The sequence below is a fragment of the Sarcophilus harrisii genome, chromosome 1 (genome assembly GCF_902635505.1).
Source record: "Sarcophilus harrisii chromosome 1, mSarHar1.11, whole genome shotgun sequence".
Taxonomy (NCBI): Eukaryota; Metazoa; Chordata; class Mammalia; order Dasyuromorphia; family Dasyuridae; genus Sarcophilus; species Sarcophilus harrisii.
This window is the reverse complement of record NC_045426.1, coordinates 127,553,946-127,698,124: the sequence shown is the minus strand read 5'-3', so window position 1 is coordinate 127,698,124 and position 144,179 is coordinate 127,553,946. Positions and strand designations below refer to the sequence as shown.

Here is a 144,179-nt window from a genome sequence, read left to right as displayed (position 1 = left end):
GTCTTTGTGTTTGTTGAACACTCAATTGCTATAGTTATTGACTATTTTGTTCTGTTAATCTAACCTATTTCACTGATCAACTCCTCTATTTCTTAGCCAGTACCAAATGGTTTTGATGACTGCTGCTTTATAATATAATTTTAGGTCTGGTACAGCTAGGTCATCATCATTTGCATTTTTTTCATTAAATTCCCTTGAAATTCTTGACCTTTTGTTCTTCCAGATGAATTTTGTTATTATTTTTTCTAGTTCCATAAAGTAATTTCTTGGGAGTTGACTGATATAGCACTGAATATGTAGCAAATGTTTTTAAAATAAAAAATTGTTTGTTATAAATTTAATAATCATTAACAAAACTTAAGTTTTTCAATATCCTGAGGACAAAAAGAAGATTGTATATGAAACCATGAACTTCTGTTATATACTGATTTTAAAAATATATATTGAATTGGTTACAAAACTGCCCTAGGTGGTGCAGTGGATAGAGCACCAGCCCTGAAGTCAGGAGGATCTGAGTTCAAATTTGACCTCAGACACTTAACATTTCCTAGCTGTGTAACCCTGGGCAAGTCACTTAACCCCAATTGCCTCAGCAAAAAAACAACAAAAAAAGACCCAGTCCTATTGTATTATTTTCTAAATTTATCTTTTAAATAAGATAAGATTGAAATAACAGTCTTAATTCAGTTAACACTTCCTAGCTGTGTGACCCTGGGTAAGACACAACTCAAATTGACTCAGCAAAAAAATAAAAATAAAAATAGTCCTTTTGTAACATTTTCTAAAATTTATCTTTTAAATCCTTTCTTGCTCTATTCCCTCCTACTCTATCACTACTCACTCCTAGCTTTACCTTACAACACTTCAGTAGAGTCAAACAAAATGAATCAACACTTTGGCCATATCTGAAAACATATCTTATTCTGCACTACTCGTCCATCATCTCTCCATACTATTTCTACTGCATCTTACTGCCTCTCTATCAACAAATGCATAAATATTTATTAAGTACCTACTATGTGCTAAATGATAGAGACACAAAGAAAGGCAAAATAATTCCCAACCCCTCTCCACCCCAACCCGAAATAGTCCCTGTCCATAAGGAGCTTGCATTCTAATGAGGGAGACAATACAAACCCAGCCATAGTTGATATGGCAAAATAAATGTGGATCAAAGGGGATAGTTTCAGAAAGTGCTGACAGGTATTTCTTGCAGAAGACTGGATTTTATTTTTAAGGTAATTAGAGTTGGATGACACAATTACTAAGTGTCTGAGGCCATATTTGAATTTAATTTAGGGCTTTTTGATTCCAAAGGCAGTGCTCTATCCACTGCTCCGCCTGAAGCCTGGATGTTAGCTGAGACCTAAAGGAAGGCAAAAGGCAGGGATGAGGAGGGACAGATACGAGGATACAGCAATTGAAATTTAATAGTCAGGAAATAAGCCCTTATTTGAAGGCATCAGGAAGCCATTGTCACAGTTCATTTGTCCAAACCAGTCAATTATAGTTAAAGAAACTGAGACAGAGAGATGAAGTGAATCGTCCAAAATTTGGGGCTCTTGTTATGTGTAAGATGCTGTGCTAAGTGTTTGGGGTAGAATAATACTGAGGGGCATAATGCAAAAATATCAGTAAAAAGCAACTAACTGGCTTCTGTGACAAATCCTAAAGCCTCATCAAATACCAGTTCCCGTTGGGTGATTGTTTAATTTTATCCTTGGTGTGATTTACAAAACAAATCAAAAGATATTTTCTGCTTTCATACAGTTTATAAGCAATTAGGGAAATAGTGCATTCACAAAAATTCATTGAAGGATTTAAAATATCGGGAGGGAAGAGAGAGGGAATTCCAGAGAATCCATGTGTGCAAAGACACGAGGTAGGAATATGAATTCAATGTTCAAGACATCGTGTAAATCAATTTCTTTGGAATTGAGTTTTTGCTTAGAGAACTGGTCTGTAAATTTTCCCAATTTGATGTTTTTATGTAGAGTTAATTTGGTGTTGGCCTATTTACAACCACCAGATGTCAGTGCAAACAAAGGAGTCTCAGCTCTGGTCATATTTTTTAGCTGGAGTGACATGACTATTTACTAATTAGAAATATAGCACTAATGAATAGTGATATTATTTTACCACTTTGCTACTTGGCGTCTTCGATAAGTAGCATGCAATGACTGCAGTGGACGACGCTTAAGTAAAATGTTTTAAGCAAGTCTTAAGCAAGGAATTAATCCCAGGAATTTGTGGAGGGAACATTATCTTCACATTCTTTGCTTTATTGCTGCATCCCATTTCAGGGTCCAAATCTTCCTCCTTAGGAAAGAGCATAATGTATACTTTGAAAATGAGGGAGCCTGGTTATAAAGCTGGTCTCAGAGTCATAAAGACATGTTTTCAAGTCTATCCCTGATACTTATCACCTGAGTGACTTTATGACTTTAATAACTGTCAAGTTATTGTTTTTAGTTTCCTTAAGTGTTAAATGAAAAATTTGGAGTCAAGGGCTAGTGAGGTCTCTTGGTCCATGAAGAGCTAAATAGGCTTGTTGACGAATACATGTGTATGGAAATCATTCTGATTGCCTTATTTGTTCTATATGAGAGGGAAAGAGCCAGGTTATTGATCAGCAAAGCCTTAAGTTGTTTTATATACTTCTCAAACTAGTTGGCAGGAGGATTTCTATCCTTTAATTACAGTAAGTTTCTGCAATTTGAGTTCTGTAGTGTCAGTTTGGGTAGTTTCCTTTAACTGGAAATATTTCATTTTAGAAATTTATTTGGCTGCTGAAAGAAAGAGTTAAAATAACCATGAAACCTATTGCCAATTGAGACCTGGATCTCCTGACATGTTGCATCCCGGAGTCTCTCACACAATTTTTCTTACTTTTGTTCCCATCCAGGGAAAATCTTGGATTTATCAGAAAGGGAGGGAGGGAGAGTTTGAAGTTTCCAGGTTGACTTCCTATTCTACCAGTCTTAAATTCACTAGACTAGGCCTAATCTAGATATCTATGTGAGAGAATCATTGGTTAAACTAAACCTTATGACCCTAATTTGATTTTCAGTTCTCATTTGTCTAATATGTGTATAGGTATGTGTGTATATAGTTCTAGGTGTATAAATATGTATGTATTTATGCACATACATATGTATATATATAAAATATGTATGTACATGTCTGTCTGTCTATTTATCTATCTATCTAATGGGCTTGTACCTAAGTACTCACCTGTCAGGAAAACATTCTTTCTCTTTTTGGAACTCATTAAGCATCTCTCTCCATTCTTCCAATGATTCAAAGAACCAGTAAAAAATATGGATTACTCTTTGATATATATTTTTTCCTTTTGTACTGATGCTTTTTTTCCCTTTTGGGGATAGTTCAGGACTGAGTGAGACTGGGTATCCCTCTCTCTTCTCCTGCCATATATCATTGATGACCTAAATATTTTTCTTCTTGCTGAGGCTCTGAAACACTTTGCTTCTTATCTTATGTGAAAACTTTATTTTTATTGTTTTGAACCATAGGGTCCCTCTTTAAGTTTCTATTTCTCTATAACTCTATCCAATATTGGTCACTCAGTGTATGTGGTTTACTGTATAGGCTGAATAATGAAACCACACTCTTGGATGGTTTAGGAATAGTTCTTGGAGAGAAGGGAATGGACTAAAAGACTTCTGAGATAATTTCCGGTTCCAAGATCCTATGGTAGACAAATGAGAACTGAAAATCATATTATTGTTAAAAGGTTTTTTTAAACTAGATATCTTACATAGATATTTAGGTTGGACCTAGCCTAACAAAGTCAAGATTGGTAGAACAGAAAGTCAACCTGGAAAATTTAAGCTAAAGTGAGTTTGGCTAGGACCAGAAATATCTGAGAGATGCAAGAGCACCTGCTTTGTTTTAGCTAGGGGTAATGGTGGGGATGGATATCCATGAAAAGACCACTTTAGTCACTCAATTAACATTTATTAAGCATTCACTATTTGCCAGACACTGTGATAAATGATGAAGAGGCAAAAAACAGTTCTTATTCTTAAGGAACTCACAATCTCATAGGGATACAATACCTTTCACTAATTTAGATTCTTGATGGTTTTTTTTAAGAGAAAAAAATAAATTGAATTACCAGAGACTTGCTGAAACATGGCAGTAGCAATGCTTATTAATACAAATGTTCAGGAAAACACATTTTTCAAGGGTTGGTGGCAACATCACAGTTTGTGGTGCATGAGGAGATTTATTTTCCTCCAAACAGTATCTTGTTTGTTCCTTATTATATGCTCTCATATTATTTTGTTGTGATGGGTGATATCTTGACTCTCCAACTAATTTGTAAATTCTTTAAGGTCAAAGGCTGTGAATCAGATTTCTTTATATTCCCTCCCAGGGAGATATATTACAGTACTTTACATATAGTAGGAACACAAGAAACATTTGTTAACCATTTGTTGATAAAGGCAGGGTTATTTGATATAGTCCCAAAGGGTAATCAAATGATCCAAGTGGATCAAAGAAGGAAATTGAGAGTCACAGATGGAGTGATTTCCCCAAGATAGTAAGATCTGACACCTGCAGTAGGCTATATTTAAAAATAAATTAAACACTGCCAGTCACCTCAAGCCAACAATTTTTGTAAAATCACAGAACCAGAGAATGTTGATGTGTCAGAGGGGACCTTAAAGGTCATTTCATCCAATGTCACTTGATAGAAAGAGAAACTGAGGCTGAGAGATGTAAAATGATTACAGTGTGACAGTCATATTATAGTGAACACTAGTGTTTACTAAATTTTAATGGTCTTGTGAGAAAAATAGATAAATATCCTATTCTCAATAGAAGGACTTGGAATTATGATTTTATTTTAGTTTTTGGAGATCATGAGCTGTCAATTTTCATTTTTCAGTCATATCTGACTTTTTATGTCCCTATTCAAGGTTTTCCTGGCAAAGACATTGAAGTAGTTTGCCATTTTCTCTTCCAGTTCATTTTACAAATGAGGAAACTGAGGCAAACAGGATAAAGTGACTTGCCCAAAGTCACACAATCAGTAAGTATCAAAGGTCACATTTGAACTCAGGTCTTCCTGACTCCTGGCCTGGCCCTTTATCCACCTCCCTACCTAGCTACTGTAGGAAAAGGAGCCAATGTTTAGAAATGTAGATGAGTGATGTAAACATAAAGGATATCAATGAAAAAATGTAAAATACAAAACTTATAGAGGCAGCTCTTGACACAGTAGATAGAACATTGGATCTGCAATCAAAATTGGAGTGCAAATCCAGCCTTAGAGACTTACTAGCTGTGTGACTCTGAGGATGTCATTCAATCCCTGATTGGCTCAGTTTCCTCTAGGAGATGACAATATCACTCATCCTCGGAAGTTGTCGTGAGAATCAAAAATGAGCTAATACTTGTAAAAACTGCTTAGCATAGTATCCGGTACATAACAAACACCATAGAAAGTCTTATTCCCTTCCCCTTCCCTATGGAAGAAGCTAAATGATCCATAGAGAAAACCTATGTGAACTGATGCACAATGAAGTCAGCAGGACCAGGAAAATAATTTATCCAATTACAATGACATTTTAAAGACAAAGGACTTTGAAAGATTGAAGAAGTCTTCTTTTTATAAGGACCAACTTCAGTGATGAAGTCTGTGATGGAATGACTCAAGATATAGAATGAGACATATTCTTTTAGACATGACCAATTCAGGAATTTGTTTTGCAAGACTATATATATTACAAAATTTTTCCTTATGACAAAGATGGAAATGCATTTAACCTATATTGAATTGTTCCCTGTCTAGATGAAAGGGAAGGGGGAAATGGAGGCAGAAAAAATTGAAGCACAAGGTTTTTGTAAAGGTGAATGATGAAAACTATCTTTGCATGGATTTTGAAAAATAAAAAGCTATTAAAATAATAAATAAAAAAGAAATCTCCCAACAACATTTTTCCTTTTTCTCTTACTAATTTGGAGAGGAAGAAATGAGATAGAAAATAAATGCTTATTAATTGAAAAAAATGACCAATATAAAGAGTGCTCTCATAGATGATTGCTCTACACATAATTTGGCTTCTAAACAAGGGACTCCATTTTTCTTTCAACAGAAATCTTCTTAAAGTGAAAGGGAAGTTTGAGGTTAGATTTTTTTTTTCTCAAACCCCAAGGCTTGTTTCCCTGAGGAGGTTTTGGGCTTTTTGAAAAGAAAGATCAAGGAAAACCTTGAAAAAGGAAAGAGATCATTATTTATGACTAAGGTCCTGAACCATTGTGAGCTATAACAGCAGAGCAAGGTTGACTGAGGGGCTACACAATGCTTCTTTTTGGAAGATCCCAGGAAGTAGATGGAGAAGCAAAAGCATGAACATGCTGCCCTGTGCACAGGTTTCAGATAGATTTCAAAGGCACCATTTTGTTGTTTCCAACTTTGTTTCCAGGGTGAATTTATGGCATGGTACATCCACTTCTAACAAATGTCTATAGAGCTCTTTGTAAGGAATTAGCAGATTTGACCCCAGGAAAGTGTTAGTAAGCTTGTACCCCAAAGATATCAAAGAAAGAGGGAAGGAATGTGTGTGTGTGTATCATATATATATATGTAATATATTATGTTTGTATATATGTATGTATGTATATATACTAATAGAAATATGTAATAATATTATTAATAACTAGTTTTTATACAGTATATACTCTGTGCTAAGAACTTTACAGATACGATCTCATTTGTTATTCCCAACAACCCTGGTTGGAAGATGCTATTATTATTCCCATTTTACAGATGAAGAAAAAAAATTTAAGTGATTTGTCCACAAGTATACTACTAGTGTCTGAGGTCACATTTGAACTCATGCCTTCTGACTTTAGGCCTTGAATTCTATTTGCTGTATTATCTAATTGCTTATCTCTTTAACTAGTGTCAAAGAAATGGAAACTAAGGGGGTACTCATCAATTGGAGAATGCCTAAGAAGTGATAGAATACTATTGTTATTCAGTCATTTCAGTCACATCTGATTCTTTGTGAATCCATTTGGAGTTTTCTCTTCAAAAATACTGGGGTTGTTTACTATTTCTTTCTTCAGCTTATTTTATAGATGAGGAAACTGAGACAAATAGGGTTAAGTGATTTGCCCAGGGTCTCACAGCTAGTAAGTATCTGAGACCAGATTTGAAATCAGGTTTTCCTAACTCCAGGCTAGGCATTTTATACACCAAGTTATGTAGCTGTCCTTTAAAAAAATAGGGATCCACAAAGCTTGTTTATTATATGTGTTTTATATATTTTTTCCTATTAGCAGATGAAAGAGAGAGGGAAAGAGAGTGACAGAGACAGAGACAGAAAGACAGAGAGACAGAGACAGACAGACAAAGAGACAAGAGAGATATAGAAAAATAGGGGAAAGAGACAGAGACAGAAGGATAGATAGAGAGAGAAAGAGACAGAAAAAGAGAGACAGGGAGAGGGATGAAAGAGACAGAGAGAGAAAAAGAGATAGAGAAGCAAGAGACAGAGAGATAGAGGGAAAGGCGGGTGGGGGGAGAGGGGGTAGAGAGAAGGGCAAAGTGCTTTAGTAGAAAGAACTACTTTATGAAGTATGAAGAGGACCTGGGTTTGAATCTGTGTCTTTAAGCAAGTTGATTTTCTTTCTCAGCTTCTTCCTTTAGAAGGTGAGCACCTAACTTACAGAGTGCCTGTAGGAATCAAATGAGAAAACATACACAAAAATAAAGGGGAAAGTGACTAAGAAAATTTATATAGATTTTTTTCTTCATGACACATAAGTTAAAAGAAGAAAGTCACCAGGAAGCATGGGAGGGGAGGGGAGTGAGAAAAATGATAGCGGTGGCAAGCTAACCCTAGAAGGGATTCAACAAAGAGAGAAAGTTATTGAAGTTATTAGGAGTTATTTAGCTAATTAATTCTTCTGGGGTCCTAAATTATTCAGTGGATTTAATCTGCCATTCAATGGCAGACTCCTATCTCATGGCTCATTCCTTTTCCCCTGATTAATTTGTGAGTTCTACTAGGGAACTTATTTTTTCCCTTGTTAATTGCTAAAACTCCTTTCCTTGCTAACTATATGCTATCCTGAATCCATTTCACATTTACCACTCCTGTTATCTATTTTACTTCTTTATTTTGTCCATAACCTCTTCTTATAAAAAAGGTGCCTTTTTGTCAAAGAGAATGCCATTGTGAATTCTTCACATGTGTCTTACGCCTGGTATCTTGATATAGGAATTGCTATCCCAACCTCATCACTTGGTGCTGAACTTCATTATCTGCACTACAATATCCTGGACAAGTGGTCCTCCAAATTCTACTGAAAACTTTGAACTAACAGAAGCCCATCACTTCTCTCTAGACAGTCCATTCCACTTTCGGATAATTCTAACTGGTAAAAAAATTTTCCTTATGTCAAATTATCCTTTTTTCCACTTCTTCCCATTGTTCCTTGAAGCTAGGAGGTGCTCATGTAGAGCGCTGGGCCTTGAGTTAGGAAGATTTATCTATCTGGATTTCAAATCTGGCTTCAGACACTTAGCTGTGTGACCCTGGGCAAGACTCTTAACTCTGTCTGCCTCGGTTTTCTCCTTTGTAAGATGAGCTGGAGAAGGTAATGGCAAATCATTCCTGTATCTTTGCCAACAAGACCCCAAATGAGATCAAGGTGGGTCAGATAAAGCTAAAAATGATTTCAAAACAATACCTGTTGTTCCTGGTTCTACAATCTGGGGCCAAGCAGAACAAGTATAATCCCCTATCTACTTATAGTAGACAGTTCCTTCTTACCTCACACAGCACTTAAGCAGCCAAATATCCTCAGTTTCTTTAACAGATCCTCATGGGACATGGACTCATCATCTTGATTAATCATCTATGAATTAGCTTATTAATATATGATCCTGTGAATGAAAAATTCCAGGGAAAGAGTTTCTGGATAATTAACAATTAATTTATTAATTAGGCTAGTTTTTATAGTCAATAAATTGACAATCCATGGCTTGAGTAAACATAGTCAATAACAACAACTAAAGGTTCCAGGCTAAGCCCACTTGGTCTTTGTTTTGTCTATGATTGCCTCAGAATGAATATAAATAGCAATTGTTATTGTTTTGGCCAGAAATCCTGAGGGTCTTCCCCTCCCAGAATGATTTTTCTTTTATCCGTCTATCTATCTATCTATCTATCTGTCTTTCTACCTATCATCCTCTCTTTCTTTTTTCTTTCTTTCTTTCTTTCTTTCTTTCTTTCTTTCTTTCTTTCTTTCCATTTTTATCTCTTTGCAGCTTTCTTTCTTCACATCTTCCTTCCTTTCTTCTTTTCTTTCTGTCTGTCCATTTATCTATCTATCTGTTTTGGGTCTATAGGTGGCCAATCAATGAAAAACAGAGTGGTTTTGGTTTAAGGCATGGTCCTTAAGAAAGAAATCTATTTGAATTTTTTTTTACTAGGTGAAAGAGAAGATTCCTTGTCTCAGTTGCTACCCTAGCCTTAATCAGTGAATGGGTGCTGCCTCAATCTCACTGAGACCTGTTGAAGATCTTAGCTTAAAAAGGCCAAGACCTTCCACTGCATCCAGGCAGGGTCAGTGCCAGTCCTCCTGATCTATATCTTTGCCACTGGACCCAGATGGTTCTGGAGAAGAAACTGGACCTTGCAAGCCTTCCCTCACTGAAATCTATCTCACTTGCAAATGATGGTATCACCTCTTTGATATCATTGTCTTCTTCCAGAACAAAGAACAATAGCAGCAGCAACAACAACAATGGCAACCACCAAAGACAAGACCTGAAGAAATTGGAAGCCTTAATATACTTTTTATATACATATAATATCTATACTTAATATACTTTTAGGAAAGATGCTCCTGACAGGTGAAGATTAATGCTGACTGGAGAACCATTAATGAGGGAGTGGGTTTATTAAGGAGGAAGGGGGCTAGAAGTCTTTATCTTCTCCTGCTGAGCATGTGACTTGGTCATCAGGCTCAGCTGCCTGCAACAGTCTGGACAGAGGAATCTATCTCTAGCCAGACCCACTTTGGTTGGTGAGCTGGTTCACCATAAATGCTAATGGAGGGGTACCAAGAAGTGGGCTTATTCCCTCACAGCAAGAATTCACTTCAAACAAAAGTAAGGTCTCCTATTTGGGGGGAGGAGTCCTGCCCAAGATCAAAGAGTAAAAATACTCTGAGAATCAGGGCAAAGTCCTTTATCAGCCATGTCCTTCAGAGACTGGCTTAATGACCTTCAGAGGTTGGTCCCTGAATGAGGAATAAAATAAAATGATAAAAAATAAAAATTTCTCTCACCTCAAATTGAACACAACACAGTCCTGATCAATTATATTCAAGGTCTAAGGGAGAGGCATTGAGATATATTGAAAAGAACACCTGACAGGGAGCCTGGCAGATATGTGCTAGAACCAAACCAAACTGGCACCAGAAAGCTGATTGTTTACCTGGAGAGATGATTGTTAAATTCAATATAAGTATTTACGTCTTGGGAAAGTCAAATCAAGGCTTGATTTATTGGTTTGTTATTTGTCTAGACTTATAAAAGTGATGGAGAAAATATTAATAATGCAAATTAAACTTAAAAGCATGTATAAAAGCCTATTTCAGATTTTCTGGCTCATCCCTGAAACCTAGGACACTTGTTCTGGCTTTATTATTTATTAGCTGTATGCTCTTGTTCAAGCTGCTAAACTTTTCTGGGTCCCATTTTCCTCATCTGTAAAATGAATAGATTATATTAGAGGATTCTAAGAATAACTTAATTCAGTTCCAAAAACACTTATTTCGTGTAAGGCCCTGAACTATGGGCTGGTGTTGATGGTGGGTCTAGTGACCCTTAAGAAGTTTACAATATATTAGAGGGAGGAAGAGTTATAGTTCCTTCAAGAAATAAATCTGTGAGGAAATCTATTATTTAAAGTTAATAATGAAGGATGTTTTCAATTTTGGCACTCATCTGTGTTTTCATCTGTATAAGGGAAATGGATCCCTAATGTGGAATCTCCTCCAAGTGATGCTGATTCACAATTGATTTGTAACTAAGAAGGTTCTGTGGGACACTGAAATGTTAAGTGAGTTCCCCAAAGTTGCACATCTTGATTTCTGAATCCAAGTTTTCCTGGCTCAAAGGCTAGCCCTTTATATACTATGTCATGTTCCCTCTCAACCAGGAATGTGTTAGCAAAGCATAAAAATTAAGGAAATGATTTTTTGCTGTTTTGTCATTTTTCAGTCATGTATGATTCTTGATAGCCCCATTTAAATTTTTGTTAGCAAAGATTTTGGATCTGTTTGCCATTTCCTTTTCCAGGTCACTTTACAGCTGAGGAAACTGAGGTAAATAGCATGAAGTTGCTTGCCCAGGATCAATCAGCTAGTCAGTGTCTGAGCCCAGATTTGAATTCAGGAAAATGAGTCTTTTTGATTGCAGGCCCAGAACTCCATTCACTCTACCAGCTGGCTGTTCAGTAAGGAAAGCATAGGCAGGACACAAAACTTAAATTCAAGTATATAAAGCTACATAAGAAAATGCAATTTCTTATGAGCAGTGGCACATTTTTGCAGCAAGATTTTGTTTGGGACCCAGATAACTAGAAATCAAAATCAGGCTCTGACATTAAAGTTTTAAAAACTGTATGACTGTCACTAAAGGCAAATCAATAAATCTTTCTGATTTCCCCATCTGTAAAATCATAGGATTATAGATTTAGAGAATAAAAGAACTATAGTTCAGGGTGAGAAATGGAGATATTTTAGAGCATTTGTACTACCCATTTCACAAGGTTCTTGTAAGAAAAGCTCTTTTGTGATCTTAAAGGAGGGAAAGGAATTCACATGTGCAAAAATGTTTGTGGCAGCCTTTTTGTAGTGGCTAGAAACTGGAAATTGAGTGGATGCCCATCAGTTGGAGAATGGCTGAATAAATTATGGTATATGAATGTTATGAAATATTATTTTTCTATAAGAAACAATCAGCAGGATGATTTGAGAGGCCTGGAGAGACTTACATGAACTGATGCTAAGTGAAGTGAGCAGAACCAAGAGATCATTGTACATGGCAACAACAAGATTATATGATGATCAATTTTGATGGATGAGGCTCTTCTCACCAATGATCCTATTCAGACCTTTTCCAATGATCTTGTGATGAACAGAGACATCTATATCCAGAGAGAGGACTGTGAAAATTAAGTGTGGATCACCACATAGCATTTTCACTCTTTTTGTTGTTGTTTGCTTGCATTTTATTTTCTTCCTCATTTTTTCCTTTTTGATTTGACTTTTCTTGTACAGTAAGATATATTGGATATAACATATATTTTAGCATGTTTAACATATATTGGATAACTTGCTATCTAGGGGAGGGAGTGGGAAGAGGGAGGAAATTAAAACACAGGGTTTTGTAAGTGTTAATGTTCAAAACTTATCAATGCATATCTTTTACAAATTAAAAAGCTTTAATAAAAATAAACAAAAAAGAAAATTAAAAAAAGAAAAGCTCTTTGTAAATTATAAAGCATTATATAAGGATGAATTCTTGTTATTATTTGGAAGAATAACTTCCTATTAGAGGAATGGACATTTCATTCTTGTTACTCAGTTGTTTTCAGTTGTATCCAACTCTTTAGGACCCCATTTGAGATTTTTTTTGGCAGAGATATTGGAGTGGTTTGCATTTCCCTCTCTAGCCCATTTTACAGCTGAGGAAACCGAGGCAAACAGAGCTATATGAGTTGTCCATGTTCACACAGATAGTAAATGTCTGAGGCCAGATTTGAATTCATGAAGATGTTTCTTGATCCTAAGCTTGGTGCTTTATCCTTTGCACCACCTAACTCTCCCTTGGGATCTTCAATACTGGGAATTTGAAACTGGAATAAAAAAAATTCCTTATGGAAAAGTAATTCTGCTTAGATAGGAAATACCATGGGAGTTTTCTTCATTCTTTTTCTCTTTCTTTCTCTATATCTGTCCCTCTTCCCTTTTTCTATACATTTCCTCTCTCTCTCCTCCCCCCATCATCTCTCTCTCTGTGTTCATCTCTATCTCTGTCTCTCTCCCCTTTCTCTTTCTCTGTCTGTCTTTGTATCTCTTCTTTCTTTCACTCTCTCTGATAATCTATCATTGTGTTTCTGCCTTTCCCCTTTATCTCTCTCTCTCTCTCTCTTTTTCTCTCTCCTCCTCCTCCTCCTTGTCTCTGTTTCTCCCTATCTCCCTCTCTGTTTCTCTCTATCTCTCTCTCTGTCTCTCTCTCTCCCTCTGTTTCTCTCTCCCTCTGTCTCTGTCTGTCTCTCTCCCTCTGTCTCTCTGTATCTCTCTCTCTTTTTCTCAATTATATGTAAAAACAACATTTTGCTTTGGTTATATCTGCACATTCATTTTTTCCCATATTTCCTTATGAATCATGTTGGGAGAGAAAAATCAGAACAAGGGAAAAATCATGAGAGGAAAAAAAGAACAGCAAGAAAAGGGGGGAAAGTGAATATAGCATGTGTTGATTTACACTCAATCTCATAGTTCTCTCTCTGGATGTAGGTGGCATTTTCAATCCAAAATTTATTGGGATTGCCTTGGGTCAATGAACTGCTAAGAAGAACCAAGTCCATCATAGCTGCTCATTGTACAATCTTGCTGTTGCTGTGTATAAAGTTTTCTTGGTTCTGCTTGTTTCACTCAGCAGCAGTTCATGTAAACCTTTCCAGGCTTTTCTAAAATCAGCCCGTTCAGCATTTTTTACGGAACTATAACATTCCATTACTTTCATATACCATAGCTTATTCAGTCATCCCCTAATTGATAGGTACTTACTCATTTTTCAATTATTTGCCACCACAAAATAGCTGATATATAAACATTTTTCACTTGTGGATCCTTTTCTTTCTTTTATGATTTCTTTGGGATAGTGACGCAGTAGTGGATCAAAGAAGATGCAGTTTTATTGCTCTTTGGACATAGTTCCAAATTCCTCTCCAGATCATTTCACAAGTCCACCAACAATGAATTAGTGTCTCAGTTTTCTCACATCCCCTCCAACATTATCTTGTCTTGTCATTTTAGCCAATATGAGAGGTGTGAGGTGGTACCTCAGAGTTGGTTTAATCTGCCTTTCTCTAATCAATAAAAGAACATTTTTCACATGACTATAGATGGCTTTAATTTATCTGAAAGTTGACTATTCATATCCTTTGACCATTTATCAATTGAGGGAATGACTTCATTTTCTATATATCGCTTTTTGGTGTCTTTAAAAAAATCATGGTCATTTCCCAATATATTTCTTCTCCAAATGAACCTTCTGTTGTATAAAACAAAAACCAAAAACAAAACCAGTACTTGGAATAGTGTATGCAACATTCTGCTTCCATGGTCCTTCACCTCTTATCAGAGAGGGAAATTAGACTACACTTTATGAACTAATTTTTTTTTTTATCAGACTGGCTCCTGCGATTAAATTTTGAGTCTGGCTGTCTTTCATTTTCACAATAATATTAATCGATGCACATATTTTAGAGCTATTTTCTCTGTCTCCCATTTTTCCTTAGTTTGTTCAGAAAAATTTGGGATTCAGCTACATTTTCATTGGGTGGCTTTCACTAGAAAAAGACCTTTGCCACAGGATGGCAGCAGAATCCCATGTGACAACATTTAACTGATGATTCCTGAAGAACTTATTTGCATTTTATCCCCCTTTTTCCCACACAGAGAGCCTAGGGCAGAGTCAAGGCCAGACTGACTGAATCATTGCTTTGGCTTGGCAGGGAACAGGATGAAAGTTGGGGAGAGGGGTAAGTTTGGAAGGGGATAGTGGTGAGAGAGGGAGCAAAGGAGGACGTCCCTTGGCACATAGACTGGGGGCTTTGTTCTGTGTTGTTCCCCTGGAGGTTCAGACTCAATTTGTGAATGGAAGTGAGTTGGGTGGTCTCCTCAGAGCAGCTGATTGTGCCCATCACAAAACCACCAAGGGAGAGCTTTAGCCTTTCAAAGAGAGTTGGACAGAGGCTGGCTGGCAAGCCAGTGCTGAGGCAAAAAGGGGAAATCCAAGGGTTAGATGGCTCCTGTAAAATAGCTGAGGTTTTCCCATGATGTTTGTCTAGAGTGACAAGCCCCAGGAACTCTTCCCATCAAACAATGATGAGAAGATTTATTGTTATGTACAAACATGCCTTTTTGTGTGAGGGTTGAGTGACCCAGAAGTGGAAATGGTTATTTTTCTGGAGACCTACCCTTTTTTTTTCTTTTTATGATCTTTTATGATCTTATGATCTTTTTTCTAAACTTTAGCCATTATCCTATTCTTATAGGAATTTGCTTGAATTTCTGTGTAGCATTGATCTGTAATTATGATTAACGAAAAATGAACCCTTAAAATATGCAATAATATATATAATAACATATATGGTGCTTTAAAGTTTGCACAGGACATTTCCTTCCAGTCATCCTAGGATATAGTTATTTCGAATAATATGATTGCCATTTTATAAATGAAGAAACTGAGATTGAGTTAAAGTGATTTACCTAGGAGCAGTTAAGTTTCAGAGCTGATATGGACACCCAGCTGCTCCATAATCACCTCTCTCCTTGTGCTATTTCCTGCGACCTGCTGAGGAGAGCTGGAATCCATCCTTTACTCTCTACTCAAACAGTGGTGCTCAAATTCAAACATTTATTGCCTTACATCTGGACTGTCAAAATTGCCTCTTAATTGGTTTTCTTGCTTCAAGTTTCTCCCCTCTCTGTAGAGCTGCCAAAACAAGATGCTGTGCACCTAGGTCTGACCATATCATATTCCTTTTCAATACATCCACTTGGATATTGATGCTTTTGCATCGGCCATTTTTCCTTCCTGGCAAGCACTGTTTCCTTACCTTTGCCTCTGAGACTGCTTAGCTCCCTGCAAAGATCAGCTCAGATATCTTTTATATAAAGTCTTCTCTGACCCTTTTTGTTGTTACTGTGGTGGTTGTTTTTATTATTCTCAAATTATTTTTGGATAATTTATGTTTACATGTTGTACCCTCCAGTAGAATGTAAGCTCTATAAGACCCAAACCTATTTTCTTTAAATACCCCTTCTTACACCCATAACATGTAATATACATATAGAAAGGCCATAAAATATACATATTAAAATATATTATTTTATCAATCATAAAATATATATTATAATAAAATAGATTAAATACATATGTACATAGATGGATATATAAATATAAATACATATACTTCTGTATTTACACATATACATACATATATTGATGCTTTTTGCTGTTGTTTAGTGGATTAGTTTTGTCCAACTTTGTGACCCCACTTGGAGTTTTCTTGCCGAAGGCACTGGAGTAGTTTGTCATACCCTTGTCCAGCTGATTTTACAGGTGAATTGGCCAAATTGTGGCCAGTAGGGTTAAGCCATGACTAGTAAGTATCTGAGGCCATATTTGAACTCAGGTCCTCGTGACTCCTGGGCCAGCACTCTACCCACTGAGCTCCCATGGACACATATATGTGTATATGTACATATGCCTATATACACATCCATATATCTCCTAGCACAGTAACAGGTGCTATCGAATGAATTGCTTTAATTAAAGCTATACCTACATGACTACCTGACCTGGTTGTTAATGGCCCTTCGATGATACTGATATAACTGCTCAAGAAGCCAGATGTAACTGTTGACACGTCATCTCACCACATTATAACCGTTTGGACTCGACCATCACCCTGAAAACTTTCATCGTTCCAGGGAAATTAAAACCATATTTAATCGGCTGGCCTCGAGTCAATTTTCTACTCCGCTTATCTGTACTTTGTCGGCCTAAATTAAAGCATCTCAAGTATACGTTGGACTGACCAAGGAGAAGATTTTGGAAGCTTCCTGTGGCTGATAAAAACCCTTGGCTGCCTGTTTATTTCCCTGAGGGCAGGCTTATTGTGGAGGCCATAGCCATGTATTGCCTTCAGAGCGGCTTATGTCTTGCCCTGGAACACAGCCATCAATGTCTAGGAGTTCTTGGCTGGTTGCCTCTAAGACTGATTATGCTCATAACCTGTTAAATGAGTGTCTCAGGGAAGCAGTCCTGGGGTGAGGACTAATGTAATACAACTTCCAGTTTCTTTGCTTTCAAGCATAAAATAGAGCAAGAGGGACAAGTACTTGGGATTTAAGATAAATGAGCATCTTTTCCCCTTCCTCCAATAAGGAGTCAGTGAGGGATAGTAGAAGGGGTAGTGATCTTAAAGTCAGAAACAAATTTTTTTTTTGTGTTAGACGATAAAATTGGCAGCATAAATGTAATGTCCAGAAGGTAAAGGGTACTAACGGCCCACTCGGCCTTGTTCAGATCTCTTCTGGACAATTCTGGGCCATTTTGGGTATTATATCATGGTGAAAGAAAAACTAATCCTGAATTTGATCAGGATGGTAAAAAGGTTCAAAATCATCCTACATGGCTGCCTACATTGAGTGAATTAGGATGTGCTTAACCAAGGATCCACTACTGGGAAGAGACATGATAACATGGCTGCAACTGGGAAAAGGTGTAGAAGGGCAGACCAGGATAATTTAAGGGGCTACCCCAAAGCAAAATTGTGCCTTTTTATGCTACTATCTTTTAAAATGTATTATTTTTTAAATAAAAAAAAGTTGCCTTCTTCCATTGAACCCTCCTTTATAATAAAGAAAAATAGTTGGAAAAAATAAAGAAAAATAGTTGAAGGTGGATTAGCAGGCAAGGCACTGGACTTGGAATCAAACAGCTCCAGGTTCAAATCCTGTGCAAATCACTTAATCTGTCTATGTCTCAGTTTCCTTATTTGTAAAGTGAGGAAAATTAATTGTATGATCTATGATCTTATGAAAATTTACTGAATAGTAATTTCTAAACTTATTTTTTTCTAGTGTCAGCCTGTTATTGTAACAAAGTGAGTTCATCAATAATGATAGTGTTTAAATGAGAGATGTGATTTGCAAGTATTGGAGAAGGCATTTCCATTCAACTGTAGTTTGGAATGGGTGTGCAAATTTGAGCAAAGTCCACTTCTGTGAATCTCAATTTTCCTTATCTGTTAAATGGGGTTGACGATAATTGCTCTGTCTTCATCACACTATGGTCATAAATAAAGCAATATAGAAACGTGAGCTGTTACTTAATGGGTTTTTTTTTGTTGGGTTTTTTTTTTTTTTTTTTGGCTCTTTTATTGTGTGTTTTAAGTAGGAGGTTGCTCATGATTGTTTTGCACTAGAGTCTTTATTATTTCCCAATTTGACACTGGAAGAAGGTACATTCTCAATCATATTGGCAATTGAAAAACTATTTTGTTTGAATAGTGTCTTTTAAAATATTGGAACATTCAAAAAAAAAGTGTACCCTTAATGAAAAAAATGTGTGTATGTTATTTGGAATGAAAATACGTGTCAGATTTTTTTTAAGCTCTGAAATGGATTAGAGAAAAAGGCCAGAAAAGATTATATGAGTGTGTTTGTATGTCAGCATCAAGGGGAAAAAATGAGAGGAGGAAAGAAAAACAGATGTGTGTCTGAAAATACCTCAACCATCAATAATTGAAATAGTTTTTTAATTAGTTAAGACCATGATGTGAGATTTCAAAAAGAAATGGTTAAACTCCAAGATCTAATCCCTAGAGAAGACATGAGGAAAAGGGCCAGTCTCCTTTTGTTGGAGAAGTAGAGGACCAAAACTGTGGAAAAGATTGGTTGCATCTGGTGCCATAAGTAGTTGTACAGTTTTAGTTGGTTTTGTTTAATTATTTTTCTTTCTTACCATTTTGGGGTGGGATAGAGGCAGGGAGAATAGAGAGGGAAAGAATAGTGGTGTATAATTTGGAAATGACTTCTAAAAACAAAAGCTATTAATGAAACCTTTTTTAAAATAAATAATTAGTCTGTTTATAAAATTATGGGCACAAGGTATAAGATGGTATGGCATAACAACTAGAAAGTCAGTCTTAAAGTCAGGGAGACCTGACTTCAAATTCTGCCTCTGACACAAACTGGCAGAGAAGATGTCTATCTGCATTAGAAAAGGGAGTTTCCTTATTTGGAAGTTTCCTTTCTAGTGATATCAGTTTTAGTTTGAATTTGTGTTCCTGAGAAAGGCTATCCAGAAATGGTCCTAATTAGGATATCTATTTACATTTGTTCTTATTGGAAAGGTGACTTAAAAATATTTCTACTATGAAATTTAGTTGTTTGTTGTTCAATTCTTCTGACCCCATTTGGGGTTTTCTTGACAAAGATATGAGAGTGGTTTGCCATTTCCTTCTCCAGTTCCTTTTACAAATGAGGAAACTGAGGCAAACAGGATTCAGTGACTTATCCAGGGCCACACAACATATAAGGATTGGAACTCAGAAAGATGAATCTTTGTGACTCTATACCCAGTACTCTATTCATTGTGTCAACTAACTGCCCTTTCACACTGACTTTATTGTTCAGTAATTTTTTCAGCTGTGTCCTATTTTTCACGATCCCATTTGTTGACTGACTTTCTTTCAGCACTTGATTATCATGTGTAGATGCAGTCATGAAGTGTCCACCTGGAAATTAAAAAAAAACATTTATTTTTAATTTATGAAATAAAACAAGCATTTTCATAACATAACATAATAAAAAGTGATTGCACATGAAACTACAAATCAATTATGTGTAACTTGCTATGTATAATTTTATATATATACAAATATATAATTTTAAATATGTAATAAAATTATCAATAATTTTTTTCCTTTCTTTTTCTTCTCTCTTTTCCCTTTGGCACCCTAAAGAGGGACTACTACTAGACATAAATATGTATATATACAAAAAGCATTCTATACGGACTTTTATTTATGAATTCTTTCTCTGGGATCCAGATAGCATCTTCCTTCACAGATCCTTTGTAATTTGAGTATTTGTAATAGTCAAAATGACTTACTTGCCCAAAATCATTCTTAAAACACTATTGGTGTTACTATATATGACATTATTTTGTTTCTGCTTATTTCTCTTCATTATTTTATATGTCTATCCATGTTTTTTTTAATTCATCATGTTTTTCATTTTTAATAGCACCATCACAACCATATTAAATTAAATAAATTACTGAAAAGGGAATTCTGTATGCTAACTTTCTGATTTTGATGGAAAAAGAAAGGGAAGAACATGAAGAGGGCAAAGGTGAGGGGGGTAGAGAAGAAAAGAAAATTTAAGATAGACGGGACAATTTCCTCCCTTTCTTGCTTTACTTCCCAATGGCTCCACTGATTTTATACCAGAACATTTCCTTCCCCCAGGATGCTCTCCAATGAAGCCACAGATGAGCTTAGGGCTCCAACCTGTGGCCATCCAGTAGACTGCTATTTCTGTGTATTTTTTCCATCAGAATCAGAACTCTTAAATTTTAGTGGTTTTTCATCATGAACCCCCAACCCCTTTTAAATTTAGTCTTCCAGGGTCCCATCCTGTGGATTTCCTTCTATCTATGACATGCCTCCATCCGTTCATTCATATCCTTGCCCTGGTTATGACGCCACCAAAATTGCTCAGTTCCTCAGGATTTGGCTACACAGAGCCTAGCATTGTATATTCTGTCCTGGAGAACACCCTCAGATTGATCCTGCAGGAAGGGGTGACTGGCTAGCCGTGGGCCCTGGGGTCAAGCACTCAGTGTGGCCCTCCTAGAATGAAATGGTGGTTTTTGGCCCCCTCGAATGAAATGGGGCTTTTCCTTAGTCCCAGTTGATAACAGAATATAGTCTTCACTTTTGGAATATGTAGACGGCAAGCCCTTCAGGCAGAGAAATGAGCCTTCCACTCAATTTCCCGCAAAAACTAATTATCATTGATCCTTTTGGAACAGTTATCACAATACTGATTTCTGCTGTGAATGAATTTTTTGTTGCTTTTTTGGGGCCAGGCCCTTTGATTTTTTTGGGGGGTGTAAGTTACTCCTTCTGGGAAATTCTCTCTTCCAATGCAGACCAGCAATTGTTCTAATTCTAAATTCTAGTCATACAGAGCTGTCTGGAACACTGAGAGGTTAAGTGATTTGCTCAGGATCACATAAGCAGTCTGAATGCTTTTGAACCCAGGTCAAAACTCCTTCAGACAGAAAGGCAATTCTTTATTTACTTTGCCAAGCAGCCTGATTTGAATGGGGAAATATTTGAGGCAAGTATTGGGGGGAAAAAGGAGAGAGAGGAGTTTGGGACTGGGAAATGGAAATGCTGGAGAGACTTCCTGGGGATTTTCCAATATATCTGACAGAGCCTGGGAACCAGTGGGATCTTGAATGCCTTTGAGCCTTTATGGAAATAGAAATAAGCTAAAATGAACACAAGTCCTGTTAGTACTATAAAGAACACCAAGTTTTGTATCAGAAGTCCTGAATTCTAATTCTAATTGTGCAGCTCTCTACGTATTAAGCTTCTCTAAATACAAAAGGGGGCAGCAGTTAAATGGCCTCTAAATGTTATAATCTTAGCTCCTTGATAAATAAATTGCTTATAGGAGAGTGATATTTGTTACATATTCTTTTGTGATCAATAAAGGAATGAACTATTCTTGTTCTACAGAGAATGGAAATTGGAAGAAAAACACCTCATGTGTTCCAAAATAGGGACTTGAACTTTTTGTAATTTTCATTTAAATTTTGTTAGGCTTGGATCTATTAGCTAATCTATCTTTCAATACACTGTTTAATATAGCACTGAATAAATGATGCAAGTTGTCAATGGATGAGTGATCAAATAATGGCTCTGCTAGTAACTGATTTATTTTTCTTCAATAAAGTTGCATAAACCAAAAAATTTATGTTTATTCATATGGGATGGTTTATCTTCCCTGATGGTAGGTATTTGGACCAAATGATTACTAGTGTTCACATCCAACTTTATGAATTAATGATTTTTGTCTTCTGATTCTTCATTGGGGTGTCACACAAATAATAATGCTAATGCTACAGGCTTTCTGACTTTCTTTAAAAATTTTAAAAAGCTGCTTCCTGACCTATTTTGTGAAAGATCTTTTTAGATGTTATTTAGCCCCTTATGAAGCTTTGAGGCAGCCAGGAGGTACAGGGGTTTGATATAATGTCAGTAAGCTCTGAGTGAATCCTGCCTCAGACACTTACCAACTGTGTGAATCTGGACAAATCTCGGCACTGATATGTCTTAGTTTTCTTATCTGTCAAATGAAGATAATGTTTTCTAGGGTTCTTGTGCTAATTAGTTGAGAGAAAATCTGTAAAGCATTTTTCTAAATCTTTTTTTTTTCTGCTGAGGCGATTGGGGTTAAGTGACTTGCCCAGGGTCACACAGCCAGGAAGTGTTAAGTGTCTGAGATCAAATTTGAACTCAGGTTCTCCTGACTGCAGGGCTGGTGCTCTGTCCACTGCACCACCTAGCTGCCCCAATTTTCGCAAATCTTAAAGTATTATGTGTTAATTATTATAATTATGATCATGTGCCATTGGTGAATGAAAGGTGGGGGGGAAGGAAATAAATATTTACATAGCATTTATATTCCATGCACATATGCTTTTTTTATGAATATTATTTCGTTTGAACCTTACATTTTGCCCCCATTTTATAACTGTGAAAACTGAGGCAAAGAGTAGTTTAAAAGTAGTTTGTCCAGGAATCTCATAGCTAGGAAGTATCTGAGTCTGGACTTGAAATCAGGTCTTTGTGATTCCAGATCAGGTGCTCCAGCCACTGAGTCATCACTGCCTGGGAATGATGATTGCAAAGACCGATTTATTTGGATGGTCTGAATGGAAACAACTTTGGGGAAAGAAGAAAATGAGGACCCATGGGTAGTTTTTCACATTTGTCATCTGATCTTGGGATTCATTGAGTGTATCAGAGATATTTGACTCACAGTAATGATACATGGACAAGCTCCAGTAAAATAGAGATATCAAACACCCCGAAACTGGATTAAAACAGAATTGGAAAATTTTTTAGCAAAATAAATAAAATAAAATAATAGCACATAGATAATGTTAATATGTGATTTTCTAAATCAATCATAACCCCTGGTACCCTTATGTATGGTTTAGTTTGTTATCTTTTCTATTTGAGTTTGATACCACAGAGGAAAGAATAGGACTTCCTTATTCTACCTCTTCCAAGAGTCCCTTCCTTCTCCTCTGTCAATCTTACCCAGTCGGTACCATTCCAAAATCGAGATTTTTACTCTACCTAAGATTTATGCTAAAGATTTATTTCCAATTATTACCAATACTATTTATTAAAGAAAAATACCACACTGCACAGGTGAGCTAATGTAAAATTATTTTTTTTTATTGAAAATACATCTACAAAGTAATGTTTCTCAGTCCACACTGGATGTATCTACCTGCAAAGCCAATAAAGGGTAGAAGGGGATTATCCTAGATGACCTGATTTCCAGAAGAAATAGAGTTAGTATTAAAAAAAATCCCAAATCCCAAGATATGTGTTGTGTCACAATCCATTTTTCTCCAAATATGTCATAGAAAGACATCCACTTGCATGAAGTTTTTGCAGTGTATTTTCCAAATAGAGCCACAATAAACATTAAATGTTACTCCATATAGACTAACATTAACTTTTTATATGCACATAATGCACTGCATTTCTATAAAAATAGTTCTAATTACATATCAGAGGATGTGTGTGTCTAGATATTCAACCTGTTAGCAAAAGCAAATACATCCTTTGCTCTTTCAGTTATAGACTCAAGCACAGCTTGCAATGTCTGACAGCTCCCAGATGATCACTTTTACTGAATTATTTCTAAGCAAAGGGGGAAATTATACCTGTCTCTTGACTCAAAACCAAGGAGTTGCTTTGTTTTAACTAATGCTCTCTAAGTCCAATGAACAACATCTCAACAATCATCTGACATTTCTTCTGGGAACAAGCATGACATAACCAAATATTGTGAATAATTGGATGAGTAGAATTTTAACCCAAAGAAATGTCTAATTTCCTTATTCGCTGAATATTTGGTTATAAAAATAGTTTTTACATGACAGGCCCTCACTCAACTTTCAATCTCCTCTCTGTCTCTAACTACATTGTAAACCTCTTCCATTTTGACTCCTTCAAAATACATAAAAAATGAAAACACATAACATCGATATTTTGATCTTCAGGTTTCCTTGGGGAACAATTTTGGACTGAGCAGAAAACATATCAGAGTAAAGAGTATTTTAAATCTCTTCCCTTTTTATTCTTTCCATTTATATTCCCCACTGGAGACCCATATCACTCTTTAAAATTCTTTTTACATTTCTGAAACATTCCATCCATTCACTATCTTGCTATTCATGTTTTTTCTAGTGCCAGTAAAAGCTTAAGCACTCCATTAGTTTTCAGTTTTATTTTCTAAATTACTATTCTTAGTAGATATAATGGATAACAATTCTCCCTCCTCCCCCCAAAAAAACCCCCTAAATTTCCCCTATTGGGAAAAGAAGGAAGGGCAGTTTGACCTCTTACTTCTCTTCTTTCCCTTTCTAAAGCATGGGCAGGATGTTTGGTGAAGTTTCACTCCTAAATAGATCTATCTCTTGGTATTTTGCATAGCTGCCCACTTGGAAAAGATGGCTTCTGATCTAGGACTAGGGAACCACCCTGCCATGTTTACCTTAGACATAATCCTCCCTGGAGGATAATCTCCTCCTCTAAGAAATGTCTTTTATTGCAAGATGTCAGGAAGAGACACAAAGGTGGTGATTTTTAATGGTCAGCAGCCCCTAAGCTGGCCTTTTCCTATGCTCTGGAGCATAGTGAGATTAGTGAGATGAGACAGGAAGTCACAAACTAGATAAAGACAGATTCTGATTGACCATCTTTTATCTGGTTGCGGTTACATCAAGTTAATTATATTTTGAGACCTAACCTGGACTGTGTTCTATGGATCCAGAAATTTTGAAATAGGAATTAAGAAAAAATATATTTCCAGCCTCTTCTACCTAATTTTGACTTTCCAGCTTATAAAAAACAAGATCACATTTATAGGGTTGTGTCATATACACTTGCATTTTTCTGTTGACTTGGTCAACTTTCTTTCTGATCTCTTTTTGCACATACCCAGGCAAGACCAGTAGATAAACTGTTCATTTTTTTTCCTTTTGAGAAACAGAATGACAATCATACATTTTGGCCCCATCAAAATTTTGTTGACATTTTAAAATGCTATCCAAATAGGAAGAGAGAGCAAAATAAGGGGTTTCTGGAAAATGAGATACAACTGGATGGAAAAGTTATATTTCATTGTGCCAGTTTACATCTTGGTTTCACTATCAATGCGTTTTTCGGTCTCATTTTCCTGGGAGATGAGCTGATAGGGTTTCTTCATTTCATTCTCTTCGATCACAGAATTACCCATTTCTGCATCTTGGTTCTTCAGCTCATGTCGTGATAAGTGCTCAACAATTCCTGCCCCAAGAGAGTCTCCTAGAACATTGGTGGTTGTACGAAGGCGATCCCTGGGGATAAAGAAAGGAAGGAAATCAAATGCACTGCCAATATGCCCACTTTCACTTTTTTTTAACCAGGCACTTTTCTAGGATCTCATCCCCATGGCTTTAACTTTCACCCGCTCTATCCAATCTTGCAAAATCGAGCCCACTAAAGGAGTCTGTTTTTTGTTTTGTTTTTGTTTCAATGGCCTCAGTGTACAAAGCAAATGTACATAACTGGTACTTAATTCAAATGTCTGTCAATTGAACAGGTCTCACTCTACCCTGATTTGATGACCTACAACAGAAGCTAGATGGTTCAGTGGACAGAGTGCCAGACCTGGAGTCAGGAAGATCCATTTCCCTGAGTGAGTTCAAATCTGGCCTCAGATACTTATTAGCTGTGTGACCCCGAACAAGTCACTTAATCCTGTGGGCCCTAGTTTTTTCTCATCTATAAAATGAGTTGGAGAAGAAATGACAGGCTATTCCAGCATCTCTGCTGAGAAAACCCCAAATGAGGTCACAAAGAATCGGATACGACTAAACAACAAAAATCTCTGGTGGATTCTCATTTGGGCTAGCAATCCTTCTAGTCTATTTTTCTTATCCCCCCTTACTCACTTACAACGCCTAGCCTAACCTTTTTATTCTCCTCTGGCCCTCACTCCTATCCTAATGTCCCACCGTTAGCAAAGAACATTCATTAAGTTTTCTATTTAGTATCACAGGATCAAAGAATGTAGAATTGGGAAGATTTTAAAAATCATGGTCTCCATCCCACTTATTTAACAGATGAAGAAGCTGAGGTTCCAAAAAGCATAATATTATAGGATCATAGATGGAGACCTGGAAGTGACTTCAGAGTCATTCAATACTCTCATATTATAGATAAAGAAATGAAGGCTCAGAGAGATTAAAATATTTGCTGAAGGTCGGGTTAACCTTATTTGCCTCAGTTTCCCCATCTGTAAAATGAGCTGGAGAAGGAAATTGTAAAACCACATAGTATCTTTGTCAAGAAAACTCCAAATGGGGTCATAGAGTGTCACCTAAAACTGAAAATGACTGAATAACAACAACAACAAAAATGATGAGTTGGGAAGACCAACTCCATCGAACAATCAACTTCTTCAGTTCTTCTGATACCACTATGATACTCTTAATATACTTATACCACATATCTGTGTATATATGTATATAATCTATGAGTGGCTCAGGCCTCTAATCTGCCATAAACAAATTGCAGGACAGCTTTATTTCCCCTCTGGATCTGATTAACACATAGGCAGTGAGTAAATTTTTGTTTAGTAAATGAATGAATGAATGATAATGAATGAATTTCACTGTGATTCCCAACTTATTTAGAAAGCTGGTTAATTTATTTATGATAGCCCTCTAAATTTAATTCTGGAAAGAAAAATTGTGTGACTATTTGGTAATGTACTTCTAATTGCAGCTATTAGCCTCAGATTCCTCATAATTGATCAGAAGCTATTTAATGGCTGAAGTAGTGATGGGGATTCTTTCTTTCCTTTTTTTTTTTTTTAATCTTGGAGACTTTCTCCTGCCTTAGTATTTATTCCTCCTTGTTTTTCCTTTCTTATGATTCTCACTTTCTTTTGTACTGTGAAATAATTTATGAAATATTTATTTAAAATCTCTCCCTGCTTCCCATAGTAATTCATTCCTTATTCAGTGCTGAGAGTTTCTCTCTCTCTCTCTGTCTCTCAACTTCTCCTGATAGCACTTGACTTAATCTATCAGCTATGCTCATTCCTCCAGGTCATTCATGCATGGAGCTGAATTAAATAATCTGGCTCTATGATGGACTAAATTCATCAACAAGCTTTTATTAAGCTTCTATTCATGAACCAGGCCCTTACTGTGATAAACACTCTTAGCACAGTATACAAGATGGTACAGAACATTCTCATCCCTTCTATTGGTGGCTAAGCTCATCCTGAAAAGAAAGTTTTAGAAGAAGAGAATGCTGTTAGAAGGAATGAATAAGAAAAATTCAACTTGGGAGGGGAAAAGAAGGAAACATGGACCTCAGGAGTGGTATCTGAGGGCACCAGGATGTGCGATTCTGTCTCTGAATGTGCCCTGGGGACCAACATAGCTAACGAACACCTCTCCTCCTATAACTGTTATCCATCTTCCCACTAACTGTATTTCTGACTTTTTCCATGTTGAGTTAAGATATAAACCAGTGGTTCTCAAAGTATAGTCTAGAGAATCCTGGGGATCTCTGAAACTCTTTTAGAGGGTCTACAAATTCAAAAATAGTTTTTATTTCCAATATGGTAAATGTCTCTAAATATAATCCAGGTAAACAAAAACGCTTTGGAGAGAGCCTCAATAATTTTTAATAGGATAAAGATACTGAAAACAAAAGTTTGAGAACCATTGAACCATCTGTGTACCATATTATGCTACTGAAATGGGGAACAAAAACCAGAAGGATGCCCTAGCTTGGTGTGAAAATTAATGTTTTTGTGGCTTAGTTGCTGATAGTCAGATAATGTGTGTGCTAATCTACACTTTAGTCCACCGAACAGAACACTTTCTTGGTCACTAAACTGCTTTTCTAAATGAAAGGTATAAGAGCCAGCCATGCTGTACAGATGGATAAAGAAACGAGGACTTATGGCAGCTTTAATTTGTGAATTCAACCTTTGATTCTAGATAGGGGCTGGGGAGCAGAGAACAAGGGTCGTGTAGTTCTTGGTGGGATGCCCCTCTCATTGGGCTGTGGAACCCTGCAGAACTCCCTGGCCACGGGTGGGGTGTTGGATGCTGCTGGATCATACTCACAGGAACCAGTCCACAGCAATGATGAGGGTGATGTCATCCGTGGGCAGCCCCACAGAGGTTAGCACGATGACCATCGTCACCAGGCCTGCCTGAGGGATCCCAGCAGCTCCAATGCTGGCAGCTGTGGCTGTGATGCTGTTAAATGAGGCACCAAGTAGAGAGAAAAATGTGTCAATGTTTGGAAAGAATTCTTTACTGTGCAGAGTAAACACTGAAAAACATTGCCTACGCCAGTATGACTAATGTAGGGCTTTCATTGCATGGAGAAGGAGTGATGAGGCTGTTCTAGGAACTGTAAACCAAGCACTGTGATTAGGTGATAACTGCCCTGTCTCATAAGCAGGTTCTAATAAGCACCCAGGGCTTTTTGATTTCATGTGGGCACTAGAGTATACAAGATGCTAATTTTCATAGACTGAGATGGGTGCATTTCTAATCTGGAAGACTCGGATTCAAGTCCCATCTCTGACACACGACCCCATGGATAAACAACTAACTTCTCTGGGGCCCAGCCCACCCTGAATTTATGTAGGAAGTTTATATTCTGGAGATTCCACACTCAAATGAAAATCATAGGTCTGGATTAGAAAAAAAAAAGTGACATAGTCTGGTCTATCACTTGGTGGTACCTTGGGAATAACTTTGAGGAATGAATCAATCCATTTTTGATAATGTCTGATTATGAAAATCAATAATCCTCCCCAATAGGTAAATGGTCAAAGGGCAAAGAGGCAATTATCAAGGGAAGGAAGGAAGCGTTTATTAAGTACCTATTATGTGCCAGGCACTGAGCTACAATCTTTACAAATATTCTCTCTTTTGATCTGTACAACAACCCTGAGAGATAAGTGCTTTTGTTATCCCCATTTTAGGGAATGAGGAAACTCAAGTAAATAGAAATTAAATAAGGGACTGAATGAGTTCACTTAATAAGCTTCTGCTAATCAACTGCTGGTTTAATAACCACAGATGGTCAATGACAAAATGTTATGATTTATGCAAGATCATATCAACACATTTCTGGTGTTCAACAGATTCATTTTTTCATGATTTAAAGAAAAGTTGGAACTGGGAATAAAAAAAGGACAGGAAAAAAGAAAATAGTTTTAAAGCAGAGACATTATAACATGATGAATGGGGAAGAGAAATAACTCGTAAATAGGTAAATTGTAGCTTCCCTGATTCTTGACTGTTAAAGTCTGAATTCCAACTGGAGAATCTTTTTTTTTTTCATGAATGGCTTCAATGAAAAAAAAATTTAGATTTAAAAGGTATTAAATTTTTTTGTTTTGCACAAGAATGTGTTGCTCTGTATGACTTGTGTGCTTTGTATGTTGTGATTTATTACAGTTGGAGATTTGTAGAGTTTTTTATTTTCATATTGAATCATGTTGCTTTTGTATAATTTAAGTAAACAGCTGGGTTAATTCATCATGTTTGCTCTTTTAATAAAATAAAAGGATTGAGTTCATTTTGAATGCAAGTTGTCTTTATTATAAAACTGAGTTGGCCTTAGTTATGTAATGTAATGTCTTACATGATAATCTTTAGCTAGCCTTTTTAGCTGTTGACATATTTATTGAAACTTATTTTTTAAAGGATTTTCCCCTTCTTTTTGTTTTTGGTAAACTATTCACAACTTAAGTGGCTACAAATGTGTTGGAGGAGAGAGTTGGAGATCTGTGTAATTTTGAAAACTAAATGTTAATCCCTAATCAAGAACTGTGCAGCCTATTAAATTTAAAGATCCCCTGGACCCATTAACAGTGTTTACAGCAATTAGTAACACTGTTTATTGTTCATGTTAATACAGTATGTTATTTTGAGTTTGTTATTAAAGGTCTTCATTTGGCAAGATTTATCTTTGAGTTTCCTTAATTTATGAATACAATTTGATCTCATTAATATGTTGAATTTAATTTTGTCACAGTGCTATTGAAATGACATTCTTTTCATTTTGTATATTTTTTTCTCAGAGCAAAATATTGAAATCTGATGTCTTCTCCTAGAAGAACATAAAAGAAAAACTACTCCAGATTACTTATAATGAGGGGAATGAAAATTAAATTAAAACATGTCTGAAATTCCACCCTACACCCACAGAAGATTGGCAAAGTTGATAAAAATTAAAAGTGACTATTGTTGGAGTCATCTGAGAGGAAAGGCCTTCTAATGCCCTATTAGTGAAGATATAAATTTGGCCAAGACACTCTAGAAAATAATTTGGAACTATATGACACAAAATAACAACATGGTGCTTACCCTTTAACCTAGCAATAGCACTACAAAACCTATATCCCAAACAGATTAAGGAAAGAAGAACCCAAATTTAATAAAATCATAGATTTACTTTTTGTTGGAGCAAAAAACTGCAAACAAAATGGGGGGATCCATTAATTGAGGAATGGCTGAAAATATAACGAAAGGAATGGATTCAGAGAAATGTAAAAAGATTTGTATGCACTATTGCATAGTGATGTGAGTAGAACCAAGAGAATATATAATGACTACAATATTATAAGAAAAAATTTCTCTGAAAGACTTAACTCTGAGCAATGCAATCAACAATCATGATTCTGAAGGATCTTTGATACAGGATGATACCCAACCCCTGAGGGAGAGGCGATCTACTCAAGATGCAGATGAGACATATATTTTTCAACACAGTAAGTGAGAAAATTTGTTTTGTTTAACTATGATTTAAACATTTATTTATTTTGATGAAAGATGATGAGAGACTGGTGAGAGGAAGGAGTCCTGGTGATAATGAAGTTAAGAAAAAGAAGAGTCCCCCTGAAATAGTGTTTTTAAAAGGTTCAGAAGAGATCACAAGGAAGTTAAGAGGGAGAGACAGAGAAAGGGAACAGACATTTATTAAACACTATATTTCAAACAATGGGCTAATTGATTTCAAATTATTATCTCATTTGAGCCTTGGAAATTTGAACACTTGGATGTAGATATTATTATCCTTATTTACAGTTGAGAAAGTTGAGGCAAGTGATTTGCCCAGGGTCACACAGTTAATAAGTGTCTGAGGCTGGGTTTAAATTCAAGTCTTCCTCACTCTAGGTCCAGTGGTCTCTGCCCACTGTATCACCTAGTTCCTAAGCAGGACAACTTTGGAAATTAACCATTAAATGTATTATATATTTTTAAAATGTAATTTCATATACAATCCTATTTTCTGTTATTTGTATACTTGCAGTGTTCATATTTGTTGGAACAAGAAAAGTACAGAATAATAATAAAAAAGTAAATGGCACACTGGATATAGAGTCTGTCTTGAAGTTGGGAGGACCTGAGCTCAAATGTGATATCAGAAACTTACTAAACTGTGTGATGCTGGGTAAGTTAATCCTATTTGCCTCCATTTCTCATCTGAAAAAAAAAGAGCTGGAGTAGAAAATTGCAAACCATTCCTGTATCTTTACCAAGAAAACTCCAAATGAGTTCCCCAAAAGTCAGACACAATATAGCAATAACAACAAAAACTTAAACAATCACCAATTCAGATTTTTTATTATCATTCTATCTGCAATCTCTCCCCCTCTCCTTTAATTCCCCAAACTTTAGGCTTTGCTCCCATTTTTTAAAGCTATTTTTAAGAAAAATATTGTGTGTATATACACATACTCACCCCCACCCCCACACATACATGTACACAGTTGTGTATACACATTTACCTGATGGTGATAATCTGTCCAAAGTTCAGTTCAAAGTTATTAACTTGAGCAATGAAGATGGCAGCAAGGGCCTCATACAGAGCAGTCCCATCCATGTTGATCGTGGCACCCACTGGTAGGACAAATCTAGTCACCCGTTTGTCCACTCCATTGTTCTCTTCCAGGCACTTAAAAGTGATGGGCAGGGTGGCGGAACTGATGGACAGTTAAACAGGGGTAAGACCAGAAGCAAGCATTATTTGGGATATGACATTTATGGTACTATGATTCTCTGTCAGGTGCTAATTTGTTATTAACAAAGCAATTAATTTTTTTGTCTCCCTTTAAACACAAGAGTAGATGTTCCCTGTCATCAGCAAAATGACAATTTGGAGATCCTTAAATGCATGTCCCTTCCATCAGTTAAGTTGCAGATGACTCTCTCTGCAAGGGCTCACTTTGTGGGAAACATAATTATTCTCCTTTTACATGTAAACTTGGAAGATATGAAGGAAATGGCAGCTCATCCTTCTTCTGAGCCAGAGAAGACAGACTTCTGCCACCCAATTAAATCCAAATGGAAATTGTGTTATCAAAAAAGCAATTTAATCAATTCATATTTATGAAAGTTAAATTTAAAAAAAACTTCATATATTAAGCTAATAACAATTTTAAAAATAAAATGGAAGATGATTTTTAATAATGAGCATTATTATAATAATGAGTAAAATGGAACTCTGTTAATGATAATGATTAATTGGGGTTAAGTGACTTGCCCAGGGTCATATAGCCAGGAAGTATTAAATGTCTGAGGTCAAATTTGAACTCAGGTCCTCCTGACTTCAGGGCTGGTGCTCTATCCGCTTAGCTGCCCCAACTCTAAAGAAAAGTTAAGAAAAAATGCACCTTCTATGAAGTGTGAGGGGTGAAGAGCTATGGTTGTGGAATACTGTATATGCTGTCAGGCAGGATTGTTATGTTCCTTTTGTTAGACTAAAATAATTTTTTTCTCTTTCTTTTTAATAAGTAATAGCTTACTGAGAAGGGGGATGTTTGAAAATTAAAGTGTTATAAAAAACAAAAAGGTGTTAATAAAATAACATAAAATGATATAATTAACAATCCCTTACATCTATATAATGTTTTTAAACATTTGCTGATAATAAATCATAATTTCATGACTCTCCCCCAGTTTAAGAAGTTTTTGTTTGTCTTTGGTTAGTCACCTTTATGTGACCATAATATAAAGGGTAGCTTTGAAACTAATGTTTAACAAGGTTTTGCAAGGGTGAATGTTGAAAAATTACGCAAGCATATGTTTTGAAAATAAAAAGCTTTAATTAAAAAAAAGAAACTAATCTTTAGTATTTATTACATTAAAAAAAAGTAAACTGTGAAATGGAATTTCATATTTTATACTGAATTCTCATTTTATGTTATGCCTCTCAGATCCTCATTTAGAATAGGAATGAGCCCAGTGATGGTCCATTTACCTGGAGGATGTCCCCAAAGCCGTGATAAGCGCCTGCAATAATCCTCCAATAAAAACCCAAGGATTTTTGCGAGTTACCAAGAAGTAGATTAGTGGGAGCACAATAACTGCATGAATGAGCAATCCGATGATGACAGTTATGGTGTACATAGCCAGCTGCCCACCAATCACTCCCATATCCTCCATCTCAACTATTTTTCCAGCAATCAAAAAGAGGATCCCAAGTGGAGCATACCTATATAGAAGGTGATAAATAATCAAACTCAGTTTACTTTTCCATGCAACAAGTCATTTAGAAAAACTTTGAACAATTAGATCATTTTAAGTATTATAAATATTTAAATCACTATAGAGTCCTATGAAGGAAGATGCTATCAGCATCTAGAGAAAGAACTTCTGAATAGAAGTATGTGTAGTATGGTTTTATTTACAGCTATATAATTAGTGTAAATGTAGCCTTCTTGAAGGTAGAGTGGGAGTTGAGTGTAGAGTGGGAGGGGAAAAAAGCTTAGAAGAAATCACAAAAAAATAGAGTAGCTCTGAAATTCAGGTTTAACAAGGTTTTGCAAGGGTTAATGTTAAAAAATTATTCATGCATATGTTTTGAAAATAAAAAAGCTTTAATTAAAAAAACTAATATTTAGTATTTATTACATTTAAAAAAAGTAAACTGTGAAATGAAAATTCATGTTTTATATTGATTACTCATTTTATATTGTGCTTTGTACATGAAAATATTTTTATTTTTATTTGTTATTTATATCAATAATATTTATTAAAGAAAATTTCATTTATTTTTTATTTAAATCAAAGGGAATATTTTAAAAATTTAAAAACCCTAATTCATTGAGTTTGTTTTCAAATAATATGATAATATGAATTTCTCAAGCTTTCTTATTGCCAGGTTTCTTTTCTGTATCTGATAAAACTCCTAAGTACCCTTTCTTTAAAATTTTTTTTTCTTTCCTCTTCATAGGAAACCCTTCATAGGAAGGGTTTCCTCACTTTCAGAATTTCTACAAGTCATCTTTCTTTCTCATAACCATTAATAAGAGGCAGCTCTCTCTTTTTTACTTTACCTGGGTAATGTCAAGTCCTTAATATATAAAGTCCACGACTTATAGAACTATTGAGCATAATTTGGAAAGCATTACTACACAGAAAGAATATGGGATATATTTATGGTTAAATCGAGAAAGTCTAATGTCAGCTTTACATTTTAGTTAATCTTGTGTGTGTGTTTATGATAGAGACAGACAGAGAGACAAGCAGAGACACAGAAAAAAAGAGAGAGGCAGAAAGAGGGACATTAACTCCACGGCTGGTGACTCGCCATGGTGGGGGTACACTGGGCTGGCCGGCTGCTGGATGGCAAGGCACTTACCGGGTTTGGATCTGCACTGGGGGAGAGTTTGCCATCTGCTTTGAGTCATTATTCTGGCTAACTAGAGGGAATGCAAGTGCTGTTGGTACTCTCACAAGTTTAACACCCCTGGGACAATGTCCCACTTTCCCCCAAACTAGTTATAACCTTGTCCTTCTGTAATGAAACACATATTTCAGGAGTCATGGCACTCCGGCTTTAAAAGTTTCTGAGAATTTTCCATTTTTTAAAGTGGTTGGATCTGGAGGATTTGACTATCACCAACTTAGAACACCTGCCAATCTACAACAAACACATCGTCTAATTCAATAAATAATAACCTTAAAGCCCTTATTGACCCCAATGTAGGCTTGTTCTTGCTGGCTCTGAGGGAAACAATGATTAATTGAAAAAAAGGATGGGCTGTTCTCCCTGTTGTTACTTGTGACCTTTGGGATCCCCACAGCACCAATGCCGGCCACAGTGTACAAAAACTGCTATCTCTGAAAGGACAGAATAAAATTGCCCACAAAAAGGGATCTATGGGGAACCTTGTAGGTTTCTTTGGGAAAGGACAAAAAAAAAATACATCCATGACTGCTGGCAACAGTCTTTTAAAAACACAGACCAGGAAATCACAGCAGTACCTGTTTTATGGAATTTAATAACAGTGCAGAATGTGTGGGCTAATATACAGCTGGAAAGGATAACCAGCCAGGACCATTCAGTATCACTGAATGAGCTTCATTCATCAAAGAGATGAAAGTTAGAGGGATTTTAATAATATGAAGATAAATGTTCACTTGTAGTGCCATAAGGATTTCAATGGGGCCTCCCATCTAGGGGCTCATGGGTTAGCCACTCCTGTGGAGCCAACATTCTGACTGGTCTTTGTGTCTAAAATCCATGTTCAGCTTGGACAAGCTCTTGAAAAATGGATTTTTCCTTCCTGGGCTCTGAAGGCTTTGGGGGCAGAGAAGACAAAAGGCATTTCCAACAGTAGAGGCAGCTGAAGGCTTTCTTTAGAAAAAAAATGTCTGTCCATCTTAGGTGCCAAGGAGAACTTTGGGGAGTCACTCATTTATGTAAGAAAGAAATGAAACAAAAGCAGCTCCCACAACTCTATGCCTTTAAATAGTCTTGCCTTTTCTGGGGAGAGTCTGATCCAAACCAATACAATTCAATAAATATTTATTAAGCACCCACTAGGTGCAAGGAACTGCACTAGGTATTAAATAGAAAAAGTTTCTGTTCTTAAAGAATTAACGTTTTCCTGGGGGCTGCAGCATATCTACTAATATCCCTCTTTCTCTATATGTATATATGCATCCACATATATACATAATACACATCCACAATGGATGAACACACACAGTTATATAGACATACAACAAATACACTTATTTATGTATACCTCTATCTTTCTCCCTTTTTCTTGCTCCTCTATATGAGAAGGCAAGAGAAACTGCTAATAGTTAAGGAGATTCAGGTAAGGCCTTTATAGACCCTTTTATTATTCATCTTTGTACCTCTACAAAGCCTAGCACAGTACCTTGGATAAAGTGGGGCCCTCATTAAGTGTCTGCTGAAGTTCTGAAGGCAAATGTTACCTTCTGGGTGGAGTCTTTGTCCCTGTTTCCTGACACTAAGATTGTTAAAAATAATTTTTGCAATAAATTGTCTGTTGGCATTTAAAATTACTTCTTAGGAATGTTCCACTTATACAGCCAAGCTACCATTGGCTTTGGTATCTAGGGCTGAACTTGAGCTGAGACACCTGTGACTGATCCATGGAAGCCAAAGAAATGATGCTTCATTTTAGGGGATATGTCCCATTTCTGCCACACATTACATAGGAAAGTGCCTCTTGTTCTCTAGGACTGAGAGACTATAAAAACAACATCCTTAGACACCTTTTTGAAGCTGGGTATAGAGACCTGACCCCATCTATCTTTAATGGGAAAAAAAGTGCTAGAAGGATTCTTCCTGGACTAGTTCTTTCCAAAGTGTCACTGTATCTCACCTGGTAGTCAGTGATTTTTTCCTCTAGAGGGTATGCAGTATGTGTGTGTGTTCTGGATTCAGCTTCTGGGGTTTTGCATTGCTAAAAATAAGTTTCCCTTGTAGCTCTCTGCTTGTTCACATGTATTTATACATGTAGTAATGGTAGAAACTGGATTGGCAGCTGTTTGTTAGAGCTAAATTCAATTTAATCAGCACCTGAAAGTATGCCCTGAGTGTTTCTCTGTGTTTGGTAATGACCCCCCTCAAGAACTTAAAATAGAAGAAATTTCAGTTTCCCAGATTTGGTATCCTTTTTTAGTTGTATTAAAAAAAATTAAACTTGGGGGAAATAAGCCTTCACTGGTCCTGGAGAAGGCATTTAATTCTATTAAAAAATAAACATGTAAACATAAATAAGGAAACTTATTTGTTGTTCCATCATTTTAGTTGTGTTCAACCCTACTTAGGTTTTCTTGGCAAAGATAGTAGAGTGATTTGACATTTTCTGAAGAAACTGAGGTAAACAGGGTGAAGTAACTTGCCTAGGCTCATTTTCAAGAAATCTTTGGAACTGAAGAATTCAAAAAAGAAAAAGAAAAACAAACAAAAAGAAAGAAAAAGAAAAACAAACAAACAAACAAAAAAAAAAACTGAAGGATTCTATGAAATTCCCATGGGACTAGCAAAAGTCACCATCCTACTTAGTTCAGATTACAGCAATTAACAAACACTAGAAGCTCCAGTGAACTATTTTTTTCAAGGTGCTTCTCCTGGATGCAGATATTAAGGAATCAAAGTAGATTAGGGTATTAGTTAGGAGCATTCCCTTGTTCAGCCAGATAAGGTGACAGGTGGTCAGTCTTTGGTAGGGACCGCGTACCTTCTAGAGAGTGTGGACATGAGAGGATCAGGGAACACCTACCTAATATGCCTTCAAAGACTCAGATGATGTGGATAAGATATTTGGCTCAGGCTGTTGTGGGTTAGAATCACATTATTGTGTTGGGCCTATCTAGAAAGGGTCAATTACAGATCCCTTTTTTAGAGAGAACCAGAGAAAACTGGGACAAGTATAAAGAGCAGAAACTTAAGGATGGCCTAAGGTGGAGAGAGAAGGGAAAGAAAAGGGATTTTTTTTCTAGGGACAGAGGCACATTATATTTGCACTCACTCTTACTTAAACAGCCAGTATACTGGTATATGTTTAACAAATGATTGGAGAAAAACAATTTTTTTTATCCATGTCACATTTTCAAGGTTAATCAGCATTATAGACATTTTCTCTATTGTTTTCTTAAGTCTAGATAATCAAAAAAATACTATATCAAGCTCTGATTTGTAACATTGGCAGATTTTTGAAGCATAAATTCTAACATTTGAAATGTAACAATAGGCTCTCAGGACCCAGTTTGAGCTAACTCCAGCAAGCTCCTGCAAGTTAATGCTCAAGAAGAGAGGTACATTTTTGGCTTCAGTTTTCATAGCTCCGCTTCAGAAAGACAAAGATATGACTTCCCAGTTCAAGAAGTAGTAGCTTTGGAGAGGCAAAATCATGTGATGGTATGTTGAAAACTTTTGAATCTGACTTCTGGAAGTCTACTGAGAGTATCCCTAAAGCTAGAGAAGTGGTAGCAAAAAAAAAAGAATCTGTATTTTACTCTCCAGCATTACTATGTGCTATTCAAATGGTGCAGCCTCTTGGAAATGAGTGTTGCCTTCCTAAAACCACCAAATTTATTTCTTTTGGGGAAGGAATGTAAACTCTTAAGGTCATACCATAAGATTTATATATTCCAGGTGGCTGGATGGCTCAGTAAATAGAGAACTGGGTCAAATCCAATTTCAGGCATTGAGTACTTAAGAAATCCCTGGAAGTCTCTTAGCCAATGTCTGCCTCAGTTTCCTCAACTGTAAAATTGGGATAACATTTACCTCTCAAAGTGTGAGATCAAATGAGATATTATTTGTAAAGTCTATAGTATAATACCTGGCACAGAGTAGGTTCCTAAGAATGAAATTCAGCAGAAAATTGTGAGTTGTCACGTCAAGTCACATTAATTTATAAGGCTAAATCTAAGGATGATGTTCTAAGGCTAGAGAACTTTACAGATCACTAAGATGATGATGGGACTTATCAGAATGGCAGGACTGCATCCACTGTTTGCAGATTATTTTGTGAGCAGATTCTTTTTTGTGATTTCTGAACTTGCTGTGGGATGAAAGAATTATTAGGAGACATCTCTGTTATGTACTGCTTTCTCAAGTGCTTGCTTGGATATTGAGTTCCCTTTTACCCATATCTGTGGAGGTCTAGACAAGAGCTATAGGCTGAGCGCTCCCAGAGGAAATTCTGAATTGGGAGGGAGTGGGGCAAATAAGCCAAAGACAGAAACTGGGTAAGATGTTGGGTTATAGAGTCACAGACTCCAACAGTAAAAACAAATAAAATTCCCCAAATAAAATCCAAATATATATACCAAATATACAGATAGAGGAAATGGAGGTACCTACCACATGATCACAGCTACCAGTCTCATAATAGCCTCATTGAGGCAATCAAAGAAATCTTTCAGGGCTTGCCCTTGCTCCTTCATATTTCCAATCACCAATCCAAAACACATTGAGAAGACGACCAGCCCCAGTGCATTCACTCCATTCACAGCCCCTGGAACTGGGACCATTTCCTCCTTTATACGGGTGAGGGTTTCCATGGCCTCTGAAACATTGCTTATCACAGAAGCTAAAAGTGTTTCATTGGGCGCAAGAGGCACCTTAAAGGTTTTCTTCTCATAGTTGGTCTTAAACTGAAACGATAAAAGAAAGCAAAAAAAGGTTATGAACAAGAGGAATTGTTTCATTGGGAAAGATAAGCACCTTGGAACTTTTCTTCTCCTAGTTAGTCTTAAACTAAAATAATAAAAGAAAGCAAAAAAAGGTTATAAACAAGAGGAATTGTTTCAGTGGGAAAGATAGGCACCTTGAAATTTTTCTTCTCATAGCTAGTCTTAAAAAACTAAAACAATAAAAGAAAGCAAAAAAAAAGTTATAAAAAAGAGGAATTGTTTCACTGGGAAAGATAGGCACCTTGAAACTTTTCTTCTCATAGTCTTAAACTAAAATAATAAAAGAAAACCAAAAACATTATAAACAAAAGGAATTGTTTCATTGGGAAAGATAGGCACCTTGAAGCTTTTCTTTTCATAGTTTGTTTTAAAAAATAAAAGAAAGCAAAACAGAAAAAATAAAGAGTAAGGGTACCATTCTTACATTAGAAAATACTTCTAAGTTCAGTCTGTTCTCTATAACTTTCTTAAATCTAAGTAATTAGCAAAATAATAAATCAAATCCTGAATTGGAGGGTTTATAGATTTCTGAAATATGAATATGCTAGAAATTTACCAGTTGGCTGGTGAACTTATTGGAGCTGGTTCTAGCACACTCCTTCCTATTAGGTAACTGGAAGTTTTCCAGAGATTCTAAAACTCCCTCACTCCCAAACAAAACCTAACAGAAATTCCTATTTGTATACTCTATCTTCAGATACTCCCCCGAAGCAGTTTAGAGCATAGCTATAATTTAGGGAATGTTAGACCAAGAAGTTAAAAGGTTTAGAGCTAGGAAATGTAAGAAATCAGTTCATTCAACTTCAATGTTTTATGGGAAGGAAACAAGAAGATTCTCCAAATATCATGTTTATTAATTAGTAGAGCCAGAATTTAAACACAGGGCTTTGGTTTTAAATCTAAGTTCTTTTGTAGCTACATCAAAATTGCCTCCCAACAGAAGCAGTGTCTCCTTAGGGCAGAGAGGAAGGGGGAACAGAGACAAAGGGAAGAACACCAGTGAGTTCACTCTCTTACATTTTTTTCATGCTAAATGGGCCACTGAGGCAGGAGAAACAGGACAAGAAAAGATTAAGATGTGGGAGTCTGGGAAGTATTAAGAGACTTTCCTTGCTTCTTTCTTCTGATGGGACTTATGCAAAGAAAATGATTCAAATGTCTAAAGCCTTTGACTCAAAAAATCCCACTCTTAGGCATACATACCAAGGAAGAATAGAAAAAAAAAAGGCTCCACATAGACCAAATTATTTATAGCAATATGTTTTGTAGTATCAAAGCCACAAAAACAAAGTAGATGTCCATCAATTGAGGAATGGCTAAAAAAAGATGTGGCACAAGAATAGAATTTTACAAGGCCATAAGAAATGACGAACGTAAGTGTAATGGGGTGCCAGGAGGACTGGTCAGTGAGGATACAAGCCTTTGTTACCTAAAGAATTCACCCCCAGAGAAGCCTGTGAAGATTTGCATGAGCAACAAGCAGGCAAGTTGCCTCTCCCAGGATAAGGTGATGACCTGATCTCATCCCCCGTGCTACTAATCTGGATACTCGCCTCCTTCAGCTTCCTCCCCTCCTCCCCCCATGGTCTGTAGGGCTGGACGACGGAAGACTAAAATCCACCTCAAGCTTTCCTTTATAGAAAACAGCCTGGACTTGGTGGCTCTATTTGAAGAGAATTCCCTGCAACAAGATGACCCTTCTCTCGGCACTCCCTCCTCCACTTTCCAACTTCCTTTTGGTGCTGCATCCCCTGTGTTTAGTGCAATACTCAGCACCCAGCAGGCACTTAATGATATTTATTGATTTGAATTGGCACATATACACGAATACAGCAATGTAAATAGGAAGAACAGCAACAAAACGCAAATGAAAATTTCAATAAAATATCATCAAACATGGTCCTGGAGATGAGTGAGGAAAGTGCATCTTCTTTTCTTCTTTATAAAAATGGTGAGGTGAGGGGACATGAAATACTACATATACATATACATTAGTTTATATTAAGTAGTTTTGCAGACCTGCATCCCCCCTCCAGCTTTTAAAAAATGATGCTACAAAGAATGGCTCTTTGGAAATAGTAGGAGGAGTGATAAAATTGGAAATTAAGGTGCTAGAAAATCAAAACATATCAATTCAAGTAAAGTTCCTCATGCACCATACAGGTATGGTGATTGGTCCTGAGGCAAGGACAAGTCTGAAGAGTCTCTATGTAATTGCTGCCTCAGTGGCACATTTGTTAGCCTGTCAGTTGAGCCAATCCAAGCTTGATTGGCACTTTCACACACCCACTTAGCTTTTTTTAAATCCAGGGAACGACATATTTTTTAAAATTCTGAACCGTGAAACTAGGCCTCCTAAAACAATAAGAAATTTTGATGACTCAAAATCAAAACCCCCTAGAAAGATTCAGACACTCTTGGCTTTGTGGAATCATTCCACAGCTCATGTTAAAATAATAGAAACTGAAGTTAAGGCTGTACTTCTACTTAAATAAATAAATCTCCCCCAATTAACATCCTGTGTATGGAGCCAAATCAAACATTTGTATAAACCTTTTCTACAGAGATGAGGAAGCATAAGCAAAGACATCTTCTGATTTTGCCTCGGCAGAGTATTCTGCTATTGACCTATGGTTTCAAAGCCCTTGAGAGTTCCAGCTTAACCCTGAGAGTGAAGGTCAAAAAAGAAGGCTTGTCATTAAGTGCATATTTCTGTAAGGAAAGTAGAGGAAGGAGAACAAAACTACTGAGGTACAAAAGCATGGCACTTTGGAATGACATTCATACTCAGGAGCCACAGGGATCTCCTGGTGTTGGTTATAATTTGTACATTTCCCAAAAGATTAGCTTAACTTTACAAATGGGAGGAATCAACTTGACTCCCTCCAAACCCAGGGGAAATAAAAGAGAATTATATATTTGCCTACATTTTCCTGGTTTGGGGATTAATTAGCCCAAACTAATAACAAAAATACCTGAAAAGGATGTATTATTCATTTGAATAGAGATATGGTTTTGAATTCTAATTGTTAAATGGAGTAGTAGCAAATACTATACAACTATTCCCTGACATATAGTAATCCATATGGACTTCATAAAGCAGGAAATGAATTCTCCATGAATTACCTAGATAACCAAGGCTATGTAATTTTGAGCTTCTCTATGATCTCTCAATTCTATCAGATCAAAATACCATATATTTGAGAACCCTGAGGTACCCCAAGGGGCTGCCCTGAACTGGCAGTGCAGGGCTTGGGGATGAACAATCTTTACATCTAAAGAGCCCACAACTCAAAGTCAGGAAAAAATTCCTTCTATTATTAATCCCACAAGGTGGAAGTTCTATATCAAGTTACCATCCATCAGTGGGAACTGGACCTTATGTAACAGTGAAACCCCAGTAATATATTTTTTCGTAGTTTTGACTTTTGAAAACATCTGTTTTCTTGGCAGCTCACACTTATCCAGCTGCTTGCTGGCTATTTTAGAAAATAAAAATTCAAAATCAGTAACAGAGATTACTACCAAGCATAGAGAAAAATTATATGGGGCATCAGTTTTTTAAAAAATATATATCAATAAACAGAATACACAGAAACCTTGGTTTCCTGATTCAGCATTCTTGCTATGGACCATTCCCCATTGTTATAAAAAAGCCTCTCTACTTGTGATGAAAGGTGAAATTTTTATCAACAGTACTATCAACAGCATTATAACTAGGAATTTTGGCACCTAGGGCAAAGTCAATTAAACATGGGTTAAGGGTTGGCAATCCAACAAATGAAAAAAAACTATCATAGGAAAATAGATACTTTCAGGTATTAGTTACATTGCACTCTGACAGTTTACCAGAACCATAGCTCTGTGTCTTTCATTGACAACAAAACTTAATACTTATTTCTATAGAAGGAATGTTTGGGGCTTATTCTACAGAAACTCGCACTCAGCAAACCCGAAGAAGTCAACAGTGCAGTCAAGGTCGTCGACCTCCCGGCAGAGCAGCATTAACTCTTTCACCATCTCCTTCACTCGACGTTTGTTCACCCGTCTTTTGAGGACCTGCTGGATAAAGGTATCTCTCTGCTCGGCATTAAGCAGAGGCGAGGGAAAGCCCTGTAGCTGCATCACCTCCTTGATCCACTCGCTAAGGCAGCTGAAACAGTTTTTGTTGAGGGCAAAGATGACATCCGCAAAGGCATCCAGGAGGCTGCGGGAGACCTGACCACTGACGACCTCGAGCACAGTCTGCAGCAGCACTTTGCCATGCTCGTGGACCACCTGCCTGATGGATGGGATCTCACACTGGGGCAGCAATTCTGCAAAGAAGCCACAGGAGGCCTTGACTGTCGGGGCCTCGGGAAACTTGAGTGCCAGCAGACCACACTCGAACATAGCCTTGACATCCAGGCTGTCAGACAGGAAGAGGTCGGGCTTCTGCTTCAGGACCTGGGCCAGGAGTTGCATAAATGAATCAACATCACGATGATTCTTGGGCCCTTGCTGGAAGTGGGTGAGTGTGATAGAGGTGACGAAGAAGAAGAGGTCCTTGATAGGAGGAAAGTGGGCTGGTTCGTGGGCAAAGATGCGTACCAGCTGGCGAGTGAGATTGAGGGCAGAGGCCTGAGGAGCTGCGTTGAACATCTGTCTCAGCATCTCACAGAGCTGGGGGATCATGGGTGCAAAGTCATCCAGCAAGGTCTTGATGGATTTCTCCAAGATAGTGCACACGGCCTCTACCACCTGGGCATCATTTAACCACTTGCTCAGCACCTTCTGGATGAGCTGGAAAACTTGCTGCAGCACAGTCTCCACCGGGTTGCTTTTCTGGGGTACGGGCAGCTTACTGAACTGGGAGCATTCGCTCTGGTCCTCGTGGTGACTGATGTCCAGTGTAGAGAGGAGGTTTGAGATGAGCCCCAGGATGTGGATGATGGCCAGCTTGTTAGCCGGGCTGGTCATTTCCTCAGCCAGCCTCCCCAGCTGATGGATGAAGGGTGTGACCAGCGAGTGGAGGTTTTTCAGACTCTCTTCCACTTGCAAGGAGGACAGCAGAAAACCAAGGGCTTGCATCAGCCACATGCACTGACCCGTCTTGTGAACCTGCTTCATCAGCACCTCCTGGGACACGGCGACAATGTCGGCGGCAAACGGAGGCAGCTCATTCTTGCACTCCCGGCAGATCTTCTTGAGGGTGGACACAGAAGACACGGAGAGGGCCGGATTGGCCAGTGAGTGCAGCACCAGGGGCAGGACGCCGTTGATCATGCCCGGGTGGTCGGCCAGCCACTCCGACAGGGCCCCGATGGTGAACATGACGGTGTCGGCCAGGTGCACGTTGCTGATGCTGATGCGGGGGATGAGGTCCACGAGCCCCGGGACCGCCTCCGAGTGATTGACGTCGATGGTCTCTGCAATGGACTGGAACCCATAGAGCAGAGCCTCCGTGTGCTGCCAGGCGCAGGGCTGCTGGGGGTTGGTGAGCAGGCGGCCCAGCTTGTCATAGAGGCTATTCAGCATCTCTGCCCCTAGCAGCTCGTACATGTTCACGAGGGTGTCCGAAATGTCCACTCTGTAGATCCGGAACTGCTCCTTCTCATCCGAGGACCAGAAGCTGTACTCTTCATCAGCCGGAAACTGGGCCTTATAAAGGAGCACGTCCACCAGGTGGAAGTAGACCGGGCGGTACAGCTGCTGGCACACGGCCTGCTTCTCTGCCTCCAGGGACAGGATGTCGTCCTGCAGGGTGTACCAGAAGGTGAGCGTCATGGAGCTGGTGATCTCGTTGACCACCATCGAGTGGCCGGGGATGCCCGTGCAGAACATGATCATGTTGACCAAGGCCAAGAAGCTCTGCCAGTGCTCCATCTGGTCCAGCAGGGCTCTCGAGTGGTTCTCCCCCAAGGCCACGGCGACTCTGCAGATGCCGTGGGACGTCTCCAGGTCGCCGTTCTGCACCGCCTCCTGGAGCTGCTCCTGCAGCCCCAGCACCAGGGGGACCAGCTTGAGCAGCGAGGCCACGTACCTCTGCGAGTCGGGCTGCGAGATGGCGCTGACGATGGCCTCCACGCTGCAGTCGAAGAGGTCGGGGTCTCCGAGGGCCTCGAAGGCGGCCTGCATCAGCAGCTCGCAGTCCAGCAGCGGCACCTCCAGGGGCACCCAGCTGCAGAAGCACTTGAGCGCCTTCTGCTTGACGGCGCCGGGCAGCTGGGGCTGCAGCAGCAGCCGCTCCAGCAGCGGGAAGACGGCCCGGTACTCCTGCGCCAGCATGGCCCGCACCAGGCCCTGGCGCTCGGGCGGCAGCCGGCTCGTCTCCAGCTCCTCGGGAAGCACGATCAGCAGCTCCAGCAGGGCCAAGCAGCGGTCCTGCCACTCGCCGGCCGCGTCCTCGGCCCGAAGCAGGGCCACCATGTCTGCCACGGCCGAGGGCCACGCGTCCGGCAGCATGCTCAGGGCCAGCGAGGCCAGCGTCACGCACAGCCGCGTCAGCACCATCTTGGGGCCGCCGGCGAAGCGGCCGATGTGCGCCACCAGCTGGGCCTTCAGCGGCTCGTACTGGTCGGCGGGGATGTCGCCCCAGTGGCGGGAGACCCTGAGGTACAGGGAGCTGGCGCCGAAGTACTGGCTCTCGGGCGCCTTGTCGGGCTGCAGCAGCTGCCGGCTGAAGCGCCAGGCCTGAGGGGAGAGCTGGGCCTGCACCAGCCACTCCTGGGCCACGTTCTTTTTCTCGATGTCGGGCTCATAGTAGAGCAGGTTTAGGGCCTTCTCCACGTTCTCCACCGTGAAGTCCGGCGCCGGAGGCGGCGGCTCGCTGGGGCAGAGGTCGGGCCCGGCGCCGGGGCCCCCGGACCGCTCCTCCCGCCGCTCCATCCCGAACCGACGGAGCGGGGCGGCCGGCCGGCCTTTATAGCCCTCCGGGCAGCCGGAGGCGGGGCCAGAGCGGGTATGGCGGGAGCGCGCACCAGTGCGGGCGCCTCCGCCCCGGCAACGGCCGCCCCCGCCTCACTACCGCTTCTGGCTCCGCGCCGCGGCCCTCCCGCGCTCCCGCCCTCCCGCGCTCCGAACCTCCCGGTCCGTCCGCCCCAACTTTGCCCTCCGTGAGGTGGCGTGGAAGGCGGGAGAAGCCGGGCAAGCCGGCTGGCTGTGGCGCAAGTAAATGCGAGCTCCCCTCCAGCTGCCAGGAGGCTGAGACTCCCGAAAACGCAACTGGCGGTTCCGTCCCAGTCTCTGCGTCCAGTTATTTTCTAAAACAATGATGATGGCTTCTTGTCTTCCAAGTCCGTGGGAGATAGTCTTCTGCACCACCCTGCGAAACCTTGCGCGCCAAAGTTTTCTTCTTCATTCCCTCCCCCGGGCAGCAAGACCGATGTCCCTCAAACGTGTCCGCACTGACGTGTGTGTGTGATTAAAAAATTATATTAAAGTTACATTGTATATGTATTTTTATATTTTATATATGTGTATATACATAAAATTTAATAATTATTTTATATTATATTAAAATTAAATTTTATATGTATTTTTATATTTTATATATGTGTATATTTATAAAATTTAATAATTATATTATATTAAAATTACATTTTATATGTATTTTTATATTTTATATATGTGTATATATGTATATATAAAATTTAAAAATTATATTATATTAAAATTATATTTTATATATATTTTTATATTGTATATATGTGTATATATGTATATATGTGTATATATATAAAATTTAAAAATTATATTATATTAAAATTATATTTTATATATATTTTTATATCGTATATATGTGTATGTGTGTATATATAAAATTTAAAAATTATATTATATTAAAATTATATTTTATATATATTTTTATATCGTATATATGTGTATGTGTGTATATATAAAATTTAAAAATTATATTATATTAAAATTATATTTTATATATATTTTTATATCGGTATATATGTGTATGTGTGTATATATAAAATTTAAAAATTATATTATATTAAAATTATATTTTATATATATTTTTATATTGTATATATGTGTATGTGTGTATATATAAAATTTAAAAATTATATTATATTCAAATTATATTTTATATATATTTTATATTGTATATATATGTGTATATATGTATGTATGTGTGTATATATATAAAATTTTAAAATTATATTATTATATTATATTAAAGTTATATTTTATATATAATGTAAATATGTATATATACATACATTTGTTTCCCTTGCTAGCATTCTAAATTGGATCCAGCTACATCTTTCCCAACACTAAAGTGCTTGCTGTAGTTTCATGCTCACACTTTTTTGAAGTGGTCACTTTTTTTAATGTTTCTCTCACATATCTCCCTTATTAGACTCTAAGTTCCGTGAGGTGACCATTTCTTCATTCAGCAGGTATTTATTTAGAACTCAAGCAGTAAGCACTGTGCTATGCAATGAAATACCGCCCCCTCCAAAAAAAATAGTCCCAGCCCCCGGACTTGTATTTTATTGCAAAGAGTCACATGAACGTGGGTAATTAAATACAAACCATGTAGAAAATAAATTAAATGCAGAGGAGGATAAAACTTTTGATTCTGAGAAGTAGAAGTAAGTGGAAATACATTCCAGGCAATGGAATCAACCCGCACAAAATTATGGAGATGGGAATGGAATGATGATTTTAAGGAATGGTATGGAGATTACTTCAGTTGGAATGTTTAGTGCATGAAGCAGAGGGATGTAAAATAAGTCTAGAAAGATGGGAATGAAGTAGGCAGTAGAGGGGTTTAAACCCCGCCCCCCCAAAGAGGCATTAGTATTTTATCCTACATTCAAGAGACCTGTCAAGAGAGACCATATCTACTTTAATGGTGAATTAAGTCACCTATTTTAGTTCTTTCATTTTCCTGTAGGGATAACAGGAAATGTTCTCATTCATTTCAGGGAAACTAGACATTTGCTTTCTCTCTGCTGCAGCTGCAAGGTGTTCCTGCCACCCTGAAGTTTTCCTGGCATGATAGTACTTTTTTTAAAATAGCATTTTATTTTTCTCCCCAGTTACATATGGTATAGTGCCATTCTATCCTTGGAATCGCTAGGGCTCTAAATTTCCTTTAAATTCTCTATTGCTTGTAAGCTACTACAGAAGCCTAGAAAGCCCTCAAAAGCATATTATTGTTGTTGTGGAATAATTTTTTAGTCAGGTTCATTTCTTCATGATCTTATTTGGTATTTTCTTGTTGCAAAAGTACTGGAATATTTAGCCATTTCCTTTTCCACAAGAGTATCTTAGAACTCTTTCTTTCTTTCTTTCTTTCTTTCTTTCTTTCTTTCTTTCTTTCTTTCTTTCTTTCTTTCTTTCTTTTTCTTTCTTCTTCTTCCTTCCTTCCTTCCTTCCTTTCTCCTTCCTTCCTTCCTTCCTTCCTAACTTTCTTCCTTCCTAACTTTCTTCCTTCCTAACTTCCTTCCTTTCTAACTTCCTTCCTTCCTTCCTTCCTTCCTTCCTTCCTTCCTTCCTTCCTTCCTTCCTTCCTTCCTTCCTTCCTCTTCTTTCTCTTTCTCTCTTTTTCTTTATCTCTCTCTCTCTCTCATTATGGTGGAAACAGGATGAAGAACTGGCCTCTGACTTAGGAAGTCATGAATACAAATCCCCCCTTTGACACATAACGACTTTTGATCCTGGGCAAATCAGCTTCTCTAATTCTAATGTCCCAGACAACTTGCAAAAACTTATAACAATTGAAGATCAGCATTGGGAGAGGGAGCTTTATGACCAAGAATTCTCTAAATAAATAAAGGCAGGTCCCATAGCAACAACAATAGAAAAAAATCTCTTGTTGAATGGTGTTTTTGTTTTAGAGATCCTGGCTGCCCTTACTGTACCCATAAAAGAATAGCAAGTGGGCTCTGACTCAGCTTCTCTCTTTCTGGGTAACTCTCCACCATCTGCTATAATGGGAGATTTGTTCATTTCGTTAGCACTTGGTATGGCTTCTTGGCCATGATGCTTTTTTGGCTATGATGCTGATTAGAGGAACTTTATAAGTAAAAAGAAATAGCCATTAGGTTTTTACCTGTTTAAAGCAGGCTTCCACCAGATTGGGAGGGAACATATTCCTGTGAAGAGAGAAAGGAAATCATTGGGAGAATATTCTGAATAAATTCAGTTATGTCCCTTTCCCACCAAAGCTTTACCTTTTCAAAGGTGAAGGTTTATTTGATTTATGCCAGGCATTTGGCTGGGGCTGGGAGAGCACTGGTGGGGCAGGGGGTCATATCTATGCAACAAAGTTTTAAGTGCTTTTTATGTGCAAAACACTGTGCTAGATGCTAAAAGGGATTGAATTTAGTTAAGATAGCTCAAGGAGCTTACAGTTTAATAAGAGGATAAGATACCAAAATAAATGATAGCTGTAATGTGCAATTATATGATGACAGCATTAGAAAGTTATAAAGAAAGAGATATTTGAGCAACAGATTGACAGACTTAAAGTGGAAGGGACAGACACTATTAATCCACAGATAGAAAATGGAGACCCAGAATTTTACTGGAATGTAGTATATACCTAGAGAAATAATAAGGCTGAAAAGATAGGTGCCATGAAGTGCTAGGGCATTGAATGCCCAGCAAAGAGAATGAAAACAGCTTCTGTGAGAAATAATATAGAACAGATGACATCTCAGTTGGATTTTAAGCCCTTTCCCATCCTTAAGAAGAGTTTGGTTAACTGAAGTATTAAATTAAATTAAATTTTGTATCATATTCTGTACTTCCTCCATGCATGAAGGAGGACTTGGGAGAAGGACAAATTGTTCTTAGACAAATTCCTTGTACAACTCTCAGAGCCTTGATTATCTCTTGGGCAAAATAATTTTGAAGGTCTTTTCCGGCTCTGATATCTATGATGTAAGAAATCTGTGAGAGGATGGAGGCTGCTATAAAGGATTTACTGTGCCATAATGTACTTTTAAAGGTTATGAACAGTAGTCTGAAATGGCCCTTTTTGATTTACCACCCAATCCACTGTGTCAGCATGAGTACCAGGCTCAGATCTCTGATCCCTTTTCAATGGCTATCACTGCTCTCAAAGTTACCATCTGTGCTAGCATTTCCATGAACACTCACAGCAAAACTGAGATGTAGGAGAGTCCAGGCTTAAAGTTTCAAGTGAAATGGCTTATTATGGGACTCACTAGGGGTAAAGGAGGAAGGAAAAAAAATTCAAAGTCTTAGCCTTGGGATAAAGTTCTATTATTAGTTCTGTTATTAGGTACATGAGCACGGAGAGTGCTGGCAGGTCAGCCTGTTTGGTTTTCCACAGGCAAACATAGCATGCTTTATAATTTTCCCGAAGGTTGCATTTGGTATCAGCCAAGAATGGTGAAATGGTCCATTTCTTACTCGTAAGGGGGATATGATGATATATTATTATGGTTATTATTATGTATAGTTTTCTTTTTTTAATATTTTAGTAATTACAATCTTTATTTTTAAGCAAATAGCTAATTAGTGTCAATCTTCCTCACTTCCACTTTTTTCTTTCTTTCTTTTTTATAACAGCTTTTTATTTTTTCCAAATAAATGCAGATAGTTTTCAACATTCACCTTTGCAGAATCTTGTTCCCAAATTTTTCTCCCTCCCTTCCCCTCTTCCCCTCTAGACAGCAAGGAATCCAATATAGGTTGGACATGTGTAGTTTTTAAAAATATATTTCCAAATTCATCATGCTACAAAAGAACAATTGGATCAAAAGAGAAAAAAGAGAAGCAGAAGACCAAAAAACAAAACAAAAAAAAAACAAACAAACAAACAAAAAAAACCCAAGCAAGCAAATAACAATAAAAAAGAAAAAAAATACTGTTTTTATCCACATTCAGTCTCTATAGTTTTCTCTAAATATGAATGGCTGTTTCCATTCCAAGTCTACTGAAATTGCCTTGAATTTCCCCATTTTTGAAAAAAGCCACATCCGTCACAGTTGATCTTCATATAATCTTGTTGCTGTGTACATTGTTCCCTTAGTTCTACTCACTTCACTTAGCGTCAGTTCATTTAAGCTTTTCTAGACTTTCCTGAAATCACCCTGCTTATTATTTCTTATAGAACAATAATTATATGTGGTATTCTAAAAATAATTAACTCGTATTTGGTTCAGTGGACTGTTAGATTTTGTGTCAGAGGTCCTTGAGTCCCCAATATGTTATATTTTCATTCTTTTTCTTTGGGAGACAGTTGGGTTTAAATGGCTTGCCTGGGGATCAAAAAGTAAGTATTAAGTGTCTGAGGCTGAATTTGAGTCCAGGGCCAGAAGTCTATCCTCTACACCATCCAACTGCCCCATATAATTTATTATCTGTGTGACCTTGGATAACACATTTAACCCCTCATGGCTTCAGGTTCCTCTGAGGTTGTAAAAGGAGAGGGTTGTACTAAGTGACTTCTAAAATCTTAAATTTGTGATCCTTCAATTAGAAAAGAATTCTAGAGAACTTTTGAAGACATTATTATTACGGTCAGGACATTTTGTGGTTATTGTTGTAACTTGTTGGAAGAAGGAGTTAGGGGATGACTGGGTTAGGGGATGACTGGTTCAGGACACATAGATGGTCTCACAAAGACTACATCAGTCACTTAGTTAAGCTGAATGACTTTCCCTGAATGCTTGGGCTTCTCTGGATGATAGACCAAATTCAGTCTCAATTTAGCCATTTAGTCACATGAAATTGGTCAGATTCAGAATAAGGTACCAGTTGTTGATTGATTCCAGGGGATGCCCATCACATCAGCACTAGTGATGAACTATAGATCAGGGAGTTCCAGAAAAAGGAACTTGAATAGGAAAGAGGGAAATTGTCTTCAAGGCTGTGCTGACACATCAGGGGCAGAGAGTATAGTGCCTCAGACCACATGGGCTCAGGAGGGGACCCCAGGGTCTAGGGAAAGGCAATAAATAAAAGGATGGACCACACTTTAGCTAAAGACAAGAACAATTTGTTACATCTGACCAGAGAATTTGCTTGGATAAATAGAAACTGGGTCATAAACTAGGCCTAGGACCTGAGACTATGGAGTCCACCAGGAACTGAAGCAGCTGTGAGAATTAATTCTTAGAGACCAGAAAATTCAGGAGAAATTTTTGTAGGTTAAGTAAGGGGACAGGGAAGTCTTATTTGATGGTGCTAGAGGGCCAACAGTAGGATCCCAACAAATCCACAGCTGAGGGGACTATGGGTGAAAGAGGCTACTTATAAATCTTAAAACCAAGGGCAGGAGATCCTATCTAGGACTTTAATACCTAGATCTAAACTGAGGAGTATATTATGTTTCTAAGCAACTTTGACTAACCAAATCTATCATGTTATGATAGAAATAGCATTGAATTTAGAGTTGGACTCAAATCCAGGATCTCCCAGGGCCTCACCTGTGTGACCATGGGCAAGGCAAGTCTATTAAGAGATGCCAAAAACATAGGTCCATGGGTCACTTTTAAATTTTTAATTAATTTAATATTTAACAAAATTTAACATAATGTTAATAGATGTTTTCCTGTTAATATTGGACCACAAGGATTCTTGTGTAGTTCTAGTGGCCATTAGCACTTATTTGAGTTTAATAAAATACTGGTTTATAGAATCACCGATCTAGATTTAGAAAAGACATTAGAGACGATATAGCTTCCTCTTTTTACAAATTAGGTAAGTGAGGAACAGATATGTCAAATGACTTGTCCAAAAAAGAAGTGGTAAAGTTGGAATTTAAACTTAGGTTTTCTGGTTCTAAATCCAGATCACTTTCCATTGGTCCATGATATTTCTTTAGTCCAATAAGAGAATAAAGAAATAAAGAGAATATCTTTGTACTTTGTACAAGACCAAGATGACTGAGACTTCTATATGTCTGTATTCTTTTTCTTCTTTAATGTCTAGGCTTCCATGTTGTATTTCATACAAAAAGCAAAGATATTTTGCTATTTTTTCAGGAAGCAGGTTAAAGGAATAGGGAAAAGATTCCATCCACTCTTAAAGGCAAAGCTGGGCATCCATTTTAAGAGGAAAGGTACCAGTAGTGGACACTGGGGAGTCAAGAACTTCACCTCACCAATGGTCAGATGCCAGACATGTCATCCCCTGACTTTATTGACCGATGAGGGTCATATGTAATTAGCAGATTATGTGTACACAGATACTACTGAAGTCCTAAAAAACTGCTATCTCCTAGGCATTCCTATTTTTTGTATTTTGTTTTTTGAATGTATTTTGTATTTTGGATCCCATATATGTATATTACTAATTTCCTTAGGTGAGTGCTTCCTTCAAAATTAAAACAAAGATCAATTTTAGCCTTGCCAAGATATCATAATCACAGATTCATATTTAGCAGAAAATTTATGGAGTTTCACTGTATAAATATGTAGCTAAAGTTGGAGGTCTTTTATGACCTGTCAGTATGGTAAAGATGAAACTCCTGGATATCCAAAAAGGGGCTTTATAGACCAATATGGGAAAGAACATGCTCCATAAATATAAGAAGGTTCATAGCTTTAGAACTTAAGTGGATCTTAGAATTCATCTAAGTCCAAGAATATTTAAACTTTATTTATTTATTTATTGTTTCATGGATCCCTTTGGCAGTCTGGTGAAGCCTGTGAATGTTTTTTGAGAATGATGTTTTAAATGCATAGGATTACAAAGGAAACTGTTTTGAATTATAGTTATATATGTGTATGTTTTTTGAGAATAATGTTTTCAAATGCATAGGATTACAAAGGAAACTTTTGAAATAGTTATATAAATATATGTGTAGATGCTTTTTGAGAATAATGTTTTTAAATAAAGGATTACAAAGGACTATTTTGAAATATAGTATATATAGTATATATATATATATATATATATATACTATATGTTATATATTTGATGTATATGTATTATATTTATATATATAAATATAATATATATATATATATATAATATATATATATATATATATATATATATATATATATATAATATATAAAACCATGCTCACTGACACAAAATTAGGAACTCCTGATCCTGTCCCAAGAAACTGTGCACATTAAGTAGCAAAACTGTAATTTGGAATGGGCTGATCCAACTGGGAGCCCCTTTAACTTGACTTATTCAATGCATCTTTATTTCAATTGGGGGAGGGCTGGTTTGGGTGAAGAGAAAGAGAAAGAATGACACATCAAAAAGATGTTTCCCATGAAAAATAGCATCTTGTAATCTTTCACACCAGCCCCGGAAGGATGCAGGCTTGGTTCCTGGGAAATGAGAAGTCTTGGGTGACTCAGCAGTGAGTCAGCACATTCCCACGGGGGTGGGGGGGTGGGGGGGGTGGGGGTGCTGCAGGGACATACCTGATCAAGTCAAGGAAGGCGTCTGTGGCTGTCACTTGTACAATTTTGCCTTCTCTGTGCATGTTCTCCTTTGAGCCTTTCCCAGGATGGACGATGATGACAATGATTATGCCAATCACCACAGCAATGATTGTGGTAGTCATGTAATAGACCACTGCTCTCATTCCCATCTTCCCTGAGGCCTTACTATCTAGGACAGCCATCCCTGGTAAAGGCAAACACAAGGAGATTGGTTTTAAAGCATCAATCAACTGAATGCTTCGGTGAGAAGATGATTAGTGACCTCCTTCACCCCATGGTTTCTTTGCTCCCCAGGATTGGGGCTTGGTTCAGATATGCTAGGAGGGTTTGGTTTCCCACCTAGTCAAAATATGGACAAAATGACCCAGTTATATTAGATCAGAATAGGTCAGCAGTTGTTGGATCAAAGAATGTACCGACCTTTTTTTCCTACCTGATAAGTAGATTCCACATCTCTGAAAGTAGACTAAATAAAAATTCAATTTTTAGTAGTGCTGGGCGGAGACAGGGAAAGTATAATGACATTCTTTCACAGGTATTTTTCACTAGGATTTGATGAAGGGAGGGTGTGTTTGTGAAAGCCTTATTAAATTCTTGGTAAAATGGTCTAGGTTTCCTTTTAGCACAATGTTGGGCTGATTTAGGCAGATTGAGTACTATTAACTTCTTTCAAAATGGGTACCACTCTATGTATAAACATTTTCTACATATTTTGAGCTTTTATTCCAATCACCTACTAACCTAACTGCAATGCAAATATATAGATAACCAGGTTTCAAATTTAATTCCCTCTGCCAGTCTTAACAATTTCAAATCTCTGCTACAGCTGACCTAGAAAAATATGTTCCATCAATTGGGTCTCCTCTCACTTCACCTTCTGGTTCCTAGTACACAATAATTAGAACTCTTTGCCACCCACTAAACTAATAAGAGCAAGATCACACTTTCTCTTTGGACCTCAGTTTTCTCATAAGGAGTTTCAATGAGATGATCTCTAAAGTTCTATATTGTAATATCCCCATAATTCTTAACTTTTACTCTCCCTAAATTTAACAGCAAGTTTGAAATAATCATAAATACTAAGGATTGAGTATTTGCATATATGTTCTATATGAAATTAAGGTATCAAAATATCTTTGATGGTTACTATCTAGAGAGAGGGACCATGATATGTTTTGTATAATGAGCAAATATAAAACAGTTGCTAATGTTTCCAGAATATTTTTGACATCATTGGTTGTCTTCTATCCATTCGCCCTTGTTCTTTTTTGTATCTGAGAGACCAAGAAAAATACCAGAAACACCTTTCTGTTCAACAGCATTTTCTTTTGTTTCCTAGGATCAATATATTAGAGCTAGACTAGCCTCACCCTCTCATTTTAGAGATGAGGTAAATTCTTGATTTTATATTTTGTGAATATTATCAAGATCTTGTGCTGTGCTAAAATATGGACACTTACAGAAACTACATCACAAAAAAATTGGCTGAAGAAAATATAGATACTTAGCTAGATAAAAAAAAATAAGGTAATAACTGTTTCCAGCCATTTTGCAGAGTTAGCATTTGAGAGATTTCATTTGTTTTGCTTGATCCAGAGATTATAGTACGAGATTCAGTGAGGCAAAACTGTGCTCAACAAAAGGAAACACTTCCATAAAAACTCAGGCTGTCCCATAGTAAAATGATTTATCTTGAGATGTAATAAGGTCCTTTTCCCTGGCAGGTCTTTTAGCAGAGGCTAACTGGGCCCTTCTTAGGGCCTCTGTAGATGACTTGGGTAAGCATTTTAATATAACTTCTGAAGTCCCTTTTACAATTTAATATTTAGGTATTATTTAGACTAAGTACTAAAAAAAAAAGGTTTAGAATAAATGTGATGAGTTGTCTATAAATCTACTCATTTGCCTCCCACAATTCTCACAATGAAACAAACAAAATTAATGATTCAAGATTATTGGACTTTAGTGACTGGCTTTCTGGTATCCTTCCTGATGTCTATCCCCATTTTCCCTTTACTGTCATGCTATCTTCCTGTGGCATACTGATTTTTTAGTCCCTTCATCATTATATTATGATCACCTTCCTTTCAAAACTCTCAGGAATGTCCCTATTGATCATTCTGAGCTAGGATAAACTCCTACCAACAGACAAAATCAAGTATTTTCTTCATCTGTAATCCTTATATGTAACTCTAGTATCATTAAGAAGCTCAGTAGGGAAGATGGATTCACAAGCAATCATAGAATTCTAGAATAAAAAGGGATTTTAAAGATCACCTAATCCAAATTTTTTGGTCTCAAGGTCTTAAACATGCTCTTAAAAATTATCAAGGACCCCAAAGAGCTTTTGTTTGTGTGTATTTTATAAATAACATCTCATTATTATTATTATTATTAGGAAAATAGTTTTTCATCATGGACAGTGGTCTGCATATTACCTTGAGAACCTCTTGTTTCATTCAACCCCTCTATTTACTATGCAAAGAAACTGAGCCCCAGAAAAATAAAATAATATACCTTAATTTTTCCTTTCTTTATAACTGATAGTACCCATTTAAAAGATGGGATGCAGGGAAACTAACTACCTTCATGGGAACTAAAGCCATGACCTTGGCTTTATCAGTGGATATACAGCAACTCACTGAAATAACCAGTCAATTACTGTTTAAAGGAGAAAGAAAATATTAGCTGCAAATCCTAAACTGAGCCCCTTTTATCCTTGTCCACTCTTTCCTGGAACCCAGTAAAAAATTAAATTACGCTCCCCCCCACACGCACCCATTCATTAGGATGGTGCCAATTTACAACAGTTGACCATGTAATCAAAAATGGGCCAATCTGTGTTCCACTCAGATCCCCAAGCCCCAGCCTCTCCCTCCCAGCCCTGACTTTTTCATTAGTTGGTCTGACTCACATCTTGGACTATCTCTGCTTTCCTGCCCTGGCGGGGAAGACTTTGGGTGACTGTTTCCCTTGGTGCCTGAATTGAGGCAGGAATTCTTTAGTTCTTTCACTATGGGTCCCTCTCAGTAGCATCAGTAACACAATAGGCCGGATGCCTCTCATAAGTGGTCACAAGCAGCAGGATTTTCTTTTTCTTCCATTTTTTCTTTAGCCTCCTATTCTGTGCTCTTGTTCCGGTCTCATGCTAGTTCTTTTTCCATGGCTTGCCCTTCCTCCAATGCTCGCCTCCCCTCCCCCCCAATCTCCTCCCATTCCTGACCTATAGCTACTCAAAAAAAAATTAGAAGTTGCCTTGAAAATTAGATCTTCCACAAAGGGTGAAGTTAGAAAGCTTGGGTCAGAAGAGAAAGGAGAAGGTGGCTCTGGAAAGAGTCTATCCAATTTTAGTTATTTGAGGATAGTATTTTTTTTGGAAGGTAGATGGTTTTTTTTTTTTTAAATAAAAACCTTAACTTGAGGACACACTGATGGGATGTGTGGCTCTTTTCCAAAGAGTCTGTGTGCCTCAGTTTCCTCATTTGTAAAATGAGCTGGAGAAAAGAATTGCAAACTCCTCCAATATCTCTGCCAAGAAAGTACCAAGTGGGGTCACACAAAGTCAGGCAGGACTTACATGAGTGACTAGTGTGTGTTCAGTTAGATGCCAGGCTACTGAATAAAGAAGGATCATAGGGTGGAACTTCCAGGAATGTGAGCTCTGGGGGAATCAGGCTTTCAGGAACTGACAGTGTCTTAAGTGAATGTCACATGGGAATAGAGAAAGAGCTGGATATCTTATATCTCATATTCCCTTCCTTCAAGATTAATGACCTCCATACTTATGTTTTGCACAGAAGCTCAAGTTTTTCTACTTAACATACACCCTGTTATCACCTTAGGCCAAGCCACAGAGGCCCATCTCTCTGGCCTTTAGGTTCCTCATTTCTAAAATTCATGAGGCAGATTATATAAACTTAAAGACCCCTTATTAGACTAACTTATTTCCAAGGTCTTTCTAGCTCTAAACCTATGATCATAAATCAAAAAAAGAAGTTTCTTTAAATCCTGTATGTCTTTCATATTATGGATGTCTTGCTCTTCATTTAAAAAAAAATGAAGCTATTTAAATAAATGTGAATTTAAATCTCTTCAACAATTGTATACACTTTAGTGCAGTATCTGGCCATATGGGAGACACTGAACCAGAGCTTTTTCATTTTTTATTCAAAAAGATGCTATTTGAATGCAGATTATGTGGCAAGGGAGAAAAATAAATCCATGGCTTTGGTGGTCAAATCCCAGCTCTGTTACCTGCTATCTTGTGATGTCAGACAAATCACCTAAGCTCTCCAGGCCTCAATTTTCCTTATTTCTAAAGTGACCCTTTCCAACTCCAAATTGTATTACTCCAGCAGCTGCAGCAGCAGGAATAAAGTTATCTAGGAGGCCTCAGCAGTAGGAGGAGGAGCTGGTAAGAGCTGTCATGGCCCCAGGTAAGGCAGAGGCCCCAGGGGAATGTGTGTTTCTTTATGAAGGCGATCTGAAGTTTTCTCCCATGGAGTGGCTGGTGCTACTGGTTGTTCCCCTGCTCTGTTTCTGTCTGTCATTCCCTCTGTCTCTGTCTCTCTGTCGTTGTCTCTGTCTTTGTCTCTCTGCCTCTGTGTCTCTTTCTCTGTCTCTCTCTTTGTCTCTCTCTGGCTTTCTCTCTCTTCTCTTTGTTTATGTCTCTCTTTTTCTGTCTCTTCCTCTCTCCCCTCTCTTCCCTCCCAGCTCCTTTCTATCTCCTTTTGTCACATTCTTCCCTGTCCCCCCCAGGGACCCTTCAACCCTAGTCACCCCATTCTCCCAGAGAAGCCTGGGAAATGCATAGCATGAAGGGTTTCCACATGTTGTTGTCAGGGCAACGACAAGCCAAGCATCTACAATTTGTACACGAGGTCAGAAAGGGAATGGCCTCCTGACTAATGGGGTACAGACTACTGAGGGGTGAGAAGAGGACTGGCAGGGGTTTACAGAGGCCCCCCCCCATTCCTCCTCCATTCCCTCTCGCTTTCTCACTCAGGCTCCTTTGCTCCCAACTCCCTTTCCCACCTCCCTGGTCATCCAGCCTCCATGGAAATGAGGGTTGAAGGGTAGAATTGGTTACATTGTAGACAAAATAAGATGTTTCAATGCAGCTCTCTGAAATGTCAAGGACAAAGAGCAAAGCTTCTTTTCCTAACAAAAGAGGTGGGAACTGAACTAAAGTTCTGGGAAAAGAGCACAAGGCCTTGTAATGAAGAAAATGAAAGTGGTACTGGAAGGGAAAGAAGGAAATCCGTGGACACATCGTTAATCAGACAGGCATGGTAAATAAACATGCAAATTTAAAAATATATACGTTATTTGGAGGGAATAGAAAAAAATTTACCCCTTCTAACTGGCAGTTACTAGTTTCTTTTTTCCTTCATTCACCCCAGACTTTCACAGGTTTGGTCTATTTGAACCATTCTGCTCTGAGAATATATACACTTTATTTGGAGAGAGTAGAAAAAAAATTACCCCTTCTAACTGGCAGTTACTAGTTCTCTTTTTTTTCTTCATTCACCCCAGACTTTCACAGATTTGGTCTGTTTGAACCATTCTGCTCTGAGAATATATATACTTTATTTGGAGAGAGTAGAAAAAAATTTACCCCTTCTAACTGGCAGTTACTAGTTTCTTATTTCCTTCATTCACCCTAGACTTTCACAGGTTTGGTCTATTTGAACCATTCTGCTCTGAGAATATATACACTTTATTTGGAGAGAGTAGAAAAAAAATTACCCCTTCTAACTGGCAGTTACTAGCTCTCTTTTTTTCCTTCATTTACCCTAGACTTTCACAGATTTGGTCTGTTTGAACCATTCTGCTCTGAGACTATATACACTTTTTTGGAGAGAGTAGAAAAAAAATTACCCCTTCTAATTGGCAGTTACTAATCTCTTTTTCCTTTCATTCACCCTAGACTTTCACAGTGTTAGTCTGTTTAAAACATTCTGCTCTGAGAATATACACACTTTATTTGGAGAGAGTAGAAAAAAATTACCCCTTCTAACTGGCAGTTACTAGTTCTCTTTTTTTCCTTCATTACCCCCAGACTTTCACAGATTTGGTCTGTTTGAACCATTCTGCTCTGAGAATATATACACTTGTTTGGAGAGAGTAGGAAAAAAATTACCCCTTCTAAGTGGCAGTTACTAGTTTCTTTTTTCCTTTATTCAGCCCAGATTTTCACAGGTTTGGTTCATTTAAAACATCTTGTTCTGAGAAGGGGGATCTCATCCTCTGATGAGGATTCTAGAAGCAAAAGTCATCTTGGTTTTAAAAGTCAGTAATAAGCTGATGTTAGTGTGACAGTGATTTCCCCCTGCTGTGATCCTAGGCCCATCCTTCCTCCAGATGGGAGGGTGTTAACCTATCTGTAGCAAAGGTGGGACTAGATCTTAGTAGGCATCCTCCTTTCTGTGACATCTTGGCAGAATTCAGAGAGTAAGAACAATCTGGGAGTAGATCATTAAAAACTTATTCTTATTCTATGTAATTAGTACCAAGCTAGGTCATGGCGGGGGCTGCTAGTGGTGGAAATGAAAGATGTCCCTTTCCTTGAGAAACTGAAAACATAACCGTAACTTTAACTCTACAAAATACTTTTTTGTTTCAGTGATTTAGATAATTCTTACAGAAACAAGATTTGGTGGCAGCAGAAGCTTGAAACATTCAGATAATCATCTCCATTTGCTCTTTAAAGATGATATTTTTGTATTGAATTTGAATAACAACCTCACCATGAACCACAATTCAGTTTTACTACATTCCACAAGTACAAAACAATGAACTTGAACTTACGTTTGGCCTTATTTATTGTTACTCACTATGGTGTGACTCTGTGGAAAATCAGAAGCTTTGTTCCAGCCAAGCCCTGAAGGACATGTCCGCACTAAGAACACTTTTTTAGGCTTCACTTCCCACAGATTATGGGCTCACATGTTTGAACTCTTGAAAATCTGTGGCTTATAAATCAATGTGTCTCTGCACATTCTCCCACAATCCTGGCCACAGATTTTCAAAACATGACATCAAAAAGAGAAAGCTTTTACTGTTAGGAATTGTCTTCCCATTTACCCCCACTGACTTTTCATTTCTCTTCCAGCATGGCTGTTTTGAGGCCAGGAAAGTGGGGAAATAGTAAAGCCAATTGCTGAGTCATGAATATCACTCCTTTTTAGTTTTTGTATTATTTTAGATGCATTTTTCCCTCACAATGCATGTCCTCAACACTAATCTAATGAAAGCCTCCTGTTCCTCATCCTCCTAGGATTTCAAGATGGGCAAATTTACAGAATTTAACATGAGGAGAAAGCACCCTGCCAGATACCATATTGACTTGAGTAGAAGGTATCTGGTTTGTTTCTGTGTTTCTCAAAGAAAATAAAAATTTAGAAGTACAACTTGCTTTATATTCCTGAACTATAGGATGCCCAGTGTAGGATGTGGACCATAGAAGCAGGCTTCAGGATATGAAGTACAGGATGTGGGGAGTAGAATGGGCAGTGATAATTGAGGAGCCCAGAATATGGGATGTGATAAGTAATATGCACAGCATGGGATGTCGAGCTTAGGATCTAAGATATATATATAAATCCCCTGTCCAAAGCTTCTGAGTTTTCAGTTTCAGGAATTGACAGTGTGCATGTAGGGAGTTCTGGAAAAACATGACTGGAGAGAAGAGCATCTCCCTATTATCCAGCTATCTCCTGCTTTGACACTTAAAAACAGTTACCAGGAAAGAAAAGCTAGCAGGATATTTCAAGGAGAAGGACAGTTGCAAGGATTATGCTTGTATGTGTGTATGTGTGCATGTAAAAAGAGTGATGAAATTATTTTGAATCACTGATCAAAAAGTTTGATAATTTTTTCAACATTATATGCTGGCCCTTTAAAGAGAAAATTCTGGAGATGTCTAAAATTATCTCAATCCAGAAAGTCTGAGATGGAAAGTAAATGATATTTAGCTTGTTGAAGGGGATCGCTAAAGACCAAGTGCTTTGCAAATAATATATCTGTAAGAGTGGGACCAATGTCAGGAAGGCACAAACTAAAGAACTGGTGGGAGATTTTTACTCATTAAAAGTCAGAAGAATGACATGAAATATGACAGAATGCTATTGTAAAAAAATCATTTTGATATATAAATAACAATCCCCCGCCAAGAAGTGGCCAAATAATATGAATGAACAACTTTCAAAAGAATGGTACTGAACTATTAATGACTACAGGAAAGATTGTTCAGAACCACTAATAAGAGTAAGGCAAATAAAAATAACTTTGAGTTATATGTCACACCCAGTAAATTGGCAAAAATAATAAAAGATGATGTGGTTGGACAAGATGGCCTCTGAAATCCCTTCCAACTATAATCTACAATCTTATGGAAATAGTGTTGGAGGGGCTGTGGCAAGACTGGCACACTAAACTACTGTTGTTGGGGCTGTGAATTGGCTGGAATTCTGAAAAGCAATTTGAAATTAGGTTAAAGAAGTGACTCCAGTATCATGCTGCTAGGCATATGTTCCAAGGTCAAAGATAGAAAGCAGGGTTCCACATATACCAAAGTATTCATAATAGTTCTTTCATGGTAGCAAAGAACTGGCAACAAAATAGTTTCCCAGTGTTAGGGGAATGACTAAACAAATTGTGTTATATGAATGTAATGGAATATTAATGTGCTTTATGAAATTGATTATGAAGAAGTAAAAACTATGAAGAATATAGAAAAAGCATAGAAATATTCACATAAACTGATTCAGAATGAAGTAAAACCATAAACATCAGTATATGTTTGCTTGCTCTTCACCCACGTGTGTAAATGTATAAAATTAGTACACAATAATTGCATAGTGTAAAGGGGGTGAATAAAAAAATAAACCAAATGTTTCATCATTATTATGACCATCATCATTATTGGTCCTAAAGAAGTGTTGAGAGACCACATTTCCTTTCTTTCAATATAGAAGTTGGGGATTATGGATATGAAATATTATAAATGCTGTCAGACAGCATATGCTGAGTAGTTTTGCTGATTTGTTTTTTTCTCTTTTAAAATCCTTGTTACAAATACAAAAATCTCATTGGAACACTACTAATTCAGACTTTCTGGTGACCTATTCAGGGGTTGAGTTGGAGTTTACTTTGTATTATCTGTGACCCTAATAAACAGAATAAGGAAATGTTTAAATTACTTGAGTTTTTTTTTAAACTAAGTACTTGGGAAGCCTTATATTGTCATTGCTCTGCTTCAGTCAGCTTTAACTGACTCATAAAAGCTGATTGTTAAATTTTCAGTGTGAGCATTTTTATTTTGGAAATCCACAAATGCTGCTAATCCACAAGAAAATGATGGAAGAAATGCTAATAAAGATTAAATTTAAGAGATAGTATACTTTTGTGAGAGCTGGTTATTAAATATATACCAGAATCTCCCTGCTTCTACTTGAAAAACTAGTTAAAGGTAATAATTACTTATTTACTAAATCAAGAAATAAAACCAAGGTACAGGCAAGTCACTTAGGACTACACATATAGAACTGAGGAGATCTTAGAGAGCATCTATTTTAATTCATTCTTCTTAAAGGTAAGAAAATTGAGATAAGTGAGGTAAAGGGACTTGTCCCAACCATAGAGTCAGGATTTAAAGCCAGGATTTCTGACATCAAACCCAGTGGTCTTTCCACTGAATCATATTGCCTTTCTAATTCCCTTCTTGATTCATGGTTTTATCTATTGGGATTAAACAATATAATCCTAAAAGTCACTTGCAACTCTAAAATTCGACCATCCTAATTACTTAAAACTGTGTGTTAGACACACAGTTTTCAGTTTAGTCCTTATTGCTATATGCATTTGAAAATAGTAAAAGTACTGTTGTATGGAAATATACTTGCCACAATTTGAGATTAGCTTTCCCCAAATGGTATGTAAGAGAAAGACTTTACAGCATTCTGTGTAATGAATATAAATCTCCTTGGGAAAAAAAAATATTACTCTGGTATCTTTTGATGTGTCTATGAAACTATAGCAAGGTGGGAAATTTATGGCAAAAGTTCTACGAAATTGCAATTAAGAAAATTAATAGTACTATTTTCCACCATGTTTCTCCTTTGTCACTCTTCTTCTCTCTTTTTCTCCTCTTCATCCTGTCTTTTTTTCTTTCTTTCCTTCTTCTCCTCTTGCTCCTCCTTTCTTCTCTCCTCTCTGTCTTTATCCCTCATCTTCTCTTTCCTTTATTCTCTTTGTGTCACCCCCTCTTTAAATATCTCTCTGTGTGTCTCTTCTCTCTCCCCCTCTTCATCTTCTCTTTCATTTATTCTTTCTCTCTCTCTCTCATTGTCTGACTTTCTCTTCTCTCTCCCCCGCCTCATCTTCTCTTTCCTTTGTTCTCTGTGTCCCTCTTTCTCCATGTCTCTCTCTTTCTGTCTCTCTGACTTTCTCTTCTCTTCCCCCCTCCTCTTCCCTTTCATTTGTTCTCTGTCTCTCTCTCTCTCATTGTCTCTGTCTCTCTCTATCTCTTCTCTCTCCCCCTCCTCATCTTCTCCTTCCTTTACTCTCTCTCTCCCCCTCCCTCCTCATCTTCTCTCTCCTTTATTTATTCTTCCCCCCTGCTGAGGAAGTCTCAGAAGCCAGAATCCAGAGGACTGCTTAGATGTGCTCATGGTCACACAGTCAGACATTGGCAGGGTCAGCTTGAGCCTTCTGACTTGGGCCCTATCCACTACGCTCCCCTCACCATCCCCTGAGCACTTTTCTGTAACTGGTGGCGTCTATTGATTGTATAAATGGGAAAACTCAGTCATGCAAAAAGTTGAGTCTTCAGATGTAATAGAGTGGAGCAGAGGGGTGGGAACTGGTCCCTCTGTAGCCAGTACTACGGAACTTAAAAGAAGATGGGAGCACACTTTTTTTAGTCCTATTGAGGGCACCGGAGCTGAAGAAGTTGCTGACCTCTGGCTGGCCGCCAGCTCATTTAAACATCTAAGGAAACTGTAGTTCCTTAGAGATCAGAGCTTGAAAACAGAAGTTTGAGTAAGGAGGCCCATTTTAAGTGGTGAATTCTAATGAAGGTCTTCAAACAGCCCCACAAAGAGCTGATCCCAGCCTAATTGTGCCCTATGCACATTAAATCAAAGCTCAAGTACTTTCTCACTCTTTTTTTCATCCTGGCCTTGTTTTTCCTTCCATTATGCCTGCTAATAATGTCACAACTCGGGCCTTTTCATTCGCCCGGGATGCCAAGGACCTTTGCAAGGCAGCGTTGCATGACAAGGGCCAGCGTGCGTGCTGGGTGTCCAGACCTGCAGCCGGGACGGTGGGATGTGTGACTTGTGCGGGGAAATCGGGTAAAAACTTTGCCTCTTGCATTCTGTCCACCACCCCGTCCGTGTGCGCTGCCTGCAGTATTCCACAGTGAATTGGGTTGGTGTCTTGAAGAAAGGGAACGCGGGTTTAAAACAAAACAAGCAATGTTCTTTTGAAAGATTGCTCATGGAAATTTACCGGAGTGAGCCTTGTTATTCGTGGCAGACAAAGTCAACTACAACGCTTTTCTGCCGGAGTCTGCTAGCCCTGAGCAATCAATTAGTTTCTTCAGGCTCCCCTCCGCCTGTGCAAATGAATATTCCACACAGAGGAGGTGAAACTGAGGACTGGCCCAGCAGTTGCTCCTTCATGCATCAGAGGCCCGGGTCTCCGAGGCCATTTTTATTCCACTTTTCAGCCGAAAGCCATCTCTCTCAGGCAGTGGGTTTTAAAGGTCCCTTGGGTGGTCGAGAGGTTTCTTTGAACATGGGAATGGTGGCTATTGAATAGAAAAAGCCGCCGGCCCGGGAGGAGATGCCTCCAGGAGGATGTATGTTCTCTGCGGCATCAAGGAAACAGGAGGCTTGGGGAAGGAAGGGCCTGCAGCCCGAGCTTCCCTCCGCTCCCATCTGCCGGCTCGGGGCCGGCCTGCTGCGAGGCGCTCCCCTCCCCATGCAACGCTTCCCATCGGTCCGTCCCTTACTCACCCTATTGGAATGCGCCCCACAATATGCTTTCTGAAGGGGAAGCGGGGCCCTTCATCTCCTTTATGTGTGCTAAGCAGAGCAGGAGCGGGAGGCGAGGCAGCGCTCCCGGCCAGCCCGCAGCTCCGGACCAAGGCCCTTTTGATTTGGGTTACCTCATTGTAAGCGCGGGGGACAAAGCCACCACTGTCCCTCGGCCAAGCTGCGGAGACTGGCGGCTCTTCAAAAAGTGCTTCCCGAGGGAGGGAGGGGAGCGAAGACAATCCGCTTCCACCTGCCCGGAACGGGCTCCAAGGAACACGCCCTGCCAGGGGGCCTTCCCAGAGCCCTTTGCGGCGCCTGGTTTTATAGAAAAGCGGGGATTGCCCCAGAGGGGCGCGGCGGAAAAACGCGGCCACTTTGCCGCCGTTGTGCACCGTGCATGCGGAGCTCCGCCAGCAGCCCAGAAACTGTCAGCTGGGATTAGCGGAGGGTTTGTTAAAAACGATGGTTGTTACAAGCGATACACCCTTTGGTTTCGAAAGAGAAATGAAGCTGATGCTAAAGCAAAAGAAAAACAAAAACAAATGAAAACTGACAGACTTAAGAGAAAAATCAAAACTAGACCATGCCGACCATATTCATATTGTTTCTAGTCTGTGATTAGTCAGCAGGTTTTGTTCAGAACTGCCCTTCCCAAATGTTTGTCGTTGTTACTGTTACAAAGGATGGATCCTTGGATTTTGAAGGAAAGAAATGAGGGTGATGCTAAAGCAAAAGGAAAAAACAAAAACAAATGAAAACTAACAGACTTAAGAGAAAAATCAAAACTAGACCATGCCGACCATATTCATTTTGTTTCTAGTCTGTGATTAGTCAGCAGGTTTTGTTCAGAACTGCCCTTCCCAAATGTTTGTCGTTGTTACTGTTACAAAGGATGGATCCTTGGATTTTGAAGGAAAGAAATGAGGGTGATGCTAAAGCAAAAGAAAAAAACAAAAACAAATGAAAACTAACAGACTTAAGAGAAAAATCAAAACTAGACCATGTCGACCATATTCATATTGTTTCTAGTCTGTGATTAGTCAGCAGGTTTTGTTCAAAACTGCCCTCCCCAAATGTTTGTCGTTGTTACTGTTACAAAGGATGGATCCTTGGATTTTGAAGGAAAGAAATGAGGGTGATGCTAAAGCAAAAGAAAAAAACAAAAACAAATGAAAACTAACAGACTTAAGAGAAAAATCAAAACTAGACCATGTCGACCATATTCATTTTGTTTCTAGTCTGTGATTAGTCAGCAGGTTTTGTTCAAAACTGCCCTCCCCAAATGTTTGTCGTTGTTACTGTTACAAAGGATGGATCCTTGGATTTTGAAGGAAAGAAATGAGGGTGATGCTAAAGCAAAAGGAAAAAAACAAAAACAAATGAAAACTAACAAGACTTAAGAGAAAAATCAAAACTAGACCTTGTCCACCATATTCATTTTGTTTCTAGTCTGTGATTAGTCAGCAGGTTTTGTTCAAAACTTCCCTCCCCAAATGTTTGTCGTTGTTACTGTTACAAAGGATGGATCCTTGGATTTTGAAGGAAAGAAATGAGGGTGATGCTAAAGCAAAAGGAAAAAACAAAGTTAAAGCTAATGTAGACATAATGAAAAGAGAAACGTCAACACGACGCTGTAAGCCAGCCATATCGATCAATGCTGTTTGAGACTTTTAACACAGATAGTATAAGATGGGAATATCACTGTGGTGTTGGAAATGATCAGTTGGTGGATTTAGAAAAATATGGAGAGACTTGGACTTATGAAGGATGATGTTACCCACTTTCAGAGAAACAGAGGATCTTACATAGATGTATATGAATATATGTATACATGTGTATGATTATAGTTATCTATGCCTATGTATGTAAATACATCCACACTTCATTGTAACCTCCTTAGGGAAGGTAGGGGGGAAGAAAGGGGGAAAGAAAGAATTAAGTAAAAAGTGCCCAGCAGAATACAAAGGAAAAGCAAAGATGGGTGTCTCTGAACACAATGTATAGTGTTTATTATGTAGGCTTTCTTGGAATGGAAATTTATTGTTTCTTATTTTGAAGAAATACACACAGTATTTCTGCTGCCCACACATAATTTTTTTCCTTTCCTTTTCTATTTTATATTCAAGTATTAAATAAATAATTAAAAAAACAAAATTAAAATTAAAATAGTTCCCCATCTTATTAACTGAAGATTTGGTTGGCTAGGCCAGGATTTTTGATTTCCTTGGCTGAGGAATGTCTTCTATTATGTACTTTCACAAACAGCTATATTCAATGGTTCTCAGACTTTTCCCCCTCACAGCATAGAATAGGCTCTTGTAATGAGTTAAGATCACATGCTACTGAAGGAAACTGGTGTATTATGCACACATGATTACAAGTGTAAGTTAGGGAAGTTAATTTCCTTGCCCAGGATCACTTAGCTGGTAAATATAATTTTCACAAAAGTCCGGCACAGTGTCCAATATGCATACCACCTGCTTCTCTGAGGTGTATAGTATGATTATCTATCTATCTAGCCAGCCAGCAAGCCACTTTACAAATATTATTTCATTTTATCCTCATACAACCCTTAAAGATGGTTGCTATTATCCTCATTTCACAGTTGAAAAAATTGGGGCAAACAGGTTAAGTGACTTGTCCAAGATTGGACCACCAGTAATTGTCTAAGGCTAGTTTTTAACTCAGGTTTTCTTGAGAGCCTATTGTTTAATTTTTAGTGTAGCATTTACACCCTGGAAATCAACAACTGCTGTATCAGGACAATTTGTTGTTTTGCTGATTGTCTTAGACTTAAGAAAGCCATGGAGAAAATGTTAAAAATGCAGATTAAATTTAAAAATGTGTCATGAGCACTTTTTTTTTTTTTTTTTGATAATTGGTTGTTAAACATTTGTGGGGCACCTAGGTTACACAGTGCATATAGAGTTCGGCCTGGAGTCAAAAAGACTCATTGTCCTGAGTTCAAATTCAACATTATATACTAGCTGTATTACCCCAAGCTAGTCATTTAACTCTTTTTGCTTCATGTTTTCTCAACTGTAAAATGAGCTAGAGAAGTTAATGGCAAAACTCTCTAATATCTTTGCCAAGAAAACTCCAGATAGGTCATGGAGAGTTGGATTCAATTGAAAAATAACTGAACAAATATTTATTAACACACTCTGGATATACTCATGGTGTTATATGTATATGTAAATATATGTATTTGCATATATTTATTTATACATAAATACACATACATGCACAATGTATTGTGTATATCCTTTAAACAATACATATCCTACTTATATGTTTATAAAATATATACACATTTATGACCTATTTATATTACCTGTTATTGATGAACTACACTAAGATTTTTGGGACACTGTGTGTCTATACATCTACATACATATATTTGTGGAGTGGGGATGTGAGATAATCAGTGCTTGTAGATTCAGAAGACCATGGATCCTCACACTTCCTAGCTTAGTGACATTGGACAAATCATTTAACTTGAGTCTCAGTATCCTTATCTGTAAATTGGGAGTAATGAGGGTAGTATTCCGGATCTCACCGGATAGATGTGAGCAAAGTGCTTTGTCAGTATTACAATGATGCAGACTTATTTCATGGACTAAGCTAAGAGGGAGATCACAGAGTTCAAGGAGTATGTATTTGAGAACTCTTGGACTATGAACATGAAATCTATTGAATGGGTATTTTGTTATAAATTGAAAAGACCATATGCTTCTTTCTTGCAAGGAAAATACCTCTAGGAAGAAGCTGATTCTTACAGGAGATTCCACAAACAGGCTCTACTGTCCAGAAACTAATAAAAGAAACACAAAATACTAACACAATATGATACAGATCTAAACTGAGTCTTTTTGTGTACAGAGAGCTAGTTACCACAGAATTGAATGGAAACTCATACAAAGGTTAAAAAAATATCCTGATAATGTTGTTTTTTTAAAAATTATTGGGGGAATGAATGGATAGAGGAACCATAAAATGTAAAGTGGTAAATCCACTCACTTTTAAAAAATAGTGGATACAAGAGTTTTTTCAATTTATACAACAATTTTCAATTTATACAACAAATAAAATTAATTTCAGTTTGATATTATAATTCCTTGGGGGTGAAAGAAGATGAAAGTAGGAGGAGGTAAAAGGGAAGAAAAGGAAAAGGTAAAAGGAGGAGAAAAAACCAAAAAGAGTAAGAAAGAAGAAAGGAGGAAAGAAAGAAAGAGGGGTGTGTGTGATGATGATGAAACAAAATACAGAGGAGAGAAAGATCTATAAACATAAGGAAAATGGTTTTGGGAAGACACAGAAACAGGTTCAATAGTTGATGTCTTCAAGTTTTTTGTTATGGCCTGTGGTTCACCTAAAGTTCAGATGGGTCATGGAGAGTTGGATTCAATTGAAAAATAACTGAACAAATATTTATTAACACACTCTGTATATACTCATGGTGTTATATGTTTTACTAGTTACTGAAACTACCCTTTGATTATCTAATTAGCTTTCTCATTTTTTCCTATCCAAAGGAATAAACACTACCTGAGAGGGTAGAAGAAATTAATTTGAGAATGAGGCCTGAGAATTTCTAATATTAATGGTGACAACATAGTTTTTAAATTAACATTTCAATTGAATTTTTTTCTGAATTGAAGTTATTACCCAAACAATTAAACTATGTGATCTGATTATTTTCAATAAATGGTTTATAACTGGGAATAACATTGAATGAATGAGCTCACCTTGGCAGAGGCTTTGTATCAATTTTCAATTCCCTTTGTACTTAATGGCAGTAGTTTTAGTTTGTCACAAATTTTCTTAAAATGTTTGCTTTGTTTTTTTACATCCATACTTTGTAAATGACAAGTCAACCTTCTAGAACTATCAAGCTATTCTTAAAAAGTTGGTACAAAAACTAGCATATATAGTATATTGGGTACTCAAAAAGCAAACTCAATCAGAAGGTTAGTAGATTTTATATATATATATATATATATATATATATATATATATATACACACACACACATATATATATGTATATATGTTTTTTATGTATTTTGGCTTTTATATTGAGCTAGATAAGTGGATATTTGTTTCCTTGTCAGGAGCTAGTTTTTTTTTTTCTTTAAATATGTTTTTTTTCTTTAAACTGTTTTACTTTTTCAAAATTTGCAGTTTTATTCAGTGATCCAAAATGGGCAGTGCTGCCTAGTGGATAGACAGCTGTCATCCAAGTCAGGAAAATCTGGACTTAGTTGTCTGACATAGATTTATTATGTGATAAGGTACTTAACCAACCTCTCAGTTCCCCAAACTTTGACTTTGCTAAGACAGAGCATCAGGCTTCTGAGCCTAGCACCATTACTTGATCAGTACTTGTGTGCTTTTGGGCAAGTTCCTCAATTTCTAAAAAGACCTTGGTTTTTCTTCTGTAAAACGGAGAAATTATACTCAATGACTTCTGAGGTTACTTCCAGTTATAAATCAATGGTTGTAGAATCATCCAAAAGTAAAAGCAACAATTCATTCTAGATCAATAAAAAGACCATTTTTTCAATCTCTGATCTTAACCAGTCTTAGATGGTTCTGATAATTGGCTGAACACATTGTGTATGATAACTACAGACAGCAAAAGAGATGAGTCATTCTAATTTTTTTCTCTAAGGAACTCCTTGAACCTGATTTATGTAAGCCGAAGGTCCCATGAAATGTCGTTTGAGAAATGTTGATGTAATAGGACATTTTATTAGTGAGTTGTAAAATATACACATTAGCTAGCATTTTTCTCCTAGCATCAGTGTTGGTACATTATGACCAGATCTTATCTTGTTAGTATGCTTTGGGTAACATTATTAGATCAACCTTCCATTCATAACAATATGTCAGGCACTGAAATTGCTTTGTCACTAAATAGAAAGAGAGGAACAATTATGCAGTCAATGCTGTAAGGGCCTATAATTCTCCAGGCTAATTTAAGAGTATGAATAAGTTGCCCCAGGGCTTGCATTAGGTTGCAGGAAAGTGAAAAAGTAGTCCAAAAGAGAAATAGTTAGGAGTGTAGACAAAAAGCTTCAATTTAGGCTGAGGGAACATCTGATTTGAGTAGACTTTTTTAGAATGTAAGCTCCCTGAGGACAAGGACTGTTGCACTTATGTTTTTGTATTTTCACCCCTAGCTAACTGCTTGACTCAAAACTTGTTTGAAAGATTGTTTGAAGCTGACAGTGACTGAGTAAGTCAATGAATATCAGAGGGAATGCATTTGAGATTCGGTAATGGCTTTAGTCCTTGGGGTGCCCATTCCTTCAGTGACTCATAAATATCAGCAAAGAGACCGGCAATGAAAGTGATATTTATAGATATCTAAATAAATATAGGCACAAATATGTGTATGCATATATATGTTTATATACTCCAGAGTCATAAATGTATATAATACGTATATGTATATATTATATATGCATTATATACTTACATTATATTATACATATATGTATATGTATGTGTGAATGTATATATACATATATTTCTGAGTATATGTATATGTGTTACGTGTGTGTGTGTACATATATAGAGATATAAACACACACACATTTCTGAATCTTTTCATTATCTGATCTCCTCCTATTTCTGTTTTGGGAAAAGCACGTCCAGGTTTGTGCAGAACAATCTAAGACTTGGAGCCTCTGTGTCAGTTTAGTGACAACACCAGTGGAATCACCATGGAGGTGGCTCCCTCTGTGAATCACTCTGGTGGGAGTGGTGGGGGTGGAGCAAGAATTTGAATTATTTCCAGATGAGTAACAGAGCACCAAAGGTGCAGGGATGTTCCATGTTCGGGTTGCTTACTGCACCAATTGCAATATCTCTGTAGGATTCAATGATCATTTCCCTGCCTGTTTTCTGGGGAAAGCAAGATGAGATTTTGGTATTTGAAGGGAGAGATTCCCTTGTATTTGGAACAAAGCCCCAAGGATTCGTGGCAGAGCAGGCCTGAGTAGTTCATGTCATAAGCAATCTGGGTGGCCTTGCACTGGACTGGGCAGTGCCTTTTTGATGGGAGCAGAAAGCCTGTTGCTGGGTAACTAGGAACGTTAGCAGTTGGCACTTCATGGGATGTTTGGATAGTCTCACAGGATAAAGGAGGCTGTGGCTTCTTTGCCCAGCATCCATTAGGGGGAAAGGGCTCTGATGGAGTAACTAAGTTGAAGTTTTTGAAAACTGTTTGGGGCTGGGAGGAGGTGGTCTCAATAAAAATATTGGATTGAGTTTAGAGTATTGAGCCCAAAGACTTCTTGGATGGCACCTTGACCTTGGCAGCCTGATGGATGAGACATACATACTTTTCTAGCTGAATAATAGACTATAACATCAGAGAGTGTACACATGTGGTAAATATAGAGTCAGAGATTTAAATCTTGCCCCTGACAGTTGCCAGTTGTATGACCTTAGGCTACTTAACCTCTTTGGGTCTGAGTTTAATTTACTCATCCAGAAAATAAGGAGGTTGGACCAAATGGACTTTTAGGTTCCTTTCACTTCTAAATCTTTGGTTGTCTGTGAACCCAAAATATGGGTGGTGGTGATAGGGTCTAAAGACCTGGAAGTCCAAAGTCTACATGGCTGAAGAGGAGGAAGGGCTATCATAAAAAAAAAAAACCAGATGTTCTGTGTTGGCAGAAATACTGGCAAACTATGGTAGAGGTTTCTGTGTAGAACATTAGGGGAGGGGCACCAGATAGGCAATGGGAGCTTATGGAGACACAGCAGAGGAAACACATTGTAGGGGTCTTGACAGAAACCTCAAATATGCTATATCCTAGCACAAACAGATGGATGATTCCACTGCAGGGAGGAGGAGACAATTCTGGTGTTGGGCCCCAGTCTCAGTGGAAATTTGGGTCATGCCTTTCTCTCAGACAAGGTTCAGAAGAATGAGGCAAAGATGCCCCTTAACAATTGAAGCTCAGTTCCAAGATCACCAGGAGAGAAATTACTGGTGCTCAAAATAAGCTGGAAAGAAGAATATCAGTATTCTAATAGTCTCAAAAAGGGGAATTCAGGTTTTTCTTCCAGGAGTGAGGTCTAAGAAGCCCTTGGCAAAGAGAAAAGATCAAGAAAAGAGTTGGATTTGTATGGTGACGAAAGCTTTATGGAAAGGCTACCCCTGGAAGAAGCTAGGGCAAGTTTGTGAGACCAGAAGTTAGACTATCAGGCAATAATCACCAAATTGATACATTAGCCACCATTAGGTCCTTGGTCAAGCCCCATTCAGGCATTGTTTGGGTCACAATTGACTTAAATTAAATGTAAATAGTAATTTCTGCTTTGGCCAGAAGCCCTTCGGGTCGTTCTTTCCTTCTTTTTCCTTCCTCCCTTCCTTCCTTCCTTCCTCCCTTCCTCCTTCTCACCTTCCTCTCTCTCTCCCTTCTTCCCCCTCTCCCTCCTCCCTCTCTCCCTTCTTCCCCTTCCCCCTCCTCCTCCTCCCCCTCCTCTTCTTCCTCTTTCACTTCCTCCTCCTTCTCCTCCTCTTCTTCTGAGGACTTTCTCTGACACTATTGTAATCATTTATATCTGTCCCTCACAAGGGGGAAATGGGGGAAGATGGACTGTGGGAATGGGATAATGGCAGGAATTTGAAGGCTGTAGAAAAAGGAAAGGAGGAGCTGTGTACGAAAAGCCAAAAGGGTATATGGGCAGAGACATTAAGTGGAGTGGAGGAAAGAGGAGCAAAGACCCACACTTTGTATTGGTACTGGCTGACATTATGGTCAGGAGAGGGCTGTGGGAGACAGGATTGGATTCAGTGAGTATATACATGGGCAGGTACTGGAGAGAAGTTTGATGGAAGGAGATTGAATGTAGGTGGTTCAGGGGGTGTCAGCGAAGGAAGGGTTATTTGCTGTTGAGTCACTGGGTCTGACCCACTTGAAGTTTTCTTGGCAAAGATTCTGGACTGGTTTACCATTTCCTTTGATACCTCATTTTATAGATGAGGAAACCAAGACAAAGGGAGTTAAGTGACATGTCCAGAGTCAAATAATTAGTGCATGTCAGAAGCAAAATTTGAAATCAGATCTTCCTGATTCCATGAAGGGACCTGGTTGGTGCTAAAACAAGTAGTAGTGGAGCAGTCATTGAGTCCAACTCTTAGAAATCCCACAAGTAGCGCAGTGCACTGCAGCGTAATTTCCTTCTCCACAACCTTTCAACCAGCAGTCTAGATGCCAGTACAGCAAGTGTTGAAAAGGCTGCCAGATTAAATTTCTTTCTAGCACAACACATCTAAATTATGTGCTTCCAAATGACACTACCAGGCTTGCCTCAAACTGGCTCAGGATGTAGCAGCTTCCTAGCTGGGATCATAGCACATCTTGCTTATTCTTCTTTCAAGGTATTAGAAGTCACATAGGACACAGAAATAGTACCATTTGGGCAGTTGAGGGCTATGCTGCAACTTTATTCAAGGGTTGACTTTAGAACTTTCTAATTGCCTATCCTCATCAGCAGATTTCAAAGTTACTTTCCCTGTATTCATTTTTCAATCATACCCCACCTTTGTGCTGGGGAACTAAGGCCCAATTACTAAAAGTAATCTCTTCAACATTAGTAGTCCACTATCTCAACCATACCCTAACCTTTATGATCTATTCTACATCCACTCATTTTTTCTACTAGGCTCTCTGAAATGCCTGCTATATAAGTAACACATTTCATTCCCCCTTTCTCGCTTTTGGGCTCCTGTCTTTTGGTATTCATTGAGGTCTGAATCCACTCTGATGATACTGCTTCCTCAGTTACTCTTTCTGGTACTGGATTTTCCCTCTTTCTAGCCCCCTGTTCCCAACTCATTGGTTGGGGAGTTGTTATATTTCTTGATCTCCAAAGCCATATCTAAATTCTCCTTCCTTCTTTTTCTCTGTTACCTCCAAATATGTCCCAAACCCTATTATTCTTTTAAAAAAAAAATAGAACTCTCACCAAAGTCTAGCATGCTTGAAAGTTATCAATCTCGTTGTCCTCTTCAGCTAATCTTGAAAAAGCCTTCAGCAATTATGCTCTCCTCAGTTCTAAATCCTTTGAAAGCTGGATTCCAATCTCATACTCAACTGAAACTGCTCTCTCTAAAGTTATTATTTCTAAATTGCCTAATTAATGAATTTTTCTTAATCCTCATCCCTCTTGATCTTTCCAGTATTTTAAATTGTTGACTACTTTCTCCTTGGATGCTTAATTCTCTATGAATTTTTGTGACTATTCTCTCTTGATCTTCCTCCTACCTGTCTGGCCATTTCATGTTTGTCACTGCCATTGTCTATTTTTGCCTTGTATTATCTCATTTGGTGACTTCATTAGCTCCCATAGGTTCAAAATTCATTTCTATGCACGACTCCCAAATCTACACATTTAGCCCTAGGCTCTCTGTGTTTTTTTTTTAATATCTTGAACTAGATGTTCTATAGTCATCTCAAGTTCAGCACACCCAAAATAGAGCTCAATTTTCTTTCTTCTCAAAATCCCCTCTCTTTTAAGCCTCCTATATTATAACTTTTTAAAATATTGCCATCATCCCAGGCACTCAGTTTCACAACCTCAGTGACTTTTCACCTTCATTCACCCCAAACATCCAGTCACTTGACAAATATTACAATTTCTCTGTGACTTATCTTGTACACCTCCTCTTCTCTCCATTCTCTTGGCTACCGCCCTTACTCTTATCCCCCTTTCCTGGACTATGGAAATATCTTTCTAATTGATTTTCCTGACTTGTCTCCCTATTCCAATCTACTCAAATATAGCTGCCATAGTGATTTTCCAGAAGTATAGGTCTATGTTATCCTTTATCCAATAATCCCCCGCTTCCTTATTACCTTTATGATCAGATATAATGAATCTTGTTTGACATTTAAAATTTTTCACAGCTTTCACAACTTAGCCCCCTCCTATTTATTCAGTTTCATATATATATATATATATATATATATATATATATATATATATACACACACACATATACATATACATATATATATATATATATATACACACATATACATATATATACACACATTATTCTCCTACTTTCATGCATTCTGGACTACATTCTATAACTCATACAAGTCATTTTGTCTCCCTTCTCCTTGTCTGCCCCTGGCTGTCCCTAATGTCTGGAATGTTCTTCCTCTAAAATCTGCAACTTAAAATCTCTAGTTCAAATACCACTTCCTATAGGAAGTCTTTTCTTATTTCCTCCAGTTAATACTTTTCAAAGGCTATCTTCCATCCATTCTGTATGTATTATTATATGTATAAATTTTATACATATTAAATTCCTCCATTAGAATGTAAGCTCATTGAGGACAGGGACTCTTCTTTGTTTTTTCCTTTTATATCTAGCAATTAGAACAGTTTGTCATATATAGTAAGCAATTAATAAATATTTGTTGATTGATTCTGTGGACACTGATCTCTTCTTTGTTCAGTTCTATGAAAGGGAAAAGGAAAGGGAAGGGAGAAGAAAAAGGAAGATAATGTCCATTTATATAGCACTTGCTAAGTGTCAAGCACTGTAGTAATTACCTTACCAATATTATCTCCTTTAATTCTTACATAAGCATATAAAGTAGTGACTCTTACTATTCCCATTCCATAGTTAAATAAATAAATGGAGGCATGCAGAGGTTAATTGATCAGGATCACACAATTATTATGTGCAAAGCCAGATTTGAACTTAGATCTTCTTGACTGTGAGCCTTACTGTGTAAAGGGGTCAAAGAAAATACTTTGGAATGAGTGATCAAAGAGCATGCACCATATGTGACATTTTCATGATATGTTGTTCCTTTGGAACTATCATGTATAATGTCATTTCACTTAATCAACTAACTAAAAGAGGTAGGTTTTGTGTAAACTTCACTTTTTCAACAGCTCAATCAGTCTTCAAGATTTTAGGGTGAAATCCTCCGAAGAAAATTGTTATCTTTGCTTTAGTTAGAATAGATACACATTATCATGCAGGATAAGAAAGAGGATATTTCGAAATCAAAGATTGCATGTTGCAACTTCCCAAGCAAGAGCTAGGAGTCCCTGGCATTAGTGAAACATTTCAGATTAAATGGGAGATTCATTTTATGTTGGCTTCAGTTCAGAAAATAATATTTCACAGAGACAATAGATTTAAAATGAAAGAATGAAACCGCAACTATAAAACTTCTTGAGTAATTCACAGAAAATCACAGAATCTGTACTTGGAATGTCTCTTGGAGATAATTAATTCCAATCTCCCACAAATTATAATAGGCTTACCTTTTACTGCATCTTTGTCAGATGGTCATCTACCCTCTATTCAAATGTTTCCATTCTTTAAGACCTCCTGAGACAACTCAATCCATTACTGAACAGTTCTTACTGGTCAAATGTTCTTATATTAAATCAAAATATCTCTCAGAAAAGTAGTAAGGCAGTAGTAGAAAGAACACTGTGATGAGTCAGAAGACTTATGTTCAATTGCTGGTTACACTTTCTAGCTTGGTGATCCTTAGGAAGTTATTAAATCTTTCTGTGCCTCAGTCTTTTCATCTATAAAGTGGAAATAATAACATTTCCATTTTTCAACTCATCATATTTCTGTTAGGAAAATGCTTTTTATCTCTTAAGATCCCTTAAAAAAACTTTTGTAATGCTTTTGTTTGCTTTTTAATTTATTTAGTCTTCTGAAGCAACGCAGAACAAGTCTGCTTCTTATTCTATTCAACAGTCCTTTATATTTTATGTAGCAGCTCTCCAAGTATTTGAAGATCTTTAGTCTTTTCTGAACTAAACAATTTCTTCAATTATTCCTTCTAGGAAATTGATCCCAGAGTTGTCACTTCTAGTGTCTCTCTTCTGTATGACATTTAATGCAACAAAGTCACTCAAATGTGCCAGGAAGAATTGAACAAAGTATTCTAGATGTGCTTTGATTCATAATGGATATTAAAATATTAATACAGCCTAAGACTGCATTAGAAATTTAGCAATCACATTGTACTGTTTGCTTATATTAAGCTTGTGGTTGACTCAAACCCCCAGATGTTTAGCATGAACCTCCTGTCCCTGACACATGAACTCAGCTGTTTCCAATATAGGAAGTATGAACAGTGATGGGAAGCTGTCAGCAGCTAAAGCTTGGGCAGAAGATCAAGGGCGAGGGGTGGAGTTCATCCTAAACACCAGAGCCCAAAAAAGCAACTCATGATCATTTTAGCAAGTGAGTGACTTCCAGAAGGATAATTTTTGAACAAGGCCAAACCCATTTGGATGTCCATTTCCAAGGTCACACCTCAACCATACCAACTTGGTCTGCCCTTTGGACTCAAAGATTCCTATTTTTCCAATCCACATTTCTAAAGCCTCGGCCTGTTTTCTGCCCCTATCCCTGTCCGATGTCTATAACTGACCCTTCATCCTGGATGCTCTCCACTAGCATCACACCATATACTTGTCCATCATTCATTCGTCTTCTCAGGGCCCCTGATTCCATGTAGTCTCTTAGGTATAACTTCTGCTGTGCTCTACCTCTAACTTCTCCTTGAACAGGGTGAAGAAGAAAAGTATACTCATGTCCAGCTAGGTCCTCCCCAACCTCTACTATGCTAATTCAAATATTTGGGGCTTTTACATGTGAGAATTTGCATTTATCCCTGTTAAATTTTATTTTATTGGTTTTAGAGAAGACTTCTATCCTAGAAACTGTTGGCTTTTTTTGTACCACCTATTAGCTATCTGTCCTTCCCTTCCAGCTTTATGTCACTTACAAATGTGAATAGCATCCCTTCCATGATTCCAAATACCCATTAAAAGTTTTGACTAGGGCAGTTCTGGGACATTATATTAAAAAGTTCCTTTTAACTTAACACAGAATTATTAATGATTAATTAATGCTCTCTGGGTGTGTATATATAGTATTTACAAATCTACCCAATGGTACTTTTACCCAGCCCATATTTCATCATCTTATTTACCCAGATGTTATGTGAAACTATGTCAGATATTTCCAGAATAACCAAAACAACTCATAGGATCTAGTACTGGTAGGGACCTCAAAGCCACTAGTCCAACCCTTTCTCTTATAGGTAAGGAAACTGAGGCTCAGGGAGGTTAATTAGCTTGTTCAAACTCATACAGATAGTGTCAGAGCCAAGAATTGAAGCCAAGTCTTCTGGATCCAGAGAAGGTGATCTGTCTGTTGTTTCATGCTTTATTAGGGTTTGCCATTCTCCCAAAAGACTATAGTGAAGGTATATTCAGTGATGCTATTAATTGAGAAGGCTCATGACAGTTCACAGAGTGCTAAATATTTCATGAAAATACTCTATGGGCCAGATTTTGACATGTGGAAACAACTCCTTTTCATCAAAAGAGAGAAGAGCTTTCTCTTTAGCAAACTGACATTGTTATATAGTCTTTACAAACATGATACTTTCTGCATATGAATTTATTCACATTGCTAGAGAAATCACATCATGATTGAAAATTCGTTTAAGACAACTTATTTCTCTTCTTATCTTTTCCCCACATTTAGCCTACAACTAATTGGCCATGTTATAGATAATAGTAATAATTCATATTTACATATGCTTTAAGGTTCATTAAGGACGTTGCTGGCAGTAACCTCAGATGAGCTAGGAAACACAATCATTATTCCCCAAAATAATGGGTAAGTGACTTCTCCATGGTCATATAGTTAGTAAATGTCTGAGGCAGGACATAGGCCAGATATTACTATGCCTCTTAGAATCCCTAAAATCCTTTAAGACTCAGTTCAAATAGCATTTCTCCTCGAATCCTAGTCTGAAACCATTTGGTCCATCTGTATCTTATATGAAACCAATGATGTACATGTTGTCTCCTCCATTACCATTAGAATATGAGCTCCTTGAGGTCAGGGTAGTTTTTGTTTTTTGCCTTTCTTTGTGTCTCAGAGCTTAGAACATTGTCTAGCAAATGGTAGATACTTAATAAGTGCTTGATTGACTGATTCATCAAAGCTAGCACTCTGCCCCCTCCCCCCCCAACATCATTAAGTCATGAATTAAGCAGGATTTATTAATGCACCACCTACTATTACTCAGGGGAAATCCAGTCTCAGCATTGGTTAAAGTTTCAAACCCTGGAGATCAAGGGACATGATGACCAACTTCCAAAAAATGTGTACAACTCTGGGACTCCAGGTATCTATTCAGAATTCTTCTTCCTCTTCTTCTCTCTTCTTCTCTCTTTTTTCTTCTTTCCTTCTTCCTTTTTCTCCTCCTCCTTCATCAATTTTTCTTTCTCTCTCCTCCTCCCTCCCTTCCCATTTCTCTGTCTATCTCTCTGTGTCTCAATCTGTCTCTTTCTCAATCTCCTTTCATCAAAGTTTTCACTGTAAGTGCCCACAAAAAACTGAAGTAAGAAAATGAAAGCAGGTATAGAATGTCCCTCTCAGATAATCAGGAATCTTATCTCCTCCCTAGTACAGAGGAGGCAGCACTGTCCCATCTCTGTGGGAGGGGACGCATAGCTTACTACCATCAATAAGACAGGCATTGTGGGCAGTGCACAAATATAAGATACCATCTTCTTCTCAAGGAGCTAATATTGGGGAAACCAGATTTATACATGCAAAATAATCTTGAGAACAAAATGATATGCCATTGAGTTCGGGGAGGTACCTAGTTATTTACCTTATCTTTCCCATTAGAACTAAGATCCTTCAGAATTTAGTCTACTCTGTGTGTGTGTGCGTGTATCCTTGGTACTTAGCACAGTACCTGCCATATAGTAAGTATTTAATTTAAATTTAAAGTAAGTGTTTGTGGCCTGGGCCTCAACTTCACTGATCAAGAAATAGGGTGTAGTTCATGCAATATTTAAAAGACAGTTAGTGGGGTAATGAATCGTAGGCAACAAGATTTGCAATAACAACTACATTTTGGTTTTGGTTTGATTTCTACCAAGCTCGGCTTTCCTGAGGCAGTGATCAGAGAGCTTGTCTTGAAGTCAGCTGGATCTGTATTCAAGTCTGGTCTCTCTGGCTACTTGGCTGTATTACTTTAGACATTTGTTTCACTGAGAAAGGGATGACATCTGTGGTAGAAGGAGTGTCCTTACCCTATATTAATGAAATGTCCCTTTTCTATCCTTATCAGTTGCTACTAGAAATAGCTACAGTACTAATCTGGAACCATCCCAGTTTATTGAAAAAATGCATCACAATTTATTAGCACAAAGCTGACATGGATGCTTTTATCCAGTTAAGTGGGGGAAGAAAAGAACTTAACATTAGCAATCTGTATTGCTAACAGATGTGCTCACAGTTTATAGCAAGTGAAATATAACTTTTATAGCTTCTTTGTTAAATCCATGCAATGTGGCAAAAACAATGCCCCAAACTGAGGAGTTTTAGATACTGGGTCTGCCAGTAATTTATTTATTTATTTTTTAATTATAGCTTTTTATTGACAAAATATATGTATGGGCAGTTTTTCAGCATTGACCCTTGCAAAAACTTCTATTCCAACTTTTCCCTTCCTTCCCTCCATCCCCTCCCCTAGATCTGCCAGTAGTTTAGCCAATATTACACACTAACACTGGAGCTAAGTTATTATTGAGGCAGAGAAGCTTGGGTAAACTGAGGAAACTGAAACCCAGAGAGCTTCAGTATTAAGAAGTAAAGGTGGAATTGTGAAATTTGAGCAAAGAAACAGATAATCCTCAGAAAGGATAGAAATGTTTAGAGGCACTGTTGGAAGGCACTTAAAAATTCATCTCTAGTTTTCTTAGTCTCATAGATAAGGAAAACGAGGAAAAAAGCAATAAGGAGACTTGACCTATCTAAGCTGATGGTTTGTTAGGGCACAGTCCTGAGTCTCACTCGGCCTCAAGCAGCAGCTTTCTCACTCAGATGCTGCTAAATCATGGAATAACTCATCCTATTTTGAGAGAGAATAATTTTGAACCTTTTGAGCCACTCACATTCCTGCAAAGCACAGCATCTGTTCAAACCTATCTTCTGTCAAGGAATATATGTGAAAATGTTGCCTGCAGCTGCTGAAAGCCATGTGCCAGCATATGTGGACACTGCCACCAGGGATGTGTGCCATCTACCTTATTGATTATCATTGATTGCTCCAAACCTGGCAAGGATTCTGAAGATTGCCAAACAAGGTAGAACTCAGCATTTCCAAGGGGTCAGTCTAAGCAACTTTAAAGCAGAAGAGTTTAGAAAGATAGTTTTAAAAGATAGGAGTTGAAAATCTGACAATAGTTTCAGAACAGTTTTTTAGCCAGGTTCTCCAAAAACTTTTTTTAAAAAGTATTTTGATAGCTATTTCAATATATTTGATTTCTTTTATAATTCTATACATTTATTTAATATATTTTAAAATAGTATTCTGTGAAGGGGTATAATAGGATTCACCAGATTGCTTAAGGGGTCTATGATACAAAAAAAAAAAAAAAAAAAAAATCAAGAAGTCCTTTTTAAGAGAAAAAAAAGCTCCTTTCAAACCCGTAACTGCCTTGTACTATATACTCTTAAGATTTCTAGTTGAGAGAAGCTGTATCTTATGACCCCTAGCGGACATGTTTGAATTGGCAGTTTTTCTAGTTTAGTCTTTTAAAGGCTACAGTATTTGAGACTATTTCTGTAATTCTGCCTTTGAAGGTATTCAATAGTGACAACATCAACAATAATACTAGTGGGGATTTTGCAAGAGCTTTAAGAATTGAAAAGTCCTTTACATGCATTATCCAATTTAATTAAATTTTGTCTTTCCCAGGGAAAACAAAACAAAACAACCCAAATCCTGAGTCATTTTTGTTTAAATTTTCATCTGCGATGAATTTATATTTTAAAATAACAACAGAAGAATAACGAAAGCTCCATATGATATGGCATTATTACTATACAACCCTATTAGGTTTCTTTCTTTTTTTTTCTTTCTCTTTCTTTCTTTTTTTGCTAAACATTTTAGGCCTTTTTTCCCCCTTCCTAGGTAACTCTGGGAATTCTTTGGTGGAGTTGCTGGAGGAAGTGAGTCTAACTCTTTGTATTTGTAATTATATACCTGCCATTGATATAGAAGATGAAAAGAAAACAGCAAGACACATTGTTCTCTTTTTCAGCTGGGGCACTCAGTTATAGGAGAGGGGAAAAGATGCTATTTTCTCCTTGAAATACAACCAGAGCCAGTGGTTCTGAAAAGTTCTTTCATAGACCCAGTTTGTAAAGTTCAAAAAGAGATGCTCTTAAACAACCCATTTGGATGTTTGTGTTTGTGTGTGTGTGTGTGTGTGTGTGTGTAGGGGATGGGGACAGTGCTAGAGCTGCATAAATCTCTCTTCACATCCTTAAATACTTGATAGGGAAATGACTGGGAGGACAATCAGTATCTTAAATGCAAACAAAACTCCCTAAGAATCCTCAGCAACCAAAGAGACCTACCCAATATGGCCCAGAGCAAAATTGCATGCTGTACCTTTTGAGTAGGCGCTTTACCAACTATTAACTGAATGAATTGAAACCATGTATCTTTCCAGGAAAATATTTTCCTCCTATAAAAATGGTAATGAGTAAAATGAATAAAAATGACAGCTGCCAAGTGCGTGAGTATGCAGTAGGATGCAATATTTCTCAAACCAGCCACTATCAATCAAAGTAGACCTGTCCAAGTAAGCCAAGGAACTATTATAGAACATAACATATTAAATAGAAGACTGAATCTTTTTGAAGTTGAACCCTTCCTAAAAATGATTTCTGAAACAGATTTTTCCCCCCCAGTAAATGAGAATTAAAAATAAGAAATCAGGCATATAAAGAGGTAGTTATATCCTTTCAATTTCATCTCCTCCTTTTAAGGTAGTATATCCCAGTAAAAATAGTATCTTCACATTTTTTATATATTTTGAAAATTGATTTCTCAATGCCTTCAAAATTGTGTCATCTCTTACCCTGGACTTTTTCTATATATTCTTGGTCTTGTTCAGTTGCTCTCCTATCTTTAGTTTCTTTAATGCTATTTTTACTTTGAAGAACATGTCAAGGACTGTGTTGTTAGAATGAAAATGTGATGGTTTCATTGTTCTAAATGATGAAAAGTTGACAATAAAAATTCTTACAGATCTTTTTCAATTAGTTAAGTCAATGCTTGTTGCCTTTCTTTGCCTTGCTTAGTTTTATCCTGTTTTCATCATAAGTGCTTTCAGGATGACTTGGCTTAAAATTTCATCACTTGCCAAACTTTCTGTATACTTGTTCTTCTCTTTCTCCTCACTGTTGTATGAGCCAACAAATTCATAATCTTCCATCATATTGCCCTGTGAGATTTTACAAAGGAGCTCATACTCTAAAGAAGCATCGCCCTTGGCTACCATATCTATAAGTTTGGCAAGCAAATCAAGTTTTGGCTGTCTGACATAGTTTCTAAGCTTTTTTGGCTTCCTCTTTGTAATTGCTCAAGCTGGTTAAACTTCTATAGGAAATATTTCTACTTTCTCACCATTGCAAAATCTTTATAATCAGCATTGAGGAAAACACAGAAAGTAAGGTTTCACAAACCATATTCAACATAAGGAAATATCTATAAATATAACAATTAACTTAAATGTTCAGTGTACCAGATCCCATTGTATTTATTATCAGTTATAAAAATTATTTACATTGAGTACTCTGGCTTTAAAAACTTTCCTCCAATTAAGTGTCTTCCATAAGCTCCCGCTAAGACAGTAAAAGATTTATTCATAGATACAACAGGTAAGAAATAAAGGACAGAAGTATGTCTCTCAAAGGATGTTTGTCAAAGGTATCTAACACTGTCAGAAAAGGATGTCAAAGTTACTTAAAAGGAAAAACCAAGTGGATGAAAGATATCTATTGTCTGGTTGATTGCATTGGAGGGAAGCCCAAGTGCATTTATCTGGGACAGACAGTAGAGATGGACAAGGAACTCAATTCAGAATTGAATCAGAAGAAGAAAATAGGTTAGATTAAATTTGAGAGACTGAGCAATGTTTTCATTGATGAAAGGAAATCCCGACTTTTTAATTACCTACACTGCATAATTTTATTGTTGAAAGGAATCCTTCTACAACATCCTGGTCCTCTGCTCATTTAGTCTCTGGAGATTTTAAAAGAGGGAGAACCTTTGCATCTTTAATTGATCATGTTGGTTAAACTTTTATAGGAAATATGCCTACTTTCTCACCAGTGCAGAATCTTTATAATCATCGAGGAAAACACAAAGTAAGGTTTCACAAATCATATTCAACATCAGAAAACATCTATAAACATACAATTGATAGAAGTGTTCAGAGTGTACCAGAATGTACCAAATACCCATTGTATTTATTAGTCAACTATAAAAATTATTTACATTAGAGCAAAATGTGACTTTCAAAACTTTCTTCCAATCAAGGGTCTCCCACAAGCACATGCTAAGATAATAAAAGATTCATTCAAAGTTACAAGTAAGAAATAAAAGTTTTGTCTCTCAAAGGAAGCTTGTCAAAGGTACCTGACACTATCAGAAAAGAATGTCCACTGCAGAGTCCAAATGCAAAAAGGAGTTTCTCTACATAGCAAAGTTCTCCAGATGATCCTACTTGGAAATTTGTGCTGATTGCATAAAGATCTGGAGTTCTGCATGTTCTCATAAATGAGATGCAAAGTCACTTAAAAGGAAAAATCAAATGGATGAAAGATATCTATTGTTTGGATTGATTGCATCGGAGGAAAGCCCAACTGCATTTTTTCTGGGAGAGACAGTAAAGAAGGACAAGGAATTGGATCCTGAATTGAATTGGAAGAAGAAAATAGGTTAGATTACATTTGGGAAATTGAGCAATGTTTTGATTGATGAAAGGAAACCCTGACTTTTTAATGCCTACATTGCATAATTTTATAGTTGAAAGGAATCCCTTCTACAATATCCTGGTTCAGTGGTCATTTAGCCTCCGTTTGGAGATTTCCAAAGAGGGATAACTTCTGCATGTTTACCCAGCTCCATCACACTTTGAGATAGTTAAAAAAACAAACCTACTAGCAATTAAAACTATCAGGCTTAAATTAAGTTTTATTTTTCCATCGGTTTGCTACTGATTATATCACACTCCTAGTAAATTCCTTCCTCTCCAGCCTCAATATTCACAATTCTAGCAACTGATGCTTATAGGGCTTTATCTCAGGCTAGTTCCCTTGCCTTTCTGGTAACGCTCCAATCTAGCTTCCTTCTTTTTGGTGCTTAAATTGAAATTGGAGAATGCATACCTGAACATCAAGACAATCATACTTGTACAACATCCCTGTCTTTAACTAATTTCCAAGTCATCATCTAGTTTTTGCTTGAAGAACTGCAACAGTGGGGAAACCATGATCTTTTGAGAAAGTGTGCCATATTCTTGGATCATTCTGATTCTTAAGTTTTTCCTTACGTGGTGTGAAAATTTGCCTTTCTGTAACTTCTACCCATTTATCCTATATTTACAGGGGAGGGAGGTGATGTTGGCAATGCAAAGATAATGTTCTTTTCACTTTATAGCCCTTGAAATCCTGGAAGGAAGCTGTCATGTCTTTCCTAATCCTTCTCTTTTCTAATCTCTAATTTAAAAAAAAATAACTCTTTATAAGAATTATATTTGTATAAAAATGGGAATTTTTGGTAACAAATGATTTTCTAAAGACACTAAAGGAATTTATCATTTAAAGGAATACTATAGGGTATCCTTTTAATATACTTTTTTGGTAAATTCTGCTTCAGTTGTCAGATTTGCTTCAAATGAACTTTGGTCCTAATTTGATTTCCATGTAATAGGGATTTTTGAAGAAATTTGGGCAAGTGCAATTTCTAAGAAGTTGAAAGGGCTTTCCCTAGAATTTGTTTTATCAACAGACAAATACAGTGACAAGTCTTAGAGAGAAAATTTTGGGGAAAAACAATCCAATGAATATGTAAGAAATAGTAAAGCACTGACTTCTTTGTTTTGGGAATTTATTACTCATCATACATAAATGAGAACCATCAGGAGTTTTTTGCAGTAAACTTAGGAAATGAGACTTTTATTCATTTCCTCTATTTTGAGAGACAAAGGAACTCATGGAGAATGGGCAACAACTGGGCCAATCAGACTCATGTATTTTGTTTTGATTAGCTTGTTATTTTTGTAATTGCACAAATTCATGAGCATTTAATAACTGAGAAGTGCAGTGAAGATTATTCATGATGTTCACTATAAATGCGTATGTTTGGAGTTTCTTTTGAATGATCTTTTGTTTTCATTTTTCCCCCTCTCTTATTGGCCCCAGTGATCCTTGAACCATAGGTCACTAATGCAGTTAAAACCATAAAGGATCAAAGACCTACAGTTTTTCCCTCCATTTTTTTTTTCACATTGTACATGGTTAAAAAGAAAACAGAATGAAATTCTGTTTCAGTCTATGGATGATTGCACTCAGGGCCTTCTCATGCCTTAAGTTAGTTCTTTTTGAGTTCTAACCTAATAATTTAAAGTTTGGCAATTTCTATATGATGTTTGATTTAAGTGATAAATTTGCCTTAAGAAAATGAGAAGGTGCTCTCTCAGCACATTGGTAACTGATGGAAGAAAATCTACTCAAGCCTAGAAATATATTTCTGTGTTACCATGTCAGCTTTTGAATTAATCACACCAGATCCTCTTATTGTCTGGGGTAGTGGTGAGTGCATCCTAAAATACTAGAATATGATTTAGACCTGCAAGAAGTCTTAGAGTCATTGAGTCCAAGTCTCATTTTACTGATGAGAAAACTGGCTTCTCTATGTTACTAGGAAAGTAATCCAGGCAGAATCTGAATCCAAATCAAGGCTCTTTCCACTGTTTCAAATATGTTCAAAAGTGGATAAATACTTGGCATGCTCATTCTGTGATTTGTGAAAGTCCTTATTATTATGTAAATGATTTATTATATAAAAACCACAATTATGATCCAACCATTAATTCTTATATCTTATCACTGGTATAATATGGCAAAATATGTCCTGATATTTCATAAAACTATTAATATTTCTTATTAGTTTATAAATGGCAATTAATTAGTAAATTATATATATATATATATATATATATATATATATATATATATATATATATATATTATACATAGTTTTTAATGCAAAGGTGACTGGTAAATCCACCAAAAAGGAAAAAGAAGCTATTTTAACAACATAAAACTATTCTAAATAAAGGACTTATAGTGAATTATAGACTAATGTCCAATGTTGGTAATGAGATGGACATTCATTCTATAGAGAATAACATGAAGAAAGTGGTGTTTTATCAAGGAAGATAAGATGTAAAGTCATATTGCATTTGTCCTTAGAATATTCAAGTGTGGCACAAGGCAAGAAATTCCCGACATCTATCAATGGTGAATCCATCACCAGTGACAGGATTTTTTTTTTCATGATAGTGACAATTCTCTTCCAAAGTGAAAATTAAAGATATTAAAATGCTTTGTTATAACAATTTATAATTTAGACCGTTACCTGAAGAGTGAGGCAAGAATGTTAGAATTTGAATTTTTCTTATTTATTCCATTCCCTACCCCCTTCCAAAAAAAAATTAAAACAAAATACACATAACACATATGTGGCTTAAACTCTGAGTGCCCTAGGCAATTCTCTGGCTATAAGTAGCAGAACAGACTTATACTGGAAATCTCCTCAGCTGAAGTTCTCAACATCAATGAAGTCATAGGATTATAGATCTATAGATGGAAGGGATAGATGAAGAAGCTAAGATAATTTGCTCAAAGTAAAATAGGGAGTAAGAAGCAGAATCAAGCTTTGAATCCAGTCCTCTGATTAATAAACCCAATGCTCTTTCCAAGTGCTTCCCTTTTTCATTCTTAGATCAAGTCCTGAAAATTGCAAATAAACTAGAATAAGTTTTGACAATTGATCCAGTTTATTTGACTTTGTTTGGTATTTTATAATTTTATTTAGTTTATTGGTTTATTTATTTGTTATCCAAGAATATTTGTTTGTTAAATTTTTTACTAAAGTTATTCTTTTTGTTTACATAATAAATTATTAAAATTTGCATAAAAATCATGCAGGATTAAAACAACGTAAAATGCCAAAATAAAAATCAATCCATTTTTGCTTTGTTGCATTTCATCTAATTTTTTTCCCTTCTGTCTAACAAAGTACAGTCCTGAATGCAAACTTCCAAACCAGTTACAGTTTATGGAAACTAATTTTTGCTCAGTTTTTACTCTGACAAGCATCCAACTCAAAGTGGAGACTACAGATGTAGGGACCTGCCATAGTCTTTCACACCTTATCACATTATAACCATGAATAAAAAACTGATAATATGTGTATATTCATCAAACCTAGCCAACATATATTGAATTATCACTGCATCTAGCCTGCAGAAAAAAGGTTGTTCCCATGAATAAAATGGTCCTTTGCCTTGCTCAGCAGGCAAATGAACTTTTATAAAACTTTTCAAAGTTACCATTTAGAGCTAGGAGGAAGGGTTCACATGTTTGCAACATGAGCATCTCTGATTCTACAGAAAGTTGACGCTGAAAACAAAGGTTCAGAAATATGCCTCATAAGCCCACAAGGAAGTATCGATCCAAGCATTTTACCTCCTTAAAAAAAACAAACAAAAAAAACAACACTGGAAATACACAACACAAATGAAAATTACCACGATTGGTTTATTGACAGAAGAAATTGTACTTTTCTTTCAAAATGTACAAAAAAAGACAAAGGAAGACTGCCTTCTTTCTAAAAGTGATTTCAGTTGTAAAAATAAGATGAAGTGATGCCTTGAATCTAAATATGTTTGTGAATGAAATGGCCATTTAGTCAGGTTTTTTTTGCTCCATAATCTGCTTTCTTCTAGGGTTGACAAAGATTTCTTTTCATTGGAGAATGCTTCATGCCATCTGAGATTTGTGTGTGTTTTTGTATGTGTTTGTGTGTGGGTGTGTCTCTGTGTGTCTGCGTGGGCACTTGGAGAAAGAAGTAGAGTGAAAACAGCAGGAAGAAAACTGCCAAAATCAAATTAATCAATTTTGCTTTATTACATTTCATCTAATTTTTCTGTGTAGCAAAGAATATTCCTGAATGCCAAGGAAAATACTGGCTAAGATACAATATCTATTTTCTACATCTACTTAACAAATGGCATGTTTAAAATCCAAATTTAAAATCTAAATCCATCTTGACTAAGTACTACAAGTTAGAAATTTCTTTGAAAGGGATGGAAAACATTTATTTAGCTGCAGAGGAACGTTTTATTATTATTATTTTTTTTTTTTGGAGAGGCAGTGACTTGGTCAGAGTCACACAGCTAGCTAGTGTCTGAGGCTGGATTTGACTCCAGGGTCAGGGTTCTATACACCTGAAGAACTTTTTAGCAATTAAATTTCCTTTTTGATCACTAAATAAACAGATTATTTTCTCCAAATATTCTCAATAAGCTGTATGTTGACCAGTAGCCAGTTAAGAGAATTAATTAATAGTCATTTGGAAGTAAGTACACACTTATCACACAATACTGAATTTCTAAGAGAAAATGATGAAAATATTTCTCTTTCCTGTAAATCATAATTTGTAAAAAAAATTTCAAACCATCAAAAGTCCTAAAAAAAGTTAAAAACCTAACAAATTTAGTTCTGACAAATTACCCGACTCTCTTTTGTTTCTATGTGGGAAAAATTGATCTTGCTAAAGGTAAACATTACTGCTGACTAGTAAAAAACATTAACATAATTTTATATGTATCTTATCTTCTTTATATATTTATCTTTTTTGATGTAGTAAGAAGTCTGTTTCATGAAAATGAACATAAATCTTGGCCAATATTATAGGACCATTTAAAATAGATGATTACAATTCAAAAGAACTAAAAAAAAAAAAGAAGAAGAATCCCAAGTGGCCAATTCACTTAACCTCTCCTTATGCCCCCCACACCCTTGCCAATTAGTAAGGTTTAAGTGTATCATATCTTTAAATTTCTGCTTTTCTCTGTTTGTCTTTCTCAGCTTCCCTCAAGTAGCCCTATTTGTCCTCCACTGAAGCATGAATCACTTATACCCACAAAATTTCTAAGAATCTTTTCCTTAGAAAATATTCTTTTGAGTATTATTTGTGAGCTCTGCTGAAAAAAAAAATAAAGCTTTCAGAGACTCAGAGATTGCCACTGGAATTTTTCTGGGAACAGATCAGAAATATTATGCAATTAATCTTTTTAGTGTAAATATCAAAATCCAATTTTCCTCACCCGGGATGGGAGGTGGGTATTAAATCATCACCAACAAAAGTGGACAGAGCCCTTACTGCGTGCATTATTAGGGCCTTACATACTAATCAAAGAAAGGCAAGTTCTGCCTACATAGAACTTATGGTTTATGCAAGTCCTGGCACAAATCCACAGAAAACAGACAAGCAAACTGAATCCCTCTAGAGGCACACATACCAAATGGTGGTTTGCTCAAACCACTGAAGGCAGATATTACTTAACAATACCTAGCATTTAGAGTTCTAAAGAGTCTTGTATGTTTTGTTCATTTTTGAGGTTAAAAAAAATCCCTCAGAGTGGATTCCTATTTCTCCCAATACAGAAAGAATAATCTATTACAAAAACTTAAATCAAGTGTTAGTAATTAAAGGCAAATCTTAAAGGATAATTAGACTTATTCTACACCAACACCATAATGAATTCTGTACTTCAAGTGCTTTACTGTATTTTCACAAGAGGATATGACCCATCCATAGTCATTCTGCTGATAAACAGGTATTCTATTTTATTTATTAGCAGGTCTCTGGTCTTTAAATCCATTCTTGTTCTACAGGATTCTGGTAAAGCACACTGCCCCAAGAGCAGAGATTCATCCATCCCAGTAATTATCTGTAATGGGAGGGCAATCTTGGGACATTTCCTCAGGAAGTATGGCTATTCTTGTGAACAGTGGCTCTCAAAATGTGATGCCCCAAGACCCTTTCACTCAATGAAAAGCTATTTTTATAATATGAAGGTTTTTTCATTTCTAATATTATAATTATACTCATATAAACAAAAGCTCTTTTTGGGCGGGGAGCTGCTCCCTAATCATTTTTCAGAGAGTCAAGGAGTTCTGAGACCAAAATGTTGAGAATTATTGCCTTATGACATCAGCCTCAAAGGATTGAGGATTTATCCCAAGTTAGAAAGTTTTTTTTTTTTTTTTGAATATCAGACATAAAAAATAATTTATAAGACAATAGACTTACAGGCCATTGAGGTAGAAGCAGGATAAAATCTGTTGACTTCTAGGAGACTTGAATTAATGGATAAGGATGATACACAATTAGCATCTCTTATTTTCATGCAAATGCATGATTGTAAATACACAAGGATGTGTGAAAAAGTGTGATTCCTTAAATATTAAAGAAATTCACAACTTGAAATTGTTAATAGGACTGATCTTCACTGTAAAAGTAAATTTTGCTCATTCTTTAGCCAGGACTAACAAGATACCTAGATAGGATAATCAGAATTTTTCTGTCTGGATTACATTTCTTTCTTAGTCATATTTGTGGCTCAAGGATTTTATTATACAAAGTAGGAAACCAATTCCATATGGAGTTATTAAATCTAATTACTGTCTGTGGGCATTTCATCATCTCTGAGGATGGCACACCTTAAGAAGAATGCCCTCTTAACCATTTTCTATTGTCTTATCTTTCTGGGAACCAGGCCTTCACGCCACTTCCTTCAGGCTTCTTGCCATGACCCCTTTCTCACAATTTCCACTCCATTTGATATGAATTCTACCTCTGCCTTACCTCCTAGAGATAATGGTTATTATTATTATTATTTTGCCTTTTCTTGCTCCACATTTCCTGCAGTCCTCTCACAATGTTGTCTACTTTCCAGCATTCTATCATGTATTGTCTTCTCCCATTTAAATGTAAGCTTTTTTGAGAGCAGGAACTATCTTATGGGCTTATACAGTGGCTGGCACATAGCAAGTACTTAATAAATTCTTTATCTATTTATTTATCTTTGACAAATGTCCAACAGCTTATATTTGAAGAGTTCCCCACCCTCTCCAGTCAGAGGGAATACACTATTTCCTGAAGCAAATCATGTTGGATCAGCTCTAATTGCTGGGAAATTTTTCTTACATCAAGCTGAAATCTGCCCTTGTTAGGTATACTTTATTCCTTTCAATTACTCTGTCAACAAGCATTTATTAAGTTCTTAACCTGTAACATGGGCCATTCCTAGGCAAGAGGCCACCATTCCTCTGTTTTATACTGTGATTTGGAATTCAAAATTAGCTTCTTAGAAATCATCTTCCTTTCTACATCTTCACTTTCCAATTTCACTTCTTGAAATCTGTCTTTAAACAGGAATAGTGTTACCCTCATGAGGTCGTGCTCAGATGACTTATCATGGCATGTGGAGGTGATCTTAAAGTTGGCAGAGGAGGGTAAACTGGCAGATTCTGCCATGATGGGAAGTTATTAAGTACAGTCTTAGCAAAGATTGTTTCTTCTTTTTGAGTTGCATCAAGTTTGGAGAAGTTCAATCCAGTGGGCTGGCCACTTGGTAATTAATTCTCTGGCCATAGCAGGGTCACGATTTTAAGATAAATACAAAAGGGTGCTTAGCCCTGTGTAGACCCCCAGACTTTATATTTTATCATCCTCTGTGCCCAAATGGGATAAAGAAAACACCAGTATACCTCTTTTCCATCTTTATAACATTTTGTGAGAATACCTTATGCACACATTATAGCCATCCTTGATCATGGTATCAGAAGGTGATAGATTCTTCAGTAGACTATATCTTTATCCTCACATCATTCACTGACAGGTGTAAAGTAAGTAAAATCCCAGTGTACTTATTGTCTGTTGGCTATTAAAACACCCTGTAATGTAATTCAGTAGAGCAAAATACTGTCTTAAAGGTTTCTCTGTGTATGTGTCAAAATTATACAAACTTCTTTGAAAGGTCTATCAGGGATAAGAAGCTGCTTCCTCCTCCATGGGTTTATTTCTACCCTCTTATTGAGAAGTACATTTCTCCCCTTCCTTTTCTGAATATTCTTCTTTCATTCTAACCTAGCCTTTACAAAAACAAAATGCGTTTTGCAGGCTACTGGGAAATCTTTCTTCCCCTGAACACTGTTGAGAGTAAAATTGTAAAACTGTCATTCTAGTTTGTAGCTCTCAATACTCAATGAATAGGTTGCTCTAGGCTCTGTCGCTGGGGGTCTCTGATAGGGATTCTGTCACTGGGAGGGTCTATGAGTATAGCTTCTGTGAGAGGTCTGTTACTAGTGGGGGTGAGATGGGGGAGAGGGATGTTATTAAGTAGCTTCACTCAATTGGAGAGGATACCCTATCTTTTCTCATGATATGACAATGTTGCTATCATTTTCAATGATATGAAAATGCTAATTGCCTTTAATCAATATTTAGAAAATTCCAACCCCAGTGCCAATAGGAGCTTTCTACAGCTTCCTATAGACCTCATGGGGGAGGTCTTAAGCATAATCCAATTTCCAATTATTTCCTTCCTCTTTTGTTTTCCCAATTATGTCCTTCCTCTCTTGTTTTTCCAGTGATAAGACTGCAATTTTCTCCTCCTTTATTGTCAGCAATCACTGCCATAAGTATGTATACTGTTAACTCTAACATTTTAACAGTCTAGAATGATAGTTAGATGGGACTTTAGGCTTTTTCCGGTACTGAATCCCAGATTTTTCCAAAAAATAAAGTGACTTTTCCAAAACCACACAGCTGCTAAGTGACAGAGTTAGAATGAGAATACAATTCAATTATAACACGCACACACTATAACATATATACATGATATTATAATACCTGCAAGTTAATGATCTTTCCAAAGTAGCACAAATTTCTTTGCTGTACCCCTCTACTCCACCATTCCCCACTTCCAATAACTATTCCCAGTTAAATGTTATTTCCAGCCTTTCTATTGTCTGAATGTCCCCTTCTGAAGAAAATATGCTTTGTCAGCTTAAAACAACAATAATTCCTTGCCAAGAAGAAACAAAAAACAAAACCCAAACTCTTATATTGGCTCTCAAGACATCTTTATTAGACTTGGAAGGGGAAAAATTCTCTAAAATTACCAAGGAGATTTCCTTTCTCTGAGTATTAGATTCAAGATGGCCATTATCCATGTTACGTGAACCCTAATGGGTCAGCCTGGTAATTTGGTAGGAGCCTTTGACTAGGAATTGAGCATGAGTTATTTCCTGATTTAATTTGATTTTTAAAATTAGTAAGCACTTACTGAATGCAAGACATAACACTAGATGCTGACAAAAGAAAGATAGTTATGACATAAACTCTACTCCTAAGGAGCTTAGTCTAACCATAGGGAAAAACAGATAGACAACTCTTGTAAGAGAGAGTGTTAAGTATAAAGAAGATATTCTGGCAAAGTGCTGTCAACACTTTTCAGAGGGAGATTATTTTAGACGGGATGATCTTGTTGAAGCTGCCAATAGTTATAATAGAAAGATAAAGAGGAGATACGGCATTAGTGGATCATTTGTGGATCTTGTTGAGTTCAAACCTGGCCGCTAATACTTCCTAACTGTGTGACCCTGGGCAAGTCCCTTAACCCTGTTTGCCTCAGTTTTCTCATCTGTAAAATGGTCTGGAGAAGAAAATGGCAAATCACTCCAGTATCATTGCCAAGAAAATCCCAAGTGGGTTAACAAAGTCAAACATGACTGAAAAATGACTGAACAACAACAAACCATTTACATTGCTTTTTAAGATTTACACTTTTATCTACTTTTATTTTCATCTTTTTCATCTCTTCATAACAACTACAGAGGCTACAGGGCTATTATTATTCCTATTTTATAGATGTGTAACTAAGGCTGAATAAGGTAAAATGACTTAGCAAAATCACGTGACTATCTGAAACAAGATTTGACTCAAGGCTTCCTGATTTCAAATCCACAGGGAAGTAGTTGGGTCTTTTATGTGTGGTTTCTTTCTATAGATAATAGGTTTTATAAAATGGGAGGAATTCCTTATGGCTACTTAGTAATGTCAAAACATCCTCTTAATGCTGATAGACTTGACATTGGAAAGGGGTCCTGAGTGTGTGAAGTCAGTGCAGTGACCACTAGTGCGAAAGGGTGGGAGACAGGAATAATGTAGCTGTGCTCTGAGTCAGGATGAACTGTATGATGAAGAAGAAAGACTAACTCTCAGTGGGAGAACATGTGGAATGTCTAAGAACATGTTTTCTGTGTCCTGTTACCCTCGATCTCAGCAAGATCAAATTTGGGAAACAAGGTGAGAGAGCCTGAGGAAATTCTCCCTTACTGAAGGGCACATTTCTGATCTCCCTCTAGAAAATAACGAGGGGATCCAAAAAGACCCAGTCTGTGGCATGTGCTAGGTTATGATGACATATTGAAAGAAGGAAGAGATTTTAATACAAAAGTTTTTTAAAGCACCTTCTTTGTGCAAAGTTCTGGACATACACATTCCTTCTCCTCCATGAAGTCTCAGTCTTTAAGAAGAATAGTTGAATGAATTGAGGATGGGGGGTGGCGGTATATGTAGAGAGAAAGACAAGATAGCTTTTTTTAAGTGTCTAAAGGCCCGCTGTATGGAAGACAGATTTGAAATGTTCCACTTGGTCTTGGAAGGGAGAACTAGAAGAAATGGAGAGATGTTCCAAAAAGCAGATGTGGGTTTCATAAAGGAGAAAAAACAAACTTCTCAACCATAAGAGATATTAAAAATTGAATGGACCACTTTAGCAAATAATGGGTCTGGTCATAATGGAGGTCTTTTTTGGAGGGGGAGGGACAGGATGGTGGAGGAAGATTAAGTCTCCCTAACTCAGTCCAGGCTGGGAGTACACTGGATATACATGGGCCTCATCCCACTTCTGATTAGCTCAGCAGCTTTGACCGGCTCCATTTCTCACCTTGAGTATTTCTACTCTCTTTAGGCAGTTTGGTGACCCATAGCCACCCGAGGCTCCATACTGGTCATGGATTTAGTGTGGACACCAACTGATTTCAACTCTTTTGAAGCTCAGAACTTCTGAGCTCAAGATCCCTCAGCATCAGCCTCCCCAGGATTGGGGATTACAGGTTGCAGGTCTTAAAGCCAAGACTGGATGATAACTCGCCAGGTATAGTATGTTATAGAGGGGATCCTTGGTCAGAGAGAGATTGAACTAGAAGGCTTTTGAAGTATCTTTGAAAACAGAGTGTGACTCTGTGAACTGGGTTTTTCTTGAAGATGCTATAATAGGATGAAGAATTCTAAAGAGTCAACTATTACTTAATTAAAATAACTTTAGCAAATTTGTAGACTATAAAATAAATCCATTCAAATCAAAAGCATCTCTACGATGTGCCAATAAAAATCAGGAAGACATGGAAAAATTCCTCTAAAAATTACTACTGAATATAGTAAGATAAAGCAATTATCTATAAGCTATATAAATATAACTTATTTATATAACATTTGTATATATATTAATACTATTAATGATTGTTTACAGAAATAGTCATACTTAAATAGGAAAAATATAAATCCCTCATGGACAGCATGAGCCAATATAATAAAAATGACAATACTACCTAAATTTATTTACTTTTTTATTGTCATAATCTAACTATCAAGGGATTACTTTATGTAACTATCATAATGAAATTCATATGGTATGGGGGAAAGGCCAAAAATCTCAACATATGGAAAGAGGGCTATCTGGGTCAGATCTCTATATTACAGTAATCACTGAAACTTTTATAGTGGTTAAAAAACAGAGATCACTCAGCGGCACAGATTAGGAAGCCAATATACAGAAGCAAGGTATCTTGGAGCCTAGCAGGCAACAAACACAAAATACTTAACTAGTGTTATAAAGACTTAAATTGGATGACAATATGGAAGAAATTAGATTTAGATAAACATCTTGTACCTCATACAAAGATACACTTCAAACGGATGCCTGATCAAGACATAAAAAGTCACATCATAAATAAATGAGAGAAACATGGATTAGATCAAGTGAGGGTTTTTTGTTTTCTTTTGTTTTTTAGACACAGGCATATTTGTAGATAGCATGAAAAGGGCCCAGTAATTAGAGATACACGAAAAATAAAGGGAAGGAGAGGACAGGGGCATTTTGCTGGAAAAGTTGGGAGGCTATTCCAACAAGGGTACAAGTTAAGGGTTTGAACTTGATCAATGGAAGCATTCATCCCAAGGACCTTCAGTGTTTACTCTTTGCCTAAGCCTAGACAATAAAGTTCAAATCCTTTAATCTGACATTCAAGGCTACTTCCTTCTTTCAGTTAATCTTACAGCAGTGGGTAGAATTGGAAGGGAAGAATGGAGCCAGTAAAACTATTCAGGAATTACTGCTTGTAGTCTGACTAAGAGGTAATTAGGATTTGAGGTAATGAGAAAAGGGAAAGAAAGAAGGAGCTTTGTGTTAAGACATGGGGTGGGGTAGAACTGATACCATTTGACAGCTGATTGACTGTAAGGAAAAAGTCAATTATAATTTTTTTTGAGACTGTGTCTCCCTATGTCTCCAAAGTTAGAAGTGCAGCAGCAAATTCATGAGCTTTATTCCATAGGCAGATATAATTCTGATATCCAAAACAAAAGTAATTAGGAATAGTGGTACCATTATAATTATCAGAACATTAGGAAGAAAAGCAGGATTTGGGAGAAAGATGTGTTCAGTTTTAGATATGTTGAATTTGCCAGTAGGGAATAGATGTGGAGAAGCTTAGGGCCAACTGTGGATCTGAGGCTGAATTTCAGGAGAGAGGCAGAATAAAGACATATGTTTGGGAGTAATTATAGAAGGGCTTATTAAAACCAAGGGGAGAAATGAAATTAACAGGAAACAAGAATGTAAGAACAAAAGATATTAACAAATACTGTTATCTTTTTTTACAGACTGAATAGGAAGGTAAATTAAGCCCCCAAAAGACTGATCAACTGAATAAATAAAGAAGGACCATAAGATTGGAAGTTTTCATGAGGATTAATATGAGGTTCAATGGGAATGGCCAAATAGGATGGAATGTTATAATAAAAAAGAAAAATGTCTGAGGTTGAGATCCTAAAGATGGGTGGTTAAAATGGAGTAGATCACTGACTCAGAGCATTACAAAATGTCGGAGCTGGAAGAAATCTTAGAAATCATTATTTCAAATATTCTCCTTTTTGCAGATAAAGAACCTGCCATTAAAAAAGGAAAAGTCACTTTTCTGAAGTCACCTAGCCTAAGTTAATGATAAATATGAAATGTGTTTGGGAAGATGGGGAAAGGGTAAACATTTATGGAGTGCCATAAATACTACTACTTTCCAAATCTGATATGAAGTTCACTGAAGTTGAGCATATCAAGTAACTTTTGAGGCCAGGAGTGGATAGTTCATTGTCAAAGATGCTGAAGGCATTGAAGGTGATAGCAGGAGACGAAGTAGATGGAACTGTGAGCTATATGCAAGAGTTAATTGGAGATGGATAGACTGCAGCAATGATGATGGAGTATAATTAAGTAGAATGAACTCTTAAAAGGATGAAAAATTGGGGTGTGAGCAAATAGAGCCTGAAGTAGGATGAGAGCCATGCGCTGAGGTTTTTGGAAAGAACATGGAAAAGATGGATATAAGAAGACTTTTAAAGGAAGAGTCAAATAGAACCAAGGAACTAATTAAATGTACAACTGAGGAGCAAGGCAGGAAAAGAAGCTGAAGGAAATTCAAAGAAATATGCCCTGAGTGGTTATGGATATGGATATGGATATGAATAGGCATATGGTTTTAGAGATTCTCTAGTCAGTGGTTCAGAACCAGTGAGCTCCGGATCCCCAAGGCATTATTATTGCAAAAGGTATGCAAATCCATAAATTCATAAGTATACCTAATGCAGGTTGAATTAATGTCTTGTATACATAGACCTTAAAGTTATACACATAACTGTTTCAAAAAGTAAGTGGATGTAATTGTGTTTTATAATTATTTTTTTAAAGTATTATTAAATTCATCATACTTTTTACCTTTGTTCATTTTTCTAATCAATTATTATTTTGGCATCTACCACTTTTCTTTGACATAAAAAGGGATGTTTGTACTAGTAAAAAAAGACTATGACATAAGTTCAGTCTCTTCATTTGAACAGAAGAGGAAATTGAAGCCTTTGGGATAATAATAGATATGGAGTGCTTTAAGGTTTGCAAAGCACTGGGTAAATCCTCAAAAACACCCTGGAGGTGGAAGATAATAATAACACTATCCCTATATCACAGATGAAGAAACTGATGTGGACAGAAATTAGGTGACACATCCAGATTAGTGATGATTTGAACTCAAGTCTTTTTGACACTAGGCTTATTATTATCTAGCTATCCATGAAGCAGCTATCCCAAGATCATAGAGTGGTAAATGGTAGACCTAAAAATTTGAATCTAGGTTTTCAAATAGCAGATCAAATATATTTTTCCCATTATACTATTAATGCTGTATAATTAAAATAATCCTTCCCCTCTTTCCTTCTTCCCCTTTCTTTTGCTCTTTCTTTTGTTCTCTTTCTTTCACAAAGATAGAGATGTTTATTAAAGAATATATATTGTCATGTGGAAACCAGAGGCTCCATAGTAGTTTCACACTAGCCCTAAAGGTGCACCCTATTATTCATCATCTATGGCCCTGAGTTTCTGCTTCCACAATTAATTACTCAATTTTCAACCAAAGGCTGCTGAAAATTACAGGTGAAAATGCTTAGCTCTACTAGGCCAAAATCCTTTCGTAGCTCTGGTTCACACAGTCCATTGTGCATGAAGGAGCTCAACAAATATTATTTAATATTTATGCAAAAGAGTGGCTCCATTTTTTGACCACAACTACCCTCAGAATAAAATTTTCTATCTTGGGAATTTTAGCTAACCACAAGTTTAACTTGTAGGAGCCAGAAGTATGATGTGGCTGCTAAAAAAGCTAATGAAATCTCAAGCTGCCTAAATAGAAGCAGTGTTTATGTCAAAGGAAGGTAGAACCAGCCAGACCTTATTCAGGATTCTATGGGATTTAGAACTGAAAGGCTCTTTAAAGATCATCTAGTTAAACGCCTTCATTTAACAGCTGAGGAAACCAAGTCACCTAGCTTAAAGAAACTTGCCCCACATTGCCCATGTGACCAAGGCAGGATTTAAATGCTGGTTTTCTGACTTTGGATCTAGGGTTCTTTCTACAGTCACACTGCTGATTTTTTTTTGTCTGGTTCTGGAAAATGTATTTATGGAGAGTCACTGCCCAATTGCAGAATGTTCAGTATGGTAAAAACAATCAGAAACCAGGTCCTCTAAAAAAGACTGCAGGATATATAGCATGAAGAAACATGGAGAAGCATAAGAACAATCTTCAAATAGTTTTCAGACTGTCTTAAGGAAGAAGAAATAGATTTGTCTGTGTAACTCCAGAGGTCAGACCTAGGAACATGGGCTGAAATCATTACAAATTTCAACCTAAAACACACAAAACTTTCTAAGAATTAGTGCTGATTAAAACTAGAGCAAGTTCTGGAGAGGAGTGAGTTCTCCATCCCTAGAGGAATGGCTATATAATCATCCATTTTTAAGGATGTTGTAGAGGAGATTGCTACATTGGAGAGAAATTTGGACTAAAGCCTCTCTAGGATCTCTTCCAATTCTAATATTCTCTGATTCCAGTGACCATTTTAGAAAACTGTTAGGGTGCCTCCTCCCATATGAAGAGTCCCCTTAGGAAAACCTTTAGCTGCCACCTTCTTTAACTTTGATTTTTGGCTCCAAAATTTAAGGTTATTTCCACTGATGGGACTATTGAAGAATTCCTCACTGAACTTGGTGATTAATGCACTGAAAAGGACTATTAGAAAGCCAAGAAAGAAGTGTCAGATTGGGAGTCAGGGGATCTGGACCTAAATCTCAATTCTTCCACTTCCCATCCATGTGAATCTGGGTCTCAGGTTTTTCCCTCTATAAAATGAGAGTTTGTGTTTGGGGATGAGACTTCTGTAGATCATTTCAGCTTTAGATCTTTGGTGGCCAATTATCCTTATTGCTGTTCAGTTATTTCAGACTCTTCTTAACCCCATTTGGGGTTTTCTTGGCAAAGATACTGGAGTGCTTAACCATTTCCTTTTCTAGCTCATTTTACAGATGAGGAAACTGAGGTAACTTGCCCAGGATCACACAGCTGGCTTGTAACTGAGGTTGGATTTCAACTCATGACGATGACTCTTCCTGATTCCAAGCACTACTTTTTGTTTCCCCAGTGGTAAGAGGTTCCACTAATGTTTCACTCTGATGTCTTTTGTCCCATGGAGCTGAATCTTAATTTTTGAAGGCTATCAACATAATGCAAATTCTTATAGATACTTCTAGGCTGAAAAAACTTGTTACAGACCCAGGAACAGCCTAGCTAACTAGCTAAGTGGGCTGAGAGGTGTATCCCTCAAATCATCAAGGTGGTTTTGGGTGAGCCACAGACCATAAGTAGACTATTAACTAAAGCACTGTGATGCATCTGTAGAAGGGGCACCATTGCCAGTGAAATCATGGCTCTCTGAAGCATTGAAATAGGAGAGAATAAGAATCAGCCATTAGAAAAACATAATCTGGGGCAAGCAAAACACTTTTTACCTTTTAACTAATAAGGCTTGGGGCCAAAATGACTAGGTAGCATAAGTGAGGCAGGGGAAGAGAATTTCAAGTCATGGAGTGAGACCATAAGGCAGAAAGTTTTCTTATAAAAATATCTACAGCAATGGTATCAAACTCAGAAACCAATCCCTGCCTTGAGTTTCACACTTCTGGCCTAAAGGACACAAATCAGAAACCAGCTCAAAAAATATCACATTTTCTAGACCACTTATTTCATTTATTTATAGGATGAAGGACAGTTAGCTTGATATTACATGGGCTTCCTTGACCCAACTATGATCTGACATGCAGCTACAACCCCCATATGAAAGAGCCATTTCTCTCCTTACTAGAATTTAAAAATACGTTTCCACAGACTGAACCAAATGTCTTAGTGGACTTATAAGCTATAACACCTTAAAAGCTACTATGTATAGCTCCTATACTTAAACCACTAAGATGTTTAGAACAATCTATTGAGAAATCAGTCCATATAGACAGCTATTAATATCTCATTTTTATATTCTTTTTTTATTTCCAAATATATTCCTCCTACCAGCCTCAATTTTTATGAGATATTTTGAAGGAAAATAGAGGACCCAGCCTGTTGGTTTCAGATTGCCATTCTAGAAGGTTTGGCTATTGTGTAAAACTGGCTGGCACCTTCTGTAAAACAGCCTAGAGGGCTGAAACCGAGATTCTGCTTGCCTGAAGTCTTGGTTAACTAGAACCTCTCTGTACTTTTTTCACACAGTGTGTAATCAGCCTGTGGAATTTGTTGCCCCAAGGAACACAGAATGCCACATACTGTGTACGGATTTTTCAGAAAAGAGAAATCAACTAGATAGTTGTATAACCAATGATAATATTTATAGTTATGCAGCTGAGATAAGGATAATCAAATGTCATGCTGCAGGGGAGAAGCCAATCACTCCCTTCAAAGGTAAAAGGAATTTTTCCCACAAGTTCCAGGAATGTTTAATTGGATAGGTTCAAGATACCGTTCCCTTCCCACACCCCACACCCCCACACCCCAGTCCCATCTTCTGTAGGAAATTGGTCTCTGAGCCCCATGTTGGACTACTGGGCTCCACTGGATCTGGAATAAATCCTAAATATGTTTCCACAGTCCCAAGTTCTATCTTCTTGCAAGGGAACTCTTATTTTGTCCAGCATGAAACCTACAATAGTGCATTTCGTGGAGATTTTGTCTGGGATCTGCCCTAAACTCATAATCATATAGGAAATTTAGACTCTTAGGTCCTGGCTGTTCTGCACTTCATGTTGCAACCGACTCCGTTAGAAAGCAGTGCAGGAAAGACATCAAAAGGGAGGCCTGAGGATTTGGACTATTCTCTATTGCACTTAAATTTCTAGGGCAACCTCCAACCGCTCTATGGAGCCTTATTCTGTTGCATCAGGAGGGGAGAAACTGTCTATTTATTATCCTTTTACCGTTTCTGCATCCCTTATCATTGGCTGACTGAGCGGTCAATCAGCATCAAGTTAGACACATCATATAACAACCTGTTAAAACCACTGTTGGCTAACTCAGTAGTGATTGACAATTTAGTCAACCAATTGATGGAAAGTAGGGGTGGACATGTGCCCTTCCTTCCTTTCCTCTCTTGTTTCCTTCCTTCGTACGTTCATTCATTCTTTCCTTCCAGCCTTCTTCCTTTGTTCCCTCCATCCTTCCTTCCTTCCTTTCTTTGTTCCCTCCCTCCTTCTTTCCTTTTCTCTTTCTTTCCCTCCCTTCCTTTTTTTTCTATTCTTTCTGTTCCTTCCTTCCTTTCCTTCCTTCTTTCTGTTCTTTCCTTCCTTCTTTCTGTTGTCTTACCTTCCTTCCTTCCTTTCTTCCTTCCTCTTTAAAAGCTTCTTAGTAACTATAGAATATTCCTTTAAATGAGGAAAACCAGCCAAAATTCTGTCCTTCCTTTGCTTGTAAATGATTTTGTACATTCTTTTGAAGGGAAAAGTCTCTTGATGCCTTATATATTAGAACAGAGTTATAAGAAAGAAATAACTTAATTGAAAAATAAGAAGCTTGTTGGATTCATTCTCTTTTGGTAGAGGGCAACAAGCCTCAGTTAATGTAAGAAAGACAGTGGCAGAATGGAGAAAGAGTAGTCCTAGACCCTATCAACCCTGAAATCAAGTCTTAAATTCTGATGTACATTGCCCCTGTGACCCCCTAGGTCACTTAACTTCTCCAGCCTTCTAACTCTGAGACTAAAAATGGTAGAGAAGGTGCTGACTTGCATTGTTGAAGGGTATTTCCTTACTTGGGATTTCCCCAAGTCAGCAGTTCTTAAAATGGAGACTCTTTCAGGGAACTTATAAGGGCAAAATTATTTTTATAATAAGATTTGAATGTTTTAATTGCTAATATGGTAAATATTGTATAACCCACATAAACAAAAACTCTTTGCGGGCTTCTCAATAGCTGTTGAAATTGTAAAGGGATCTGAGAACAAAAACTGCTGTCTTATCTCACTGAAATCATAGGTCCAGGCCCCATCTCCTTGTTTATGCAAACAATCAACCTTTTTAGTACCAAATTACTTTTTTAATGTAGTTACTATTAGTGTTAACTAGAGATGGAAAGATATTTACTTTTGTTGGTGTCATTTGAGGTCCATTAGAAAGATTGGCTGCCTAAATATATCTTTCCTATCTGAGTGCCTGAATTTATACTATGTGATTTCACAGAGGAAGATTGGAAGGTACTGAAAGTAATTTTTTTCTTGTCTCACACTTTTACTAAGGGACGTTTAGTATTGAACGAAGCTACTTATCCCAATGCCAACTGTGTGCTTCCTACCTCATCTTTAATTTCTACTATGGGAATATAAAAGATATCTATTACGCAGATTTTGAGTGTCAAACATGCTAACAGTGATCAAAAACAAATGTATTTTTAGGAATCTGAAGTGATGATGGTGACATAAGAGGAAAAGAAAAATAAGTGTAAGAAGAACAAATCCAAATGGGAAAATTAGCTTATTTGCTGCAGAGATTCTAAAACTCAATAGGGGGCCATGTGTCATATGTCATGAAGATTTAATCATTTTACTGTTAACTTCTTCAGATAGCCAACATGTGTAATATCTTTGGCCTGAAAAAAACTTAGTCTGGATGGAGCCAATGATCAGATGAGTCACATATTGCCAGATTTATTCTATATTGAAATAGACTCACTCTTAAGAAAATGAAGTACTTGGCTAAAAAGCTTTTACTCCAATTCTTTCTCTTAGTTTCTCAAATTCTAATATACTCTCCATACACTCCAGAAGTTCAGTATATATGGGAATTTGAATTTCAAGAAAATGGATACAGAATTGCTTAGAGAGCTAGAATATTCCACTTGGAAAGGCATTTCAAGGTAGGATTGGGAGAATTAAAATTAAGGTACATTTTCACTAATTCCCTAAAATGAAATGTTAGCAGTGGGTGTGGGTTTGGTGTGTACTTAGGATCTGTCCTACTCAAAAGTAGAGAGTGTGTTGAACTCAGAATATTCAGTCTCAATAGATTATCACTGGGATATCAGAGTCTGAGTTCTTAAACTAGGACCCATGGTGTGCACAGAAAAGATTAACAGCTATTAAACAATTTGAGTTATACCAATAAAATGGAAAGTGCTTTTTTCCCGGTAGCATTTGTTTTGCAGACAGGAAATAATAGGTTGAGTAGTCCAGTTCTTTTTATGGGTTAAGAGCTCAGAGCTCAAAGCTATTGGTCAATAGGAGAATCAGCACACCTGAGGTCCAGTCATACCCTAGAGTGCTCTGAAGCTGATGATGCTTCATTTCAGAAAGACAAGTTACCTCTTCATGAAATCACCTACCTTAGGCCACAGAAGGTCCTTGGGTTCCTATGCTCCACCCTACCAGAAACAGTCAAATGAATAGGTAGCTTTGAATTACTTCTTTGGCACAATCACAAAAGCCTGAAGCATCTTTGGCAAGTTGGATGATGCCTTTGAAACTGTCTCTCTTTCACAAGGTGAGTTCCTTGAAACTGAGTAACTACTTAGGATCTCTTTGTGCTGGACAACCATTTTTCAAGAACAAGATTAATTGACTTTCTCTTTATCATGTAAATGAAGCATAAATCTAGCAGAGGCTTAGTCCATGGTACCCCAAAACAATCCCCAAACTGCATTGTCTATCAGGGTTTTCATAAGACAGGTACATAAAAGAGCAAAATCAACTTTATCTTTGTTTTTACTTGCATTTGAGAAGTAAATTGAGTATATGTAATAGGAGAACGGAAAAAGGAAAGACCTAAATCAGCTACTTGTTGGTTAGGCAAGTTCCTAAATCTTGAAATTCAAAATTATCTCATGGCTGGGTTTTATAAAATCTTACACAAGCATGGAACAAGAATGTCACAATGCTTCTGTTAACTACATCAAATCTATGTACTTCCTTATCTGTTGGGGAGCAGGTGTGCAGCCATCTCCAAGGATACTGAAAAAACAAAGGAAGAAAGACAAGGGGTGGGGAGGAGGATCAAAAAAACTTGGCTTACATCATACAAATAATGACTGGTGGAATTGGGAGGAAAAAGTGGGCCGGCCATAAGGCCCTTATTCAGGTGGTAGAGTTAAAAGTGAAGCTCCTGGGGAGAAGTAAGCCCAGAGAGTTTGACTCCCTACTCTTGTTCCATTTTTAAGTGCTGCCCCAACTACTTTTCCATTCTTGAACTCAGCAGGTACCCTAAACAGTAGGTAGCAACAATATGGCTTCAACTCCGTTTTCCTTTGTTTTTTAAATTTTAGGTTTCTACCTTAGAGGTTTCCAGTCACAAAAGCCTTCCAAAGAGTTGCCAAAAGCCGTCTTTTAGGGTCTTATCCTTCCAATCAGTACCTCCCATTCCCTCCAGGAAGCTTTCTTTCAAATCATTGATGCCAAGTTTACAGTTGTCATTTGGGAGGTCCAAGGAATCCAAGATACATTTTGTGTGACCACATAACACAGAACAAGGTCTCTGGCTGACCTCTTCTAACTAGTGATTAGTGAATATTGCAAAGGGGTCTTAGCAGAACCGCCAGGAGCAAAAGATTTTGGCTTTTGTCCAAAACCTCCGAGCAGCGATAGTCCCACCTTGTAAAAGAGACAAGCAAGCAAAAAGGAATAAATGACCCTAATCAGAGTCTCTAGACAAGAAAAGAGAGAAGATCCCATCAGGTGACACGGAAAGGCTGTCAGAGAGGCAGGAAGCAGGAGCAGTGGTGAGAAACTCATTGTTCCGATAAAGCCTACTGAAAAATCTATTTTTCTGTCTTGGGCAAGTTGCACACAACTTGCTTCCCAGAAAAATTGCAGTGCAAGAGTAACAAATGTGGAAGCATCCTTGTGCAATAGCCTACATCGAGCTATTCTTAAGTCAGTTTTGCAAACAATCATCAAAAATGTGCCAGGCATAAGTACCCCTTCTCTCCCCGCTGCTTTCTTGCTCTGTCTCTCTCTGCCTTTGTCTGTCTCTCTCCGTTTCTCTGTCTCTCTGTTTTAGTGGGAATGCGAGACTTGGGTGAGCGGAGACAAGTAATGCTAACAACGGCTTGCATTTGCAGGGTGCTCTAAGCTTTACAAAGCACTTAGCTGACGTCACTCATGCATCTCTAGAGTGAGTAGTGACAGACATTACGATATAGAGTGAGAGCTGCGGTCAGGCCCCCCCGCCCCGCTCATAGCTAACTAGCCGCCGGACCATATCCGCTTCCTTTCTCCGGGCGTCCCTCAGCTCCTTCATCTGCACCACGTGGGAATGACCGGCAATCTCCGCGGTTCTCCCCTGCTCCAAAACCCTACACTGAGTCACGTCCCTCCCCGAGAGTGTGGGAGAGGGCTGTGCGGCCAGGCGCCGGAGCGCTCCGTCTGCGCGCGGGAGAGGCGCGTTAGTGCTGGGTGCCCCAGCCTCCCCGCCTCACAGGATGCCGCCTACACACGGTGGCCAAGCCGCAGTCGGGGGAAGGAGAGTGGGTGGGGGTGGAGCGCTCAGGAATGAACGCTGCTGGGTGGCCTCTCGGCTCCACGGGTGTGCGCCAATCACGAGCGAGCATGCAAATTAAGCTTCCCACAGCAACCCGGTCGGGAGTTCCTCGTGGCCCCTCTCTCGGACGACAGCACACACACTCTTTTCTCTCCTCTCTCCCTTTCGCTCAAAAGAACACAGTCTTATCCTGCCAGTTTCTACTCCGGAATTCCGGAGTCCAGAAGGTGAAATCGACCTTGACACTTTATCCCACCCCCTCCCACGTGTCCCCTCCGTAGAAAAGGCTTGGGGGCGGGGTGTGTGGCGGGAGAGGGGAAACAAGATCATGCAGGGAGGTCAGAAAAGATACACGGCCGGCGGCAGCGGAGTCTTGTGGGTGTGTCGTGGGCATTACCTCGTGGTGAGGCTTCCACGGAGGCCGCGGTTCAAGTCTTGGCGGTCCTTAGAACAAGCATTCTGGCATCAATAGCTAACAGGCTGTCCAACCAGATGTTATCTGGGTGGGATAAGAGGGCGAGAAAACAGACCTGTTGTACACAGCGGCAGAGAACGTGTTTTCAGAAGGGTACCGCTTTCATACTGAAGACAGGGCAGATTAATTGGCTAGTTAAAATCCGTTTCCCTTTGTGATTGGTCAAACGGGAGAGGCGTGATCACTCATGCATTACTAAAAAAAATAGAAAGTTACAAAGCAAAACACAAACAAACACAGAAAACCTCCCTGCCGCCACTTGGAAGGGAATTTTTCATGTTCTAGGCTGGAGCATGCACCCAGGCAGAACCGAGGGGGGTTTTCACTTTTACAAATTTGTCATACTAAGCGTGCTTCCGGAAACAAAACGCAGGAAAAAGCAAAGTAGAAAAGTTTTGGTTTGTTTTTTTTTGTTTTTTCCTCGGTACCTGTGACTAGGCTGGAGACGATGAGAGGCAACACCAACATCTGTAGCATCCTCATTAAAAGTTCTCCTGGGAAGGAGAAGTACTTAACTTCCCGGTAGCTCATTTTGTACGGCCGGAGAGTAAATCCAAGGATTGTACCTGAGGGGGGAAAAAGGGGGGAAACTGAGTCTTTTCTGAATCCGAATCAAGACTGTTCCAAAAGGGCAGAGGTTCGGTGACTCTTTGCCGTGTGTCTGACCCAAGAAATTTTTTTTGCGCTGCTCTGGGCGCAAGGCGGGATGCAGATCGCTTTTTTGAGGATCATTTTATTCATTAGGGTTCCGAGGTTTTATTAAATTCAAATATTTTTAGTTTAAATTTTATGCTGTGGGATAGCATTCTGACATGGTTAAATATTGCACATGTTTTGGGTATGACCCAGGTCAAATTATATCATAAAACAGAACTATGGGGGCAAGAGCTTGCTGTCACACAGCTAGCATATATATATATATATATATATATATATATATAGCACGTATAATATAAATAATATAAAAATAGATTACTTTTTCAATTTAAAAAAGTTGTATTGTCCTCAAATTTTGTAAATCTCATTTGGCACTATTTCAGCAACTTTGTGGAATAAATTTGTTTCTTATAAAGAAGTGAAGGTGTAGGGACAGGGAATGGAAGAAAAACAATAACAGAAAAACTGGTTGTCACTGAATTTTTTTTTTCCTTTTCATTCTTCACAGCTCTAAATATAACAGACAAGATAATTTTAAGAGTAAATCGAGTCATGCGTGATACATTCGTGTAGTCCTAAACTAATAAGATGATTTTATTTTGGTGAATGGTACTAAACAATTTTTTATATTTTTGTATTTCTCCTTACGTTTCTGATTTCAAGATCAACATGATTCCTCATGATGGCTTCAAAAATTCCAGAAATTTTATGCTTCTGTTTATTGGATACAGTTGATTCCAATTTAGTCTATCTGTATTGTCCTCCCTCCTCCTTCCCCCCCCCCCCCCCCCCCCCCCCCCTTTCTCTACAGGTAATCTGTGGGAGAGGCAGTTTGGCCACTTGACTGAATGTCATCAAAATACATCCTGCAATATGGTGATTCCAAGAAGCTGACAACTTCTCCAGCTTCAATAAGGCACTTTGACAATTCCTTTAACTAGGAGCGGACTCCTTCATCTATGGAAGCACGGAGTCATTATATTCCCAAAGCATCAGAGCCAATTGTTGTACCATTCTATAATGATGGGTGCATCTTTAATGTTCCTAAATTTTATTTTCTTTACATCTGTATATCTACATCTATGTTTCTATGTCTGTATCTATTATGCACTGTCTTAGCTATTCACCATAACATTCACCACGTGATACATTTATATAGACGCATACTGGAGCACAGTCCAAATCACAAAATAAATCAGCCACATGCAAACATTGGGCTTGTAATGAATGTTTAGGTCTGTTTTGTCCATCTATGGCAGGCTGTACGGATCATTTTTTTTTTTAAAGAGTGTGTGAGTATGTGTATATATATATATATATATACTTCTCTCTCTCTGTATGTATATATATGCATATACACACATACATATGTGTGTATGTATATACATACATATATATGTATGTATGTGTATATATATATAAATATATATATAAATTTTGACCTTAGGCAAGTCACTTAGTTGATCTGCAATTTGCAAACTTTAAAATGCTTTATAAATATCTGGTGTTATTTGTTCTGGCCTATGATCTAACCCATATAGAAAGCTCCTAGTGAGGAACCTTTCCCTGCTAAAGGCAGACCAACAATTATTCTGAAAACTATGATTTTATTATATCTAGGGCACTGAGAGGTTTAGGTGACGGTGACTTGCCCAGGCTGAGAAAGCTAGTGTGTACAATGAGATTTAAACCTTGACCTTTTTGCCTTTGAAGCTGTGTCTCTTTCTAGGGTGCCATGCTGTTTTTCTCAGGTATTATAGTTATTATTATTATATTACAGATATTAGTGCTAGCACTTTTTATTACTTATTTTTGAAGAAAATATACTTAGACACTTAGTATTATGAAAATCAGTTATAACTGAAATGTTCATTAAGCATATTCAACAAAATAACCATGTCATTTGGGGCTGGGACCTATCAGAATACCAAGAAGCCTAAGTGGCAAATAAATAAATAGTGATTTAAGAACTCAGGCAGATCTGCAGGTTACCAATGGTATGTATTCCAAAAGCTTACCTTGTAAATTGCTTGTTTGGAATTCAAGATACATTTCCCCATAGAAACAATGTTCTAAAAGGTGATTAAATTCCCAGGCCAACCCAAAAAAGCCTATTTAACCCATAATATAGTAGAACTATAGTCCCATTAGTACTAGCCTGAGTTCTGGGTCCTGTGAGCAGGAGGGAAGAGGAGGAGGAAGAATTTCGTCCCCCTTTCCAGGATGCAGGGCTGGCCCTAGGCAAAATTTTGAAATAAGTAAAGTTTGTCCTTGACATTTTCCCACCTCCCCCACCTCTTGGTGCCCCTCTTTATCAGGCCTCCAGATCCCCATAACCCTCATGCTCACCCAAGCCCCCCACCACAGCAATTCCCCAAGTCTGCCCTAGACCCAGTTGCCCATGCTTCAGACTTACCTACATGTACTCCCTTCAGCCTTCCCATTCCCCAGTCAAACCCTCTCTTTCCTTGATCTAAATGCAACTGGGCCAATAAAGTAGTCTGACTAAACTGTTTATGAATGGACAATCCCTTAAGGTTTTGGGGGAGAGGGAAACTGTATTTCTAAAGAAAATATTTGGTAACCCAACTTGATCTCTAATTGGTAGATTATTAGGTGGAAGGTGAAGCCATGTAAAATTATGCTGTTTACTCTTTTTTGAGTAATAAGGTGAAATGAAAAAATTTAGGTTTTGTGAGAAGCCGAAAATCATTAAGGTAAGCAGACCAGCCATACCTGAAAGTCTGTCCCTCATAGAACTAGGAATAATGGGAGCAAGAGGAAGGAGGGGAAGAGAAGTGAATAAACATTTATATAATGCCTATTATGTGCCAGGCAATTTGTAAGTTTTATTTCATTTGACCTACACAATAAGTCTTCTAAGTAGATGCTGCTAATAACCCCATATTAGTGTTGCAGCAAATGAGTTAAATGACTTGCCCAGATTCACCCAGCAATTGCATTTGAACTCAGGTCTTATTGCTGTATAACCACTGCTCCATCTATCTAGGGAAATATTATATAGAAGAAAATTATATAGAAGAAAATGTAGGATTGATGTAAAGACAATCTACCTAAAAATGGGAATTGTCCAAAAGATGTAGAGGCTGCCTCAGGACATTGTGAGTTCTGTCCCTGAATAACTTGAAGTAAAAGCTGAATGATTCTTACTTGTGAGGGGATGTTGGAGTGGGAATTATTCTTCAGGTGTGACCTCTGAGGGAATGAGCTTCAGGTTGGCGTGATCTTGAGTCAGAGGGAATGGACAGTAAAACCATGTGAAATCCTGCTGTTTGAGTTCTTGGGAGACAGGGAAAATAACACCCCTGGAGGCCTGTGTGAATTGACTTCCTAAGTGAATTTGAGCAAGTCATGAATTCCTTTTCTACTTGCTCCCCTTCACTCCATGAGTAAAGGAGGGAGAGTCACATTTGTAACACCAAACTCACTGGCTTTTGATCCAATGATACTGGCCCCCTGAATGTTCCATGAACATGACATTATCTCTGGCCTCTGGGTATTTTTTCTTCTTGTCTCCCAAGCCTGGAATGCTCTTCCTCCTCAATTCTGCCAACAGATTTTATTGACTTCCTTGAAATCCCAACTAAAACCCCAACTTTTACTAGAATCCTCAACTATTAATTCTAGTGCCTTCCCTCTGCCAATTATTTCCAATTTATTCTGTAAATAGTAGGGTTATTACCAGAATATCATCCACTATTTGATTTGCGTTTAAAAATAATCCCATCAGGACATCAAATTATCTTCCAATACAGGAAAGTGTTATAATTTCTTCAATAGTGGGAAGACCCTGAATAATGAAATCAAAGTTCTTTGGAACTTTGGAACTTATGATGTATATACATTTGTTAATATATTCTATACTATGGGTTTATTTGTAGTACTTTTATGAATTTATTCTGCAGTTCTCAGGAATCCTTAGGTATAGGGTATTGAAAATTGGCCTGTTTCTCCTACTTAAATTTCTAAGTTACTATGGAATATTTTCCCCTACTTTTTGACTTGGTTAAAACCAAAGCAAAAGCTTAGGGAAAATTTTAAATTGGCTTTTGCTCAAAATCAAATTCATATCTAGTTTTCAAAGTTCACCCTTTTCATCCCCACCTCCCTATCAAGAGGGTGTGGTGTTCTTTAAACCCAGCCCTCTTCTCTAACAGAATTAATTCTGCTTTGCAGAATTAAAAGGTGAGACAACCTTCAAGGTCAGTGATCAGAAACTAATCTAGAGGAAATGTTCTGAATACAGAGACGGATTGCTTTTTCAGTGAGTGGTTCAGGTTTCTGATTACATTCTAGCCCAGTAATGAAAAAAGCTTCCCCTGAAACATGTTCCCACAGCTTACAATCCCCCCTCCTCAATGACAATAACAGGGCACAGAAGGGCTTCCTAAGTGCCTTGCTTTACTTTAGAACAGGGAAGGGCCAATTCCTTGTCTGTAAGACAGAATTACTGTTGGTGGGAACTGATTTCACTCAGAGTGACACAGAGCTAATGAATAGAGTTTCACTGTCCCTGGACAGATCCTCTGCTGGTTTACACCATGAAAATTACAATTACAAAGAAAATGACTTCTAATGAGATTTGACATCCCTGACTCTTTGCAGACATTATATTTGGGGCTAAAGAAAATGAGATAAGTATTGCCAACTCGAGACTGAATGAGTAAAGTAGCATTTGATTTGAGTTATTTCTCCTTCATTTGTATTTAAAAGTTCAAAAAGGGAGCCTTTGAACAGTATGTCCCAGTCCCCTGAGGAGTCCAAACAAGAAACATGTCAATGGAAGATTAAATATCATCTCAATTTCTAAGCTAAAATCAAGTGAACATGGCAGATCAACAGAAAAGGCAGCAGTAGAATGGTCATTGTGAGGACAAAGGACATTGCTGTCCATCAGCCCATTTTGCAAAATTGACTTCCTCCCTTTTACTCCAACCAGGAGGCAATATGGTACTTGATTTGGAGTTGGAGATCTGGGTTCAAATAGTTGTTCTGACGCTTCCTATCCATGTGTTCTTGGTCAAATCACTGGAATCTCCAGATTTTAGTTTACTTATATGCAAAATGACAGGATGTACTGGATTTTCCTATACACAGTGATGCACTAGTCCCTTTCAGCTCAAAGTTTATGATTCTACTAAAATTTGTAGGTAGATAGGAAAAAAAAACAATAAAAAGTATACATGATCTTGAAATGGAATTTGGATTTGGGTATTTTGACAACTCTAGAGTTTAAGAAAAGATGCTGAATGAATGGATGGATGGATGAATGAATGAATGAACTAATGAATGAAAAAAAGAATTATCATGTATCTTACAAGATCTACTATACCAGCACTATGATCAACAAATTACATCAGGAAGTATGAATCTTCAAAAGGCCTTCTCCAAGAATGACTGGGGAATAGACAGGAACACAGATGCCAAAAGGGAATCTAAAAATAATAATCATTTTGACTTCACTAGACAGGATTACTCTTGGAGAATAACATCCTGGTCCACAAGAAAGCTACCAGATGCTTTAGCCCACCCAAGATGAGACATACAATCTCTTCCATATAGGATCAACATACCAAATTGACCAGAAGACAATTTAGTCCCTAACCAGCAAAAACTAAAGTTGCTGATTCTATCAAATTGAGGATGGAACATTGTTTGAAGATGAAAAACAGAAATAAGGGAAAAAAATATTTCTTTGAGTGGTTTACTTAACCATTCCCACAGGTTCTGTAGAACCTGAAGTTCACATTTACAAGAACTCTGCTCAGCAATGAATTTGTAATTCTGACAAATATCAAAGTCATTACCATTTTGTACTACTTTCAATAAAGAAGAAAAATGAGTCTGGTTCCTTCCTTTTTTGTAAAACTTGTTCTAAAAGAGAATGAATTGAAAAAGTCAAGAATTGTATTTTATTTATTTTTCTGTGTTCACTTTCTGCTAGTGACCTTTAATAACATGATTATAGGTCCAGAGCTGGAAGAGACCTCAAAAGCTGCCTTATAACAACAATCTTTTTTATGGTGAAGGAATAAATTTTGCTTTTTTTTTTTTTTTTTTTTAACATTACATCAAATCACATAGCTCCTTGAGACTTTACTTAATACTTAAGAATGGCTGATATAATATGGTGACATTCTTTCATAGAAAGTGAAAGAGAAGATGGAATTTGGGGAAAGAAGTGAAATTTTGCTTTTGATCCTAAATTTGAACTTGGTTCTTTTCTGTCACCTTGACTGAATGTTGATAAAAATCTTCATGGCACAGTAAGACCCAATCATTAATTTCACAGGAATGGAAGCCATTGTCAAGGAAATATTTCAAGTTTTCTACTGGAGTTCTCATGTATTTTTGTTATGGGCACATGTGTCTAATAAAAACATTTCTAAACAAAGAAACAAATAAAAATGGCTTCTATAGAAGTGGTTATCTGGTATCTTGTTCTAGGTTTCCCTAGATACATTACCATACTTTAGTGATGGATCTATTCATATCATATTCTTTTCTGCTTCCATTGCTATTTCCTTTTTGGGCAATTAAGATACTAATCCCTATTCCTTCCCAATCTTATGGGAAAATTAAGAATATAAATGAAATGACTTAAGGCATGGCTACCATATTTATTGGATCATATGTGAGTGTGTAACCTTTTAAACTTTAGGTTTCTTCAAAGCAGGGACTCCATTTAAATTTCTTTTGCATCTTTCATAGAATTTTATGCAGGATTAAGTAATTAGTAACTAATCAATAAATATGTATTGATCACTTGATCCACTAATGTCTTTCATTTCAACATTAATCTAATTCATAGACTAGGATTGAACAATAATTATTTCTTATGTCAACCTAGGTGGTGAATAATTAGTGATATTATCCCCTTTTATACATAGGGAAACTGAGTTACAGAAAAGTTTAAAATAATTTGGACAAGCCAATGCAGTGTGATGTTAGAAAAGCCTTGTCTTCTACTTAAGTTTACTTGTCCCTCTGAACTCAGTATATTTGTTCATACTAGGTAGGGCTTGAAAAGTGTGTGTGTGTGTGTGTGTGTGTGTGTGTGTGTGTATTTTGCAACACATACTACTACTTATCAAAAAATAAAGGTCTACATGTCATAAAAAGCACATCAAAATTTTATTTCTGGCATCAGAATGGATTAAACGTTTCAAGACTAAATTTTTCTGGTTACCTTTAATACTAAGATCATATATCTAAAACTGGAAGGTGCCACAAATGTCATATAGTCTAATATCCTCATTTTTGAATGAGGAAACTGACCCAGAGAGGTTGAATGACTTATCCAAGGTCACATCAAGTATAAGAGGTAGGTTTTGGACCCATATCCTTTGACAACAGAACCAGTGTTCTTTCACTGTACTATGCCATCTTCCCTCCTTGTGACCTTTATGTTTGTTCCGCTTGCTAATTCTTAAGTGTATTTGTGAGAGAGAATAACTTATATAAAATGGGAGAAAGTGTTATTGCTACTTTTCTCATCATGCCATTTCAATAATTGCTTTTGACTTGAGATCTTTCCTGACTTACTAGTCAAAGATAAACACATTGATGGAGGCTCATGAACTATAGCTTTAGAAGTGTGGATCAACAGAAGGCCTTTAACCTAGCGTAACTGTTGTCCAGGGAACTGACCTATAAATTTGAGTTTGGGGGTCAGAATGCTTCTGTGGTGCTACCTAAGTGGTGAACCTGGAGTCAAGAAGATCTGAGTTCCAAGCCAGCCTCAGGCATCCTGGACAAGTCACATAATATCTGCCCCAGTTTTCTTAAGTGTAAAATGGGGATAATAATAGTATCTATTTCTTATGGTTGTTGTGAGGATCAAATAAGATAATCTTTGTAAAAGGCACTTAGCACAGTGTCAAGCACATAGATGCAATATAAATGTTTATCACCCTCCTTCTTGTCCTCTCTCCCCCACTGTAGGAAATAGAAAAGAAAAGCCTTGTATCATTTGTTTCTTTCTCAACTTTTGCTAGTGATCTTTAATAGTAGTAATTGTCATAGTTAACAATAACAACAATGAAATACTTGTCACACTTTTCTTGGTTATTATTTTTAGTGAGAATAAAGAAAATGATTTGCAAAGTTGGAGATTTTGCAAAGTACTTTTCAAATATTAAAACATTAGATAAATGTGTTATTATATTTAAAATTTATACAGAACTTTGTTATTATTAGTGTTATTTTAGTTCCTTATTTAAAACAAATCCCTAATTTAGAAAGAGGAAGAGAGTAGAATTTTATAATATAATTCTTTTCTAAAATCCTTGTTCATTTATTTTTTTCTTTCTTTCTCTTCTAGAACTTTAGTTTAGATCTACTCAATTTCACTGGATTCAGCAGACTTACACTTCTTTTTCAGAAGGCCATCCTTTTTCCTCTTGCCTATTTATATTCATTGATTCTACATCTTGTCTGCTAAATGCATGTCCCTTCTTGGGATATTGGCCTAATGCTGATGCAGTCCCCATAAATGTTACAAAAATTGGCTTTTTGAACCTTCATCTTGAAATGTGGGAAGTGGAATCAGCCAGTTCTCTTAGGATTGGGAGAAATGCATCCCTGACAAACTGAAAAGTTCCTTTGACTTTCTGGGGAAGGGAGAGAGAATATGAAAAATATAAAACCATCTATACTTGGACTACTTTTTTGTTTTAATCAATCAATCACTGATAGCACTTGTTTTTTTGATTTTGAAAGATCATGTTTATATATTCCTTGATAAATTTATTTAAAGTTTCTTAAAGCTACTTTAACACAGCAATCAATGTTCATCTGTGTGACTAAAGTTGTCTTCTTTTGCACTCTTTGTTTAGCTAGACTGAATTTCACCCTCTGTTTTCCATTATGTGGAAACTTTTTTCTTGTACTTAAAAAATCAATTCTGTAAACAAAGAAAGACTGATTATAAGCAGTCTTCACTTTTCATCACTCCCCAACTCCCCACTCTGTTCTTTGTATACCATTTAATAAAGGTCAGTCCTTCACTTTTCATATTTGTCCACACATATACTGGTTTCTATTAACATCTACATAGAAGAAGGTGAAAGAGCATGTGTCAGAATTTCATCCTTAAGATAGAATTCTAGGACTGTAATTCATCTAAAAATGAGGACAATCTATGTATAATTGTACAAAGATAGTTATATCCATAGAGGTACCCAGATTAGATTCAGATGATCATTATTCTTGGCCTACCACTAATAAATTACTTTCTATTCTCCACAGAATAATAGCCCACTTCTGGCTATTCTCATTTGCTATATGATGTGACTGAGCCTTTGAAAAGCTAGGTAACTTGTATGAAATCCCAAACCAGTAAGCATCCATGGCAGTGTTTGAATCCAGGTAATGAATAAAGCAAACAAGGAGTAAGACAACTCAGCCATACCAAGGACCTAGTTGTTATAGGGTATAGGATTTAGGTGGGAGAGAGAAAATGCTCAGCTTGTAAATTCCAAACTGGGATCTGATTTAGGAGGGACAAAGTCAGTGGGAAAGATGAGGGTAGAGAGAGGACAGAAGGAAGAAGAGGAGGAGAAATGACCAACTTGTCATGATACAATTAGCTTGGTTGGTCTGTTTTTCCCCTAAATGCATTTATGTACTGCCATGAAGCCATCTTTAGAAGGTTAATATGAAAAGCAATGAGATAGAGAGATTTAAAGCATTCAAAAGGTCTTTAGATACAATGGAGAGATCACTATCTTCTTCTGAGTCTCAGTTTCCTTATCTGTGAAATGGCAATAATAATAATCTTAATCCTTGTAATACCTACCTTACCAGATTGGTGTGGGGGAAAGTACTTGGTAAACCTTAGTTTTCTACAGATGTCAGCTACTGTTTACTTCCTATTTCCAGACATGATTCTGTTTGGAAATTATTGGGGATGTTTGCATTTTTGATCATCCTTCATCTTTTCATTTCTCTTTTATTCATTTTACTCTGGAGTATGAAGGTGGGGAAAACCATGGTGGTTCAGAGAGGTTAAGTAATATGCCCAAGATCACACAGGTCATTGATGGCAAGGTTGGGACCAGACCCAGAATCTTTGACTTCTTTTGTCCAGAACTCTTTCCCCTACACTATAGACCAGTGATTCTCAAATTTTTGTTTTCAGTATCTTTATCCTATTAAAAATTATTGAGGCTCTCTCCAAAGCATTTTTGTTTATCTGGATTATATTTATAGACATTTACCATATTGGAAATAAAAACTATTTTTGAATTTGTAGACTTTCTAAAAGGGTTTCAGAGATCCCCAGGATTCTCTAGACCATACTTTGAGAACTACTGCTATAGACCTTTGAGGCAAGATAAGACTAGGAGAAATTAGATTACGTCTCTGACCTTCTTTGGCCCTGCCTCACATTCATGGAGTAGTAGAGCTGAAACCTGTCTGTTTTTCTACTCATAAGTTTATTTACATCCCTAATAATGGCCCTTGATAGAAGAGGTGGGCAATATGCTGAATGTAGATTTACACCATGGAGAGCTCCAAAGCAGTGAACCCAGACTGCTATGCTGGAGAGCTCTAGGGCTTTTCACTCAGAGAGATTAGAGATCACTTAAAATAACTTATTTGGCAGCTGAGGAAACAGAGGCATAAAGAGATAAACCGACCTGCTCAAGTCCATGCAGTTACTAAATGGTGGTGATTTTAGACTAGAATTCAGCCCCTTGATTCCCTAGACTCCTTCCAGTGCACTCTTTGTCTTATCCCACTCTCATGTCCTCCAGCTCCATTTTTGGCATACCCACTAACCATCCTGAAATCGATAACTCTAAAAATAAACACCATCCATTTGTTCTTCAGTTTTTATGGACACTTAATGCTGTGGTGAGCCAAGGTTACCCCCTGCTACTGTGGCCCTGTCCATCAATCTATCAACCAATAAATACTTAATAATTGCCTGCTATATACTAGATAGTATGCTAAATCTTTCTTATATTAGGGTTTTTTAAAAATATGATAACTTGGTATTGTACACTAAATTGTGTGCTCTTTGTCTTTTGCCTTTTTTTGTACACCTAGCATTTAGTACATCTTGGCTCAGGCTAAGTGCTTGCTAAATGATTGTTGACTGACTGACTAACAGACTTATGTTTGTTGTTTGAAGACTTGTCTAGCTAAGTTTGGGAAGGCTTATCACCAGATTGAGGATGATCGTTTTTTGTTTTTTGTTTTTTTGGGGGGTGAAACCACATTAGAAAGCTATCAGTTAATTTATAAAAGGGTCATGAGCTGTGATAACAGAGAGAATACCTGCATTAATGAAATTCCAAGTCCTGAAATATGTAGGAGTGAGTCAGGGATAATGTAGTTCCTTGAGGGATTCAACTTTTAATAATGGAGTGATGAATGATTTTAGAACCAAGAAGATAGTCTCTTAAACTCTTTCCTCACAATATTTTATTGTTTGTTGATTTGATTTGTTGACTTCCCAATCTACTTTTCCAACTTATTATATTTTATTTCCTTTCCCACATTGTATAATCCAACAATTTGGTTTTTCTTTCCCCTTTTTTCCTTTTAAAACCTGCCTCTGTAAGTTGGTAACAAATAATTGTTAAATGCTTACAATGTTCTAGCACTAAGCTAATTGCTGAAAATTCAAAGAGAGGCAAAAACATGGTCTCTATGTTCAAGGAGCTCACATTCAAATGGGGGAAATAACATAAATAACTGAAACTATTAATTATAATTACATATATAACTATAGATATATTCAAAATCTATACAGTGTAAATGGAAGGTATGGGAAATGACTCCCTGCTTTTTCACCTGATTGTCTATCATGCCTAAAATTCACTTCTTCACCTTTACCTCTTAGAATAGCTTGTTTCTTTTACAATTTGACTGGTATCACTTTTTTAAAAAAAGACCACCTTGCCTAGGCTGCAGAGATGACTTCCAAGTCTGATCCTACTGCTGATTAATAGAGTAACTTTGATCTACTCCATTTCTACCTGGATTGATTTACCCCTCGGTGGGCAGTCTAGTTACCTCCTGACCCTGGAGGCTTATTATATTGATTCCAGACAGTGTAGCTACCCAATCAGCTTAGTGTGCCGCAGATTATATTTGTAAAAAGTGTTTAGAATGGTTCTTGGCACATAATAAGTACTATATAAATGTTCTCTCTTTCCTCTAGTTCATATCTCCCAAGTTCAGGCAATCCACCAACTTCATCCTTCTCTTAAGAACTATGAGCCACCATACCTGACTTCAAGTGTTGTATCCTACGTAAAACTTTCTTGACTTGCTCTTCATTTGCTATGTGAATTTGGCATATACTTATAAACATATACATCTCCTTTAATAGGATTGAAGCTTCTGGATGGTAGGAACTTTTTAATTTCTTGATTCTCACTCTCTTTGACACAGATTAGGCTTCTGAAACTTCCTTCATCTCACAGTGCACATAGAAAATTTCAATTTGGACACATAGTAGATAGATTGCTCATCTTGGAATTAGAAAGGCTCCTTTTCCTGAGTTCAAATTCAGCATCAGTTATTAACTAGGTGATTCTGGGCAAGTCACTTAACCCTTTTTACCTTAGTTTCCTCCTCTGTAAAATGAGCTGGAGAAGGAAAGGCAAACAAAACAAAACAAAACAAAACACTCCAGTATCTTAGCCAAGAAAACACCAAGTGGGGTCACTAAGACACAGACACTACTGAACAATAAAATTGACTAAATGACTCTGTATTCACTGTGCCTTAAATAAAACATATTATAGGCACTTAATGAAATACGTGTTGATTGAATCATTATTATCAACTCAGGCAAATCACTAAATCTCCCTCTGCTTCAGTTTGCTCATCTATGATTTTTAAGACCCCTTCAGACTTTAGATCTATATTCCAAAAATTTTGTCAAGATACTTATTCTTCCCAAGAAGTCATTGATTCTTGTCCCTTAAATTAAGATATTTCTGTGGAAACTTGCTGAAGGTCTTAGTATTTGTTCTAACTTGATGAAGATCCTTACCAGGGCTGACAATTCAAGCATTGTTTGAACCAAAGCTACACCATGCTCCATATACACTTCGATATTCCAGCCAATTCCATTAATAATTACCTAGAGTTTGAGAATGCCCTATATTCATAAAATACATGAACTTTAGTGAGATGAGGGATTTATCTTCTCCTCAACTTAAGTTGCCTGGTTTCCAGGACCATCTTTACAAGACCCAAATCCCTCTGAATCAAGGAAAGTCTTCCTGGAAGAATGAAGGGCAATAATGTTCTTATATTGATGGTCTGGGGGACCCACATGATTTAACAACTGTTCTGACAACAGATCTCATTAGACCTATTTACTGCTTAGCCTGGCCCTTACTTTCTTTATCTGCTACTACCTTATTTCATAATGTCTAGAATAAGGTTTGGTTTTTTTTGGTTTTTTTTTTTTTTGGTTGTTGTTGTTTGTTTTCTTTCTTTTTTGGTCTGGATCTGTTTTTATTCATGGTCTAGAGACTTCCTGGTAAAGGAAATACTTTCCAGAAATTCTGGCTGATAATTGGTCCACAAGGGAGTCAATCTTAGAATACTGCTTGGGGCACAAAGAGATTACAAGACATGCCCACAGTAACACAAAGGAAATTCCTGAAATAGGATTTGAACCCAGATTTTTCTGTTTCCAAGATCAGTCCATTGTCCACTATAACTTGTTTTTTTTCCTAGAACATGGAAGATTTAGGAATGTGGGTGACTTTCCTTCCATAAACTATTTTGTCAAATTGATGGGCCAAAATTTGACTTGGACTCATGGAGGAAATAGCACCAGTCCCAGTTCTGTGCTTTATTCAGCAACTGTGCTTCTCACTGCACAAATTAAAGTTATATACCACTCCCTCTAACCTCTGCTTCATATTTGCAATGTACATTTTGAATATATTTTTGTGGCACAAAGTTTGGAGTCTAAACACCTAAATTGAGATCCCAACCCTTTCCCTAAGCATATATATAATCATGATAGAAGCACTTCACCTGTATAGGCGTTGGTCTCCTCATCTGCAAAATGAGAGAATTAGACAATGATTTCTAAGGACTTCTCTACTTTAAAATTTCATATTCCTTCTACCAAAAAAACAAGAAGACATTTTGTCTTCAGTAAAGTTTACTAAAAATATCCTGAGTGTTTAAAAATGAAAAATAGTAGTCCTCACTTGGGGAGAATAACTGTTCTTTGGCTTCATTTTTTCTGCCCCCTAGCCCATTATCTTTATATCTATGATGTGAAAGAAGTCAAATTTTTAAAAACCCTGCCATATTGTCTGAGTTTGTTCTTTCCCCCTTTCTTAGGGTTGTGGGGGTGCTGGTAAATGTAAGTGCATTCCAATGACAAGATTCATACTGGTTTTGTTCACCCAAGTGTCTTGGTGGAAGGTACACCTAATGAGAAGCCTCTTCCTTTTCCTCTGGTGACTTAGTGAATTGTCCATTTGACTATACACATCCTTGATATAGAGTCCAAATGGTCTCCCTGACTGTCAGTAAGGTCTTTTATTTTCCCCTCTTTCTTAATGTCTTCTTGTTGTTGTTCCTACTATTGGGTATCTGTCAGCAAAAGCAATGAAACAGGCTTCAAGCCAAGTTATCTTTCCCAGCTCAGTTCCCACAGCTCTTAGGAAAAGCATTCCTAGCAACTTCACTTGTATTATGAGAGAATCACAGCACCAATATGGTAACTGGGTCTTTAAATATAGCCGTCCTCTTCCTTTCATTAGTGATCTTGGTTCTTTTCACTGACTTCTTTGGGAGCCTTCTACATATTCTGATTTCTCTTTGGATTCCTCATCACTTCTCTTCATTCAGTCTTTCCACAAACAAGTCTATTCTACAAACAATACCCCTCTGAAGGCCCCATTTTTAATGGTCTTCTTTACTCCTTCCCTAAGAAAAAATAGCCAACAAGAAATACGAGTGCTCTTGAATTATTATACAGTATACATAAAGGACACTTTAATGACTTTACTACTAGGGAGGTGACAGAATCTCTGCTTAGAAAAACTGATCCACTCTATGAAGTTGTGTGCTATTTATGAATATCCAGCATTGGTAATGGGACTCTATTAAGAAGTCTAGAAAAGTCTTCTATTCTCTTTTTTCACTTCTCTACTCTTCCCTTCTTTTCTCTCCTCTTCACTCTCTAACATCTCTCCCAAGACCTCAATTATTTTTTAGACTATCTAAGATTGGGGTTTGTAGCAAAACACAATCCACTAGATATTTATGAAATAGAAAAAACTTTCTGACTCTTCTTCCTTTCAAAGTAATAAGCTACCAAAAGAAATCTTATGATCTCATTATCAATTCCCTGGCCAAATATTTATATCTCTTTTTTGAATAACTCCAAACTCAAGAAAGCATGTCATAATTGATAGAATTATAAGTTTGGACTTGGTTTTAGGACTTGAGTTTGAATAGCACATTGACAACTTTGGATTGCAATTTTCTCATCTGTAAAATGAAAAAGTTGGACCTGACCTTATCTTCTCAGGACTTTTCTACCTCTAACTCTATTATTCTATGATTAACCAACCAACTGGTCAATCAATTAGGAATTAACACCAGAGCCAGTATTATCAAAATCTATTTGCTCAAATCTTTGTGATGCTAATGACTCTTTCACTTAGATTTCATTTTATACTAGAACAACTTAGGTTGTTATTTATATTTTGGTGGATGTTTTAATTTGCGTTTGTAATTTGTTGAATTTTTACTAGTTTATAGAAGACCAGTTGTTAATTATGTATAAGCCTGAAATCATGGTTAAGTCTGTGTTTGCAACTGTGACAAAATTCTTCATAGTGATATTTTAGCAAAACCTAATTTATTGTCATTTTTGCGAAGTTATTGAAAATTGGGATATTCATTTTTTACAACAGTAGCCAATTTAAAGGTTGTATTCTAGCCTAGTAAAAATGCTAAATATGAAAATATGATAGCACCTTTCTTGAGTTAATGTCTTTTGGAAGTTACAAAAGAAAATGTTGTAAAACTTCAGTCAAGCAAAATGATAACATTTCATTAATACAGATTAGTATCCACATGATTCTTACAATGCAGAATTAATAATAGCTTGAAAAATTTCATAAATTTAGAAGTTCAGAAAAGTTCTATCAATTTTATAAAGATGTGAATGAAAGAGCCCTGTGTGCAAGGGAAAGTATTGAACAAAATAAAAGCATTTTTTTCATTGAACTTTTGTAGCTCTTGCTTAAAGAGCTCCTCCTCCCAAATAATTCTTCCTTTGGTTGCTCAGCTCTAATAATCTGGCTTTTGCCCAGCAACCAATGACCCTATAATTAACACTGGAGACCTGTATCTCTCCTTTTTTGACAGGCTAATTGCACATTTTTTTTTTAAGTGGAAGTGAAATCGTATGGTAATTGCATTTTGGCAGAATCCAGTTTGCTTTTTTAAAGAATTGCTCCTGTCTAATAGTTATAGTTCCATTCTGAATAGTCATAATAATAATAACAATTCTGTACATTTGTATGACTTTTTATAGTTTACACAGCCCTTTGCCATTTATAACTCACTTGCTTCTGAAATACTTTCTTTTCTCTATATGAACTACAATCTAGCACAACATCTAATGATGTTCCCACCAGATTCCCACATGTGTACTACATATCATCCCAAACAGGCCAACAAACTGCTCTGTTATAAATATCTACAAATCCAGAAGAAAACTGGAGATAGCCTCCTAATCACTCACAATTAGCTCATCTGATAACTTTCCTGGGCTGCCAGAAGCCCTGGAGAAACAAGATACACTTCTGGGATCCAATGACTTACCCACAATGACAGCGGTGACAGTGAGGAGAACAAAGGCATTCCGAAATAGATAACTTTTAACATCTTCCTTTGTGATGCTCTGTACTTTCTTCTTAGCCAAGAGTGTCCGTTTTCGGACTCCTTGCTGGAACCGCTCCATTCTACCCCCAGGTTGGGGCTCTTCTCCGTTGCTTTTAGTCATTGAGCTTCAGGGAGTGCTGTCTTCTCTGAATTTTTTTTTTATCAGAACTGCCAAATTTCCTCTCCAGAAAAACCCAAGATGCTTCCCTTGTATTGGACAGCACAGCTAAAATACAAGAGACACAGAACTCTGTCATATACTTCAGGAATGATCAATCAGTTCTACTTACTGGTCCCGTCTGTAAATAACATCGTACAACATCATCTGGAGTGGGAGAGAGAGAAAGCCTAGTGTTAAGAAGCGGTGCAACTTCTCAGGTGCCAGGATTCAAGAACAGACTACATATTTTGCTTGAGTGCAAGTATGAAAATCTAAATGCCGCTGGCAGGGACTATTTTCTACTTCTTTCTTAACTTCTATGGTATGCAAAAGGTGCTTGATAAATGTTTGATGGTTTATTTTACATACATACTGCAAATGTATGCAGATTAATATAAAATGTCACAAGATTTAAAAATTTGGAAGTCACAGTCTTTCTGCTACACACTGGCTTCCCTTTTTTTCATTGAGAAAAAGTCAGAATATTTATTTCAACTAATAAATATGGAAAGAGAGGGAGAGAGAAGAGAAGGAGGGAGAGAAAGAGAAAGAGACAGAGAGATAGAGAAAGAGACAGATATATAGATATATATCTATATCTATCTATGATAGATATAGATAGATAGATAGATAGAGATCACATTAGTGAATACATGGATACATGATATACCATGGAAATAGATTTGGCAGTTTTATGTGGGTAACTATTTTTTCCCATAAAAAAAAAATGTGTAAAGTATTCTGAGCACATCTGTAAAATATCAGTGACTAGAATTTATTTTCACTTATTATAACTACAAACTAGAAAGTAGCATTTGTCTCTATTGCATAAAAATACACCGATGAGGAAATTTTATCGTTGATTTGCTTAATTTGGGGGCTTTCCAAATGCTTTTCTTTGATATCTAAACTTTATGTGGATAGTTTCTAGGGCCATTGATCATTCAAAAAACCATTTAAGCAAAAACTTTTTTTTCCTAAGTGGAAGTCAGTTGTTCTGATAGTCCAGGGCTCCATTCCACTGCCCTACGATATTTTCCAATTCATAGCTGATCCTCGCCAGGATGAATCAAAATCAGAATTGGAAGCATCTGTGGATGTCTGAGGGTGATGCTGCCTATAGCTAAGGGGGATGTAAATTTGAGGGATTCTTCAGCAGCAAAATAATGAGTATGGAAAAGAGCTGTCTAGCAGTTTGGACTCTTAAATAAGATTGCAGGTGGTGAGTGTATGAGGGGCGGGGGCGAGAATGACTGTGCAGGACTATGTTCAGGAGTATTAGATAAACGCGTCGCTTGGGGGTGGGGTGAAGGGGAGAAGAATGCGAACAGTTCTTTTACTTAGAGAGACTCTCATCCTCAGTAACTTTACAACGGACCCACTCATCTTGCTTCTCTTACCGCATCTTTGGCCACAATTTGCCCGCAGCCTCTCCTGAATGATAAATACGGGCTAGGAAAGGCGATTGGAACGATTGGATTCAAATACTACCAAAATGGCTAGTTAGCTCGCTCTCCCAACTCCTTTGCCCCGGAAAACAAAACACTTTGGCAAAGCCAGAAGATGAAAACTGAAACCGGGGAAGAGTTGCAGGTATTAAACTTACCTTTTCAGATTCCGCAGTGGAGTGGAGCCCGGGGAGGCAAGGGGCCAGGTAAAAATCCCGCAGCAGGTAGAGCGGGGGCTAACAAAATTCGGGGAGAAAGGCGCGGGCGAGCGCTGACACTCCGCATGTGCTCCGCTCTGAAACAGCCACTTACTATCAGGGCAACTTAAGAAAAGGGGTGGAGACTGGGATCCGGGCTGGGGGAGTGGGAAGGGGCGGCGGGGAGCGAAAGCCTCGCAGAAGAGGGAGGGAGAGAGGAGGAGGAACCCCGGGGTTTCTGCAATATTGATTGGTTTTGGCACTCTCGGGGTAGGCTCGGCGCTTTGTTGTCCCCCTTCCACGCTTTGTCAGCTCACTTTCACTGGAAACGCAAAATCGGGACCGGGAAAAATTGAGAAGAAACGCACGCACGCACACACGGAGAACACTGGAAGTCTTCATGATTATTCGTTCCACAGCGGACTTTTAGAACACGAAATTTAATTACATAACATCTCGCCCTTTCTCGCTTAAAGAAGTATGAGAGCGTATTTTGTTTTCTTTGCCCCGGAGGAACCACCAGCCGGGTTGAGCAAGACTCCTTTTCCAGGCTGGGGAACGAAACCTGACATTACTCCGGAAAGACCTGGAACTTGACCAAGTATGGAGAGGGGGAAAAGCCTTTCTCCAAACTCTCAACTTTGCCTAAAGTTTCTCAAAAACAAGATGAGACCTGCCGATAGGAAAACCCCCATTATAACCCACGTTGGCTGCCCTCACTCCACACGCTGCCGGCAGAGGAACGAACCCTCAGTCCCTTCTAATGCAGAAAATATATTAAAAAAAAAAAAAAATCAAGTCCCTTTCTAAGGGCACAAAAGGCCAGCTTTTCCTGGGAGGAAGTTTTGGGTTTCAAAAGGCAATTTGGGGTTTAAATGGCTCAGATGAGAAAGGATGCTAAACTATTTTCAAACCTCATTCAACAGGGAATGTAACTTTCCGCTGTAATATGCTTTTCTCAAAAGGAAATTGGATGGGGGGCCGGCTGGGAATCAAAATACTTTTTTAAAGCATGGATCACCCCAAAAGCTTATGACCTGTTGGGCAGAGAAAACAGTTCTATAAAAATGAAAGCATGGGTTCCAAATCACAGTAATCATCTCCTATTATTGTTTAAAAAATTTTCATTGTTACCGTGTGAAATCTGACCATTTTTACCTGTTAACTTTTTTTCTACATGTAAATTAGGAGAGGTGGTGGAGAAGAAAGGTTTTACCCATGACTGTCTCATTCTTAACAAGAAATTAGAAATTGGTAAATGATGATAAACATTGAAATTATAAAGGGAAGGCAGGGTTCCAATGTGTGATGTCCTTAATAGAGACCTCTCTCAGTGAGGCGACTGCTTTTATCACTGCCAACCAATAATTGCTTTTCAACTTAATAAATTGCCTAAGGCACACTAAGATGTTAGATGACTTGCCCAGGATCACTTGGCTGGTGCAAGTCACAGGCAAAACTTGAAACAAGCTTCTTGGCTCTGAGGCCTGTTGCCTAAGCTAGCCATTCACCGCCTCTCATAAATACTATAAAGTACAAATATTAGCTCCCGTTTAACAAAAACTTTTGAATTATGCTAAGAAAGCAAAAAACCCCCACAATATCCTCTGAGCCAGAAATCCCACTGCTAGACAGATGCCACAAGGAGGTCACATATATATATGAAAATTCATAGTAGCACTCTTCCTACTAGGGTAAAATTGGGGTGATTTAATCGATGAACCAAATCAAGTTGGGTCACTCCACTTTCAATGATAAGATGCCCAGTTGATCATCCAATTTTATTGATAGGTGATAAACTAAATATTAAAATTTTTTAAAGCTATTGAATGAAATGAAATGATTGCTAGTCTCTTCTAGGTGGTTAACAGATTTTTCCATGCCCTCTGGGACTTATATAAAAGCTTCAAGATAGCTGGAATGGGAGAGCTCTAGCAAATGATTAGTGGTTCAATTAAAAAAAATTTCTTTGGTAGAAAGGAGAAACCTTGGTTCCTTCCTTGGCCTAGGTTGGAAGATGAACTTGTGAGCTTCAAAATGTCTAGAAGATGTTGGACTTTATTTGTGTCATTCCTGGGGTAGTTGATTCAGTTCCTGCTTTGAGAGTCAAGAATAGATTGGATCTAAACTGAAACTTGGGAAAGACCTTCATTGAAAAAGGCCAAGATCACTACTGCACACTGGGTCATTGCCAGTTATATATATTTTTCTCTTGCCATTGGAACCTGATGACTCTGGAGATATCTGACTAATGACTTTGAGCAGCTTTACCTCATTTAAATCCAATTCAGGGCCTGTCAGGATCTTACCCTTGTGATGTCATTGCTTCTCTTCAAGAAAGACCAGCAACCGGTTGTACAAGGATTTCAGCAAAGACACTACACCCATGCCTAAGGGGACCTTCTTGAGCACTTTGTGGCAGACAGGAGCTATGAGGTCATCCTTTGTTTCAAATCTTCTCCAAGCTTGAGCCCACTTTTTTCTGGACTTCTTGTATTTGTGGAAGAGTAGGTCTCAAGCTTTTAGAGAGGAGATTTCTATCATCTGTTCTTACTCTTTCTCCTTAATAAATAGACTTTTCTAAAGTCTACTTAAGGTTAGTTGACTAAATGATTCTCTACTGATCATTTTGGAGGGAAACTCTCCTTATTTCTTTGGCATACTCTTAGAATTGTGAGAGGGAGAGGTAATATTTCTCTTGCATCAGGAGTATTATGAGCCTCAAATGAGATAATGAATATAAAGTACTTTTCAAATCTCAAAGTGCTATATGTATCTACTATTATTATTATTCTTATCTTTCGGTTAGCAGACCTCCAGTCTGATGATGACTTTGCTTCTTAAACCTTCTGCTGCTACCTTCTTGCTATGTCAAACAATGTTTATAGATCAATTCAGGGGTCTGCTACTAAATGTTTAACATCCCAGCTCTTGAGGAGGGGGAATGTAAGCAAACATTTAAATTTATTCTGCATTATTAATGTTTTTTGTGTCTAGAAATCAATAAAGCAATAAATCAAAATCCTGATTTGTAGTGATTTCCAATTTCTGAATTATAAATATCCACAGTAAAAATTTTAACAGTAAGCATTGGCAAGTTAGTTGGAGCAGACTCCAGCATAGCTCTGTCTGGAACCCTGTGAGAATGGGAGTTTAGATAAGAATCCTTTGGGACATTGTAGCAAAGAACTGGAAACAAAGATGCTTTGAAAATCTAATAGAATATGCCTTCACTGTAAGAAATGACTATAATGAAAATACAGACCAACTTGGAAATATCTTTGTGAACAAAAGATGAAATAAGGAAAACACTATATGTAATGACAAGAAAACAATGGCATTATGAATAACAATATTAATTCTATTATAATGATAAAAATGATAGTGTCAATAGCATGCATTTGCAGTATTTACTATGTGCTAGGTATTAGACTTTACAAATATGATCTCTTTTAATCCTCATAATAACCCTGAGAGGTATGTTCTGTAATGATCTCCTTTTAATAGAAGACTGAGATAAACAATGTTAAATGACTTGTCCAGCATCACACTACTAAGTATATGAGATCAAATTTGCATTAGAGTATTTAAGTATTTCCTGACTTCAGGCTCAGCACAGCACAACAAAATCATCCAAACTGAGTGCTGGTTAATTATGGTAAAATCTTAGTTTAAAAAAAAATGGTCCCAGAGAAGAGTTATAAGAAGGCATATTCCTCTTTTCTTTTAAGAAGCAGGAAATTATGCGTGTGGAACCTTTCATGCTGTGTCAAAATTGGTTGATATATAAGTTGTTATATTGAACTTCTCCCCCCTTCTCTCTGTCTCTGTCTCTCTCGTTCTCTGTTTCTGTATCTTCATCTCCCTGTGTGTGTCTCTCTGACTAGTCTAATCTAGCTGTCTCTTTGTCTATTTCTCTGTCTCTCTTGCCCTTTTTATCTTCTCCCTCATCTCCATCTTTCTGTTTCCCTTTTGGTTCCTATAATAAGAGATGGTTGGGGTGGAGCAAGGTGCTTTATTGAAAATATAGATGATTCACAAATGAGATATTAATAGAAATTTTAAAAAACCTCATAACTTCTTATCTTGTCTAAGCATTCTTGTCTTTACCTATCAAACTTCTCCAAACTCTGCTAGTTTTTATATAGCTTTTCCACACAATGTAGCATTTTATTCCATTTTTATTATTTATTATTGTTTCATGTTTTAATTTTATCTTTCCAACTAGAGTTAAGCTTCCCGTGGCTAGGGACAACATCTTAACCCAGTCTTATCCTTCTTCTATATAAACACTTAAGGTTAGGCAAAATTCAAGGTTGGATTTCTTAATATAGAAGATCTAGCCCTAGCTTGGCAATTCCTCCCACTTCTCTAGACCTCAGATCTCATCTGTCAAATGAAAGTCAAGCAGCCATCTTTTAGGTCTTCCATCCAGCTTTAACATTTTATGATTTTATGATAAAAGCTTATGATGTCAGCCTTAGATTCAGAAAGACCTGAGTTGACTCTGACAAATGCCAGCTATGTGACTATGGGCAAAGCTTTTCAGCGCTCCACCACTTTAGATTATAGTCCAAATTGCTTCTCTAAATCTTTAAGATTGTTTCCGTTCTGGTGGTAAGTAGGAAAAAGTACTGGGCTTGTTGAAATTAAGAAGACTTATGTTCCAATTACTAGTTGTGTGACTCTGGGCAAGTCACTTAACCTGATCTCTCAGTTTCTTCATCTGTAAAATGAGTTGGAGAAGGAAATGGCAAACCCATTCAAGTATCTCTACCAAGAAAATTCCAAATGGGGTCAGAAGAAGTGGACATGATTGAACATCAACAACCATTCTGGGAGTTCCCCAAACTATTGAAAGTCTAGTTCTTAAGTCCAGAGAAAGAAAAAAGTGATGTGCACAACAAACATTTAAGGGAATAGCTGATATGGCTAAGAAGCAAAATGGTCTTGTGGAAAGATTTATGGATTTGGAGTCCAAAGTTCTGGGCTAAAGTCCCAGCTCCTTTCCCTTATAAATAGGTATGACCTTAACCAGGTTACTTTACTTCTGAATCTCAGATTCTTAAAGTGGGGGTAACAATTCTTCTATTTCTGACCTCATGGTGTTATTGTGAGGATCTAGTGAGATCATGTACGTAAAAATGTTTTGCAAATGTAAGTCAGAGGTGACTTTATGAAATAGCCAATTGTACTATTTATAAATAGACTGCATATTGCAAGGATATGAAACATGGTTATATTTAACTCTCCGAGGCTAAATAAATACTACCTGCTGCAATTCAATATTCTCTTTCTAGGTCTGGTGTGTATAGCATTTTCCAGTTCTCAGCACAGTATCTATTATACTTTTAAAAAGTACTTTAAAAACAATTTTTCTCCTTAGGTAAGTAAGTATTTAATGCCCCTCAAAGAGCTTCTGACCTTGATGGTGGGCATTTTTTAGTGGTGTGACTTTTTTTTTTCAGGGAGCTTTGGAAAGAAATCCAGAAGTTTGGTGCAATAGTAAAATGGGCTAGAATTGGTATCTGGGGATCTAGCTTTGCATCCTGGATCTATCATCTATTCTCTCACAAAGAAAAGTCTCACTCTCACTAGGATAGATCACTGTGTAATGGGCTGAGGTTTGAGCTGATGCACTGAGGTCCCAAGTACATGAGGCTAGATAGTAATTGGGCTATACTCTATTAATATACATGAATGGATAAAGAATGGTCCCTGCCCACTCTCCTTGCAAGCCTGATGTGTTGTATAGGAAATTAATTTTGGTGGGTGGAGGCAGAAAGAGGGAGGAAGACAAGTGGGGAGATTGGGTTTCAGACTAAGTTGGTTGGTGTGGCTGCTGGTCAAGTATCTTCGACTCAGCTGCAACAACTCTTTCTCCCTAATTGTAATCCCTTTCCATCAGGTTGCTTCCTGGTTTGATTGATTTGTAATCCCTTTTCTGCCATCATATGGCTTCCGGTGATTGGTCATATTGGGGTATTGGCCCGCCCTAGGGCCTTCTGGGTGCACCATTGGCTGCCATCTCCCCAAGTGTTTTTTGCCTGGGCCCTGGGGATGGGCCCTCACCGTTCCCTGAACCTTCGACATTCTGAGGCCCGGAAGCCTCTGTTGCATTTTGGACATGGGATCTAGGTCTTGTTTCCCCACCCTGTTTTCCCATTCTGCCTCTATAAATTGAGCTTTCAGATGCCCACACCAAGAAAGCATTGGGTGTCTTCTAAAGTCCCTTGGAAGGGACCCCTTCTACCATGTTGGGATTTGGGGTCTGCATATGTCTGGCTATAAAAGGCATTTGTCCCACTGTGGCACAGCGTCTTATGGGCATCTTAGGGCAGTCCTAGAAAATCCTTCTGCACATCTCATTGATTTTCCTTAGGTTGCCTTATTAAAACATCTGTTTTGGATTTTCCCATTAGTTCTTTGGATAGAGTCTGCAAACGTCCCAAATAAAAAAGGGCTCATCTGGCCCTTGTTATTTTTGTGAAGCCTCACCTTTATCATTTTTATTGTAATCAATCCCACGCTTTTGATAGCTTGCCAATTTGCTCATTGCTGCTACAATAATTAACCTTGCGACGTCTGCATTGGACCTATTTTGTATAGGTCATAGGTACCCAGTGCCAAATTTTTGACTATTTTTTGGGCTTGCATCCCGAGCTCCTATTCAGAAAGCCACATGTATCTTCAATTTGTTTACCTGGGAATTGACTGGGAAATCACAGGAAACATAAGTGGTTAAGCTCCTGGATTCCACCCCTTTTCTTTGGCCTTCATTAACCCTCTTGAAGCCCCTTTCCAAATTGGTCCCCTCACCCCCACCCTTCCTCCCTCCATCCCGGGGTGGGTTGGGGGAGAGCTCCTGGGGTGGGGCAAAACCCCCTGAGGGAAAGGTCACCACCCCCTTGATCACTTGTATCCATGCCCTGTGGAATATGGTCATTAATCTTTTTTGTCTTCCTCCTTAATATATTTGGCTAATTTGAGATGGAAGGAGCCAAGGGTTTTCTTTCTTCAAAGGTTCTTAGTGCTAACTAAATACATTTAAAAATAAAATCCTCCATGGAAATTGAATAGGGACCATATTTTAAATGTATAACATCTTTGTCCAACCCCAATTATCTCAGAGTCTGCTCCTCCTCTTGATCCAAGGGAATGAAAGTTTAATATCCCCACAAATCTTTATCTTTCCCAAGTTATAAGTAACCCATGTATTTCTTCAGCAATTCTTTCCATAGCACCACTCTTGGTGGGGTTGGGGGGGATGAAATCTTTGCTCATTTGTCCCATTTTGAAAAAAAAAAGTTAGGTTTAGTTTTTAAGAAAATAAGTTCCTTATTTGTCTAAACAATACTCACCCAAGTTCCTGGTCACGGAGACTTCTTGTCCTTGGTTCCCACCGTTGGGCGCCAAATGTAAGATGTGTATTTTTAAATCAACAGGAGTCAGGAATTAGGTTGGGGAAAATGCCTTTATTCTCAGTGAAGAAGGATCGGGAGGTGGGAGAATCCCGGGATAGAAGGTAGCTGAGTCAAAAGCTAGCTCACCAGCAGCCAAAACCAGCACTGGGTCTGAACCCAGCCCAACCTCCCAGCTTGTCTTCCTCCTCTCTCTTGCCTCCACCCCCAAAATCGTCATTTCCTATACAACACATCAGGACTTAAAGGAGGGTGGGCAGGGACCATTTTTATCCAATCATGTTATTAATAAGGTATGCCCAAACTTCAGCCTCATGTACTTGGGACCTCATATCCTCAAACCCACCTGTACGGCTTGCCTTCCTTTCCCCTCCTACACTGCCTCGGGAAAAACCCTCGGGTTTGAGACCCAATGAAATCTGGCAAATGGATTGACCCATTAAATCTTTTGGTCGTCTTCTTTCATCCATGTTGTGGTGACACCTTTTTTGGTTCCTTTTGTCCAGCAAAAGAGACAGCCATGGTCACTGAATTTCACACAAGATTTCCATTATGGGTTACAAGAATAAAAACGACAATGGTCCTGTTATATTGAAACATTTTACACTTTTTGGCAAGTATAAATTTTACACACCACGGGCATCTTTTTCCTCAAGGACAGAATAGTGGAGAGGAGAAACAGAATTTAGACACTATCCAAAAACAAAAGAAAGGAGCCCGGTAACCCTAAGAACTTCAAATCACTCTTTATACTATTAACCTTGATTTTTGAAAAGATGCACTGGTCCGGTGACAGGTTTTAAACCCCAAAGGTCGTGTCCAATCACACCCATATCTTTAGATAATTAGGTGATGGGAGGCCCAGAAAGTGGTGAAAAAGGACCAGATGGTAACTGCTTTGGGGAAAGGGTTTGCTTGTATCTCTACAGGTGGAGAAATGATGGGTTCAAGCCATATTCGCGCCATCCAGAGAAGGAGCAGGTTTGAAACAAAGGAGAAGACCCAAGAAATATCGGTTTGGTGTTGTTGCTGTTTTGCTCACCATTGAAAGGCGTGGCTTATGGGGTTTGACTCATGGATATCAAAGATTGTTGGACTTTAAAACCCTCAGGAATCATTAGTTCTCGGCCATAGGAGAAAAATCAGGAACTTGGATTCTCAGGAAAGGATTGAAAACTCTCAGGAATCTTGGATTCTCTGAAAATGATAGACTTTTACAACACTTCAAAATCTGTGGAATTTGGATTCCTAACACATAAAAAGACTTTTTCAGGACTTCAAAACCAGGGGATCATTGGATTCCCTGAATGGACAATGGACAAAGATTGGTTTTGGACTATCTTTGGCTCTGAAAAGGGTGTATGTGGCTGTTGTTTAATACCCACCCGGACCTTGATCTTTTCCAAACCCTTTGATTTATATTGTTTGCTATTCCGCTATTTGTGTCAATTCTGTTTGTTACACCCACGGCCTGACTGACAGGGAGGGTCATCCCTAATACCTCTCGTTATTGTTGTGCTTGTGTAATACCTCCCATATGATGAATTTGTGCATAAAAGACCCTTGCCCAGAAACCTGCTTTGCCCCCATTTCCCCTTTGGTCTTTTCATCTCCCTTCCTGAGATGTCCAGGGGGCTGATATTCCTTTTTTGCTTTCCCGCTTTTCTGAGAAGTCAGGGAGGTTGTGATCACCTCCTTTTTCGGGCTTTCACCTCCTTCCCTGGAGAAGTTAGGGAGGTGTGATCACCTCCTTGGGGTTGACCTCCCAAGTCAGGGTGGCATGACCACCGTTTCAAAAATAAAAGCGGGAAATGTAATGGGCTGGGGTTTAATGCACTGAGGTCCCAAAACATGAGGCTGATATAATTGGCTTTTAATTTATACATGATTGGATAAAAATGTCCCTCCCACTCTCCTTGCAAGTCCTGATGTTTGTATAGGAAAGCGATTTTGGTGGGTGGAGGCAGAGAGGGGAAGACAAGGGGGGAGAGATTGGGCTGGGTTCGAGACTCGGTGTGGTTGTGTGGCTGCTGGTCGAGCTGCTTCTTGACTCCAGTGCACAATTCTATCCCGACTTTTCCACCTCCCATCCTTCTTCACGGAAAAAGATGGCATTTTCCCTAACCTGAATTCCTGACTCCTGTTGATTTAAAAATACACGATCTTCACATCACTTTCTGGCAAAATGAGGGAGAATATAGTAATAGCAATATTATTTTAAGAATGACGTTGATCAAACAAGTCATTTTGACTATTATAAATATCCTAATTAACTATAAAGTACATTTGAATAAAGACACTACATACAGAGAAAGAAAAGATAAGTAGCAATTTGTATAAAATAATTTTACATACATATATATTTGTGTTGAGTCCTAGCTATCACTAAGGTAGTAATTTAGGGAAGGAAAAAAAGAAAAAAAAATTATATGATAACTATATTATATATTTAAAAGTAATAGCTAGTTGTACATAATAGATTTGCAATTTCATGTGCAATCATCTTTTTTATTATATTACACTATGAAATACTTTTTAAAAATTCTATAAATTAAAAATAAAATAAGTAAATGTGAAAAAGTAAGGGGCACTGGAAAAAAAAAGGATAAAATTACTTGGAGACTAAATGATTAAATTCATTAAAAGATGAATGGATTAGACTAGATAACTTCCAAGTCCCTGCCCTGCTCTTCAGGTTTTAATTGAATGGCATTTCAGAATATTCTCTTTTACTAGACAGGAATGAGAAGAAGCTGAAGTACATCCCTTGGATTAACATTGATATGGGAGTAACTGATTGCTCCTTTTTTCCCTAAGCCTTTTGAGAAACAATTTCAGTATTTTCTATTGGAGGCTTTAGCCTTCATTGAGGAGGAACCCAAAAGGTTTGTTAGATAATAAAATATAATGGAAAAGGATGGAAAAGTCTTAAGTTCAAATTCATCAACAAGGTTTTAGTCCGGCAAGAGGTTGGGAATTTTAGGGAAAAAAAATTCATCTTGGACAAGTTGTTGATAGAATACATTTTCCTCCTTATTTCTTTGTAAGTGAGATATTACTTAAATATTTATTATATTTTCTCTAGCTATAGAAATCTAAAGGAATGAAAGACTGGAATACTGAATACTCTTTGTCATAGACCATTTCATTTGAAGTGAGAGACAGATGTAAAGAAATTTGGTTAATCTCAACAGAAAGGCAGGAAAGTAAAAGCACACTAATGTAGTTGTTAGTGTTCTGTGAAAATCTAGTGAGGTGTCTTGTTGAGGGATTAAAAATTAAGTCATTATGTGGTTTCTTTTGTGGGGAAGGAATGGGATATCCATCCCAATATAGAGGTATCCAACTTTTCTTGTCTGAAAAGACTGCAGTCAATTCCAAGAGGACAAAGGTAAAATACAGTGCAGATTAAAACTAAATTTATTGGAATGTTGAAATATTTATATAATTACATTTTAAAGCTTCAGTTAACCAGAAAACTCTTTTTTGTTAATTATATTTGAAAATCTTTCTTAAATGTATGAATTCACAAGCTTTTCTTTTTAAAATATTAGCTAGTAGATGCATTTATTATCTTTTCTTCTCACTGACCCTGATTGAATTTTTTTTAAAGAAAAAATCTGTCATAAAATTTGCATAGTATAGAAAAATAAATTCCCATATTGGCCATGTCCAAAGATACATGTCTGGTTCTGAATTTTAAATCTCTCATCTCTAGCAGGAGATAGATAGCAGATTTCATTTTGAGTTTTCTAGATGAGTCCACTTTCTTAGTTTAGTTGGAAAACACTGAAAATAATTTAATCTCTCTTTAATGATTCACAATCTTATTGCATCACAGTTTCACTGTGCAGAATTAGCTGTGGAATTGGAGGGGAATGTTATATTAAATCTGTACAAATTGCAGGAAAATATCTAGCAGTTTTTTTAAAGACTATAAATCCTTGATATCAGCTTATGCTTTTTTAAAATTGAAAACAGACCCCTTTCCTTTGCCCCCTGAAAACTATCCCTTTTTCCTCCTCTGCCCCCCGCCCCGCACCCTCCATCTCTGGTCAATTTAAAGTTCTGGTTCATTGGCTTGGGGTTATTATAAACACTTTTGAAGTGCAACAAATTCTGTTGTAGACAGATTAGTTATAATTTAGTGATATGTGGAAGCCTTTGTAATAGCACATTCATCACAAGATGGCTGAAAATAACATAAAGAGGGTATAAATTCTGTTCTTTGGACTGAACTTGGGTTTCTCTCTTTAATACATCTTCTCAATATGTCTGGTAAAAATAAAAAGGGTTCCCCTGTGAAATGTGGATTTCAGAAGTGCAAAATGTGGAAATTCTTATTGTAAGAAGTCATTCTTTTTTAGCTGTTGGGCATAGGACAGACCTCAAGAGGATTTGTGTTTTAGTTGGGGGAAAGAATGGAGTTCTCAATAGCATTAATGACAATGGATGTTTTTGAGATATTTCCCAATCTTTCTTTCTACTTCTCTAAAGACTGGACCCATTTTACAGAAATAACAAAAATGGTAATCCAGGAAGCTTAAAAATCAGATAAGCAATTCAGTCTTTGATTTGTGATTTTTAAAAATGAGTTATTGACCTAGCCCTCTGCACCCTCCTTGAGTGGTACTGAGCTGAAACAAATAGTATTTCAGTTCTGCCTCTCTATCTCTTCAATATTTTTATCATGATGAAATGAAGTTAAAATGAACTTTGGGATAGGAGGGCAAGCTGGAAGGGACAAAGAAACTTCAGAGGAAGTGTGCATTAAAATGGGGAGTTCTGCACTTTACCTTGGTGTTTGCCAGTGAGTAGAGAAGAGGAGTCACTGAAAGATCATGTCTATGCATGTAGCTTGTGTCTTTTTTTATATTAGCTCATTGGGAAGCATGATGGAGAATTAATGAAAATAGGGTAAAAAGGTTACTTCACAATAGTGAGGACCCAATTAGGCTGAGGATGAAGGAAGGGAGGGCAGAAGGAAGGAAAGAATGAATGAAGGAAGGAAGGAACGAAGGAAGGGAGAAAGGGAAGGGAGGACAAAGGGAGGGAAGGAGAAAGGGAGGAAGAGAAAGAGGAAGGGAGAAAGCAAACAAGGAAGGAAGAAAAGAAGGAAGGAAGGAAAAGAGAAAAGGAAGAAAGGAAAGAAGAAATGAAAGAAAGTAAAAGAGAGGAGGAAGGAAGGAAGGAAAGGAGAGAAGGGAGGAAGGAAGGAAACAAGGAGTTAAGAAGAATTGTCAATAGACTTAGTTTTTGTGGTTATCTACCTTCCTCTAGTAGTATTCGGTAGCTAACAATTAGAGATGGTGAGGACCACTGAAGGTTGAAAGTTTGTAAGACCTGAGTAACAAAATAAAAATTCTATGGTTGGTATAGCATAGGAGACAGAGATGCATATCTTTGTGTGACCCTGGCCTAGTCATACAATCTCTTCATTTTCCAGGTAAATTTCTAAGACTACAAGATATAGGGCTCCTAGCGAAATCTATTAGTAGAAAAAATTCTTGGGGTATGAGAATTTGAAAAACTAGGAATCAGATAATCTTGAAAAAGTATTGTACCACAGCTTTACACTTCGGGGCATCCCCACTTTGATGTTTGCTTAAGTTTGAAGAGCTAAATCCTGGAGTTAGAATCAGTTTCTAGCACCTATTTTAAAGTTTTGATCCTTTATTTAGTGCTTACTATGTGTCAGCCACTGTGTTCATCTATGGAAACACAAATATAAACTAAAAGAAAAATAGTCCCTGCTCACAAAGAGTTTACATTAATGTAGGAAGATAACCTACAAAATATCAGAAAAGAAAAAGAAAGGAAGAAAGGAAGAAGGGAAGGAAGGAGAAAGGAGGAATGAAGGGAGGGAAGGAAAGCAGGGAGAAAGGGAGGAAGGTAGAAAGAAAAGATGGAAAGAAGGAAGAAGGAAGGAAGGAAAGGAGGAAGGGAGGAAACATGCACTTATTATATATTTATTATATGTCTTGCACTATATTAAAGACTGAGGGGAGGTAGAAACGTATTCCAGAGGGTCAGTTGCTGAGCTAGGTAAGAAGTGGAGCTAGACTGGTTTAAGTGTTTCCTCA

At 37.5% G+C, this 144,179-nt stretch overlaps 1 protein-coding gene and 1 pseudogene across 6 annotated transcripts; both read right to left on the bottom strand.

Annotated features, from left to right (window-relative positions):
* Nucleotides 1–23,321: 23,321 nt before the first annotated feature.
* On the bottom strand, nt 23,322–130,823 carry SLC1A3 (solute carrier family 1 member 3). 6 transcript variants are annotated; one of them, XM_031964182.1, is made up of 10 exons: nt 130,637–130,821; nt 128,811–129,195; nt 111,728–111,865; nt 55,036–55,240; nt 49,728–49,770; nt 39,345–39,637; nt 33,468–33,701; nt 31,996–32,190; nt 28,310–28,444; nt 23,322–25,516 (listed from the first exon to the last, which is right to left on the bottom strand). In XM_031964182.1, the coding sequence occupies exons 2-10, from the start codon at nt 128,989–128,991 to the stop codon at nt 25,312–25,314; spliced, it is 1,629 nt and encodes a 542-aa protein (XP_031820042.1). In that variant the 5' UTR covers nt 128,992–129,195; nt 130,637–130,821; the 3' UTR covers nt 23,322–25,311. The 6 variants fall into 6 exon arrangements, with proteins under 6 accessions (XP_031820042.1, XP_003759977.1, XP_023351898.1 ...); XM_003759929.4 differs by having other exon boundaries at nt 128,811–129,096; XM_023496130.2 differs by lacking the exon at nt 33,468–33,701 and having other exon boundaries at nt 128,811–129,096; nt 130,637–130,823.
* Nucleotides 41,459–47,083, bottom strand: LOC105749324 (annotated as a pseudogene).
* Nucleotides 130,824–144,179: the final 13,356 nt, after the last annotated feature.

Excerpts from the sequence above, each read along its gene's own strand:
- SLC1A3 (XM_031964182.1), bottom strand. The coding sequence starts at position 128,991 with ATGACTAAAAGCAACGGAGAAGAGCCCCAACCTGGGGGTAGAATGGAG. Across the intron at positions 111,866-128,810 it reads TGTCACCGCTGTCATTGTGG|GTACAATCCTTGGATTTACT; the intron begins GTAAGTCATTGG and ends TTCCCCCCTCAG. Across the intron at positions 32,191-33,467 it reads GCTTTGGGGACATCCTCCAG|TTCCGCCACCCTGCCCATCA; the intron begins GTAAATGGACCA and ends ACTGTCCATCAG.